The 144179-nt window shown below is 45.5% G+C and overlaps 1 protein-coding gene across 1 annotated transcript; it reads right to left on the bottom strand.

The window, feature by feature from the left end:
* Window positions 1-31038: 31038 nt before the first annotated feature.
* On the bottom strand, window positions 31039-139015 carry LOC126204005 (axoneme-associated protein mst101(2)-like). The gene is made up of 5 exons (XM_049938435.1): window positions 138878-139015; window positions 138180-138264; window positions 134966-135085; window positions 115867-120551; window positions 31039-31104 (listed from the first exon to the last, which is right to left on the bottom strand). Exons 1-5 carry the CDS (start codon window positions 139013-139015, stop codon window positions 31039-31041), a joined length of 5094 nt encoding a protein of 1697 aa, XP_049794392.1.
* Between the last annotated feature and the right edge of the window lie 5164 nt (window positions 139016-144179).

Genomic DNA, 144179 nt, shown 5'->3' with positions numbered 1-144179 from the left:
AAAATGCAACGTTGCGCAAAAATGCAACGTTGCGCAAAAATGCAACATTACGCAAAAATGCAACATTACGCAAAAATGCAACATTACGCAAAAATGCAACATTACGCAAAAATGCAACATTACGCAAAAATGCAACATTACGCAAAAATGCAACATTACGCAAAAATGCAACATTACGCAAAAATGCAACATTACGCAAAAATGCAACATTACGCAAAAATGCAACATTACGCAAAAATGCAACATTACGCAAAAATGCAACATTACGCAAAATTGCAACATTACGCAAAATTGCAAAATTGCAACATTACGCAAAATTGCAAAATTGCAACATTACGCAAAATTGCAACATTACGCAAAATTGCAACATTTATACTGCGAAAATTTTTTGCGTTAGACACTGTGTTGTTGCGTTAGTTGTGCCTTAGTACATTACCTGAATCTAACTTCAAATGGCTCTGAGCACTATGGGACTCAACTGCTGAGGTCATTAGTCCCCTAGAACTTAGAACTAGTTAAACCTAACTAACCTAAGGACATCACAAACATCCATGCCCGAGGCAGGATTCGAACCTGCGACCGTAGCGGTCTTGCGGTTCCAGACTGCAGCGCCTTTAACCGCACGGCCACTTCGGCCGGCTGAATCTAACTTCCAAGAAACTGAAACTCTGAGAAATACTCGATTCAAAACATATAAATCCGACAATTTCATATTTACTTGGGTCATTTAGATGATTTAAGAACTATAAGAACAACGAACTCTCTCAACTGTAACACCGTCACAATTTACATGATACTAAAACGAAGTGTGCACTCGCCAGTATCAGCAATCCACTAACCAATAAGATGGTGAACAGGTCTGCAGGTTACGGCTATGCGAGCATGGACCTGGGGAGGGTGTTGTTTCCTCATACCTTTCCTCCTACTGTAACGTTACAAGCAGCTGGTTAGACTGCCGCAGGACAGACTGAATGTGACAAGTTGGCTGTGGGCCGGCGTCAGTGTTTGTTGGTGAGCCCACCTGTCGGTCGGACTGATAGGCGAGCTGAGCGCAAGCAAAGGCCGGTAGTCTAGCGAGACACGAGGCCCAGCTTTTTAAGAGGTGGAGCCCCTCCACGCCCACACCGGCATGATGGTCAACTGAAAAGGTCTACTACCATCTCTGCATAAGGGTTAGTTTTCACTAAAGTGAGGTGTCGCAGGATGTGGGTACTGCGATGTTTGCATACGCCTGGTTAAGGTTAACCATTAATACGCGCTCAGCTGGAGATAGATTGGGTCGAAGTCGAACGAAGGGTAGCGGTTTGAAGGGCAGAGGAAAAAAAGTGCCAAGGCAAGAGCCAAGGGAAAGGAACCTCTGCGATAGGTCGGGTGGTAAGAGCAGTAGCGGATGTCCTGCTGCCTGCGATGGGTCGTGCAAGGGTAGGCTTTGTTAGTAGTGGGTATCATGCATGTCGATACCTTTGACGTTGTGCGGTGTGTTGCTCGGAGGCTGCCGCTGGGTGCTGGTGTAGAGTCCTCGTTCAGCGTCAGCAACCTGCAACAGTTAGGTTTATTATCGTTTTTGTGTCCGGTAGGTCATATATCGGAAGTACAGTGTGAGGGAGTGTTGGCGATTTGTTTGTGCGTCAGTGGGAGAGCTCGTCGGTGTCCCTGCTGTGGCCTGTTGGTCGGCTCTAATAGCAGCTGGTAATTACCAGTCAGTGTTGCTGATATGCAGGGACTTGCCGACGTTTGTCGCTTGTTAGTGTATGTTAGTTTACCATAGGTGGCTATGCCCTAGCTAGCAGTGTCTGTGGCCGCTTGTGCTTCCACCTATGGTTGTGATCGTAGTTTCCCAGAGTGAGGATGAAAGGATTGTTCGAGCGTCTGAAGTTCCTGTATAGTCGTGTGGCGTGTTTTTTGAATACTTCCTTGAGGGTTTCAAGGCAGTATTCTTGGTGAGAATCCACGGTGCGCGTGTAGCGTGGAGCGTTGCTAATGATTCGTACCACCTTGTTCTGTATGATCCGCAGGCAGCGCAGTCGTGTAGGAGCTGCATATCCCCAGACAGGAGCTGCGTACGTCATCAGAGATCTAATCAGTGTCATGCATATGGACCTCGACACCCTCCTATTCAGTGTGCTTTCTCTGTTGAGCATTGGGTAGAGCGAACGGTTATCAGGGTTTCTCAGGCAGAAAGAGGGGCGTGTTCCGGCGGCAGGTCGCGGGGTGAGCTAAGATGGAGGGGGAGGGGGTGGGGGTCTATGACTTGGCATAGAGTCACTAATGTAATTTAACGAAAATATGTAAAATGCCTTAAAAGCAAGCTGGAAAGAAACCAGTGACAGTTTTGGAACCACAGCAACGGAACGAGCTCATTGTACATGAAGCCTGAACACTTAAAAAAAGATATTAACGTAAGTACCATTATTGTCTATAATAAATTCTAGCAACTGAACCCATCGCGAAATGTAGTACCCTATGACTATAATATTCAACCACTACCACCGTCATACCTTAGCAAAAGATCTTGCTGAAAACCCAAGGAAATTCTGGTCTTAAGTAAAATCGGTAAGCGGGTCGAAGGCTTCCATCCAGTCACTCACTGATCAGTGTGGCCTGGCAACGGAAGACAGCAAAACGAAAGCTGAAATTTTAAATTTAGCATTTGAGAAATCTTTCACGCAGGAGGATCGTACAAACATACCGCATTTGAGTCTCGTACAGATTCCCGTATGGAGGACATAGTGATAAACATCCCTGGGGTTGTGAAGCAGCTGAATGGGCTGAAAATAAATAAATCGCCAGCTCCTGATGGGATTCCAATTCGGTTTTACAGAGAGTACTCTACTGCATTGGCTCCTTACTTAGCTTGCATTTATCGCGAATCTCTTGCCCAACGTAAAGTCCCGAGAGACTGGAAAAAAGCGCAGGTGACGCCTGTATATAAGAAGGGTAGAAGGCAGGATCCTCAAAATTACAGGCCAATATCCTTAACATCGGTTTGTTGCAGGATTCTCGAACATATTCTCAGTTCGAATATAATGAATTTCCTTGAGACAGAGACGTTGCTGTCCATGCATCAGCACGGCTTGAGAAAGCATCGCTCCTGCGAAACGCAACTCGCCCTTTTTTCACATGATATCTTGCGAACCATGGATGAACGGTATCAGACGGATGCCATATTCCTTGACTTCCGGAAAGCGTTTGACTCTGTGCCCCACTGCAGACTCCTGACTAAGGTACGAGCATATGGGATTGGTTCCCAAGTATGTGAGTGGCTCGAAGACTTCTTAAGTAATAGAACCCAGTACGTTGTCCTCGATGGTGAGTGTTCATCGGAGGTGAGGGTATCATCTGGAGTGCCCCAGGGAAGTGTGGTAGGTCCACTGTTGTTTTCTATCTACATAAATGAACTTTTGGATAGGGTGGATAGCAATGTGCGGGTGTTTCCTGATTATGGTGTTGTGTACGAGAAGGTGTCGTCGTTGAGTGACTGTAGGAGGATACAAGATGACTTGGACAGGATTTGTGATTCGTGTAAAGAATGGCAGCTAACTCTAAATATAGATAAATGTAAATTAATGCAGATGAATAGGAAAAAGAATCCTGTAATGTTTGAATACTCCATTAGTAGTGTAGCGCTCGACACAGTCACGTCGATTAAATATTTGGGCGTAACATTGCAGAGCGATATGAAGTGGGACAAGCATGTAATGGCAGTTGTGGGGAAGGCGGATAGTCGTCTTCGGTTCATTGGTAGAATTTTGGGAATATGTGGTTCATCTGTAAAGAGAGAGCTTATAAAACAATAATACGACCTATTCTTTAGTACTGCTCGAGCGTTTGGGATCCCTATCAGGTCGGATTGAGGGAGGACATAGAAGCAAATCAGAGGCGGGCTGCTACATTTGTTACAGGTAGGTTTGATCATCACGCGAGTGTTACGGAAATGCTTCAGGAACTCGGGTGGGAGTCTATGGAGGAAAGGAGGCGTTCTTTTCGTGAATCGCTACTGAGGAAATTCAGAGAACCAGCATTTGAGGCTGACTGCAGTACAATTCTACTGCCGCCAACTTACATTTCACGGAAAGACCACAAAGACAAGAGAGATTAGGGCTCGTACAGGGGCATATAGGCAGTCATTTTTCCCTCGTTCTGTTAGGGATTGGAACAGGGAGAGAAGATGCTAGTTATGGTTCGAGGTACCCTCCGCCACGTACCGTATGGTGGATTGCGGAGTATGTATGTAGATGTAGAAGGAGTCGCTGTTGGTATCGGCAAACTCATACAAAAACTTGGATGTAACAGTTTGTGGGGATATGGAATTGAATGGTCGCATAAACTCAGTCATGGGTAAAGTGAGTGGTAGACTTCTATTTATTCGTAGAATACTGGGAAAGTGCAATCAGTTTACAAAGGAGAATGGTTACAAATCATTCGTGCAACCTATTCTAGAATATTGCTCAACTATGTGGGATCTGTATCAAATAGGACTAATAGAGGATATTGAACGTCTACAAAGGCAACACGAATGGTCGCAGATTTGTTTGATCCGTGAGAGAGTGTTACAGAGATACTGAAGAAGCTCAACTAGGAGACTGTTGAGGATAGATGTAAACTATCCTGAGAAAGTCTACTAACAAAGTTTAAGGCACTGGCTTCAAATGACGACTCTAGGAAAATACAACAATCACCTAAGTATCGCTTACGTATGGATCGTGAGGATAAGATTAAAATAACTGCAAGACGCACAGAGGCATTCAGTTACTCTTCCCGCGCTCCATACATAAATGGAACCTGAAGGAAACTCTAATAACTGGTACAATGCGACGTACCCTCTGCCATGCACTTCACTGTGGTTTTGCAGATTATAGATGAAAGTCACATTGGTGATACGCCAGATGAAAGACGACAATGCTTGCAATGTAATTAACAGAATTAATTTAGTAGAATTTTTGCCATTTTATAGACACGGTGTTTTAATGCTACCTTATTTTCTGGAAGTTGGCCGAGAAAATAGGAAATTGACAAATGGAAAAGTATAAACGGTTTTAGTAAAGTTTTCCTTGATGAAAGGGGTGGGGCGGGACATGACAGCCTTTGGGTCAGCGTTTTGCGGGACACTAAGTTTAGTTTCGAACGGGAGGTTTTTATTCTTTCCATTTCTTATACATAGCATACTACAGCTGAATCTTGTAGCCCATGAACGTTACGTGCTGATTATACACAAACAGACGACTGTTGCTTAACTCCCATTGCGTTAAAGATCATTTCGGTTCTTCATTTTTAGTGGGTAATGCTAACCTGCAACACACACGAGTGACGACGGCTTTTTGTAGCAAGCTGAAACTCTCTTCAGTGTCAGATGGCCCTTGCTGTTGACAGACAGGATAGCGCTCTCAGTGCAGAATTCTCTCGAATCGCATTTATCTGCGTTGTCACGGCCGTCGCGTGTCGAAACTTGATTGTGATCTGTGATCCACCCGCCGCGTGATAAACGACCCTCGATTCAGGTCTCGACTACCATCGACCTGGCGCGTCGATATCTCTACGTGGCGCCCGTGTCTCCCGGCTACCAGTGCGCCGCCGTCAACACTCGCTATGATTCCGGGGACGGTGAGCCAAGGTTCGAATCGCGCGGGGGGGAACAAGAGCGTCGCACTTGTTACTGCTGAGTGCACGCGACTAAAGTGCGCGTCATTTACGACGGCGACCGAGTTTAGGTTCGTTCTGCGCATCTGACGTCACAAAACACAGTCAGCCAATGAACAGAGAACGACGTTGCCAGAGCTCGACTGCAGTGCAGAGCACGGACGAGTGTCTTCAGTTTTAGAAATGTTCAGTCGTAAATAAAGTAATTGAACAAAAGCAATGTCTTGATAGGAGACTTTCTTTTATAGAAAGTTTGGAAAAAGCATTCTTTATACCAATTGCTTCATATTCTATTAATTAATTAAACCAAACAAGCAATAAGCCTCCTAATTCAGGCGATAGCAAGGAAAGATGTTTGTATCATTCTCACTAACTGCTTTTTCGCGATAAAGAACAGCGGTAACTGTTTATTTCCTATTGTACTTCGACGAAACGTGAGTAATTCATAGTCATACCAGCAGTGTTTGTCGGTATTTTGCGTGCTATTTTGAAGTCCTTCGTAAGGTCTATTGAATGACGAGCTGCGTTAGCGTAATGGTGAAAGTGGTTGGCTGGTAAGCAAAAGGTTCTGAGTTCAAACCTTGTTCGGTGCTTAATATGTTCTTTATAAAACAATATCGAAGTGTTTTACTTCATGAATTTTATTCGTTTGAATGTAAATTTTTGAAATTTCTAGTGGTAAGTAAAATCAACCATACGGAAAGTATTCACTATGGACTTTCACCTCTGCAAACTCTTCAAAATTTCGTGCAGTGGTTTACTACATCTAATGCTGCATAATAACTGCATTGAACACCGAAACAAAATTAAGTCATTTATGGGGGGGGAAGGTATCAGTTAAAAAGATGTGTAAAAATCAAATTATTGGGCCAAATAGTTTTTGTGAAATCGAATGATAAGTGTGTCAAAGCAGGCGAAACACCATGTGTCTGCACAGGCGAGCAGTGCAGTGATGACAAAATCGCGCACAGCGCGGAATGCGGGGAGAACGTCACTGTAGCAGCGAAAGGGTTAATGCGGCCGTGGTGGCTTTACTTCATAAACTGCGCGCTCCCCCCTAAACGTAAGTTTGCGAACTGTGTACTATGGCGCTGCTTCTCTTGGCGCGTGCAACTGGCAACGCAGCAATCTCCCGCGTCTGGGCGGACATACGCGAACCGCCAAGATAAAAGAATTGAACTGTAGTGACGCTGAAAGTGATGTGTGCACAGATCAGGCGGCACTTGTAAAACGTTAAACATAATATACGCCACATACTATGAACAGTGCTGACAGTAGCATGTGGCGAACTGGTTGAGATAAAAGGCTTCCATGCACCAGGAGTGGGATGCAGTCCGACCAGCCGTGACAGAGTGCTGCTAACTCGCCGCCGGCCGCGGTGGCCGAGCGGTTCTAGGCTCTTGAGTCCGGAACCGCGCTACTGCTATGGTCGCAGGTTCAAATCCTGCCTTGGGCATGGATGTGTGTGATCTCCTTAGGTTAGTTAGGTTTAAGTAGTTCTAAGTTCTAGGGGACTGATGACCTCAGATGATAAGTCGCATAGTGCTCAGAGCCATTTGAACCATTTGTTAACATGCCACACTTCTCGTGCGTGCCGAACGGAAAAGCGAAAGATCAGGCCAACTTCTACACGCAAGCATGCCACGCGCGACATGTTCATGTGCTGCCGCCACCCCCCCCCCCTTCCTTTTTACCATCAAATAGACCACAAACCACATCAAACAAACAAACAACAATCTGTTCGCAACCATGCATCACATACTAAGGTCAGTGTGCTTCTGTAACGCCCATGACTCATAGACTACTAATTTAAGAGGATATGTTCTTTAACAGATAATAGTGTGTGTCTGTGTGTGTTTTTGTGTGTGTGTGTGTGTGTGTGTGTGTGTGTGTGTGTGGTGGTTACTGATCCTTGAAATTTGAAGGCCAAGATCGTCAGGCACAGGTAAGTTGTCAGTTTCAGATAAAAATTTATTAATGTGAGATATAATAAGGGTGAATGCTTGTAAAAAAAGATTATATACAGGGTTATTACAAATGATTGAAGCGATTTCACAGCTCTACAATAACTTTATTATTTGAGATATTTTCACAATGCTTTGCACACACATACAAAAACTCAAAAAGTTTTTTTAGGCATTCACAAATGTTCGATATGTGCCCCTTTAGTGATTCGGCAGACATCAAGCCGATAATCAAGTTCCTCCCACACTCGGCGCAGCATGTCCCCATCAATGAGTTCGAAAGCATCGTTGATGCGAGCTCGCAGTTCTGGCACGTTTCTTGGTAGAGGAGGTTTAGACACTGAATCTTTCACATAACCCCACAGAAAGAAATCGCATGGGGTTAAGTCGGGAGAGCGTGGAGGCCACGACATGAATTGCTGATCATGATCTCCACCACGACCGATCCATCGGTTTCCCAATCTCCTGTTTAACAAATGCCGAACATCACGATGGAAGTGCGGTGGAGCACCATCCTGTTGAAAGATGAAGTCGGCGCTGTCGGTCTCCAGTTGTGGCATGAGCCAATTTTCCAGCATGTCCAGATACACGTGTCCTGTAACGTTTTTTTCGCAGAAGAAAAAGGGGCCGTAAACTTTAAACCGTGAGATTGCACAAAACACGTTAACTTTTGGTGAATTGCGAATTTGCTGCACGAATGCGTGAGGATTCTCTGCCGCCCAGATTCGCACGTTGTGTCTGTTCACTTCACCATTAAGAAAAAATGTTCCTTCATCACTGAAAACAAGTTTCGCACTGAACGCATCCTCTTCCATGAGCTGTTGCAACCGCTCCGAAAATTCAAAGCGTTTGACTTTGTCATCGGGTGTCAGGGCTTGTAGCAATTGTAAACGGTAAGGCTTCTGCTTCAGCCTTTTCCGTAAGATTTTCCAAACCGTCGGCTGTGGTACGTTTAGCTCCCTGCTTGGTTTATTCGTCGACTTCCGCGGGATACGCTTGAAACTTGCCCGCACGCGTTCAACCGTTTTTTCGCTCACTGCAGGCCGACCCGTTGATTTCCCCTTACAGAGGCATCCAGAAGCTTTAAACTGCGCATACCATCGCCGAATGGAGTTAGCAGTTGGTGGATCTTTGTTGAACTTCGTCCTGAAGTGTCGTTGCACTGTTATGACTGACTGATGTGAGTGCATTTCAAGCACGACATAAGCTTTCTCGGCTCCTGTTGCCATTTTGTCTCACTGCGCTCTCGAGCGCTCTGGCGGCAGAAACCTGAAGTCCGGCTTCAGCCGAACAAAACTCTATGAGTTTTTCTACGTATCTGTAGTGTGTCGTGACCTTATGTCAATGAATGGAGCTACAGTGAATTTATGAAATCGCTTCAATCATTTGTAATAGCCCTGTATATAATAACTGTGACGTCCATCTATTTCACAGAGTCGTTGCAACTTTACAAGTGTAATATTATACGTGCTCAATTTTGCACTTTTTGTTTATAGTTAACACAAATTTTAAGTTCTGTCTCAACACTGGATATTCAAAATTTACAGCTTACAACAAAGGATGAAAAGCGTTAGTGGTACAAACAATCGTTTCCTCTGTAGCTTACTAGCGAACCCGGCAGTACTTCGCAGATGTTAAATATGTATGGGAATTGGACGTAGATCGTAATCTCCGTCTCCCCACCTCTCACAGTTCATCTGGGAGGACGACGGTTTGAAATCCGCGTCCTGCCATCCAGATTTAGGTTTTCCTTGATTTCCCTGAATCGCTCCAGGCAAATTCCGGGGTGGTTTCTTTGAAAGGGCACGGCCGATTTCCTTTTCCATCCTTGACACGATCGAAACTTGTGCTCCGTCTCTAATTATATCGATGTCGACGGGACGTTAAACCCAATCTTCTTCTCTTCCTTCCTTCCTTCCTTCCTTCCTTCCTCCGTAAATCTCGTCCTCACCCCCTCTTCTCCTTCCCGCCTCTCTCTGACTTATTTATTGGTGTTGCAAAGGAACTAGATTTGGAACTGAAGTTGTTTGAAATGAATGGGTAATTCGGTTGGGATCTTTGGTACATGGGGTGTGACAAAGACTTTTCCAGCTTCTGGATCTGTGAGGATAGCAACTTCAACGACAATGTTTCTCACGGTTTTATCTGCGAAAGGGTGGGATTACAAAGTTGTGATAATTGTAGCCAACGTCCGCCTGAACGTTCGTTATAGTAACGTATAGAAATCTAAAGTGAACTGGTCAAGAACTTGCAGAGATTTTCGGTAACAACGTTAAACTAAGACTTGTCTTTTGTAGTATAAATGTAAGTACGGAACGGAGCACTGTATGTTGGTGGTAATGTTGCAGTTTACGGTAAAATTTATATATGTTTTTATGATTAATTGCTCGTCTTTCACTTGTGTTGGCGCTGTTGGAGTATTCGCATGCGGTAGAGGCAGCGTTAAGATCCTGCTCGGGGATGCTCCATTGAGTTTACCTGGTTCCTTGTGACCCTTGCAGCCCCAGCCTAGACACATGGCTGTCGTTTCTCTCTCACGTATCTTAGTTCTTGTATACCGTCTTTCTTTCTTCAACAGCGAGAAATTAAGAGCAATGATGCTACTGCACGTCACGGAACAGTCAGCTTAAAGTACGAATGACGACGCGTCTTTGGCGCCTCTATAATACGTACGATATTACTGTATCATTGATTGGCGACTCCATGGAGTGCTGTGTGCACAACGACCATATATGTTAAATTAAAAGGTCAGCGTTGGCCGTAATATTGATGTTTTATTGATAGCAGAAGCGACTTTCGATCACATTGTGATCGCTTCGTAGTTTTGGTTATTGATAACTTGATACCAGTGTCTGTGTTTAATTTGTACAGCACCGAAGATATCACTATGTGATCGAAAATCGATTCTGCTGTCAATAAAACATCAATATTACGGCCAACGCTGACCTTCTTTTTAATTTTAATTACTGTATCACTTTTTAGAAAAGTGATATGGACTCATCCTTAAAATTAAAATCAATTTGAAATCGCTTTACGACTTCTCTTCAACATTTAAGCATTGATTGTGGCACATGCATTCAGCGCATACACGTTAGCTTTAATTGAGAATGAAAGTTTTTTTGATCACCACCTTTCAGATAAGTTACTAGGGTAACTGGTAAACTGATCATTTTAAGATGTCTGCATTTTTCTATTCTATGCCAGTCTGTGATTTATTTACTTGTGCGCTTCGGTTTTGTTTGACTGTAATATTTACCCTTTTTTCCTCGAATACCGAAACTTGGAATGAAACTGGAATGATGGCACCTATTTGCCGGCCGGAGTGGCCGAGCGGTTCTAGGCGCTTCAGTCTGGAACCGCGCGACTGCTACGGTCGCAGGTTCGAATCCTGCCTCGGGCATGGATGTGTGTGATGTCCTTAGGTTAGTTAGGTTTAAGTAGTTCTGAGTTCTAGGGGACTGATGACAGCTGTTAAGTCCCATAGTGCTCAGAGCCATTTGAACCATTTTTGGCACCTATTTATACAAATCACAAAATTCTTACCCAAATTTTCTTGTTCAAACATGTTTCAGTACATTTGTGGCATTATTAGCAGAGTCTTACTTTATCCAAAGTCTCTTTCTAGGCTTCACAGGGCATGTCAAATAGTATGTGATGATAGTTTGTTCCTTTAAGTTTGTAAGCGTGCACATGTTCCTCTCTTGCAGATAGTGGCACAGATACAGTGCACGTGTTATTTGTAATAACAGCAGTCACAAGTTTACTGTTTAATCTTCAAAACACAGTTTATGAAATTGTACCATAGGCGTGGCCAGTCAGTAATCGAACTTTGTGTGTGCAGTGTATAGCTTGCGCACATCAGTCTTTACGGAAGGAACATCTGTTTGCTGACAAGGACAACGAAACAGATTCTCACAAGTTGTCTGACCAGTTAGTGAAGATCCTACGAAGCACAGCCACCTAGTAATTAAGTTTCAGGTGAAACAAGAACCCACTGATGATTGTAATGCGTATGCTGAAAGATGTTTAATAATGCTACAATAATTTAAATTTAGCATAAACAGCGGTAACCCGGTCCTGTACTAATACTAGGTGAGTAAAAAAGGACTTGACAACTTTGGAATGATATAAAATTTTATTGAGGTAACTTACAGAATCGGTAGATGTTATTTTGTAGTAAACAGTCTCAAGTTTCACATAAGTGTCAATTGTCATTTTGGTTCGATGTGACTACCATTTGTAAGATGGCAAACATCCCACCGGTAATCAGTTTCTTCCGACAGTCGTTGCAGCAAATCGGTCGTAACTTGTGCAACGGCAGCGCAGATTCAATTTTTCTGCTCGTCTAAATTGTTCCGTAGAGGAGGAACGCGCACACGGTCCTTAATGAAACCCCAAAGAAAGAAAGCCTGTGGTGTCAAGTCTAAGAAGTAGCCATGCGATTGGCCCTTGCCGGCCAGTTCACAGACGAGGGAAGCGATTGTCGAGAAACCAACGAACTTCCTTCAGGAAATGAAATCGTGCACCGTCTTATTGGTAGCAGACAATCTCATCTGGATGATCTACATCGATCAGTGGCATTAAGAAGTTCATGAAGCCAAAGCACACAACGAGCACCTTCACACCAGTGAAAGTACCCATTTTCACTCGGCACTACGCTGGCGCTCCAGGTGGCGGAATGGGGTACTGAGGCACTACGTGAATCAAACTCGATGCTGTATGCTACAAAATGACACGCCTACCGTTTCTGTAAGTTATTTTAGCAAATTTCCCTATCATTCCAAACTTGAAAAACCCTCGTTGACTCAGCTTCTGGCAACAGTTTGTTAATGACAAAAATGCAAAGTTGTTATGTGGTCTCTGGGTCTACATTAAACTCTTTGCCCTCCTGAAACTGGCTGGGTTCATTGAGTGCAAACGTTGGAGGAAGGCGAAACCATCCCATTTCGAACAGACGAATTTACACCTGTACACCAGAAGTCACATTACGGTGTGTGGTGGAGAGTACTTTTTGTATTGTCACTTCTACATTCTCCTCTTCCAGTCACGAATGGTTCACAGGCGCTGCTCATCTGTGGATCTTCTCTGTTTCCTCTATCTATACTACCTAATACGGCTCCCAGAGTACCAGCAATGTTCAGCTATTGGCCGAACGAGGGTTCTGTAAGCTACCTTCGGTGTTGGTGGACTACATTTCCTGAAGACTCTTTCCAATGAATCTGCGTTACCTACAGTTAGTTTTACGTGGTCGTTCCACTTTAAATTTTTCCATACATGTGCTTCTATATGATTAATGGATGTAACTGCTGACAGTGACTGCCCTGCAACCGTGTAATCTTACAATAATAGGTCATTCTGGGTGTTACACATGTTTATGCTGAATACGTTTGCGTTTTTTTTTTTCGCAGCGGCTTCTCTGTGCACAGCAGCATCATTCGCGAAAACGGGGTATATCCGAAGTACCTTTTACGTCTGAAGATTTCTTTCCGCTGAGAAAGACAGGCTGTACTCTGTTTGCTAGAAACTCGTCAGTATAATCACGCCGCTGGTCTGATAAACCGTATTTTCGTATTTTGCTAATTGATAGGGCGGAATTGTAGCAAACACCTTCCGAAGTCGAGGAACACGATATCGACCTGGGCGCCGGTTATCTGCTGCTCTCTGGATATCGTGGAGGAACAAGAACGAGCTGGGTTTCACACGACTCACGTTGATTACTACCGAAGAACGTTACGGTCTCCAGAGTCTCCTACTACGCGAGCATAGTAAGGCCCCGTGACGTTAAAACGGCCTGACGACGGGTTTACATCAGTTTTACGGAAAAAAGTTTTTGCATCTGTCGCTGTATTAGTAGAAGTTCAGTAGGCTTGGTATGTAGACGAAACACACATTGTAGTATCTCGATCTCCTGAAAGCGCATACCGCCGGAACGAAGAAAAAGGTAAGGTATAGCACTTATAAGCAATTTCTTGAAATGCGTCGCATTTACTAAAATACAAAAAAAGGAACTGTCGATCTTGCACTTCCCCAAGACACGGAAACGGATAGTGTAGTGTAGTGTAGTGTATCAGAGAGCAGCAGGTAGCTGAGACGCCTCCCGGAAGTGTGCTCGGGTGGCTGCCATACGGGCAGACCGGTTTGTTACGTGCAGCCGCCACTGACCTCACTGGTGTCGTCATAGCCTTGACGCGACGTAGCGTGACGTCACGGGGCAACCGACCCTGACGGGTCGTGAGTCACGGCTAAAGTCGGCATGCATAGCCTTTCGGATACTAACTAGTCTACAACGTCGCTGCTAAACTTCTCGCCGCCATGCGCTGCAAAGGCTGTTCCAGTCTAGGCCAGTATCTTAGCCAAGTGGCGAGTGATTCAGCAACCAAGTGATTCAACGACATTGTTCAGTATAGTTGGAAAGTAAAACGGTTTAGTCGAGCCGATCCAGTGAGTTGAATACGCGTAGTAACAGGTCAAGTAGCTTCCCCCGTCCCAGCTCACGCACCTCTGGCGCGTCACGGGACACGTGTCAACGCCGTCTTATTAGTAGCTTGCATTTTTGTCAGTCACCTGTTTCTCGTGGATCAGCAACATGGCTCGTTGGAGTGACGAAACAACAGTTACGTTTGTTTCTCTTTACGTCGAACAGGATTGCTTGTGGAACGTGAAATGCCCACTGTACAGAAACAAAGCAGCCAAGCCAATCGCAATCGCAGAGCTGGAAAATGCGATGGGAATATCGGGGTTTCAGAGGAAGGAGATTAAACATCAAATTAAAAGCGCCATATCAGTATTTATTGTTTGTTCTTGGATTCTGAACATCGTACTACAACGAACATATTGGATTAATTCTTAAATGACTACCAGTCATGGATTTAACTACATACTTTTTCTGGCAGAAAATTGAAGCAACCTTCCGTCATTCCCTTCAGTTGCGAATTCTTTCAAGACCACATTGGATGCACTATGCAAGTCTCTTTCGCCAATCCATTTTCGTGTCCACTTCCTCTCCCTTAAAGTTTAAATGCATTCTTCCACCTCTTCAGTATAACCACTGCTGCAAGACGTATAGCTTGGTTAGCCCTCGCTCTCCGGATCATGTTGCACTGTGCCCTCGACTACACCCAGCAGTGACTGCCAACTAAGTCAAGTGTGGACGCACACTTGCATAATTGCCATTTAGCCGTGAAGCAGAGATACTAAATCAGTAGCCGGCCGGTGTGACCGAGCGGTTGTAGGCGCTTCAGTCTGGAACCGCGCGACCGCTACGGTCGCAGGTTCGAATCCTGCCTCGGGCATGGATGTGTGTGATGTCCTTAGGTTAGTTAGGTTTAAGTAGTTCTAAGTTCTAGGGGCTGATGACCATAGCTGTTACGTCCCATAGTGCTCAGAGCCATTTGAACCATTTTTTTTTTAAAACTAAATCAGTAGCTTCTTGACTTAATTAGTGGCCCTGTGTGAACCAGCCTTAAAGCCATTCTTACACAAGCGTCTTTCTGGTCGAAATCGACTATTGTGCCCGCCTTTCGTGCCTGCGTGTAAATCAGAATCCAACTACGGCGCAAGTGTGTGTACGACGTCAATGATCTATAGATACCTTCCTTGCGAAACTCAACTGCGTTGTCGCTCCATGAGATCCACAGCGCTGTAGATAGTGGCGCCCAGGTTCGTCCCATATCCATTTACTTTCGGAAGGCATTTGACACAGTCCTGCACTGCCGCTCAGTGAAAAAAAGTGCTTATCCACTATTGTGCCAGATTTGCGACTGGATTCATGGCTTACTTGCAGAAACAGCAGAACATTTCGCTCTTAACGGTACGAAATCGACAATGTAAAGGGAATTTAGGGGGCACCCCCAAGGAAGTATGGTAGGCTCGTCACTGTTCACAACGTACAGGGTGACAGTTACTGAACTATATGAAAAAAAAACGAAAATTAGTTACAAACTACGGCGTGCACACACTTCATTCAACATCTAAACCTCACTACAGACGTTCCGATTTAGGTTACGACACGTTCGATATGAGTGACATCCTGGGTGATGATGTGGCGCAGACGAATAGCGAAATTCTGCATGACCCGATGAAGTGTCGGAACGTCGATGACCTCCTGAATCGCTGCTTTCAGTTCAGCAATGGTTTTGGTGGTATTGCTGTACACCTTGTCTTTAATATAGCCCCACAAAAAGGAGTCGCATGTGTTCAGATCCGGGGAATATGGCAGCTAATCGCGGCCGATGCCACTGCGACCGCAGCGGTCGCGCGGTTCCAGACTGTAGCGCCTAGAACCGCTCGGCCACACCGGCCGGCGTACGTCACACAGTCACCACTGAGGGTGACGAGACTCCCTGATCGCGAAATGCGCATCCTCAGTCCCCCAAATGCACCAATTTTGCTTATTGACGAACCCATCCAAATGAAAGTGGGCTTCGTCGAAACCAAACCGTACTGCGCGTACTAATTCCCATCATGCCCCGCGGCCAACCGTGCAGTTTGAACGTCCTAAAGCAAACTGTTCAGAAGTTATGACGTTTTTATTTTATGTAGTTCAGTAATTGTCACCCTGTATACAAATGATCTAATATGTAGCAGAATGCGACGGAAGCTCTTAAATGCTGCTCGCAGATGATGCGGTTGTCTGTAAGAAGGTGGCAACGCCAGAAGTCAGTAATGATTTGCAGAATGGCCTGCAGAGGATTGATAAATACTGCGGCGTTTGGTAGTTGACCCTGAACGTGAATAAATGTAGCAGATTGAGCATACATAGGAAAATAAATCCATTTAGAATACTGTGTACAACTCTACTATTGATGACGAATTGTTGGAAACAGTTACTACCGCAAAATATCTGGTGGTATCTATCCGGAGCTACTTAAGTGGAATTACCACAGAAAATAAATAGAAGGATAAGCAGATGCATGAAGGAGTTTCATGGGAACAATCTTACGGAAATGTAACTCACTCACTAAAGAAGTGGCTTACAAGGCACTTTACGGCGGCGCGCTTTGTCACAGGATCGTTTGGACGGCGCGAGAGTGTTAAACCTAGGACGCCTTAAAGAGGGGGGGGGGGTTCGTTGAACCCACAATTTTTTTATGCCCCCTGCTTTTGCCCAAGTAACTTTCATACTACATATTCCCTTTGAGTTATTGTTTGTTGGCTATTTTATGAAACGTTAATGTCAATATATTTTATAGAAAATTCCTGCTTTGAAAGAAAAAATTAACTTACTATGGGTCCAACAAACCCCCCCCCCTTAGGCTCCCATGCTGTAGAAAATTTCCCTTAATAGGATTTCGTATTTCTCATCTCCACAACAATGCAAGTTAGTTTCTTGTTGGTTGGTATTCTTGATATTCACGACAATCGGTTTACTTTCAGAGGAAGTGATCGTTGATGTCAGTCAGCTGTTATTTATCTTGTTAAGTTGCAGTGGGTTAGTGCAGTTCCCAACACGTAGGCCTCCAGTAACTTTGGTGTCCTACACAGCAAAGAAGAAACCAAGTAAGAACTTACTGATGTTGTCAACAATGCACCAAGATAAAGGCACTGTTGGAGGAGAGAAGAATAAAACCGAGATAAATGCATATTATAATTCCACTAAAGGTGGAATTGATACCATTGATGAGATAGCGCGTATGTACACCTACAAGAGGGGACCAAAGAGATGGCCTCTATCTGTATTTTACTCTCTCATCGACATTTGTGCTATCAATGCAACCACTATATTCATCCAGCAACATTCAAGATGGAATGAAGAGAAACCCAACAAACGGAAACTTTATCTTCTGCAAGATGGGATGGAACTAGTGAAATTGCTGGTAGAAGAAAGAAGTGCCAATGCAAGAGGGTTATCTAACCAAATTGTTCAATCAATGGAGACTATTCTACAAAAGAAAATCATAGAAGTGACAACAGAAGTACGTCAGCCTCCTGCAGGGAAAGGTCGATGCCATGTTTGTGTAAGAAAAGCTAAAACAGTGAAGCAGAAGTACAACAATCTAAGTAAACCAAAACAGTATTGTGTACAGTGTCATAAACTTGTGTGTAACACACATTCAGCAAAAATTGTGAAGTGTGTCTCTTGCCTTGAAGTTGAGGACTCAGAGTAGTCTATTGTATATGAACACATCTGTATTTTGTATTGTAATATGTCAATTTTTTATTCACTCAATCCAATATTTATAACAATTAACAACATTTATAAACCGATGCCTTAGTTAAAATAAATAAACCATTTTGAAAGTTGTAATTTTTCGTCAGTAACCTTATTTAATACCCGTGGGCTCACCGAAACCCCCCCCCCCCCTTAGGCATCCAAGTTAGAAAAAACGGCTTGGGCGTCCTAGGGTTAACAGAGAAACTGAACAAACTCCACAAGAGAGGCGTTGTGCATTACGGAGAGGTTTACTGTTGAAATCTCGAGAGAGTACTTCCCGGGAAGAGTCGGACAACATTGTACTCCTTCCCACCTACGTCTCGAGAAATGACCACAACAAGACAATTTGAGAAACTGGATCTAATGGAGAGGCTTACCGGCGATCATTATTCCAATTCGCGAGAGGAATAGGGAAGGGGGGATCATTTAGTGGTGAGAGAAGTGCCCTCAGCCACATAACTTCAGGCGGCTTGCGGAGTGTTGTTGTAGACGGAAATGTATACGTGGATCTGACGAATACTTGTGTACTATACATGTGTGACGTAGGCTTTTTCGACCAAATCACACCAGCCTACGACCAGTCATCATGGCAACGTACCGAAAGGCGCAGAGACCATCATACTTCAATGGAACCTCACATAGTGACCATGATTCGTTCCAGAATTATAGTGCGAAACACACGTTAATCGAAACAATTTATCCCACATAAATTTAATGTAAACTGGGACAATGCGCTCCATGCAGAAAAAGTACACTACTGGCCATTAAAATTGCTACACCAAGAAGAAATGGAGATGATAAATGGGTATTCATTGGACAAATATATTATACTAGACCTGACAAGTGATTACATTTTCAACGCAATTTGGGTGCATAGATCCTGAGAAGTCAGTACCCAGAACAACCACCTCTGGTCATAATAACGGCCTTGATACGCCGGGGCATTGGGTCAAACAGAGCTTGGATGGCGTGTACAGGTACAGCTGCCCATGCAGCGTCAACACGATACCACAGTTCATCAAGAGTAGTGACTGGCGTATTGTGACGAGCCAGTTGCTCGGCCACCATTGACTAGACGTTTTCAATTGCTGAGAGATCTGGAGAATGTGCTGGCCAGGACAGCAGTAGAACGTTTTCTGTATCCAGAAAGGCCCGTACAGGACCTGTAACATGCGGTCGTGCATTATCCTGCTGAAAGGTAGGGTTTCGCAGGGATCGAATGAAGGGTAGAGCCACGGGTCGTAACGCATCTGAAGTGTAACGACCACTGTTCAAAGTGCCGTCAATGCGAACGAGAGGTGACCATGACGTGTAACAAATGGCGACCATACAAAGAATATAACCACGCCTAAAATTTTCACTCGATTTTCTCGAAAACGTTTGAGAGTTGCGTCCTCCTGTTTGCACATATTGAAGTCCTGGTCGTGCCCTGCACACCCTGTCAATACGAATCAAATCGATGACGGCATGTTCGTGCGGTCCACTTGGCAGGTATTCAAGACTTCGTCTCCTCTTACAATTTTGACTCCAGTCACCACCAGCACCACCACCACCACCACCACCACCACCACACAGACTTCCCTCAAGTACCGAATGATCTCTTCCGTGATGACTGTACTCGTCAAGTAGTCCTTCCCTCACCACCACCACCACCACCACCACCACCACCACCACCACACAGACTTCCCTCCAATACCGAATGATCCCTTCCGTGATGACTGTACTCGTCAAGTAGTCCTTCTCTTACGAGGGGAGAGTCTGACATGTGAGGCACCGATTTTGAATTGGTATTACAAGGACATATACATTGAGAATAGAGAGACACGTTTTCGTATTTTTGCTCGCCATTGTCTAGTTCTTGAAAAAACTTTCCTCGACAGGTAAACAGTTTGATCGGGTGACTTCAAAACATGCGACATAACAGCACAGCAGACAAGTAAAAGATAGAGCGGATGCTATCAAAATTCATGTGTTCGTCCATAACCAGTTGCCAATGCCTGTCTTTCAAGACATGCTTTTTAAACACTTGGTGCGCATCCAAATTGATATCTAATCGATTTATGCTTAGGAATCAGATATGTTTCTCACGAACATTATACTGGAAAACGTGTCAGTGTCCCGGTATTTCGCTCGTGTGTTGCGCATGGTACAAGAAATGTTTGTTTCGCCTGTTTCTGTGATAAGTTGCACCCTACAGATTGAGGGCCGGCCGTTGTGGCCGAGCGGTTTTAGGCGCTTCAGTCTGGAACCCCGCGACCGCTACGGTCGCAGGTTCGAATCCTGCCTCGGGCTTGGATGTGTGTGATGTCCTTAGGTTAGTTAGGTTTAACTAGTTCTAAGTTCTAGGGGACTGATGACCTCAGATGTTAAGTCCCATAGTGCTCAGAGCTATATAGATAGAGGGAACGCTTTAGAGTAGAGGATGAGTTAGGATTACGTACTAATGCTCTTCAGGTGTATTTTTGTTGTATGTATCACAATGAAAATAATGGTCAGCACGTTTTAATGTATACTTATTTGATTAAATCACGCAGACCCATGACTTACTACAAAAAGAGGAAAGAAAAGTATTCCGTTTATCAGAATATTATCAGATGCACCGCATAAAATCTCCAAAGGAAAAAAAAGCCACGACAGAGGATCAAACATGGACCAGCGGTTTGGTAGTTAATGTCTTGACCGCTCTACCGGCGACCTTGCTCTCCTGAACACAGCGAGTGACTGGTAACGAAGCTGTAGCGTGAACACACAAAAACAATAACAACACGAACATTTTACATCTGGGCCACACATAATATGAATAAAAAGTGTTAAATTTTAGACGATATTTCGATGTATTTTTTCAAGAACTAGGGATTGTCTGGCAAAAGCCGAAACTAGTATCTCTTTATTTTTGATATAGAACGTCCATGCAAAACCTGGTCAAAATCGGTGACACCCTCCCCTTGTTAGTTAAGTTGTACCTTAAAGCCCTTTCCTCCACTATTCGATCTAATACGTCGTCATTATTTACTCGACTTTCTCATCACATGTTCAGCATTCTTCAGTAGCGCGACGTCTCGAAAGCTTCTGCTCTCTTTTCTCTTTCTCTGTAGTGTTTATCGTAACGTTAATGACACGTGGTCAGAACACGGGTGCAGATGCGTGCGTGGCACGGTCGACTGGACGATCCGTTGCGCACGAGTCCCTCGAACGCGTCGGCTCTTTCGCGGCCGCTAAATTTCGGCGCATCCCGCTAAACACGCGTACCCGCTGCCCGCATCTGTGGCTTCTCGCGTGCGGTCCGCCACAGCGGCTCATAACGACCGGCCCGCCGCAGGCTGCGGGCCCAAAAGCTTCACAGCGGGGGCAGAGCGGGCCACGCGTAACGGCCAGCTACACGGCCGCTCTTCCGACTCGTCACCGCACCGAGCTTCCGCTCTGCCGTGTCGCCCGTACACCATTGTTTATTCAACAGCTTTGATACATTTTTTCCTGAGCAGCTGTACGTCAAATATCTCATGTTACATAATAAAGTGAGTTTCTTTTGGATAAAATAAACTTTTCTACTTTACAAAATAAAGATTGATAATTTTCGTTAAATTGCATGTAGCAACGGCGGCGTTCCACCTATTCTCGCACAGTGTTACTAAAAGTGATTCATTACTTTTCAGAGCTCTATATTTTCCGACGTTTTACATATTCAAATGTGATTAACGGCTGAAAGAACTGTAAACTCACTAAATTTGCATTTTGCGGTGTCATAGTCTTCTCAAACAAGAAAAATCCGAGCAAGTGCGATTAGGACTCGCACACTTATGGTTCCGTACAAACGTAATAATGTATGTAGACAGTTCATCCATCCCGGGAGACAAGAATATTCACGATTTTCTCCTGTATCGATATCGATAAACGTCTGCCCATACCTGAGAAAAGGGGTATTAATAGGACAGATAAACAGGTAACGAATAATAAATTTTTTCCATATGGTTTATTCTTGTTATACTTTTTTTCACCCAAGACAGTGATTGAACTTGAATATTACATGATTATTCAATTTCCCCTTTTTACGTTTTTTTCTTCTTTTTCTGTTCCAAAAACCTCTTCATTCTTTGACTGTTGGTGTTTCCTTTATTCTGTCCATATTTTCCCTGGTCTTTAAATTTTTCGTTTCAAATTTCGTGCTCATAAGTTCGTTTCTGAATTTCCCTCTTTCATCCATCATTTCTTTGTTGATTCCTGCTTGTTTTGGGTCTTCTTCTATATCATGAAACGAGTTGGGTTTTTTGATTGAGCTGTTGACTACATCAAAAATCCTCTTTGTGAGTATGGTGTTGTTCATTCTCTGTATGTGCCCGAAGAATGTTACTCGACGTTTTCTGATTATGTCCGTGAATCTGTCTGTATGTTCGCATAGCTCTTTAGTTGGCCTCTTCATCCATGTACCACCTCTATGTACTGCTCCAAACATTTTTCGAAGGATATTACGTACTATCTTTTCTGTCTTTGTGATGCCTGATTCCCTGATTGTGGTCGTTTCTCATGCATGGAGGGCTTCTGGTAGTACAACTGTGTTGTAGTGCCTGAGTTTAGCCTGTCTTGAGACTCTTTTATTGTAGAGCGTCCATGTAAGTTTGTACGCTTTCTGAAATTTTTCTGTTCGTTCCGTATTGGATACCTTGTTTGATCCTCCTATTTTTATGTATCCTCCAAGATACCTGAATTTTTCCACTCTGTAAACCAATCCGTATTTTTTGTGCATGACTTGATACAATTATAAATAAACAATTTTTTCTATTGCTTGTATTATTAAACCTTGCTTCTTGCCAAATACCGCGATTCTAGGTCAACAGGAAGTATCCAATAAGGCTTGATTAGAGAGTTTTCTAGTATCAAAATATTTGACATAAATGGGCGTATCTTTTGATTTCGTTGACTCAAAAGCTGCAGGTTTTTACACCGCCAAGCGACTGTAGACCTTAATATGTCACATAAATTTCAACTAGATACCGTTAAACATTCTTGAGAAAATGGGATTTTGTCAGACAGACAAACGACAAGAAGTGACCCTGTAAGGGTTCCGTTTTTAGCGAATGAGAGACGGAACACTAAAAACGGCAAATACAGCTCCGTCTGTGACAGTACACAGAAAGCATTAATCTTCGGCGAATCTCGTTCATGCGCCACAATTTTATGAGGATTTTCAGTGCCCCGCTATCCCACATTGTGGCTATTAACTTTACCAGGTGAACTGAAGGTTGCTTCGTCGCTCATTGAGCTTGGAGGCGAAATGTTCATCCTCAAGTGCTTCCTGCACTTCCATTGTTGCACGAGCCGCAGACACCATAACTTGAAATCTAACCTTCGTCCCCCCTGCAGGTCCAGGGGTTAGAATGGGTCCGAGGTATTTCTGGCTGTCGTAAGAGGCGACTAAACGGAGTCTCAAACGTTTCGGCCTTTTGTGATGGTCCACTGTAGGGTTTGACCTCCATTCTCCAAAATTGTTCTGAAGAGCGATCCGATTGGGGAAGGGCGCCTTACCTGGTGCATCGTGTCCACCGTGCACTGAGATCTTTAGCATACTTTATCGTCGTGGAATCGCAGTTCCGGTCATTCCCCTGCTGTTGGGCGAGGACACCTTCCCGGGTGCCTTTCCCTCCATCCACTGAACGGTGTCTTTTTCTGCGCCGACGATGATCATGGACTACTTTGCACCTCATATCCAGCACAGTAGCCAGTCCGTTGCGGTGGGTTCGCCATGTAACCTATTGGTTGTAGCCCCCTGACTATGAAGGAATCGCTTAGCTAATGCATGCGCCTTTAACTCCCTGCGTGTGCCAAGGAGTAGCTGTCCGTCACCCTGAGGCATCGGGACTCCCGGCAATGGCCATCCTGCCAAGTGGCCTTCGCTGCGGCTGGGTGGCGCCCGTGGGGAGGGCACCTGGTCGAAGTGGATGGCATCACGGCAGATGACATGCCACGAAGCTTACTACGTCATCTTTTGCTGGTGGTCCATCACCAGCAGTCTCTAAGTGGTCGAGGTCTAGCTTTAATGCGAAGAAGTATGACCCCAAATCTTTCCCCTCCCTGGCCACACCATGGGAGGAACACCGGGCTAAGGTTGGCAGCAAACCTTATTGGCCACGGTACCTCGTATGTACGAGAGCTGATGGGGAATCATTCATGTCAAGGAAGCCTCAGTTTTTTGAAGAGCATTAGGGCACAAGTTTAGGAGGTGGAGGGACTGTCCAAAATGCGATCTGGATCAGTCTTGATAAAAACGGTATCCACTGCCCAGTCACAGGCATTACTCGCCTGTGACAAGCTGGGGGATGTTTCTGTTTCCATCGCACCCCATAAGAGCTTAAATATGGTCCAGGGTATTATTTTCCATAGGGACCTTCTTGTGCAGTCTGATGACGGGCTGCGCGCTAACTTAGAGTGAAGAGGTGCTCATTTCGTCCTGTGCATCCATCGGGGTCCGAGGGATACTCAGATTGCCACTGGTGCCTTCCTCTTGGTCTTACCCGAGAAGTTCAAGGTGATGGTCTACTGCTGTGATGTAAAGCCATATATATCCCTCACCCAAAGCAGTGCTTTAAGTGCTGGAAGTTCCTGTTCTACTTCCAGCATCACCTGTCGAGATTGTGGACGTCCTTCACATCCCAATACACCATGTGCCCCACCTCCCACCTGTGTCAGCTATGGAGAGCACCATTCCCCTTGCTCACCAGACTGCAAGATACCACAGAAAGAAAGGAAAATCATGGAATACAAGACCCTGGACTCACTGACATACAGTGAGGCTAAGAGGAAATTGGAACACCTACATCCTGTGCCCATGAAATCCTCTTACGCTGCCGCTAAGACAACAGTTCTCGCCCCATCAGTTCCACCACTTCCAGTCGGCTCTCAGAGCTGTAAGACTTCTACTGCCCCCTTGATGGTGGGCGGGCACTTCCCTCCCTGTTGATCCCACGCCACCTACCTTGGGAGCACTGCCCCCCAACCATCAGGGACATTCTCACTGGAGAAGTATCAGCCTTCTTCAGCTCCCCTTGCTAGGAAGGGGTCCCTTAGGTCACTCCCTTCCCAGGTTCATACAATTGGAAAGTGGACACCTGCCAGAGGCTGAAGTGCCCACAGGCAGCTGGTCATAGGGCTTCAAGACCCTCCTCAGTCCTGGAGACTGAATCAGTGATGCTCTCCCTGCCAGAGAAACCCAAGGAGCAGTGAGAAAAATCTAAAAAGAAGACCCTGAAGAACAAGGAAATTGGGGTGGCACCCACACCACCACTACCTACAAGCTCAGCATCTGAGGATGAGGTGAAGATTCTGGCGTCCGCTAAAGACCTAGATCTCGCTGGAACCAGATACACAATGGATATAGACTGCTTAGGTACTAAGTTGATGGCAGCAGGTGGTACTGAGGCATAAACTGCCTCCGTACTCGCTTCATTCCCTCCCAGCCCCACGACGACGTCATCCTCCAGTGGAATTTCGGCCGTTTTTTCCACCACCTGGCTGAGCTATGACAACTGTTAAGCTTTACACCTGCTTTCTGGATTGCCCTCCAGGAAACCTGGTTTCCGGCAATGTGGACCCCTGACCTTGGTGGCTATTGGGATATTAGAAAAACTGCAGCGCATATAATAGTGCGTCAGGTCGGGTTTGCGTCTATGTCCTGAACTCGGTATGAAGTAAAACGGTGCCCTTCAAACTCCTCTTGAAGCTGTGGCTGTCTGGATAAGGACGACACAGGAAATAACCATCTGCAACGTAAATCTTCTTCCAGATGGGGCAGTACCCCTTAACGAATTGGCTGCACTGATTCATCAACTCCCAAACCTTTTCCTACTTTTAGGAGATTTTAACTTCCACAAACCTTGTTGGATGGCACGACGCTTACTGGCCGATGTAGAGATGTCAAAAATTTATTGTGTCAACTCGACCTCGACCTCTGTATCTTAAATACTGGGGCCCCCACACGTTTCAGTGTGTCTTGTAGTACTTACTCGGCCACTGATTCATCACTTTGCTGCGCAGGACTTCTCCCATCTGTCCACTGGAGAGCCCACGTTGACTTGTGTGGTAGTGACCATTTCCCAGTCTTCCTGTCACTCCCCCAACATTATGCCCAGGGACGCCTACTCAGATGGGCTTTAAACAAAGCAGACAGGGAAGCTTCCACCTCTGCTGTCACCGTTGAATCTCCCCCACGTGGTAACATCGTTGTGGTGGTTGAGCGAGTCACCAGGACGGTCGTTTCTGCGGCGGAAACCGTGATTCCTTGATCCTTAGAGTGACACCGGCGAAAGACAGTGCCTTGGTGGTCGCCAGGAATTGCTGAGGCCATTAAAGAGCGTAGGCGGGCTCTACAGCGACATAAGCGGCACTCTTCTCTGGAACATGTAATAGCTTTTAAACGGCTCCGTGCTCGCGTTCCCCAGCTTATAAAAAGATGGAAACAGGGGTGTTGGGAGAGGTACGTCTCGACCATTGGGTGCCATACGTCACCTTCCCAATTTTGTACGAAGATCAGACGTCTTTTTGGGTACTAGACCCCAACAGGTGTCCCTGGGATTAACAACAATGGCGTGTTTTCTACGGACGCCAGCACTATGCCTCTGCCTCTGCGTCGGAGAATTACCCCCCCCCCCCCCCCAGCTTCGCACCCTCAAACTCTGCGTGTGGAAGGGAAACCCCTCTCGTTCACTGAATGCCACAGTGAAACCTATAGCGCTCCATTAACTGAATGGGAGCTCCTCAGCGCCCTTGCACATTGCCCCCACGCAGCTCCTGGGGCAGATGGAATCCACAGTCAGATGATTAAACATCTCTCGTCCGACTACAAGCGACATCTCCTCGTCATCTTCAATCAGATCTGGTGCAATGGCGTCTTTCCATCGCAATGGCGGGAGAGCGCCATTATTCCAGTGCTCAAACCGGATAAAAACCCGCTTGATGTGTATAGCTTCAAAAATGGCTCTGAGCACTATGGGACTTAACATCTATGGTCATCAGTCCCCTAGAACTTAGATCTACTTAAACCTAACTAACCTAAGGACAGTACACAACACCCAGTCATCACGAGGCAGAGAAAATCCCTGACCCCGCCGGGAATCGAACCCGGGAACCCGGGCGTGGGAAGCGAGAACGCTACCGCACGACCACGAGCTGCGGACTGTGTATAGCTAACGGCCCATCAGTCTCACCAACGTTCTTTGTAAGCTGCCAGTACGTATGGTGAGTCTGCGGTTGTTTTGGTTCCTGGAGTCACGTGGCCTAATGGCTCCATACCAGGGTCGCTCTACCACTGATAATCTTGTGTCCCTCGAGTGTGCCATCTGAACAGCCTTTCCAGATGCCAACACCTTGTTGCTGTCTTTTTTGATCTCCGAAAAGCTTAAGACATGACGTGCCAACATCATATCCTTGACGCATTTCATGAGTGGGGTCTCAGAGTCCTGCTCCCTATTTTTATCCAAAATTTCCTGTCGCTCCATACGTTCCGTGTCCAAATCGGTGCCTCCCATAGTTTTCCCCATATCCAGGAGAATGGACTCCCGCAGACCTCTGTATTGAGTGTACCTCTATTTTTAGTTGCCATTAACGGTCTAGCAGCAGCTGTCTGGCCATCCGTCTCACCTTCTCTGTATGCAGAAGACTTCTGCATTTCCTCCTGCTTCTCCAGTACTGGTGCTGCTGAGCGGCGCCTACAGGAGCCACCTACTAGGCGCGATCATGGACTCTAGCCCACGGCTTCCAGTTTTCAGCTGAGAAGTCGTGTGTCGTGCACTTCTGTCGGCGTCGTACCATTCATCCGGAACCAGAGATTTACCTTAATGACGATCCACTCACTGTAATGAAGATATATCGCTTCTTAGGACTGGTTTTCGATGCTCGATTGACTTGGCTTCCTGATATTAGCTTAAGCGGAAGTGTTGGCAGCACTTGAATGCTATCCACTGCCTGATCAGCACCAACTGGGGTGCAGATAGCTCAACGTTGCTGCAGTTCTACAGAACCCTTGTTCAATCCTGCCTTGACTATGGGAGTCTGCTTCGTGGTCCAGCGGCGCCCTCAGCGTTATGGTTGCTCGACACAGTGCACCACTGTGGTGTTCGACTAGTGACAGGGGCTTTTAGAACGAGTCCGGTGACCAGCGTACTGATGGAGGCTGGTGTCCCTCCATTGCACTGCTCGCCAGTTACGTTGCACACATTCGTAGCTCTCCTGAGCATCCGAATTACCGTCTACTTTTCCCAACCACGGCGGTTCGTCTCCCGCATCGGCGGCCCAGGTTCGGGCTTACGATTGCGGTTCGCGTCCGATCCCTTTTGTCTGAACTGGAGTCCTTCCCTTTACCGCCTCTACTTGAGGTTCATTCACGTACAACTCCATGGTGTAATCCTAGGCCGAAGCTCGGTCTGGACCTTTCGAATGGCCGTAAGGTCTCAGTTCACCCCTTGGCCCTCCGCTGTCGTTTCCTCTCGATTCTTTACATGTGTCGGGCCTCTGAAATCGTTTACACTGACGGCTCGAGGGCTACTGGTCATGTTGGCTTCGCCTATGTTCACAGAGGACATATTGAACAGCACTCCTTGCCAAGAGCTGCCGGCCGTATCTCGTGCTCTTGAGCGAGTCCTTTCTTCTCTGTACTGACTCCTTGAGCACCCTACAAGCTATCGACCAATGCTACCCTTGGCATCCTTTGGTAGCGACCATCCAGGAGTCCCTCTATGCAGTGGAACGGTCCAGTCGTTCAGTGGTTCTTGTCTGGACCACAGGACACGTCGGCATCCCAGACAATGAACCTGCTGACAGGCTGGCTAAACAGGCTACACGGAAACCGCTTATGGAGATCGCCATCCCGGTAACTGACATGCGTTCATTATTACGCCGCAAGGTTTTTCGGCTTTGGGAGACGGAATGCCATAACCTCAGCACGCACAACACACTACGTACCGTTAAGGAGACTACGAATGTGTGGAAGTCTTCCATGCTGGCCTGTGGGAGGGGCGCTCTGGTTCTTTGCCGGCTCCGCATTGGCCACGCTTGGGCGAACCACGGTTATCTCCTGCTCTGTGAAGACCCACACACATCATAGTCTGTGCGGCGCCCAGTTGACAGCGGCCCATATTCTGTTGCACTGCCCTAATTTGGCTGCTCTGCGGCATCACCTTCGGTTAGCGGACTCGTTACCATTAATTTTAGCAGACGCCTCATCGGCTGATTCGGTTTTACGTTTTATAAATGAGGGTGAGATTTATCGTTCGATCTAAGTTTTGTAGCATGTCCTTTGTCCCTCTGTGTCCTCCACCCTAGTGCTTTTAGGCTGGAGGTTTCAATTTGTAGCAGAGTGGCTGGCTTATCCTTTTTATTCTCTTGGTCAGCCAGCCATGGTAATCTGCTCACATGTTTTAATCTCTTCTGTTTCTTGCGTCTGTCTGTCGTTTTCTTGTCCTATTTTGTTCCATGTGGTGTTTGTTACCCTTCTGTCGTTCTTGTAGTTTTTCCTTCTTCTAGGTGTGGTGCTGTACGTCTCGTTTGTTATATTCTTTCCCTTGTAGAATTGTTTTAATAGGAACAAGGAACCGATGACCAAGCAGTTTGGTCCTTTCCCCCCTCCACCCCCCCCCTTTCTTTTTAAGGCAACCAACCTAACTGTCGTCGCAAAATCTTCACACAGATTGCTGCGGTATTCCAAGTTCGTGGCTTTCGCGAACGGTTGACTTTTTTTTTTTTTTTTTTTTTTTTTTTTTTTTTTTTTTTTTTTGTTCCTCCGTTGTGTACGAAGTTTTCTGTCACCACCTCCACAGTTACATCTGATACACTAGCTCGCGTTGTAACATACAAACATCTGGCAAATTCCAACACTCGCAAACTCTTTTCTTTCTTTGTCGACACTCCAAGGCTCTGCACTTGTAACGCCAACTGGTGGGCACAACGTAAAGTCGGTGAGTTTACGGTTCTGTTGATGCATACGTGTTATTCTTTGGAAAATATACAGCTTTGAAAATGAATGAAACAAAGTAGGTGTATTTTCGTTTATTGTGCAGATTCCTATATTGTTCCAAGATGGAATATAAGTAGTCCCGGTGTGACGAGGTTTTCGTTGTAAGAACGTAGTAGGCGTAATTGGCGATGAACCAAACGTAGGGGCTGTTTTTCATCTCTCCAATCAAGTTTTTTGGATTAGTTCTTACTGGTCCGCTCGATAATTGCTAGTTTTTTCCTGGTCCATATCCAAATCTCAGTTTGATCCCGTCAAAGATATGTCGCAAGGTTTCGATTAATTGGCATTTCGTACACTGCGGGGAAGGTCTTAGTTTTATTTTGTAAAGCCTTGTCCTGTAGGTATGGCCCCGTTTACTATGTCATACCATACTACCCTAACCTATTTACACAGAATTGGGTTATGCTTCCAGTTTACGCATGGGTATTTCCGTGCAGTTGGGATCTGAGTTGCTGCCGTTGTGAGCACAGTGTATAGTTTGACCGTGGTGACAGAACATAGATAGGAATTCATCGCCTGCATATAACGTAAGTCTTAATAACAACTCGCGTAAATGATTCAGTTGTGCTTTCATAGTGGCTAGATTTTTTTCAATTATCTCATCTAGTCGCTCAAGACAGGCGAACAGTTCGCTCCTCCATCCGTTGGATTGCTTTGTAACTTTTTTGCATCGCTGCTATTGAGCGAAGCCTTGCGTTGCTGTTGGATGTTTTTTTAACCCCAGTCCTCGGTGGCATCTGAGTTCAGCATTTTTGACGGCGACTTTTAAGATGCTTCCTTGCCACAACAACCAACCAGCGCAAGCTGGCTATCTTAGGGACTGATATCGTGAATGTAAGGGAATATTATTCGGTACGGATATTAATGCTGGTCACTGCAGTTTTCCCTAAACGGTCCAGGTATGTTTTTTGAAGCTTGCTCTTATGGTATTGAACTACTCGTTCCATTTCGCTTTCGTCATTGTTTTAAGGTTTGTTGTGATTTGATGTCCAGTTGTTAAATGTCCACCTGCTGCAATCAACTGGATGGAATATTTTCTTTGTGTGGCCCCAGGAGTAAAAGTTAGATTTCATTTCATTGACTGGTTTCACTTTCTGAATTTTATCTTCATCTCCATTCAGCGCCTCCTAAACAGTGTTCACTCTGCACAACTTGTCGGTCGATTTCATGCCCTGGCTATCGAAAACAATGGTTTATAATGAACCAGTTGATGTCCGAAAGTCAGTTGGATCCCCTGTCCTAGTAACTAGGCAACTATAATTTTTTTATCGTTTTTGAGGACTTTATCACTGGTTGTTGTCGTCGTCGTCGTCGTCGTCGTCGTCGTCGTCGTCGTCATTTCCAAAGCGGTGCTATAATTAAGTGTAGTCGTAACGCAAAATTTAATGCAAATTCGTACTATCTTTTCTTGTGGTTAAAAAGCCCACAGCATCCCACGATACCGGCAGCCTTCTCAAGTAACAATGAAGAAAGCACATGACGAAAAACTTCCTCAGGGAGAATTATGCCGTCAGATAAAAGCGGGGAAAGGAAACTAATGTACACACCTCGCGAAATTAAATAATTCAGCGGTGCATTTTATCATCGGACCTGTGAATTTTGAAATCTTCACGGCGTGCTACATACTCAAAGACTCTTCGGGAACGCAGCCGGTCTTTTCTTAGCACTACGCACGGTCTGGGAACCTGCCACACGCCTTCAGCTGAGCCGTCCAAGACTGACGGCGGCCACCCACGTCTCACAGTTTATTAGCGCGCTGTGTGCCTCTCGGGGATACGTCATGATCGTAATTGACTGCAGTAGGGAACACATTGCTAGCAGACAGCGCCTTTGACGGCGGAAGTGCGACACTCGGATGTCGTGTGGGTTGCCTCTCGCCGAGGCACTCTGCGTGCTCTGTCGTCTTCACTGAAGCGAAATCTCGGAAATGAGATTCCCTGCGTTACCCAGTTGATAGCCGCTGTCCCGGTTAATTAGATTTCCCGCCATGCATGGCCGGTCTTGCAGTTAATTACGATCGTGAGGCATGTGCGGAACGCATGCAGCGCGCTAGTAAATTGTGCTCGCACTTTCGCTCGACCGGCCTTGCGTCGCGGTATTACGAACGTTTTCAGCGGCTGTTGTGGTGACCGATTGGGCTATTGAAACAGGTCTTCAGTGCTTTTACAGCCACGTCCAAACTTATCAGTCCGTAAGAACATGGTCTTCAGCACACTGCTGAAAAGTCTCTTTCGCTTTGGGATGTAAAAATAAGATATTGAAAGCTATCTGCTTACGGGAGTTAGGTCCCTGCATCCATATTTATATAAATAAAAAGGTAAATGTTCGCTTGTTCAGAATCGTGTATCTCCGAAATTTCTTGACAGTGTGTTTTCAAATTTGGGCACAACGTTTCATTCTAATACAAGCGTGTTTTTAGGTACCTAATTTTTGATATATGTATGTAATATATACAAGGAAAACATTGTTACCGAAATTTTCAAATGTACCTTTCCGATTTACCTCTGATTTTTTCCCGGTAATGTAATAAACGTTTAGACACAGACTACATTCTTTTTAATATATAGCGAAACATTGTTAGCAAAGGGAAAGTTGTATTTATGACTTACTGGTTTACAACTAGTGTGTGCCACTATAGAACTTGAACTGGCAGAAACAGTAAACAGGGCTGAAGGTCAGAGAGCGAGAGAGGGGGGGGGGGGGAGGAGAGGAGAAGAGAAGACACAGGGATGGCAGGAAATGGACATAGAAAACGGGAAGAAGGAGATGGGCAGGAGGAGACGGAAAGGAGAAGATACAAAGAAATGGGGGGGGGGGGGGGCAGGAGGAGGAGTGGACAGAGACAGGACAGAGACAGGACAGAGGAGGAAGTTAGGACGTATACCCGATTCCCATACACGTCAGAAACGTGTGCTTTCTCTTTTGGTCCTTTCCCATTTCAACAGATTCAGTCACAGCAAAACATGGCTGGGTACAGCTAGTTACTGACAGAAGAAGTAAAAATAGAATAATGACAAAGTAAAACGCCTCGATCCGTACATTGCTACTCTTCCTTAAATGAATTTACTTTAGATCTCCCGAGCGTCAGTGATACTCAGGAAGATAATGAAAGGAATTTGCCCACTAGCGAAGGATTGTGAAAGTGTAGAGTGTAGGCAATCTCAGAGAGAAGACTACATAGCAGCAGTGAGAGTTTCAAAACCATTCTGAATAAATGTGAACCAAAAGCTGGGAAGGCACATATCCAAAAGCGACAAACAGGTTACAGATAACTGATATGGGCACGGTTCAGTGGGGTTACAAATTATTTAAATTTCATTTCCTTTTTTATAAAAGAATACTGAAATTCAAGAGGAGAAAAAGCATGTTACGACAATAAAATGACGTAATTAACAATTTAAACGATTTCCAGAAAAACAGTCAAATAGCCTATTACAATCTAACTTCCCTACGCAAGAAAGAGAGCTGCAAGCTTAGTTTTAACTAAGTTTTGCAGAACATTACTTTCAAAATTACCTACAGAGAGAAAGTATATTGACATAAGTTACTAGCAAAATATTTACATAGCTGTTGCACCAAAGAACACTGAGTAAAATCACACAAAGAAATTGTTGAAGTAAGTGTAGAGGATATCGATATTAATGTTAGAGACGTACTTAGTAATATTTCTAGCGATCTTTGATATTAAGACCATTCGAGGTCGTGCTGACTTCAATATTTGTGTAGACAACTCTGTTACGGACAAAGTTCTGACTTTGAGGTGTACTTCGTGAAGTATATGCCAGGAAATGGAACAATAAGTCACCTAAGTATAGCCGTTTGAACTACATGCAACCCGCATTGTGTTATTCTGTTGCGGATTTAATGAATGCAATGGATTTAATAAACTGTTTCATTTGAAGAATATCCCTGTCACTGTATTTTGTTAAGAGAAAGACATCGCTATTCCGGAATAGTATGATTTTAACTATTTCGGTGGACCCCTGGACACCCATAACTATTAGTAAAGTAACCAAAAAAAGAAAAAGAAAATCAAATAAATTTTCTTGACATTACAATTAAAAAAGAAAATGGTAAACATACATTTAACATCTTTAGAAAACCAACAGCCACAGACACAATAATACATTCCACATCAAACCACCCCCACAGCCAGAAACTTGCAGCACTAAGACACATGTTACATAGATTAAACAGAATCCAACTCAGCAAGAGAAACTATGAACAAGAAATGAGACAATCATACAAATAGCTAGGAACAACGGGTATGACACACATGTGGTACACAAGCTCAATCAAAAAATAAAAACACAAATAGAAAACAAACACAACAGTTCCACAATACAAAAGAACTCACAAGCTGAAAACTTACAAACACACACAATGACAACACCACACAGAAAAGAACCAGATGGTACACCATGACCTACACACATAAACTAACACACAGAGTTGCAAACATCCTAAAGAGACAGGGCTTCAAAATAGCATATAAGCCTGGGCAAACCCTTCAATCACACCTAAGCCAGCCAGCTACCAAGAGAGACAAATTCCAACAATCAGGAATATATAAACTTGAATGCCAAAGTTGTGATGCAGTATACATAGGCATGACATGCAGGAATTTTCAAACAAGATACAAAGAACATATCAGATGTTGGAAGTATGAAACAAACCATTCCACATTTGCAGAGCATTTAAAACACTACAACCATCATCCTACAAACATGGAACAAGAAATGAAAATAATGGGAATAAGCAACCATGACAAACATCTTATACAAATGCAAGAAAACATCCACATCCAGAAAGCCATAGCAGAAGACAAACATGTGATAAATGAACACACACACATCAGCACAGGCTCCCTACTACACTTAGTAAAGGAAATAACATAAAACAAAAAAATATAAAAAAAAGAAAAAGAAAACTCTTCCCCACATCATCTGGAGACACACACACACACACACACACACACACACACACACACACACACACGAACAGACCACAGATACTTCAATAGTTACACTCATAAGTTTGGCAATAACATTCGATCTTTGGCAAAAACATTTGACAGTCGGTAACAGAAACCAAAACATTGCTTTAAAACAAGCGTTCAGTGCATAGTGTTGTGGAATGGGGGGAAAAAACCGCAAATTGTCGTTCATAAGAAGAAGAACAACACCAGAAATGCAACAGGAGCGTAATATGTAGGAAATCGTCCACGCAACCTGTAAGTATAGTTCAAAACATTACTACTTAATAGGAAATACCAACCACCAGAACTGTTTATAACCTATAGGCACAATGACAAAAATGTAAATAAAATAGCTAACATATGTACATATTCCAGGACACTGATGATGCCTTGCAGAAAATAAAGGCGAAACGCGTATGGCACTAAAATTGTGTTTTATTCAGTTGCGGTCAGACGGTCCACAAGTAAAAATTATTAATATACCGTAATAACCAATAGTAGTATGAAGTCCTAAGGGGTGGTGCGACTGTGGCTAGCCGTTGTGGCTCGCCAATTAACCTGAAGATGACGAGATGTTGCTTCGTAGAAATACCGTGCAGTTTAGACAATACCACGCGGCGCCACACAACTTTTCATGCAGTTATTACGTCTGGAAAGCCTCCGACAGCTTCTGATTTTTTTTATTTTTTAGGGCTGTGCACCTCAATCTATAAAAATGGAACCCTTGCAGGATCTCTTGGTTGACTGACTGTCTGACTGGCTGTTAAGAACCCTTTTTCTCAGGAGCTGATAAACATATCGAGTTCAAATTCATGTCACATATAATGGGCTAGACCATTGGCGGAGAAAAAAAATTTAATTTTTTAAGTCAATGCAATTAAAAGATTCGGTCACTTGTCACATCTTTTGATGAGTGGCAAGAAAGATTGTCGGTATGCCTCTGTGTGGGCTCTAATCTCTCTGGTTTTATCCTCATGGTCTCTTCGCGAGATATACGTAGGAGGGAGCAATATACTGCTTGATTCCTCGGTGAAGGTATGTTCTCGAAACTTCACCAAAAGCCCGTACTGAACTACTGAGCGTCTGTCCTGAAAAATCTTCCACTGGAGTTTATCTATCATATCCGTAACGCTTCCGCGATTACTAAATGATACTGTAACGAAGCTCGCTGCTCTCTGTTGGATCTTCTCTATCTTTTCTATCAACCCTATCTGGTACGGATCCCACACTGGTGAGCAATATTCAAGCAGTGGGCGAACAAGTGTACTGTAACCTACTTCCTATCTTTTCGGATTGCATTTCCTTAGGATTCTTCCAATGAATCTGTCTGGCATCCGCTTTACCGACGATCAACTTTATATGATCATTCCATTTTAAATCACTCCTAATGCGTACTCCCAGATAATTTATGGAATTAACTGCTTCCAGTTGCTGACCTGCTATTTTGTAGCTAAATGATAAGGGATCTATCTTTCTATGTATTCGCAGGACATTACACTTGTCTACATTGAGATTCAATTGCCATTCCCTGCACCATGCGTCAATTCGCTGCAGATCCTCCTGCATTTCAGTACAATTTTCCATTGTTACAACCTCTCGATACACCACAGCATCATCTGCAAAAAGCCTCAGTGAACTTCCCATGTCATCCACAAGGTAATTTATGTATATTGTGAATAGCAACGGTCCTATGACACTCCCCTGCGGCACACCTGAAATCACTCTTACTTCGGAAGACTTCTCTCCATTGAGAATGACATGCTGCGTTCTGTTATCTAGGAACTCATCAATCCAATCACACAATTGGTCTGATAGTCCAGATGTTCTTACTTTGTTCATTAAACGACTGTGGGGAACTGTATCGAACGCCTTGCGGAAGTCAAGAAACACGGCATCTACCTGGGAACCCGTGTCTATGGTTCTCCGAGTCTCGTGGACGAATAGCGCGAGCTGGGTTGCACACGATCGTCTTTTTCGAAACCCGTGCTGATTCCTACAGAGTAGATTTCTAGTCTCCAGAAAAGTCTTTATACTCGAACGTAATACGTGTTCCGAAGTTCTACAACTGATCGACGTTAGAGATATAGGTCTATAGTTCTGCACATCCGTTCGACGTCCCTTCTTGAAAACGGGGATGACCTGTGGCCTTTTCCAATCCTTTGGAACGCTACGCTCTTCTAGGTACCTACGGTACACCGCTGCAAGAAGGGGGGAAGTGAAATCGAACTGGTATCCCATCAGGCCCAGCGGCCTTTCCTCTTTTGAGCGATTTTAATTGTTTTTCTATCCCTCTGTCGTCTATTTCCATATCTACCATTTTGTCATCTGTGCGACAATCTAGAGAGGGAACTACAGTGCAGTCTTCCTCTGTGAAACAGCTTTGGAAAAAGACATTTAGTATTTCGGCCTTTAGTCTGTCATCCTTTGTTTCAGTACCATTTTGGTCACAGAGTGTCTGGATGTGGATAAGATTCGCGATTGTTGGAATCGGCGGCTGTTGTTTCGTGTACGTTTATTGAGACATACAGCATCCAGCCACTTGCGAGTTTCAGAACAATTTTTAAGAAATTATTATTTGATCCTCTGATGTTTGTTCACTGCTCATGGGTTTTCGTCGCACTACACATTGATCAGACTACCAACTTCTGGCGGTTAGAAGTGAGTAGACGCTAATGAATCAGAACGTAACGGGCCTGGCACTTAGCCTCGCTTCCTGCCCTGTAAGCAGGATAAACACCGCCTCTGGCGACGACGCCCCTTTAAGAGGCGCAGACAGATCGCCGTCCACAAATCCTGCCCTGCCCTGCTTTGCCGCTCCGGCGTTCAGCGGACACCGCCGCAAAAAGTCACCTCGACAAATTTGCTCAGCGCTGCCAGATAAGGACGCCACTATCTGCTCTCCCGTTTACTCTGCGAATACCACTCGACACTCGCTGGATCGAAATCCCGCCTCTATTTACTTACTCGGAACAAGCGAAAAGGAAAAGACCCTACCGTTTTCCTCTGAAACATTAAGTACTTCATACACTTCTCGCAAACCTGTGCTTCACAGACAGCACAGTGTCTGCACTTCCGGACAGCCACTGAGATACTTCTACTACTCCCCAGCCCCCGTATGTTTTAGAATAGTTATGTTGCTAAAGTTTGTGGCAAGTTGACAGGTGAAATGGTTCGTTATATAAGATACGTAAGTGGTTTTCGAACTGACCCGTGTGCTTAAACCAAGCGGCGTAATGCATAATTATTATACTTTCAGGGAACGTTTTCTTTTCTCCTCCTCCTCCTCCTCCTTCTTCTTTGTTTTTTTCCGTTTCTCTACGCGGCCGACACTTTTTGGACGGGTTGTGGCAGTGTGTGATTGGAAGCCCTTCCCGACACAAGCACTCACCCCCCCCCCCCACCCCCCAGGTGACGGAATTACCCCATCTTCCCATCTGTGTGCACCTAGTCTGACTCTCATTTTCAAGTGTGAGGACGTTGTCTGAGTGTTTGCGTTCCGCCGATCTAAGGCGGCACTTGCGTACCAGTCTACTATTTACGCTCTTCGGTGTTTCCCGCCCTTTCTGAGGCGGTGAACCCTGACTAATCAGTTGTTAGCTATTAACCCTTCCTCTCTCTACCAGTATCAACTATATAACGTAAAAGAATTTTCTTTGAACACTTCCAGCTTTTAGAGGACGAAAGATAAACGACACATAGTCGTTGCCGATGTTTTGTTAAACCACGAGATAATGAGTCAGTGGGCCATTTAGTAATGATTCTTTCTAATAACTTTTTTTTTTCAAAATGATGAAGCAATTCTCGGTGAATGGCGAGTGTCAATTACGACTCACTCTCAGAAAAGAAAGCTAGCTATCCGCATTTAGGATGGACACTTCTTCCCCCCCCCCCCCCCCCCCCACCCCCCCATGAACCATGGACCTTGCCGTTGGTGGGGAGGCTTGCGTGCCTCAGCGATACAGATAGCTGTACCGTAGGTACAACCACAACGGAGGGGTATCTGTTGAGAGGCCAGACAAATGTGTGGTTCCAGAAGAGGGGCAGCAGCCTTTTCAGTAGTTGCAAGGGCAACAGTCTGGATGATTGACTGATCTGGCCTTGTAACAATAACCAAAACGGCCTTGCTGTGCTGGTACTGCGAACGGCTGAAAGCAAGGGGAAACTACGGCCGTAATTTTTCCCGAGGGCATGCAGCTTTACTGTATGATTAAATGATGATGGCGTCCTCTTGGGTAAAATATTCCGGAGGTAAAATAGTCCCCCATTCGGATCTCCGGTCGGGGACTACTCAAGAGGATGTCGTTATCAGGAGAAAGAAAACTGGTGTTCTACGGATCGGAGCGTGGAATGTCAGATCCCTTAATCGGGCAGGTAGGTTAGGAAATTTAAAAAGGGAAATAGATAGGTTAAAGTTAGATATAGTGGGAATTAGTGAAGTTCGGTGGCAGGAGGAACAAGACTTCTGGTCAGGTGACTACAGGGTTATAAACACAAAGTCAAATAGGGGTAATGCAGGAGTAGGTTTAATAATGAATAGGAAAATAGGAACGCGGGAAAGCTACTACAAACAGCTTAGTGAACGCATTATTGTGGCGAAGATATATACGAAGCCCACACCTACTACAGTAGTAAAAGTTTATATGCCAACTAGCTCTGCAGATGACGAAGAAATTGAAGAAATGTATGATGAAATCAAAGAAATTATTCAGATAGTGAAGGGAGACGAAAATCTAATAGTCATGGGTGACTGGAATTCGTCAGTAGGAAAAGGGAGAGAAGGAAACATAGTAGGTGAATATGGATTGGGAGGAAGAAATGAAAGAGGAAGCCGCCTTGTAGAATTTTGCACAGAGCATAACTTAATCATAGCTAACACTTGGTTCAAGAATCATAAAAGAAGGTTGTACACCTGGAAGAATCCTGGAGATACTAAAAGGTATCAGATTATATAATGGTAAGACGGAGATTTAGGAACCAGGTTTTAAATTGTAAGACATTTCCAGGGGCAGATGTGGACTCTGACCACAATCTATTGGTTATGACGTGTAGATTAAAACTGAAGAAACTGCAAAAAGGTGGGAATTTAAGGAGATGGGACCTGGATAAACTGAAAGAACCAGAGGTTGCACAGAGTTTCAGGGAGAGAATAAGGGAACAATTGACAGGAATTGGGGAAAGAAATACAGTAGAAGAAGAATGGGTAGCTTTGAGGGATGAAGTAGTAAAGGCAGCAGAGGATCAAGTAGGTAAAAAGACAAGGGCTAGTAGAAATCCTTGTGTAACAGAAGAAATATTGAATTTAATTGAGGAAAGGAGAAAATATAAAAATTGCAGTAAATGAAGCAGGCAAAAAGGAATACAAATGTCTCAAAAATGAGACCGACAGGAAGTGCAAAATGGCTAAGCAGGGATGGCTAGAGGACAAATGTAAGGATGTAGAGGCTTATCTCACTAGGGGTAAGATAGATACTGCCTACAGGAAAATTAAAGAGACCTTTGGAGAGAAGAGAACCACTTGTATGAACATAAAGAGCTCAGATGGAAACCCAGTTCTAAGCAAAGAGGAGGAAGCAGAAAGGTGGAAGGAGTATATAGAGGGTCTATACAAGGGCGATGTACTTGAGGACAATATTATGGAAATGGAAGAGGATGTGGATGAAGATGAAATGGGAGATACGATACTGCGTGAAGAGTTTGACAGTGCACTGAAAGACCCCGGAGTAGACAACATTCCATTGGAACTACTGATGGCCTTGGGAGAGCCAGTCCTGACAAAACTCTACCATCTGGTGAGCAAGATGAATGAAACAGGCGAAATACCCTCAGACTTCAAGAAGAATATAATAATTCCAATCCCAAAGAAAGCAGGTGTTGACAGATGTGAAAAATGGCCAACTATCAGTTTAATAAGCCACAGCTGCAAAATACTAACACGAATTCTTTACAGACGAATGGAAAAACTATTAGAAGCCGACCTCGGGGAAGATGAGTTTGGATTCCGTAGAAATACTGGAACACGTGAGGCAATACTGACCTTAGGACTTATCTTAGAAGAAAGATTAAGGAAAGGCAAACCTACGTTTCTAGCATTTGTAGACTTAGAGAAAGCTTTTGACAATGTTAACTAGAATACTCTCTTTCAAATTCTAAAGGTGGCAGGGGTAAAATACAGGGAGCGAAAGGCTATTTACAATTTGTACAGAAACCAGATGGCAGTTATAAGAGTCGAGGGGACATCAAAGGGAAGCAGTGGTTGGGAAGGGAGTAAGACAAGGTTGTAGCCTCTCCCCGATGTTATTCAATCTGTATATTGAGCAAGCAGTAAAGGAAACAAAAGAAAAATTCGGAGTAGGTATTAAAATCCATGGAGAAGAAGTAAAAACTTTGAGGTTCGCCGATGACATTTTAATTCTGTCAGAGACAGCAAAGGACTTGTAAGAGCAGTTGAACGGAATGGATGGTGTCTTGAAGGGAGGATATAAGATGAACATCAACAAAAGCAAAACGAGGATAATGGAATGTAGTCGAATTAAGTCGGGTGATGTTGAGGGTATTAGATTAGGAAATGAGACACTTAAAATAGTAAAGGAGTTTTGCTATTTGGGGAGCAAAATAACTGATGATGGTCGAAGTAGAGAGGATATCAAATGTAGACTGGCAATGGCAAGGAAAGCGTTTCTGAAGAAGAGAAATTTGTTAACATCGAGTATTGATTTAAGTGTCAGGAAGTCATTTCTGAAAGTATTTGTATGGAGTGTAGCCATGTATGGAAGTGAAACATGGACGGTAAATAGGTTGGACAAGAAGAGAATAGAAGCTTTCGAAATGTGGTGCTACAGAAGAATGCTGAAGATTAGATGGGTAGATCACATAACTAATGAGGAGGTACTGAATAGGATTGGGGAGAAGAGGAGTTTGTGGCACAACTTGACCAGAAGAAGGGATCGGTTGGTAGGGCATGTTCTGAGGCATCAAGGGATCACCAATTTAGTATTGGAGGGCAGCGTGGAGGGTAAAAATCGTAGGGGGAGACCAAGAGATGAATACACTAAGCAGATTCAGAAGGATGTAGGTTGCAGTAGGTACTGGGAGATGAAGAAGCTTGCACAGGATAGAGTAGCATGGAGAGCTGCATCAAACCAGTCTCAGGACTGAAGACCACAAGAACAACAACAACTTGTTATAAAAGCACGATTCCCCTGCACCATTTTTCCCCCTAACGATACTTACGTCACCCACACCCTGCACCCCCATTTAAAATCTACCGTTAAAATACGTGCACCACACTTCCTGTTTCTAAATCACTTGACTGCTGGATTCATCAGTTCTGAAATAGAAAGATTTCGGTCTGCCAGTGCTCTGTGTATGACCACTGCCACTATTAATAATGTATAGATCCTATAACAGTATACTAGGGATGAGAAAAACCGATCGGTTAAAACCGAGACCGGTATTTTAATTATGAGTAACCGGTGTTATTTGGTATTTATTTTGTCTCGGTTATAACAACTGTTTTTTCCCTTATAACCGGGTAAAAAACCGAAATACAGGCAGTGCTACATATTTTAGTTATTAAATAAACCCCTTTTTAAAAAACAAATTTTTATTCGTACAATTTGCATTGCTTTGGTATATTACGTGTTCATAGAAAACGGGAAAAGCAATCAGTGCTATTTTAATAACAATGGTGACAAACGCGGAACAAACACATCAAGTAAGAACGATAAAGCATTGCTTAAATAATAATGTACCTTTTACCGTAAGGTGTGGCCTATTAGATGGTATGCGTGTACATGCAGTGTGCGAGACCAAATCCTTCTGGTCTACATGGTAGCTTTTCTTTGTCATCGCCGGGCATCCGTTGTATTACAGAATGGCACCAACCCTAATCCGGAAATATGTTACAAAGCGCCGTAGTAATGAAGTAAAATGTGTAAATATTATACACTTGTCTACTATTTCCGTGAAATAGTAAAAGAGGAAGGAAATTGTGGTAACCGCTATAAACTAAAAACTTAACGACTGTTCATTCATAGTTTACAATAAAAATAGAAAGTAATTGGCCTACTGCCTGTACCTGCACAGTATACCTTTATCTGCTTGTAGCCGTTGAGAGTAGACAAATTAACACAAAAATAGTTCTTCAACCTCAGTTTTCCCCTTTAGAACTGAATATTCGTACTGATCAAATAATGCTATGACCCCGATTACATCATGATTTTTGAGCAGTTAAAAAAAAAAAACTACGATCAATGAGAGAATGCTGTTGACATTTTTGTACTGTTCAACCACTTACTACTTTCCGAGAAAAACAGTTAACAGTGGACGAAGTTTTTTTATTTGATTGTTTATTTTACATTTTCATTCTGCGTGTATTGAAACTGGCGGAATCAAAATATTACAATTTTTGTTAGATTTCTACGTTTAGTACGGTAAATAAAAGGAATAAAAAGCTAGAAATCGATTATTTCAGAAACCAGTCATTTTGAGTGGTTTTAACAGTCAGGTTAACCCTACAGTGTATTAGCTATCACATAGTTAGTGTTGCGTTGTCCTGTCAATTTGTTAGATTATTCTTGTGAAGTGAATAATGAAGCAACGTTTGGTCTACTGCGGGAACAAACTCTGAGAAGGCATTTTCAAGAATATTTAAGCGTAGAAGACGTTTATGCCTTGCTTTAACAAACTGTAACCATGTTATGCCACGCTGTAATGTCAGTAACTGAAATAAGTAATTTTTGGTAACACATGTAATAAGTAATTTTTGGTAGCACATGTAATAGTTACATTCTTCCGAAAGAATGAAAATAGTAATCATCTTCCAAAAATAATTAAACTTCGATGACAAACACAGCTGAACTCTTTTCCCTTTACCACTCAGAAAATTTCTTTTTTAATCCCCAGGGCGTAATAACCCTCAAGAAAGGAATCATTGACCTTGCTGCATGTGGGAAACAGCCTAAAAACCACGTTCTGGCTGGCCGTCGCATACGCCCTCGTCGTTAAGGGTCCATTCTCCTCAGTCAGCCCAATTTTCTTTGGTAAACTAACAAAGCAGTCAACGTAAACCTTTTTGCATATTTATTGATTCTTAGACATCATTTTCTGGTCTTTTAAAGAAATCGTCGTTCTTAAAATCACCATCAGAGGAGTTAAAAGTGCTCTGTCCAAAATGTGTGTTCATGACGAAAGTCCTGCAGTCTGAAAATCTTATCTCAGATCAAAAACCAAACAATTTTCTAAATCTATGGGATGCTGCACACGGAGTAATAGCATAGCTTTTTGAAATTTGAAAGATAATGAAATGACGGACTTTGAAAGAGAGATGTAGTTTTGTGGTGTGTGATTTTCGTCTCTCTCTCCCTCTCTCTCTCTCCCTCCCTCCCTCCCTCCCCTCCCTCTTACTCTTTTTCTTTTGTTCTTTTATTTCAGTAGCGACTGAACGACGACTACACTGTACCTCAAGTTGTTGACGGAATCGATTGTGGGCATACTAGGGCATGTCTGCAACGAGCAATAGGCTATTCTAACGTATTTATTAGCTATTGAAAAAAAAATTGACAAAAACACACGACTACATTATATCTTTGTTTCAGACGTCCGCCATTTTATCATTTTTTCAAATTTCAGGAAACTGTGCTATTACGCCTGCGCACTATCATACAGAGTAAGAAATTTTTTTTTGTTTTTTTGATTTCAGGTAAAATATGCAGGCTGAAGGACTTCCGTCATGGACATACCTGATTTTGGACAGAGCAACTTCAACTCCTCGGGTGGGGGAGCGGGCTTAATGATGACCGAATTTCTTTAAAAAGTCAGAAAATGTTGCCCAACGATCAGTAAATAATGTGTAAAAAGATTTACATTGATTGCTTCTTCACTTTTCCAAAAAATCATAAAAACAGCGTTTCATAGGGTGACTGAAGAGAATGGACACTTAATCTGCGAGGCTGATTTCATGCGAGGCACGCTCGCCTGCCTGAATCCCATTAGCGTCTCGCTAACGCACTCGGTGGTTCTGGCGGCTTAAAGGGAACTGGAAGTGGTATAAGCTACTCAGTGTAAACAGAGTTTTATTTGACATCGAGCAAGTTTATGGGCCCTGATCAGCCTCTGTCAGCACACCATCTCTTGCTTAGCCCCGCGTTACAGGCAGCAGGGTCACAGTAGGAAAGTGTTGAGCGACTGTGTGAATCTGGGTTACATTTACATTTCTTAAAACATTCATTAAAGACAAAATTTGCATAAAACTTCGGTCGCTGATGACCGCACAAAAATTTCTCTTTAGATTGGTCCATAATTACTGTACCAGTATGAATCAAACAACAATTAATTTCAGAAGCAAATATTTAAAAACAATAGTTTAGTTCTGAAACAAACCTTAGAAAGGAACCAAGAACCTCTAAGGTAAATGAATAATCTACACAGTTTAATAAGCAACCAAAACTTCATCCTACAATAAATTCCAACGATGTTTACTGAACGGAAGTAGTAAAGAACTGTCGCCCACATAAACATAGCAACTGATACAATGTAAGTCAGCAACCAATTAACAGTTTCACGCTGTAGAAAAGAATCCATAGCACTAGACGTTAATGCTCACTGAATAGTACATAACCTGAGGTGGAACACAGCTTCCATTTTTTCTAAACTGCTCGTCGTGTCCCGGCCACTGATTCGTCATTAACAGGTCCCTTAGAATCCAGCGTTAGTCTGTGGCAGTCTTCGCAATAAAACATCGGCTCTTGCACATGAAACAGCTGCGTATTAGACATTGGGACAAGAAATCTCCTTGAACCCACTACCACAGTTATTGTTTCACCTTTAATGTTTCAAATGGCTCTGAGCACTATGGGACTTAACATCTGAGGTCATCAGTCCCCTAGAACTTAGAACTAACTAACCTAAGGACATCACACACATCCGTGCCCGAGGCAGGATTCGAACCTGCGACCGTAGCGGTCGCGCGGTTCCAGACTGAAGCGCCTAGAACCGCTCGGCCACACCGGCCGGCTCACCTTTAATATTTCTAGCCACTGCCGTTGCCTGATACCCGTGTATTAACTGCTTCAACAAGTTGACTGACCTACTTGCTTATGCAATACCATCCTCATCACAAAATAGCTCTCACCAAATGTGTTCTGAGCAACTATCTACTCTCTAAAATAAAAACCTGCACAGTTACAGAACACTAATTTTAATCACCAAGATCAATATCAAGAATTGGATGCGCAGTGTAATACTGTAGCTCTGCAAAATGACAGTAATATTGCCGAGCGATAGTACCTATACCAAATATTCCATCAACACAACAGCTGCCTTACACTTCACGCATCTATCCTCCAGAGACAAGTTACGTGGATGCCACGTACTGCAAGCCACTGTGTCTCCCATACATACCGCGCAAGACGTGCTAACCGCTCTGTCCAGCCTAGCCTCCAGTAAACAAACAGTGGCGCTCAAAACCTACGCCCCACTTACTAAAACCAGCGTACCGTTCTCCAGTGTCCGCCTACAAAACTATTACATACTCTACCACCAACTTCCTTCTTTTCCCCAAAACTCGCTAGTTCTCCCAGATAAACCAATTTCAAGCAGAGAGGTTCTGCTACACCGGGACAAGGATGTCTCGCCAACCTACTTCGGATTTTGCCAACCTAGATCAACGTGTTGGAAACGGCACGCTCTTAGGTCAGTTCGTTGAACCTAGCTCGCCGTAAGTATGTTTCGGTTGTTTCACTATTTCACCCGACATTGTGTAAGACCACTTACGATGTATAGCTCCCCCCTGCGGGTCCGGGGATTAGAATAGGCCCGAGGTATTCCTGCCTGTCGTAAGAGGCGACTAAAAGGAGTCCCTCCCCCTCAAGGGGGTAGTTAGCGCCTGCGTCCGGAGACGGACGGTTCCACGACCTCTATTTGCGGTCATTTTGCTTTTTCACTTCTCGTTTCTTCCTTCCTTTGGTTGGTTCCTTTCTTTGCTCTTCTCCAACTCACTGTCTTCCTTACACTTTCCCCTGCAAAATCTCCTTGCCCTCTCATTGCCTTCTTCTCCTTGCCTTCTCATTGCCTTCTTCTCCTTGCCTTCTCATTGCCTCCTTCTCCTTGCCTTCTCATTGCCTCCTTCTCCTTGCCTTCTCATTGCCTTCTTCTCCTTGCCTTCTCTGGTCTCCGCCTTGGCGTTTGAGACAGTCTGTCCTTTCTCTCTCACTCCCCCCCCTCTCTCTCTCCTTTTTCCTCTTCTTCCTTCCTCCCTGTGCGCGCCTGAAGGCCGACCCACGCGTTCGCACGCGTAGCCGGTGACGGGGTAACGCGTAATTCCCCCCCTGGGTAGACATGTAAGGCACGCGCGTACCCCCTGGTAAAGGCCAGGCCCGGGGAGGGGTGATTGCCTGAGTTGATACCTTCTGACCATGCCGATTGGTCCCTCCGCCTGTTTCTCGGGAGGTGTGACCTGAGGTGTAAACATTCACCTAAGGCGGGAGTGCCCTCTGAGAGGGTCCCCACAAGGAAGGAGCGCGCCATCGGAGACGTGGAAATCATGGGGGATTCCTCCGCAATGGATTTCACTCCATCTCTCTCGACTTCTGCCCAAAAACGGAAACGTGACCAGCTACCAGTGATAAAAGTACTACCGCCTGCCCCACAGTTCCTCGTCGTTTCTCGATCTGAGGACAGAAAGGATTTTTCCTCTGGCAACCCTTTCGTTATCCAGAAGGGCGTAGATACCATAGCCGGATCTGTTAAATCTTGTACCAGGTTGCGTAACGGTACCTTATTACTCGAAACTGAGAGCGCCTTTCAGGCACAAAAACTGCTTCGGGCCACACTCCTGTACACGTTCCCTGTCCGGGTGGAGGCTCACCGAACTTTGAATTCGTCTTGTGGTGTGGTCTATACTAGATCCCTCGACAGCTTGACTGACGAGGAGATTCAATCTTTCCTCGCTGAGCAGGGCGTGACGGCTGTCCATAGGGTCATGAAAAAAAGTCAACAATGACCTTGTACCGACCCGGACACTTTTCTTGACCTTTGATAGTGTTAAGCTGCCATCGCGCATCAAGGCGGGCTATGAGGTTATTTCTGTTCGCCCCTATGTCCCGACACCTACGCGCTGCTACCAGTGTCAGCGTTTCAATCACACTCGACAGTCTTGTTCCAATGCGGCTAAATGTGTCACTTGTGGCAGGGATGCCCATGAGGGTGACTGTCCACCTCCGTCTCCTCGTTGTGTGAACTGTCAGGGTGACCATGCCGCATCCTCCCGCGACTGTCCTGTCTATAAGGAAGAACGCTGTATCCAAGAAATTCGGGTCAAAGAGAAAGTGTCTACCTCGGCTGCTCGCAAGCTATTGGCTAGTAGGAAGCCCACGCTGCTCCCAGCTGGGAAATACAGTACTGTCCTCGCCTCTCCTCGGACTACCAGGGAGGTGGCAACCCAGACATGCGATCTGACCTTCAGCACCACGGTCGTCCGTTCGGCCAGTGCTAAGATCGCGCGGTCGACGTCTCCTCTTCCTCCCATCACCCCACAGGCACCAGCCCCTTCATCAGCTTCTGCTAAGACGAAGACCCAGAAGTCAGATGCACGGGCCTTCAAGAAGGAACCGTCCCGTGCAGACTTCCTACGTACCTCGACCTCCCAGCCTTCGACCGGTACTTCCACCAAACGACCTTCCAAGAAGGCAAATAGGAAGCACAGTTCTCCTTCTCCGCCACGGCGCATTTCTTCTCCTGCGCCACCCAGCGGTTGCCGCCCCAGGCCGTCATCCGTTTCGCCTGGCCGCACCGCTGGTAGCCGAACATCTGGCCGTTCCCCGGCGGAGGAAGCTCCCCCTCCCGGCCATCTTTCCAAGATGGCCGATGAACCTATAGACCCAATGGACGATGACTGTCCGCCTACTGATGGCGGCGGCAGTGCTCGCTCGAAGCCAGGCCCTCAGCGGCCTTCGAGGTGACCCCTTCTTTCATCTTCCTTTTTCTTTTCTTACGATGGCACTTATTCACTGGAATATTCGCAGCATTCGCTCCAACCGAGAGGACTTGAAGTTGCTGCTCCGCTTGCACCGTCCGCTCGTCGTAGCCCTCCAGGAAACGAAGCTACGCCCTTGCGATCAAATTGCCTTGGCACACTACACCTCGGTGCGTTTTGACCTACCCCCTGTGGTAGGTATCCCAGCTCATGGAGGGATTATGTTGCTGGTCCGGGATGATATTTACTACGATCCCATCACGTTGCACACCGACCTGCAGGCAGTTGCCATCCGCATTACTCTCCCCACTTTTACATTTTCCATTTGTACCGTTTACACTCCATCGTCGTCTGCCGTTACCAGGGCAGACATGATGCAACTTATTGCTCAGCTACCTGCACCATTTTTGTTATCTGGAGACTTCAATGCCCACCATCCCCTTTGGGGCTCTCCAGCATCCTGCCCGAGGGGCTTCCTGTTAGCAGACCTTTTCAACCAGCTCAATCTTGTCTGCCTCAATACTGGCGCCCCTACTTTTCTTTCGGACACATCTCACACCTATTCCCATTTAGACCTCTCTATATGTACTCCCCAACTTGCACGCCGGTTCGAGTGGTATGCACTTTCTGATACATATTCGAGCGACCACTTCCCGTGTGTTATCCATCTCCTGCAGCATACCCCCTCTCCGTGCTCATCTAGTTGGAACATCTCCAAAGCAGACTGGGGGCTCTTCTCTTCCAGGGCGACCTTTCAGGATCAAACATTCACAAGCTGCGATAGTCAGGTCGCACACCTCACGGAAGTCATTCTCACTGCTGCTGAATATTCCATCCCTCACCCTACTTCTTCTCCACGTCGCGTACCGGTCCCCTGGTGGACCGCGGCATGTAGAGACGCTTTACGTGCTCGTCGACGTGCTTTACGCACCTTTAAACGCCACCCTACAGTGGCGAATTGTATCAATTATAAACGATTACGCGTGTCGTCGTATTATTAAAGAAAGCAAGAAAGCCAGCTGGGCTGCTTTCACAAGCACCTTCAACAGTTTTACTCCTTCTGTTGTCTGGGGTAGCCTGCGCCGGCTATCTGGCACTAAGGTCCACTCACCAGTTTCTGGCTTGATGGTCGCGAATGACGTCCTTGTGGCCCCAGAGGCTGTCTCCAATGCCTTCGGCCGCTTTTTCGCAGAGGTTTCGAGCTCCGCTCATTACCACCCTGCCTTCCTCCCCCGCAAACAGGCAGAATCGTGAAAGTTATAATGCCCCATTCACCATGCGGGAACTCGAAAACGCACTTGGCCGATCACGGTCCTCCTCTCCAGGGCCTGATTCTATTCATATTCAGATGCTGAAGAACCTTTCTCCTGCGGGTAAAGATTTTCTTCTTCGTACTTACAATCGCATCTGGATTGAGGGACATGTTCCCGCATGCTGGCGCGAGTCTATTGTTGTCCCGATCCCTAAGCCGGGGAAGGACAAGCACTTGCCTTCCAGTTATCGACCCATCTCGCTTACCAGCTGTGTCTGTAAAGTGATGGAGCGAATGGTTAACTCTCGATTGGTTTGGCTGCTCGAGTCTCGACGCCTACTTACCAATGTACAATGTGGATTTCGTAGGCGCCGCTCTGCTGTTGACCATCTGGTTACCTTGTCGACCTTCATTATGAATAACTTCTTGCGGAAGCGCCCGACCGCGGCTGTGTTCTTTGATTTGGAGAAGGCTTACGACACCTGTTGGAGGGCGGGCATTCTCCGCACCATGCATACATGGGGCCTTCGCGGTCGCCTCCCTCTTTTTATTCGTTCCTTTTTAATGGATCGACAGTTCAGGGTACGTGTGGGTTCTGTCCTGTCAGACACCTTTCGCCAGGAGAATGGGGTGCCACAGGGCTCAGTTTTGAGCGTCGCTCTCTTCGCCATAGCGATCAATCCAATAATGGATTGCCTCCCAGCTGATGTATCAGGCTCCCTTTTCGTGGACGATTTTACCATCTATTGCAGCGCGCAGCGTACGTGTCTCCTGGAGCGCTGTCTTCAGCGTTCTCTTGACCGTCTTTACTCCTGGAGTGTCGCCAATGGCTTCCGTTTTTCTGCCGAGAAGACGGTCTGTATTAACTTCTGGCGCTACAAAGAGTTTCTCCCACCGTCCTTAAGACTCGGTCCCGTTGCTCTCCCATTCGTGGAGACAACAAAATTTTTAGGTCTTACATTTGACAGGAAACTTAGTTGGTCTCCACATGTGTCATATTTGGCTGCCCGTTGTACCCGTTCTCTAAATGTCCTCCGTGTTCTCAGTGGTATGTCGTGGGGAGCGGGTCGAACCGTCCTACTTCGCCTATATCGGTCGATCGTCCGCTCCAAGCTGGATTATGGGAGCTTCGTATACTCCTCTGCACGGCCATCCATCTTACGCCGCCTCAACTCCATACAACATCGGGGTTTACGACTTGCGATCGGAGCGTTTTATACTAGTCCCGTCGAGAGTCTTCATGCTGACGCTGGTGAGTTGCCACTCACCTAGCGGCGCGATATACTGCTTTGTCGGTATGCCTGTCGGCTACTGGCAATGCCCGACCACCCGTCTTATCGTTCCTTTTTTGATGACTCTCTCGACAGTCAATACGGGTTGTATGTCTCTGCCCTGCTACCCCCTGGAGTTCGCTTTCGTCGCCTCCTTCAACACCTTAATTTTTCACTCCCTGCAACCTTTCGAGTGGGCGAGAGCCACACGCCACCTTGGCTCCAGGCTCAGGTTCGCGTCCACCTTGACCTCTGCTCGCTTCCGAAGGAGGTTACCCCCGGTTCGGTCTACCACTCCCGTTTTGTCGAACTTCGTTCGAAGTTCATTAATATGACCTTCATTTATACAGATGGCTCTAAGACCAATGACGGGGTCGGGTGTTCTTTTATTGTCGGGGCACAAAGTTTCCAATACCGGCTCCATGGCCATTGTTCGGTCTTCACAGCTGAGCTCTTTGCCCTCTACCAGGCTGTTCTTTACATCTGCCGCCACCGACATTCTGGATATATCATCTGCTCCGATTCCCTGAGCGCTATCCAGAGCCTCAGTGATCCGTACCCGGTTCACCCTTTCGTGCACCGGATCCAACGCTCTCTTCAGCAGCTGGTGGACGTCGGTTCTCCGGTTAGCTTTATGTGGGTTCCTGGCCATGTCTGTATCCCCGGGAACGAAGCTGCAGATGCCGCGGCCAAGGCTGCGGTCCTCCGGCCTCGGACAGCTTCTTGTTGTGTCCCTTCGTCAGATTGTAGCAGGGTAATTTGTCGGCGCATTTTATCGTTGTGGCATGCCGATTGGGCTGCACTTACAGACAACAAGCTTCGGGCCTTAAAACCTCTTCCCGTGGCTTTGACGTCCTCCTCACGCCCTTCTCGGCGGGAGGAGGTAGTTTTGGCCCGGTTACGAATCGGACACTGCCGGTTCAGCCATCGCCATCTGCTGACGGCTGCGCCGGCGCCGTTCTGCCCATGTGGGCAATTGCTGACGGTCCGCCACATTTTAACGTCCTGTCCGGATTTTAACACCCTGTGTCTTGATCTTGGCCTGCCCTGTACTGTAGAAGCCATTTTAGCGGATGACGCACGAGCAGCTGCTCGCGTTCTTCATTTTATCAATTTGACAACCCTCTCAAAGGACATTTGATTATGCTGTTTTCTTTTTTAATCCTATGCCTGTCAGTCTGTCTTTTATCGTGTTTTCCGTTTCGTTGCTGTTTTAAACTTGTGACTCGCGGTGCATTCCTAACGTAGTCTGGGCGCTAATGGCCGTTGAAGTTGTGCGCCCTAAAACCACAAAAAAAAAGTATAGCTTCTATACATGGCTGCCGATAAGGTAACTTGTTTCTCATGCGCTACAAATATCATACATCTAACAGAAAAGCAAAGCAGTCATCTATCCGAAAGCTGTTCTGAACATCACAATGGTTTACTAGGCGTGACTCAGGTGGAGGTGGTATGCCGTAGCCTTCTTCCGATCTTTGAACTGAGTTATTCCGCCAGGTACCGGGGGGGGGGGGGGGGGGGCTATAGCTAATCGTGGATTCCGAATCAAGGTACAACTCGACATTTTTCACGTCATGAAGCATTGCCACAGGTGAAAGAAAAATAAAAAATTCTGCGATTGACCCGGAATGGAAAGCGAGACCTCTGGATTGGTAGTCTGGCGCATTACCACTGAACCAAACACCAGATAGAACTCCACAATCTACAAACTGCTCATAACTTTCGATTTTTCGCAATTACCGTCAAAAAATGATTTCCCCGCGGATATTCACTTACTATCACGACTCAGATATTTCTCCTTATCACTTTCAGACTGTTTTTTCTTACATCCGTCCATCTAGGCCGCAGCTAGGCCATCACGTTTGACAGGTAGCCAGTAGTCACCGACTGACTCGCTCAAGCGTGTTCCCAGTTTACTTTTGATTCCCCGACCGTCGGCGCGAAAACTTAACATCCAGAACCTTCTAGCATATCAGCCATCAGAAATGGTTTTCTTAAATTTCTATCTTTTTTTTATTATTATTATTTATTTTATGGCCTTCATTGGACCACTCTAGTAAAAAATACAAAGTTGTAAACAAGTGATACAATGTGGTTCAACAATAACTTAATATGATATTAAGGTAATATAATGATTAGAGTCTATTCTTACATGAAAGGTGTTTTGCTCTTCTGTCTGCCCAATATTTCTTCATTCTTTCAGATATTTTCTTTCTTTCTTCATCTGAGACCACTCTTCTTGTACTCCTTTTATTGATTTTCATTTGTAGTCTGGTTTGCGGGTCTTGCAGTATTCTGGTTTTCTCTGTCTTGTTTTTTGGGTCATCTACTGTAATTTGGAGTTCTTTTATATCTTCCTTAATTTCTGTGATCGATTTAATGTCGCTCTTGCTATTCCACAATTTTTGTATTTTTTTTACTAATTCTGTTTTCTGGAGTTCTCATCAGATGCCCAAAGAATGAGATGCGTTTCTTCCTGATTGTGCTCATGACTGGTTCTATTTTCTTATATACTGTTTCATTTGATGCTATTCTCCAGTGTCCATTTATTTTATACTGTTCATTTATACATGTCCTAATTATTCTTCTTTCTATTTTTAATATTCTGTCAATTTCTGCTGTATTAGTTGTTTTGAAGATAGTTTCAGCTGCATACGTTATTTCTGGTTGTGTAACTGTTTTATAGTGTTTCAATTTTGCATCTATAGATAGGCTTTCTTTGTTGTATGTAGTTTTGATAATGTAATTTGCGTAGTTCAGTTTTCTTTTTTATTCTATTCTGCCATGATGGCTTCTCATTTAGATTGTATGTTATTATTTCGCCTAAATATTTAAATTTATCAACAATTTTGATTTCCTGTTCTCCTACCGTAATTTTGTTTGCAAGTGGTGGATCAGTTAGCATAATCTCCGTTTTTTCAAATGATACTCTAAGGCCTACTTTCTCTGCTATTTCTTGTAGTGATTTCACTTGTTGCCTGGCTTCTTGAACGGTGTTGGCTAGGAGAGCAAGATCATCAGCGAATCCCAAGCAGTTTAAGCTAATATCTTTTGCACTTCCAATTCTTATCAATCTTGGATTGTTCTTGTACCATTCTCTCATTATGTATTCCAGTGCACAGTTGAATAGTAATGGTGATAGGCAGTCACCTTGTCTTAAGCCAGTTTTTATGAGGAATGGTTCCGAAATTTCTCCTCTAAACTTCACTTTTGACTTGGTGTTGGTTAGAGTGAGTTGTATTATTTTAATTAGTTTTGGATGGAGTCCTAGATTTCTTAAAATTTTTAATACTGAAGGTCTGTGGAGACAGTCATACGCCTTCTTAAAATCTACAAATGTTATTTCTATCTTTAATAAGGTTATCGATAATGTTAATCTCTCGTACTGTCACCATTCCAATTCCACATATGTATAACTTTGTTGATTCTATTCTACGCTACTTGCTACCGACAGATGCGGCTGCGGCGTTATTGGACATGTCATGTCACGGACTTCATAAAAGTGAAATAATTAATTTCTGTCCTGTGTGTGCGTGAGAGAGGAGATTCAAGTCGGATTACACACACGAAATTTTTACGTAGTTGATTATGTTTTTGTTTAATCGCTCGAATTAATGTTTAGACAGAGTGCGTATCCGGACAAAATTGCGGAGCGCTGTTCAGTGTGCTAACGCGAGCAGCACTCACGGGTGGGCAACCTCTTCCAAGCCAACGGCTAGACAAGTAACACACTGTGAACGTTAACGTTTATATAATTCGCTTAAAAAAACTCAGTTACTGGCTCATAAAAATATTGAAATATACTGCTGTGACTTGGTGAACATGTGCCGCCAGACACAACACATGTCACTGGCGATGTTCAGAACACACTGTACCTGAGAGGACCACTGAATATGTAGTCTAGGCCAGACGAATCTGTCGCAAAACAGTCACGACAACGTTAATGAGGTGAAGCTTCAGAGACTGATCAGCGTTGTGACTATTGGAGCAGGTCGAACTCACAAGGGGACGCCGCGACGTTGGGGGTCACCGATTTACTACAAACTTTGTACACCTTAAGTAGGCCATTAAAACAACGTAATAAGATGCACTACTCTGGCAATTCAGAGAAAATAGCAAGAGTAGCTATACGCATCTACTATGTGGCTTATGTATCTGTGAGTGGATGACGGATGTTAGAATTCATGGTGGTTAGCGTTCGATCTACCTACGACGAACGTGTGAGGCGACGGTTCGACTCCCGCTCACACTTAATTTTTAACCTACACATGAAACACGTAAGTCTGAAGTAACGTAACTGTCAGTACCCTGCAACCCATCTGTTGGAATGGGAGTGGCATGTGAACGTACATTTTATGTTGTCGCTTACGCTCTTTGCGTTGTACTGAACTTTGCTGACTGCGAGAATGTAAACTGCCAATAACTTCTAACCAAACCAAAACTGCATGAATTTACGTAACACAAAAAATGGTTCAAATGGCTCTGAGCACTATGGGACTCAACTGCTGTGGTTATCAGTCCCCTAGAACTTAGAACTACTTAAACCTAACTAACCTAAGGACATCACACACATCCATGCCCGAGGCAGGATTCGAACCTGCGACCGTAGCAGTCCCACGGTTCCGGACTGCGCGCCTAGAACCGCGAGACCACCGCGGCCGGCTACGTAACACAAAAAACTGGTTCTGACAATGATAACGCTCTTCGCACTGCTCAGTGTTGTTGCTTTTTTTGTTGTGGTCTTCAGTCCTGAGACTGGTTTGATGCAGCTCTCCATGCTACTCTATCCTGTGCAGGTTTCTTCATCTCCCAGTACTTACTGCAACCCACATCCATCTGAATCTGCTTAGTGTATTCATCGCTTGGTCTCCCTCTACGATTTTTACCCTCCACGCTACCCTCCAATGCTAAAATTGTGATCCCTTGATGCCTCCGAACATGTCCTACCCACCGGTCCCTCCTCCTTTTCAAGTTGTGCCACCAACTCCTCCCCGATTCTATTCGATACCTTCTCGTTAGTTATGTGATCTAGCCATCTAATCTTCAGCATTCTTCTGTAGCACCACATTTCGAAAGCTTCTATTCTCTTCTTGTCCAAACTATTTATCGTCCATGTTTCACTTCCATACATGGCTAAACTCCATGCAAATACTTTCAGAAACGACTTCCTGACACTTAAATCTATACTCGATGTTAACAAATTTCTCTTCTTCAGAAACGCTTTCCTTGCCATTGCCAGTCTACATTTTATATCCTCTCTACTTCGACCATCATAAGTTATTTTGCTCCCCAAATAGCAAAACTCCTTTACTACTTTAAGTGTCTCATTTCCTAAACTAGTTCCCTCAGCATCACCCGACTTAATTCGACTACATTCGATTATCCTCGTTTTGCTTTTGTTGATGTTCATCTTATATCCTGTGCTTTAGTACTTTAAATTGTGTAGTTTGCATGCAGCGGTTTTAATTAAATCGAATATGACTGGGACAGTAACTTCTTCGGCAAAATAGTTAATCAAAACCGACATGGATCTGGGACCTGGTATTGACTTGTAAGTAACAATATGGGACTAACTTTAAAACTTGTATTTTGACTCTGTGAAAATCAATAATGGCCACAATTAACACACAATAAACTGATTATACATTAACAATTAGCTTTACAAAATCATTGGATAGAATGTGCGTTCCGAAACATCCCAAAGATGTTCTGTAGGATTCAGGTCAGGACTCTGTGCCGGCCAGTCCATCACAGGGATGTTATTGTCGTGTAACCACTCCGCCACAGGCCTTGCATTCTGAACAGGTGCTCGATCGTGTTGAAAGATGCAGTGGCCATCCTCGGATTGCTCTTCAACAGTGGGAAGCAAGAAGGGCGCTTAAAACATCATAAACGCTGGCAGATGACGTTCACCGGGCATTCGCCACACCCACACCCTGCCATCGGATCGTCACATTGTGTACAGTGATTCGTCACTCCACACAACGATTTTCCACTGTTTAATCGTCCAACGTTTACGCTCCTTACACCAAGCGAGGCGTCGTTTGGCATTTACCGGTATGATGTGTGGCTTATGAGCTGCCGCTCGACCGTGAAATCAAAGTTTCCTCACCTCCCACCTAACTGTCATAGTACTTGCAGTGGATCTTGGTGCAGTTTGGAATTCCTGTGTGATGGTCGGGATAGATGTATGCCTATGACACTTTACGACCTTCTTCAACGATCGGCGACCTCTGTCTGTCAACAGACGAGGTCGGCCTGTACGCTTTTGTGTTGTACGTGTCCCTTTACATTTCCACTTCACTGTCACATCGTAAATAGCGGACCAGGGATGTTTAGGAGTGTGGAAATCTCGCGTACAGACGTATGACACAAGTGACAACCAGTCACCTGTCCATGTTCGAAGTCCACGAGTTCCGTGGAGCGCCGCATTCTGCTCTCTCACGATGTCTAATGACTACCGAGGTTGCCGATATGGAGTACCTGGCAGTAGGTGGCAGCACAATGTACCTAATATGAAAAACATATGTCTTTGGGTGTGTCCGGATACTTTTAATCACATAGTGTATGTATCTTGTGTAGTCAACGACTTCCGTATATTGCCTAAAGGGAACGTTCTGTGTGAATCAATGTGTACGAATGTGTGCTGGATAAGGGCTATTGCGCGAATAGAATTTTTTTGTGTAGTGTGCGCATGCATTAACCGAACAGAATATATAAGATTATCCGTTGTTCGTCCTATCTGGTGTAAATTTTCTGTTACGCGTCTGATTTTATTACCGAGTGAAGTTGACACTGTCTGGCAAAAACTTGTGTGCAAAGCGCAGGTTCTATGTCACTTAAAAGAAAATGATAATTAATGACTGTTAAAACTAAATACTACAAGACAGAATTACGATGCACAGCACACTATGAGGTTAACTTAACTTTCTCTTTCGATCTTTAACAATATCTAAGTAATTAGTTAATTATTAATTTGAATATCGGGGCCACACGATAAAGTTCATTTTACTGACACTTCATTATCTCGTTACAGTTACAATAATCATACCACACAGAGTCGAATAGCAACGACAAAATGACACATGGGCAAATCGACTTTTTCATATTTGTTAACCCGTTTTATCGGCTCGCGAAGACAATGAGTTGATAAAACTAGCGGCAAATAGCCCTAAAGATCGTTGAATATAACATTTTTGGATCGCTCGTTTTCCAGGCCGAGATAACGTAAGTGCGCAAACTACGTATTCCTCCTCGTAAATGATACGTTATTCTTTCTCGAGCCACGGAAGCAAACAATATGATGACACACACCAACGAGGCAAATTACCCCCTGACGCCCACGCTACTCTCGTTCACAGACGGACAAGCATTTACGTTGTGAAATTCGTTCGATTCCCATTATCCGTGTCGGCAGAGCATCCGATGACAGTGTGTGTGGGGCGAGCCCGGTTGTGGGTGTGACGCGTGTTCCATCCGCTGCATAATGGACGGTAAAGAGACCAGCGTGTGTCTGCCAGCCACCGGCCGCGTCGATCCTGCCTGCCTATTCGCTGCTGCCCCGCTGTCTACGTGCCGGATAATGCGCGCTGATTACCCGACTGATGGACATCCCAGTTCAGGGAAAGAAGTCTATTCTTACTTCTGTTTGTGTACATTATTTGTGCTTTTTATTCCACCTGTGGAAGGACTGCTGTTTTTTTCTACATCTACGTCCGCTGCAAACAACTGTGAAGTGTACGGAAGAGGGTACTTAGCATGATACGATATGAAAGGGTTTTTTTCCGTTACAATGGCGTGTGGAAGGCGGAAGAATTTACTTCTTAAACGCCTCTGTGCGTGCTGCAGTTGGGCTAATGTTGGCTTCGCAGTCGCAGTGGGAGCGATACGCAAGAGGCCGAAAAATCTCACCATTTTCTGCAGTTAATACTGGTCCTTGTGAATAGGATTCCGCGGGATAATTTGCGTCTGTCTTTAAGAGACTGCCAATTCAGGTTTTTTTAGTATTTTTGTGACGCTTTTGCGTCAGTCATGTAAACCTGTCGCGAATCGTGCTGCCTTCCTTTCTGCCTTCCTTTGTAGACTTCAAATGCCCCCTGTTAGTTCTGTTTGGTATAGGTCCCACCCACGAAGCACAAGTGAATCGGCTTCCAAGGCGCTTGTTCGAGAGTGCTGTTCGTTCATCTGTGATCCTTAAGAGATAGGACTGACAGAAGAGAGATAGAAGATCCAGCGAAGAGCGACACGTTTTGTCATGTGGCCGTTTACTTCGCACTGAAGCGTTACAGTGACGCTCAGCTCAACAAAGGGTAGCCGCATACACTATGTAACGTTCTTTAAAAATTATTTTATGTTTGTTTACCAACGAAACGCAGTGCGTAACGTTTGTCTTGTGCAAATTGATTGTGTGAAGTGAAGTTTTGTTGAGCAGATGGTGTGCTTAATCAGTTTTACTGTAATCCAAAAAAATTAAGCAACTTAATCTGGAAAACCAGAATGCAATGCCTTTAATGAAATCAGTCTCTCGGAAATTTACCCAGTCTCGTGAGCACCGAGCTCTGTGGCCCTGTACAAAATTACTGACAAAATTCTCTGTGCAAATAAACAACCAAATACATTTTCCTTAGCTCTAGAGTCGTAACGGATGCAATAATCTTGGTATTGTGTTCTCTCCACAGTAGGCATAGAAAATATTCACTCTTAGCACAGCGAAGTGCAATGCCGACCGTAAAATGGCTTCGTACAAATAATATCAATTGACTGCATGATAAATGAATAACCTTGCAAATGTTCAGTGAAAATACTGGATATTGGCTCAGCGCTGTGCAATGCTGCGCCCGCATTGAAGCTCTTCAAACATTAACACTTTCCTGGTTCTGGCACATTAATATTTTTCCGACTCTGATTGAAAAATGATTTCTTCTCAAAAAATAAAATTCATTGGGTTCAAATAAACACGACATGGAAGAGGATGAGGTGCTGATAAGGGGATATTCTAAGACCAAATGCTTGAGTTTGAAAATTATATTCAAAATAAAGCTTCTCCTTCACAAAATCTATTATCAAACATTTTACATTAACTTCAAAATTAGTGAACTTCTCAACTGGTTCTACAATTCCCACTTACTGTTGTAATTAAGAACACTTGGATTGGTACATGACAAAAAGTCTGACATCGTTTGATAAGAGAGATTCCAAAATTTAACTACTTTGTGTCAGGATTACAAAACACACAATATATTACCAACCGGGTATACCTAATCGACCCATACATTAAATCTGATAGAAAATATTTGATTCGTACATTCAAGGATCAGTACTTTAAAATTCATCGAAATACAGAAATTGCGTTGCATGCAGTTTTACTGTATGGTTAAATGAAGACGGCGATCTCTTGGGTAAAATATTCCGGAGGTAAAATAGTCCCCCATTCGGATCTCCGGGCGGGGACTACTCAAGAGGACGTCGTTATCAGGAGAAAGAAAACTGGCGTTGTACGGATCGGAGCGTGGAATGTCAGATCCCTTAATCGGGCAGGTAGGTTAGAAAATTTAAAAAGGGAAATGGCAGGAGGAACAAGACTTTTGGTCAGGTGATTATAGGGTTATAAATACAAAATCAAATAGGGGTAATGCAGGAGTAGGTTTAATAATGAATAAAAAAGTAGGAGTGCGGGTACGCTACTACAAACAGCATAGTGAACGCATTATTGTGGCCAAGATAGACACAAAGCCCATGCCTACTACAGTAGTACAAGTTTATATGCCAACTAGCTCTGCAGATGAAGAAGAAATTGATGAAATGTATGACGAGGTTTTAAATTGTAAGACATTTCCAGGGGCAGATGTGGATTCTGACCACAATCTATTGGTTATGAACTGCAGATTGAAACTGAAGAAACTGCAAAAAGGTGGGAATTTAAGGAGATGGGACCTGGATAAACTGAAAGAACCAGAGGTTGTAGAGAGTTTCAGGGAGAGCATAAGGGAACAATTGACAGGAATGGGGGAAAGAAATACAGTAGAAGAAGAATGGGTAGCTCTGAGGGATGAAGTAGTGAAGGCAGCAGAGGATCAAGTAGGTAAAAAGACGAGGGCTAGTAGAAATCCTTGGGTAACAGAAGAAATATTGAATTTAATTGATGAAAGGAGAAAATATAAAAATGCAGTAAATGAAGCAGGCAAAAAGGAATACAAACGTCTCAATAATGAGATCGACAGGAAGTGCAAAATGGCTAAGCAGGGATGGCTAGAGGACAAATGTAAGGATGTAGAGGCTTGTCTCACTAGGGGTAAGATAGATACTGCCTACAGGAAAATTAGAGAGACCTTTGGAGAGAAGAGAACCACTTGTATGAATATCAAGAGCTCAGATGGCAACCCAGTTCTAAGCAAAGAAGGGAAGGCAGAAAGGTGGAAGGAGTATATAGAGGGTTTATACGAGGGCGATGTACTTGAGGACAACATTATGGAAATGGAAGAAGATGTAGATGAAGATGAAATGGGAGATATTATGCTGCGTGAAGAGTTTGACAGAGCACTGAAAGACCTGAGTCGAAACAAGGCCCCTGGAGTAGACAACATTCCATTAGAACTACTGATGGCCTTGGGAGAGCCAGTCCTGACAAAACTCTACTATCTGGTGAGCAAGATGTATGAGACAGGTGAAATACCCTCAGACTTCAAGAAGAATATAATAATTCCAATCCCGAAGAAAGCAGGTGTTGACAGATGTGAAAATTACCGAACTATCAGTTTAATAAGTCACAGCTGCAAAATACTAACGCGAATTCTTTACAGACGAATTGAAAAACTGATAGAAGTGGACCTCGGGGAAGATCAGTTTGGATTCCGTAGAAATGTTGGAACACGTGAGGCAATACTGACCTTACGACTTATCTTAGAAGAAAGATTAAGAAAAGGCAAACCTACGTTTCTAGCATTTGTAGACTTAGAGAAAGCTTTTGACAATGTTAACTGGAATACTCTCTTTCAAATTCTGAAGGTGGCAGGGGTAAAATACAGGGAGCGAAAGGCTATTTACAATTTGTACAGAAACCAGATGGCAGTTATAAGAGTCGAGGGGCATGAAAGGGAAGCAGTGGTTGGGAAAGGAGTGAGACAGGGTTGTAGCCTCTCCCCGATGTTATTCAATCTGTATATTGAGCAAGCAGTAAAGGAAACAAAAGAAAAATTCGAAGTGGGTATTAAAATCCATGGAGAAGAAATAAAAACTTTGAGGTTCGCCGATGACATTGTAATTCTGTCAGAGACAGCAAAGGACTTGGAAGAGCAGTTGAACGGAATGGACAGTGTCTTGAAAGGAGGATAGAAGATGAACATCAACTAAAGCAAAACAAGGATAATGGAATGTAGTCGAATGAAGTCGAGTGATGCTGAGGGAATTAGATTAGGAAATGAGACAGTTAAAGTGGTAAAGGAGTTTTGCTATTTGGGGAGCAAAATAACTGATGATGGTCGAAGTAGGGAGGATATAAAATGTAGACTGGCAATGGCAAGGAAAGTGTTTCTGAAGAAGAGAAATTTGTTAACATCGAGTGTTGATTTAACTGTCAGGAAGTCGTTTTTGAAAGTATTTGTATGGAGTGTAGCCATGTATGGAAGTGAAACATGGACAATAACTAGTTTGGACAAGAAGAGAATAGAAGCTTTCGAAATGTGGTGCTACAGACGAATGTTGAAGATTAGGTGGGTAGATCACGTAACTAATTAGGAGGTATTGAATAGGATTGGGGAGAAGAGAAGTTTGTGGGACAACTTGACTAGAAGAAGGGATCGGGTGGTAGGACATGTTTTAAGACATCAAGGGATCACAAATTTAGCATTGGAGGGCAGCGTGGAGGGTAAAAATCGTAGAGGGAGACCAAGAGATGAATACACTAAGCAGATTCAGAAGGATGTAGGTTGCAGTAGGTACTGGGAGATGACGAAGCTTGCACAGGATAGAGTAGCATGGAGAGCTGCATCAAACCAGTCTCAGGACTGAAGACGACAACAACAACAATCTTTTCTGTTTGTAATTTAGGACCTATTAAAGATACATCTTTAGGATATGTGGCCAAAGTTTGTTCAATTATTTTCTACTATGTAAAATTGTTGCAGTTTGTCTGTACTTCATTAGTACTTCGTCGGTAAAGCATATGCCAGACTGAGATTCATTGGACGAATCCTAAGGAAATGCAGTCCGAAAACAAAGGAAGTAGGTTACAGTACGCTTGTTCGCCCACTTCTTGAATACTGCTCAACAGTGTGGGATCCGTACCAGATAGGATTGATAGAAGAGATAGAGAAGATCCAACGGAGAGCAGCGCGCTTCGTTACAGGATCATTTAATAATCGCGAAAGCCTTACGGAGATGATAAACTCCAGTGGAAGACTCCCTAGGAGAGGCGCTCAGTAGCTCGGTACGGACTTCTGTTGAAGTTTCGAGAACATACCTTCACCGAGGAGTCATGCAGTATATTGCTCCTTCCTACGTATATCTCGCGAAGAGACCATGAGGATAAAATCAGAGAGATTAGAGCCCACACAGAAGCATACCGACAATCCTTCTTTCCACGAACAATACGAGACTGGAATAGAAGGGAGAACCGATAGAGGTACTCAGGGTACCCTCCGCCACACACCGTCAGGTGGCTTGCGGAGTATGGATGTAGATTTAATACGTCACATTATTTATCTTTGTTAAATAATGTTAAGTTACATTCGCACTGAAATAATTACTCTTGTTTCATTTCTAATTCTAACATTAACATTTTCATATGTGGAAATGCAGATACTCTGTAGATACACTAGTTTAAAATATTTGATTCATCACAATTTCCCTGCACCACATACTTATCTTTGTACCTGATGATGACGTAACAGCTGAAAACCGGTTCGTGTAACAAATAATAAATATTGCAGAATATTACTTCGGTGTTGTGCGTGTTTCATTCGTAAAGTATCCCCAATAGATAATATATCGGGGAATGATAGCAGTACCACGTATTTATAGTACACAGTGGGGACTGTTTTATTTATCTAGAGGAATAACCGTTATATTTTGCACACACCTCGTACCTCAAAGAATTGTGTAGAGTTGTTGTTCGTGTAGTTGGAGGGTATAAAGCATGTGTACATTAGTTGAGTTTCTGAGCAGATACAGACAGACAGCTAGCAGGAACTGCGACCTCGTTCTTGGCGCTGATTACACTCGTTTGCGCACAGGTGACAAGTCGAGGCGCTCGTGGTGGACGAGAAAGGGGGAGGGGGCGGGGGGCGGTGTCCCACAGTCGTCACGGTCCGGCGAAAACACCGGCAAAGGTTTCGTGTCGGCCAGAAACATGGAGCAGGGACAGGGACAGAGTAGAGGTGTCGTAGAAAGATTCTCGAAACTCATCCAGTGTTCCTTCTCATCGTAATGTACACTACTGGCCATTAAAATTGCTACACCACGAAGATGACGTGCTGCAGACGCGAAATTTAACCGACAGAAAGATGCTGTAATATGCAAATGATTAGCTTTTCAGAGCATTCGCAAAAGGTTGGCGCCGGTGGCGACACCTACAACCTGCTGACAAGAGGAAGGTTTGCAACCGATTTCTCATACACAAACAGCTGTTGACCGGCGTTGCCTGGTGAAACGTTGTTGTGATGCCACGTGTAAGGAGGAGAAATGCGTACCATCACGTTTCCGACTTTGATAAAGGTCGGATTGTAGCCTATCGTGATTGCGGTTTATCGTATCGCGACATAGCTGCTCGCGTTTGTCGAGATCCAATGTGTGTTAGCAGAATATGGGATCGGTGGGTTCAGGAGGGTAATACGGAACGCCATGCTAAATCCCAAAGGCCTCGTATCACTAGCAGTCGAGATGACAGGCATCTTATCCGCATGGCTGTAACGGATCGTGCAGCCACGTCTCGATGCCTGAGTCAACAGATCGGGACGTTTGCAACCATCTGCACGAACAGCTCGGCGACGTTTGCAGCAGCATGGACTATCAGCGGTTACCCTTGACGCTGCATCACAGACAGGAGCGCCTGCCATGGTGTTCTCAACGACGAACCTGGGTGCACGAATGGCAAAACGTCATTTTTTCGGATGAAACCAGGTTCTGTGTACAGCATCATGATGGTCGCATCCGTGTTAGGCGACATCGCGGTGAACGCACATTGGAAGCGTGTATTCGACATCGCCATACTGGCGTATCACCCGGCGTGATGGTATGGGGTGCCATTGGTTACACGTATCTGTCACCTCTTGTTCGCATTGACGGCACTTTGAACAGTGGACGTAACATTTCAGATGTGTTACGACCCGTGGCTCTACACTTAATTCGACCTCTGCGAAACCCTACATTTCAGCAGAATAATGCACGACCGCATGTTGCAGGTCCTGTACGGGCCTTTCTGGATTCAGAAAATGTTCGACTGCTGCCGTGGCCAGCACATTGGTATCGTGTTAAAGCTGCATGGGCAGCTGTCCCTGTACACGCCATCCAAGCTCTGTTTGACTCAATGCCCAGGCGTATCAAGGCCGTTATTACGGCCAGAGGTGGTTGTTCTGGGTACTGATTTCTCAGGATCTATGCACCCAAATTGCGTGAAAATGTAATCACATGTCATTTGTAGTATAATATATTTGTCCAATGAATACCCGTTTATCATCTGCAGTTCTTCTTGGTGTAGCAATTTTAATGGCCAATAGTGTAGTTTGTTAGTCCTGGATTGAGTCCGTCTGAGGCGTAAGCGCCGACGTCAGGACGTTGCTGCAACTTTGTTTGCCTCAACTGAGGACTTGCACATTAGAATAGCGACTGTCTGTGGCAAGTACAACGGCCGTCATAGTGTAATACTGTTGTATGTGTGTAGTGTTGTTACCAGGCCAGGTAGGATAAGTAAGAGGCGTGAACTGCGCAGAGGATGATTAAGCAGCACGAGGGACGCGGAGACGGCGCATATTCACGTCAGACAGTGGTACACCGGAGTTTGAAATGGGCCTCAATGTTGGTCTCCACTCGCCCGGCTGGTCGAATCGTGCAATGATTTGTGGGGCATTCAGGTGTGACAGTGGCCCCGTGTTGGACTGCATGGGAACTTGAGGTCTGGCGTATTCATCATCGAGGTTCGGGTCGATCACGTCTCGCCGCCTCAAGGGAGGATCGTTGTACTGTGCTCGAGGCACATCGTAAACCTCCATATTAACACCTGCTGCCCGAGAACTAGTAATGGAATCACTTCAGCATTGTTTCATCCCGCCCCCCCCCCTTGGTCAGAAACCAGCAACAGCTTCACCAGGAAATTACTGTTGAAAGTCGCGTGGTCTATCTTCTTATCTCGTGTTTTCTACTGAAAATCTCGTGCTTGTACTCTTCTTAACGTTACTATTACAGAGATCGCCTAAACTTTATTTTTTTTAATTGGTCGTGTGCGCAACAAATAACTTACTTGGTCTTTGTGCTGCCACTGCTTGATCTGCTGCATTCCACTATTTAACAAAAACATAAAAAACCTATTATTCATGCTGAGTGCAATGCATGTTCTGTATGGTGGCTCCTGCTGTTGCTGCGGCTCCTGCTGTTGCTGCGGCTCCTGCTGCTTACTGCAACTACATATAATTCAAGAGAAAGGGTTTGGTCAAATCTAATTCATTTTTTTTTTAAACTGTTCTCAAAGCGATTCTTTCCCATTCAATTAACAAAACGCTAGAAGCTCTTTGAACAATCGCTTCGTATGTAAATCTGCCTCCAGTGGCATTAAAGCAATATTGCAAATTAATCAAACTCTTGAGACAGACTGAAATACTTCTCAATTAAATACATAGTGAAACAATTCCCTGACAATTACAAAAGAAATCAATGACAAAAATCAATACTTAATCTATTCGCCTAACAATGGTTTCCCTTAAGAATTCAACTCCTATCATTATCAAAATTACCGTCTGCTGCTACGCACATACACAAACCCTTCTCTTTAAATTAATAAGCGCGCTGCAAATTATAAAAAATATCATCTAAATACCAAATCCTGTGTCGCTGCTGGCGGACACGGCAGTACGGCAGCTCGGCGACGACACCTCGCCCAACACACCTGCGCACCACAGCAGGCGGGCTCCTTCACTGCCTTCAAAACTGCCACTAGTTAATCCGTGCGCTGCGAAGCGCGACAACAATACCTTAGATTCCAGAGCTTGTGTATGCGCGCTGTAGCCAACCTTTAAATCCTAAGAGAGTATTGCCAACTCTGTCACATGCCCAGGCTGCCGTTAACACGATACAAACGACTGCGTTTGGAATTGTCCCGTGACCTGGCTGAAAGCATGGACTACTGGGGAATGACGTCGCATTGCGTTCAACGATGAATCTCTGTTCTGCACTACCACGGATTGCCGTCGTCGGCGACCTGGGAGGGTGTTACTCCTAGTCTCGTGGTGGGGGGAGATACCAACTCAGGTCACAGTGGTAGTGACTGAGGGAACTCTGCCGGCGTAAAGGTACGTCACGGACATCCCTCGCCGTCATCCGACAGTATCGTGACGCCATTTTCCAACAGGACAATGCTCGTCCACACTTAGCACATATGTCAGTGAACTGCCTGCCTGACGCTGAAGTAATCTTGGGGCCAGCAAGCTCAGTCTGTGAGAGGACGTGTGGGACTAGCTCGGATGACGGCTCCAACCCATTGCCAGTATCCTTGGCATCAGCGACCAGATTGCACAGCTATGGGTCAGTTTGCCTCAGAAGAGGATACAACCGGCTTATGAACAACGTGCGCATGGGAACAGGCTGGAGCGGGTGCAACGTCATAATGGTAAGCGACTCGACTTATATTGCCATGTTCTCTGTAAATTTGGTTTCTTAATCACAAACTACATCACGTACCCTTTCAACTCATGAAGTTTATTTCATTTTGTCCTCCCCTTCTTTTTTTGAGTGCTTGATTTTTTTTTGTCGGGCAAACTAATTTAGGGTTGTAGCTGGCGAAGAGACACTGAGTAGAACTGGGAAGAAGAGAAATTTGTGGTACAACCTGACCAAAAAAGGGATAGATTGGTAGGACACATTCTGAGGCATCAAGGGATCACCGATGGAGGGTAAAAATGGTAGAGAGACACTAAGATGAATGCAGTAAGCAGATTCAGAAGGATGTAGCATGCAGTAGGCACTGGGAGATGAAGAAGCTTGCACAGGATAGGGTAGCATGGAGAGCTGCGTCAAACCAGTCTTCAGACTGAATACCTCAACAACAACAATAGCTGGTGAGACTAACGCACTAAAGTCTCGCAGCGACTTGTCCTTTCCATTAAGGGAGTGGTTACGACTGCTCTTCGCTAGAGGTGCCTAACTCGAGGAACATCAAACTTCCTGGCACGCAGCCGCCAGGCTATCCCTGTGAATCAGTCACCTGTTACGCTTGAACAGTGTGAAGGCATCCGGAGGTGCGCCCCAGTTCAGAATGTGTCGCCTCAGTGTGAATTGAACACCTGAACCACACTGCCAGTGGATGACTTCATATTGCATCAACAATCTATAAAAAGCCATTTCATCCACTTTCGCAGAAAACTGAATGTTTCTTTGTTTGTAATAAAGATGCTGTAAAAGTTGCAACAACTTTCACTCTCTGTGAGACTACGCCATGTGCATGTCAGGCACACACATACACAGCAGATCCATAAACAGTTGATGAGCAACCTGCTTTGCGTGGGTATTTATTTACAGCTGTGTCCGAGACTTCGTACTCACGAAATTTGTTTTTTGCTTGTAAAGCTTTTTTGTACACAACGTTTGAAGTATGGCTGGTTATACGAACGAAGAACTTGTTTGCTTCAGTAACATGGGAGAGAACTGTGTAAAGTTATCCGTGCTAAAAGCAATTGACTCTAAGAAGATCCACGCCTGCAAAACATAGCGTCTGGCCTTGTGCTTATACTGATGGCACAACATAGCTTACCGGGAGTGGGGCAAGTTTAAAGCGATATGGTAAACTGTTGGGACTAAGTGAGATACCGGGTATAGAAACTCGCTCTCCTGGCCCACTTCCCATCAAAATTCCGCCTTTATGATGTTGTATTGGGAGAGAAGTAACTCGACGCGTCTGTGAGTGTAGTGTTCTGAGGAACCGGGTAATGCATGACGCTCGTAGAGTTACTTTGAGCCCCGCATTTGGAAAACTTTTCCAAAGAGCGAGCAAAGCCTGATGATATCGAACCGCAGGTCTCGCCTCACGATCTTCATTTTGTTCTTGAGACTACGTTGTTCTCAGTCTTTCAGCCATTCAAGTGTGATCAAAGAGACCCAAACGTTTTCTAGCCACTTTTTTGTAAACAAAACGAAATCAAAATGTGATGTACAGGCACTCAAATTACAAAGAACACTTAATAAATTCGTTTTTTTCCCTAGCAAAGACTATAAATAAACCTATCGAAAAAAAACAAAGCAATATCGTTAAGTTCTTAATACACGAAGCAAAATCAGTAAATCCGTGTATCCTAGCCAAGCAAATTAGATGTCAGTTTCCGTTCGTAAAGATAAGATGGCGGCGCTTAATTCTTTCACTGACCTAAACTTCCGAAAGTAAATCTGTCAATGAGTTAAAAAAAAAAACTGCCAACACTGCTATTTCGTGGTTCTTTGTTATACTACGAAACTAACAGCGCTATTTGTTAGTTCTTTGGTATATTACGGCGATCCGAACTACTTATCTGAGCAGACGATTTTAGATAAATTTAGAAATCACGATAGCTTTTTTTCGGTGTATATTAATGAAATAAAGCCTATTTATTGCCCCAAGCTACTCTTAAGTTACATTTTGAAAACCCCCATGAAAATTCGCGTAATATTTTTGTAGATTAGCGTGTTCAAACAAACAAGCAGACAGACAGAAAGGCAGTACGGTTTTGCACATTTACACTACTGGCCATAAAATTTCTACACCAAGAAGAAATGCAGATGATAAACGGGTATTCATTGGACAAATATATTACACTAGAACTGACATGTGATCACATTTTCACGCAATTTTGGTGCATAGATCCTGAGAAATCAGTACCCAGAACCCCCCCCCCCCCCCCTGCGGGTCCGGGGTAAGAATAGGCCCGAGGTATTCCTGCCTGTCGTAAGAGGCGACTAAAAGGAGTCCCTCCCCCTCAAGGGGGTAGTTAGCGCCTGCGTCCGGAGACGGACGGTTCCACGACCTCTATTTGCGGTCATTTTGCTTTTTCACTTCTCGTTTCTTCCTTCCTTTGGTTGGTTCCTTTCTTTGCTCTTCTCCACCTCACTGTCTTCCTTACTCTTTCCCTTGCATAATCTCCTTGCCTTCTCATTGCCTTCTTCTCCTTGCCTTCTCATTGCCTTCTTCTCCTTGCCTTCTCTGGTCTCCGCCTCGGCGTTTGAGACACTGTCCTCTCTCTCTCTCTCTCTCTCTCTCTCTCTCTCTCTCTCCTTTTTCCTCTTCTTCCTTCCTCCCTGTGCGCGCCTGAAGGCCGACCCACGCGTTCGCACGCGTAGCCGGTGACGGGGTAACGCGTAATTCCCCACCCTGGGTAGACATGTAAGGCACGCGCGTACCCCCTGGTAAAGGCCAGGCCCGGGGAGGGGTGATTGCCTGAGCTGATACCTTCTGACCATGCCGATTGGTCCCTCCGTCTGTTTCTCGGGAGGTGTGACCTGAGGTGTAAACATTCACCTAAGGCGGGATTGCCCTCTGAGAGGGTCCCCACAAGGAAGGAGCGCGCCATCGGAGACGCTGGCAATCATGGGGGATTCCTCCGCAATGGATTTCACTCCATCTCTCTCGACTTCTGCCCAAAAACGGAAACGTGACCAGCGACCAGTGACAAAAGTACTACCGCCTGCCCCACAGTTCCTCGTCTTTTCTCGATCTGAGGACGGAAAGGATTTTTCCTCTGTCAACCCTTTCGTTATCCAGAAGGGCGTCGATGCCATAGCCGGATCTGTCAAATCCTGTACCAGGTTGCGTAACGGTACCTCATTACTCGAAACTGAGAGCGCCTTTCAGGCACAAAAACTGCTTCGGGCCACACTCCTGTACACATTCCCTGTCCGGGTGGAGGCTCACCGAACTTTGAATTCGTCTCGTGGTGTGGTCTATACTAGATTCCTCCACGGTTTGACTGACGAGGAGATTCAATCTTTCCTCGCTGAGCAGGGCGTGACGGCTGTCCATAGGGTCATGAAAAAGGTAAACAATGACCTTGTACCGACCCGGACACTTTTCTTGACCTTCGATAGTGTTCAGCTGCCATCGCGCATCAAAGCGGGCTACGAGGTTCTTTCTGTTCGCCCCTATGTCCCGACACCTACGCGCTGCTACCAGTGTCAGCGTTTCAATCACACTCGCCAGTCTTGTTCCAATGCGGCTAAATGTGTCACTTGTGGCAGGGATGCCCATGAGGGTGACTGTCCACCTCCGTCTCCTCGTTGTGTGAACTGTCAGGGTGACCATGCAGCGTCCTCCCGCGACTGTCCCATCTATAAGGAAGAACGCTGTATCCAAGAAATTCGGGTCAAAGAGAAAGTGTCCACTTCGGCTGCTCGCAAGCTATTGGCTAGTAGGAAGCCAACGCTGCTCCCAGCTGGGAAATACAGTACTGTCCTCGCCTCTCCTCGGACTACCAGGGAGGTGGCAACCCAGACATGCGATCTGACCTTCAGCACCACGGTCGTCCGTTCGGCCAGTGCTAAGATCGCGCGGTCGACGTCTCCTCTTCGTCCCACCACCCCACAGACACCAGCCCCTTCATCAGCTTCTGCTAAGACGAAGACCCAGAAGTCAGATGCACGGGCCTTCAAGAAGGAACCGTCCCGTGCAGACTTCCTACGTACCTCGACCTCCCAGCCTTCGTCCGGTACTTCCACCAAACGACCTTCCAAGAAGGCTAATAGGAAGCACAGTTCTCCTTCTCCGCCACGGCGCATTTCTTCTCCTGCGCCACCCAGCGGTTGCCGCCCCAGGCCGTCATCCGTTTCGCCTGGCCGCACCGCTGGTAGCCGAACATCTGGCCGTTCCCCGGCGGAGGAAGCTCCCCCTCCCGGCCATCTTCCCAAGATGGCCGATGAACCTATAGACCCAATGGACGATGACTGTCCGCCTACTGATAGCGGCGGCAGTGCTCGCTCGAAGCCAGGCTCTCAGCGGCCTTCGAGGTGACCCCTTCTTTCATCTTCCCTTTTTTTTTTTTCTTACGATGGCACTTATTCACTGGAATATTCGCAGCATTCGCTCCAACCGAGAGGACTTGAAGTTGCTGCTCCGCTTGCACCGTCCGCTCGTCGTAGCCCTCCAGGAAACGAAGCTACGCCCATGCGATCAAATTGCCTTGGCACACTACACCTCTGTGCGTTTTGACCTACCCCCTGTGGTAGGTATCCCAGCTCATGGAGGGGTTATGTTGCTGGTCCGGGATGATATTTACTACGGTCCCATCACGTTGCACACCGACCTGCAGGCAGTTGCCATCCGCATTACTCTCCCCACTTTTACATTTTCCATTTGTACCGTTTACACTCCATCGTCGTCTGCCGTTACCAGGGCAGACATGATGCAACTTATTGCTCAGCTACCTGCACCATTTTTGTTAACTGGAGACTTCAATGCCCACCATCCCCTTTGGGGCTCTCCAGCATCCTGCCCGAGGGGCTCCCTGTTAGCAGACCTTTTCAACCAGCTCAATCTCGTCTGCCTCAATACTGGCGCCCCTACTTTTCTTTCGGACACATCTCACACCTATTCCCATTTAGATCTCTCTATATGTACTCCCCAACTTGCACGCCGGTTCGAGTGGTATGCACTTTCTGATACATATTCGAGCGACCACTTCCCGTGTGTTATCCATCTCCTGCAGCATACCCCCTCTCCGTGCTCATCTAGTTGGAACATCTCCAAAGCAGACTGGGGGCTCTTCTCTTCCAGGGCGACCTTTCAGGATCAAACATTCACAAGCTGCGATAGTCAGGTCGCACACCTCACGGAAGTCATACTCACTGCTGCTGAATATTCCATCCCTCACCCTACTTCTTCTCCACGTCGCGTACCGGTCCCCTGGTGGACCGCAGCATGTAGAGACGCTTTACGTGCTCGTCGACGTGCTTTACGCGCCTTTAAACGCCACCCTACAGTGGCGAATTGTATCAATTATAAACGATTACGCGTGTCGTCGTATTATTAAAGAAAGCAAGAAAGCCAGCTGGGCTGCTTTCACAAGCACCTTCAACAGTTTTACTCCTTCTGTTGTCTGGGGTAGCCTGCGCCGGCTATCTGGCACTAAGGTCCACTCACCAGTTTCTGGCTTGATGGTCGCGAATGACGTCCTTGTGGCCCCTGAGGCTGTCTCCAATGCCTTCGGCCGCTTTTTCGCAGAGGTTTCGAGCTCCGCTCATTACCACCCTGCCTTCCTCCCCCGCAAACAGGCAGAGGAGGCTAGGCCACCTAACTTCCGCTCCTCGAATCGTGAAAGTTATAATGCCCCATTCACCATGCGGGAACTCGAAAACGCACTTGGCCGATCACGGTCCTCCGCTCCAGGGCCTGATTCTATTCATATTCAGATGCTGAAGAACCTTTCTCCTGCGGGTAAAGGTTTTCTTCTTCGTACTTACAATCGCATCTGGATTGAGGGACATGTTCCCGCATGCTGGCGCGAGTCTATTGTTGTCCCGATTCCTAAGCCGGGGAAGGACAAGCACTTGCCTTCCAGTTATCGACCCATCTCGCTTACCAGCTGTGTCTGTAAAGTGATGGAGCGAATGGTTAACTCTCGATTGGTTTGGCTGCTCGAGTCTCGACGCCTCCTTACCAATGTACGATGTGGATTTCGTAGGCGCCGGTCTGCTGTTGACCATCTGGTTACCTTGTCGACCTTCATTATGAATAACTTCTTGCGGAAGCGCCCGACCGCGGCTGTGTTCTTTGATTTGGAGAAGGCTTACGACACCTGTTGGAGGGCGGGCATTCTCCGCACCATGCATACATGGGGCCTTCGCGGTCGCCTCCCTCTTTTTATTCGTTCCTTTTTAATGGATCGACAGTTCAGGGTACGTGTGGGTTCTGTCCTGTCAGACACCTTTCGCCAGGAGAATGGGGTGCCACAGGGCTCAGTTTTGAGCGTCGCTCTCTTCGCCATAGCGATCAATCCAATAATGGATTGCCTCCCAGCTGATGTATCAGGCTCCCTTTTCGTGGACGATTGTACCATCTATTGCAGCGCGCAGCGTACGTGTTTCCTGGAGCGCTGTCTTCAGCGTTCTCTTGACTGTCTTTACTCATGGAGTGTCGCCAATGGCTTCCGTTTTTCTGCCGAGAAGACGGTCTGTATTAACTTCTGGCGCTACAAAGAATTTCTCCCACCGTCTTTACGACTCGGTCCCGTTGCTCTCCCATTCGTGGAGACAACAAAATTTTTAGGTCTTACATTTGACAGGAAACTTAGTTGGTCTCCACATGTGACTTATTTGGCTGCCCGTTGTACCCGTTCTCTCAATGTCCTCCGTGTTCTCAGTGGTATGTCGTGGGGAGCGGATCAAACCGTCCTACTTCGCCTATATCGGTCGATCGTCCGCTCCAAGCTGGATTATGGGAGCTTCGTATACTCCTCTGCACGGCCATCCATCTTACGCCGCCTCAACTCCATACAACATCGGGGTTTACGACTTGCGATCGGAGCGTTTTATACTAGTCCCGTCGAGAGTCTTCATGCTGACGCTGGTGAGTTGCCACTCACCTAGCGGCGCGATATACTGCTTTGTCGGTATGCCTGTCGGCTACTGGCAATGCCCGACCACCCGTCTTATCGTTCCTTTTTTGATGACTCTCTCGACAGTCAATACGGGTTGTATGTCTCCGCCCTGCTACCCCCTGGAGTTCGCTTTCGTCGCCTCCTTCAACACCTTCATTTTTCACTCCCTGCCACCTTTCGAGTGGGCGAGAGCCACACGCCACCTTGGCTCCAGGCTCAGGTTCGCGTCCACCTTGACCTCTGCTCGCTTCCGAAGGAGGTTACCCCCGATTCAGTCTACCACTCCCGTTTTGTCGAACTTCGTTCGAAGTTCATTAATATGACCTTCATTTATACAGATGGCTCTAAGACCAATGACGGGGTCGGGTGTTCTTTTATTGTCGGGGCACAAAGTTTCCAATATCGGCTCCATGGCCATTGTTCGGTCTTCACAGCTGAGCTCTTTGCCCTCTACCAGGCTGTTCTTTACATCTGCCGCCACCGACATTCTGGATATATCATCTGCTCCGATTCCCTGAGCGCCATCCAGAGCCTCAGTGATCCGTATCCGGTTCACCCTTTCGTGCACCGGATCCAACGCTCTCTTCAGCAGCTGGTGGACGTCGGTTCTCCGGTTCGCTTTATGTGGGTTCCTGGCCATGTCGGTATCCCTGGGAACGAAGCTGCAGATGCCGCGGCCAAGGCTGCGGTCCTTCAGCCTCGGACAGCTTCTTGTTGTGTCCCTTCGTCAGATTGTAGCAGGGTAATTTGTCGGTGCATTGTCTCGCTGTGGCATGCCGATTGGGCTGCACTTACAGACAACAAGCTTCGGGCCTTGAAAGCTCTACCCGTGGCTTGAACGTCCTCCTCACGCCCTTCTCGGCGGGAGGAGGTAGTTTTGGCCCGGTTGCGAATTGGCCACTGCCGGTTCAGCCATCGCCATCTGCTGACGGCTGCGCCGGCGCCGTTCTGCCCATGTGGGCAATTGCTGACGGTCCGCCACATTTTAACGTCGTGTCCGAATTTTAACACCCTGCGTCTCGATCTTGGCCTGCCATGTACTGTAGAAGCCATTTTAGCGGATGACCCACGAGCAGCTGCTCGCGTTCTTCATTTTATCAATTTGACAACCCTCTCAAAGGACATTTGATTATGCTGTTTTCTTTTTTAATCCTATGCCTGTCAGTATGTTTTTCATCGTGTTTTCCGTTTCGTTGCTGTTTTAAACTTGTGACTCGCGGTGCATTCCTAAAGTAGTCTGGGCGCTAATGACCGTTGACGTTGTGCGCCCTAAAAACACACAAAAAAAAAGTACCCAGAACAACCACCTCTGGCCGTAATAACGGCCTTGATACGCCTGGGCATTGAGCCAAACAGGGCTTGGATGGCGTGTACAGGTACAGCTGCCCATGCAGCTTGAGCACGATACCACAGTTCATCAAGAGTAGTGACTGGCGTATTGTGACGAGCCAGTTGCTCGGCCACCATTGAGCAGACGTTTTCAATTGGTGAGAGATCTGGTGAATGTGCCGGCCAGGGCAGCAGTCGAGCATTTTCTGTATCCAGAAAGGCCCGTACAGGACCTGCATCATGTGGTCGTGCAATATCCTGCTGAAATTAAGGGTTTCGCAGGGATCGAATGAAGGGTAGAGCCACGGGTCGTAACACATCTGAAATGTTACGTCCACTGTTCAAAGTGCCGTCAATGCGAACAAGAGGTGACCGAGACGTGTAACCAGTGGCACCCCATACCATCACGCCGGGTGATACGCCAGTATGACGATGAGGAATACCCGCTTCCAATGTGCGTTCACCGCGATGTCGCCAAATACGCATGCGACCATCATGACGCTTTAAACCGAACCTGGATTCATCCGAAAAAATGACGTTTTGCCATTCGTGCACCCAGGTTCGTCATTGAGTACACCATCGCAGGCGCTCCTGTCTGTGATGCAGCGTTAAGGGTAACCACAGCCGTGGTCTCCGAGCTGATAGTCTATGCTGCTGCAAACGACGTCCGTTATAGCCATGCGGATAAGATGCCTGTCATCCCGATTGCTAGTGAGACGAGGCCGTTGGGATCCAGCACGGCGTTCCGTATTACCCTCCTGAACCCACCGATTCCATATTCTGCTATGAATCATTGGATCTCGACCAACGCGAGCAGCAATGTCGCGATAAGATAAACCGCAATCGCGATAATCTACAATCCGACCTTTATCAAAGTCGGTACGCATTTCTCCTCCTTACACGAGTCATCACAACAACGTTTCACCAGGCAACGCCGGTCAACTGCTGTTTGTGTATGAGAAATCGGTTGGAAAGTTTGCTCATGTCAGCACTTTGTAGGTGTCGCCACCGGCGCCAACCTTTTGCGAATGCTCTGGAAAGCTAATCCTTTTGCATATCACAGCATCTTCCTCCTGTCGGTTAAATTTCGCGTCTGTAGCACGTCATCTTGGTGGTGTAGCAATTTTAATGGCCAGTAGTGTATTATTACCAAGGATCTGCCGACTCGCATTGCTTTGTCTGACACTTCTGTAGAAAATGTGTGCTGTGAGAGATGGAAGCGGACCTGCTATGGAAACACCGTGAATTTGCTCAAAATAGTCGCTGCTGGATGACAGGAATTTGAATGAACGACTTCTCGAGGCGTGGGGTGGGGATTAGGCGTGTCTGGCCTTGTGATTTATTTTGAACAGTCGGCTGTGCGTACCGGCTTCGGCCGCCCAGCTGTGATCGTAGCACAACAAAGCTTTGTGACGGTTGCGACACGTGCCACACGTGTCTTGCCGTGGAACCGTGGCCTGGTGCACCATATGAAGAAAGCGCTCCACGTACGAACAGCATATCGCAAATATTAAGAAACTACCAGATTTGGTAAAATCGGTGCGTATGTGTCCGCTAAGGATATTAAGGAATGATTGATGCTACGCAGCAGAACGATGGTAAACTGTCGATGAAATTCCACCTGCGGCGTGTACGACCAATGACAGGAGCCAGTCTTGGGGAATACAAAGGCAGTATTGGGTCGTATACGCGTCTTCGAAAGCAACTCCAGCTCCATGTGGAAGCAAGTATTACACTACGTACGCTGTGCACTTCCTAATCTACCGTCCCATTATACGAGTAGCGCGCAGTTCAGAGCTGCCGCGATTGTCCCCACACCACACCTCCAGACGAAGGAAGGTCATTAAACCCGTTTGACGTTGACGAACGACAGTTATCTTCATTCAGCAATTGCTTCTGGCAATATACGTTAACCGTCGCCTCGATCGTTCTCGCATGCCTTCAACTCGATCTCCGATATGTCAGGTCTGTCGCGAAATTATCAGCCTATAGTAACGGTAGCGCAGCGGCGGACTCTGTGTGACTACCACTCAATTTTAGTAGCGTACCAGTAAAGCATGCTCTATTAAAGAAATTATCAGTCTACTGCATTCTATTTCTTGCCCTAACTTCTTGGAATAATGGTTAGTGTCTCACGCTCGCGACGGTAGTCTTACTACATTTTGTGGTGTCTAGTCGCCGTCGGTCGTACTATCTACTTACTATATTTTATGTCCGCGTAACACTTCTGACATCAAAGAATCTCAACCAAAGTTTTGTGCTCTTTGTTGTGTACCAAAATTCTCCATTCACTGCGATAATTTTAATTTCCATTCATTTGCAACTTAGGGTTCGCACAGTGTGAGAAGGAGAAGGTAATACAGTAAATAGAACAGGGATGACGACTGTGGTAAACTTCGATCCGATCTGTCGCAATAGCGCTCGATTAAATCGACATCGCTCGATTAAATCGACATAGGTGTAGTATATACGGTTCAAAAATACTAAATCAAATTATTCTTTCTCAAATCTGTCCCGACTAAATAACTGAGCAAGCTTTTGTCGTTTGTCCGCTAAACACCTCTCCAGGTTCCGGCGTGTAATAAAAATTACAATACATACCCAATCAAAAAAATTTTGCGTCACCCTGATTCCCAGAACTCCTGAAGATAGACGTTGACTGTGGGTGTTGTATCGCAGACACAGTCCCTTTGACTGTTCAGGGATGTTCACTAAACCCGCCCAAAGATGTAAACAACTCATGCATGAGCAGCGTCTATTAGACGGAGGGGGTCCGGCAGCCGATCAGTTCCAGCCATTCAACCAGGAAGGAGGTACACGAGTCGTGTTGTCTGTAGTTCAACCATGCCTAGACGTTCGATGGCGACCGCATTGTTACTTTGTGCCAGGAAGGGCTCTCAACAAGGGAGGTGGCCAGGCGTCTCGGATTGAACCAAAGCGATGTTAAAACTTCCTGGCAGATTAAAACTGTGTGCCGGACCGAGACTCGAACTCGGGACCTTTGCCTTTCGCGGGCAAGTGCTCTACCAACTGAGCTACCCAAGCACTACTCACGCCCCGTCCTCACAGGTTTACTTCTGCCAGTACTTCGTCTCCTATCTTCCAAACTTTACAGAAGCTCTCCTGCGAACCTTGCAGAACTAGCACTCCTGAAAGAAAAGATATTGCGGAGACATGGCTTAGCCACAGCCTGGTCATATCAGCGCTCACTCCGCTGTACAATGAAAATTTCATGAGCAATAAAAAGGGCGGAAATGATGTTTATGTTGGTCTCTCTTCCAATTTTCTGTACAGGTTCCGGAACTCTGGGAACCGAGGTGATGCAAAATTTTTTGATGTGTGTATTTCAAATAACATTAATTTTCCTCTGTGTGGAAGTTCAGCATTGACTTTCCACCCTCAAAAAACATTTATCTGATGTAAACTTCGTACAGTAAAATGTCCAAGCCTATCTGATAAATTCCAAACAATTCTTTTCACATGACATTACAGAAATTACGACAAGTCTCACGGAAAAGAGGGACAATGTCTAATTCAGACAATGTGTAATCGATGCTCTGAGGGTCGATGGCCTACAGCCCGTTACGGCTTTTGACCAGGTAACGACATTGCGACCTCTCTTTATAGGCGTCATACAGTCTCTCTGTGAGCATCTATTACATAAGAAGAGAAAAATACAATTTCTGTACTCAGATCATGTATGTACTTACACGTCAAAACACAATAAAAACTTGCTCAAATTTACATTATGTCGGTTGTAGCGAAAAAACGAGTGCTGTTAATAAATTTGTGACACTAAAATTTGTAAAGGCTGCTTTTGGCAATGTGAATTTATTCCTGTATACTAAAGTTTAATACAATAATATATTTTATGTAAGCATGGAAGTAGTTGCCAGGGAGTAACTGATAAAAATAACCAAATTCCTTTTAACAAATGGGTATTTTATTCACTTTAATAGTGACTAAAAGCTTTTTATAAAAAGAAACAGATTTAAAATTATAGTCAGAAAGCACCCTCTAAGTAACAAAGTTACAATTTATTCAGAGGCAGAAAGAAACAAGTTTTGACTGTATGAGCTTTCGGGCAGAGAACCTTGCCGCTCACTTTTGACACGGCCGTAGTTACGACCGCTCACAACGGCCTCTGAAAGACTAGACCTGGCGCAGCACTCCCAAATCGCTCTCCCGAACCGTCCGCTGCCAGCCGCTTCAACGGACGCAGGAAGGCGCGCCGATCTCCCGTCTCACGGCGTCGCAGCTCGCACCGGCCAGACTGACGTCGTGGATTGACTCCTGTTGTTCTCGTGTCGACCGCGAAGCCACTACCCCTCGGTATACGCCGCGGCCCACTGGACTCAGGTGACGACCTCACATGCGCCGACGCTCAAGGCGGACAAGTCATCTTGTGTCTCAGTTCGCGACGGACCAACCGCCAATGACCATTGCCTGAGCAAACTCTAGCAGACTGGCGGCCTAACGTGCAGACTCAGATGCAAGGACTAAGCCCCGACCGGGCGACCACTCGCTGAGTTCTCTTACTGGCGAAGTGGAGAGACTCTTATTTTGCCGGCTTTAAAGGTTGATCCGAACGACAGACACTAACTGCCTAACAAATGCGGACGAGAGACGGACTAGCAAGCTGGGGACGAGAGACTGACCCAGACTGACCCCACTGGCGAGCTTATAGCGCCCCTTAAATGCAGGTGAACAGGCAACCTTTCGCCTTCCCCACCAGAGGGAGACACCAAAGCTGCGATTGCCACAGCGGCGCCACCCCCAGAAACGGAGGGCGACTGCTTCACACTACGCGCTGCGGCGCGCTCTTCAAAACAGCAATTTTTACCACGGCTCACCCAGCTCACGTTGATGCCGTTTGTCCTTTGGCATTTTGTCGCAATCGAGTGGCGTCTTGTTTCTCCCTGAGTTACTACCATAAAGAGTAGCTGACTTGCCTCTGTCAGTGGCAGCAGCAGCTCTTATCGATACTAGTACTGCCGTACCATCTTTGGTGTGAACGCTGTGTTTCCTTGTGGTGGTGTGTATGGCGGTCGGTCGGTCGGGACAGCAGCGAGGAAGCCTCCGCGGCGCGTGGTCAGGCCAGGACCGCTGCTGGTGTGCACGCGCGGTCAGATAGTGAAACGCTAGCTGCAAGAGCTACAAAGTTCGTTGCCCACCGAACCTGGACGCTGAAGTTGAGTGATCAGTTAACCTGTTATGAAACCTCAACTGCTGTGACATCTCTTCGTTCATTGCCGGTTGTTGCTTGCTGGGCCGTTCCGGCTGGCAGCACTGTGTGGTGTGTTGGAATTGGCGAAATTTTGCAGCCGTCTTCCTGTGTGGTCTTTAACTATTGAATTGGTTGTAACTTATCAGGGAAGTGCACCAGCGGTATTTACTGCCTTGTGGCCGTTAACGCCCAGGTTACCTACCCTGGTTGTTAGCGTAGTTTTTCGGCAGTGTGTTTTTCCTGGCCATGCTGATGCTGTCCAGCACGGCGTGTAGTTTGACAGCCTTTTAGCTGTTCGTTCGTATTTTTTCTTTAAGAGTGGTTATTGTGCCCTGGTTGTTCTTAGACGCCAATTTGGAAGACGTAGTGCTGCTGGTATCTTCGTCCTCGGCTGATATTTTCCGTTGTCGGGCGGAAGGGAATTGATTAGGTTGTTGGCCGGTCCTTCAGCCATCCCTGGGTCGGGTTGCCATCCGATTATTTAACCTTACTCTTGACTGCCTGTCTCACCCCACCTTACGTTAGAGCTACCTCCTCAGGCCGACCTTCGGAACATTTCTGAGCACCACTGTTATGTTGATTTTAGAGTGTGATTTTCATTTTAGTCTGTTGTACTGTGCAAGGCCTTCAGCCTTCTATTAATTTAGTTTGTTTTAATTTTAAATAAGGCCTTCAGTTGACTTAAATTAAAAATTTGAAGACTGATTTGTTTAATAACTAAAATTTTGAAAGTTTGTTCTATCTGAAATTCCTGTTATCTAGGCCCTAAGCCCTGAGTCGTTCAGTGTCTTGTGTGTGGCCTTCAGCTGAGTATTTGTGTGAAATATTTTTTAATATAAGGCCTTCAGCCACGTGTATTCTTTAAAGCAATTTTTTATAACTTGTGTTCAGGCCTTCAGTCGTTCTTGTTTTTGGTGTGGTTTTGGGCCTTCAGCCTAGGAGGTATCGCAAGTTTTCTTAACTAGGCCTTCAGCTGTATTGTTTTAATTTGATCCTTTTAAGGCAATGTGTAATTAAGTGGTTCTTAGGAAAATAAAAGTTTGTGTGTGAATTGTGCAACTAACAGTAACTGATTAAGGCCCCCTCCACAACCATAACGTGATCCGCTCTATCCTGAGAAACCAGATTTCATTTACCTAATATCGTGTAGGGCCCTCGCGAGCACGCAGAAGTGCCGCAGCACGACGTGGCATGGACTCCCTAATGTCTGAAGGGAATTGACACCATGAATCCTGCAGGGCTGTCCATAAATCCGTAAGAGTACGAGGGGTGGAGAACTATTCTGAACAGCACGCTGCAAGGCATCTCAGACATGCTCGATAATGAAACTTCCTGGCAGATTAAAACTGTGTGCCGGCCCGAGACACGAACTCGGGACCTCGGTCCGGCACACAGTTTTAATCTGCCAGGAAGTTTCATATCAGTGCACACTCCGCTGAAGAGTGAAAATCTCATTCTGGATGCTCGATAATGTTCATGTCTGGTGAGTTTGGTGGCCGTCGGAAGTGTGTAAACTCAAAATAATGATCCTGTAGCCACTCTGTAAAAATTCTGGACCTGTGGGGTGTCCCATTGTCCTGCTATAACTGCCCAAGTCCGTCCGAATGCACAATGGACATGAATGGATGCAGGTGGTCAGACAGGACGCTTGCTTACGTGTCACCTGTCAAGAGTCTTATCTAGACGTATCAGGGGTCCCATGTCACTCCAACTGCAGACGCCCCACACCATTACAAAGCCTCCACCGGCTTGAACAGTCAGTTGCTGACTTGCAGGGTCCATGGATTATCTCCATACCCGTACACATCCATCCGCTCGGTACAATTTGAAACGAAACTCGTCCGATAGGGCAACATGTTTCCATTCATCAACAGTCCGATGTCGGTGTTGACGGGCCCAGGCGAGGCGTAAAGCTTTGTGTCATGCAGTCATCAAGCGTACACGAGTGCGCCTTCGGCTCCGAAAGACCATATCGATGATGTTTCGTTGAATGGTTCGCGCGCTGACACTTGTTGAGGATCTCGCACTGAAATCTGCAGCAATTGGCAATTTGCACTTGTGCCACGTTGAAAGATTCTCTTCAGTCGTCGTCGATCCCGTTCTTTCGGGATCTTTTTCCGGCCACAGCCATGTTGGAGATTCGTTGTTTAACCGGATTCCTGATATTCACGGTACAATCGTGAAACGGTCGGACGGGAAAATCCCCACTTCATCGCTACACCTTGGAGATGCTGTGTCCCATAGTTCATGTGCCCACTGTAACACCACGTTCAAACTCACTTTAACCTTGGTAACCTGCCATTGTAGCAGCAGTAACCGATTTAACAACTGGGCAAGGCTCTTGTTGTTTTAGGCGTTTCCGGCAGCAGCGCCTTATTCTGTCTGTTTGCACATCTCTGTATTTGAATACGCACGTCTGAACCAGTTTCTTAGGCACACCAGTATATATGGTGCGAAAATTGGCAATTGATCCTAAATAAAGAAAAGTGACTGCGCTTACATGATAAACCAGTCAAATCTAAAGGCCTTAAATTCAACTAAATACCTAATAATTACATTTATGAACAACTTAAATTGGAAGGAACACACAGAAAATGTTGTGGGGAAGGCGAAGCAAAGACCGCGTTTTACTGGCAGGACACTTAGAACATGCAACAGATCTGCTGAAGATGATGATGGATGATGATGGAGAGGGTTGTACGGGTGCACGACGGCAAGGTCTTCAGCGCCTGCTCAGTAACAGATTGAGACGGGTGTCAAGAAAATACTCAGAACAGTAAGTTAAAACAGAACGTAAAACACAGGTAACAAGGTTGGAAAAATATGTGCCTACCCACACCGGAACGTGGGACGAAGCATGCCGTCAGCAGTAAAACATGGACAACACAGGAAGAAAGTGGTAGAGGGAGCTAAAACAATATAGCAGGTGTAAGTGTCTGGCTGACCGCAAGGAAAACGGGAGGAGCCAGCCACTGTGCAATACACTAAAACCTCAACCTAAAAGTTTAGGCCAGAGTCCACACACATCACAAAACTTTAAAACCCTAGACACACACGTCTCATCATTAGCTAAAACACAGGGCAGATCCCCATCAACTTGTGCTTCTGCCCTTGCATCACGGTATAAAATGCAGTCTGTTAAAATGTGGGGGACAGAGATGTGCACACCACAAGCATCACAAAACGGAGGATCCTCCCGCCGTAATAGAGAGCTATGTGTGAGAGGACAGTGCCCGATCCGAAGACGCGTGAGGGTCACTTCTTCCCGCCTGAGCAACCGAAAGGAGGAACGCCACGGCCGAGTTGTTGACTTCACCAACCGCAGTTTATTGGCCGTCACCACCAGCTATTCTTCAAATGGTTCAAATGGTTCTAAGCACTATGGGACTTAACATCTGAGGTCATCAGTCCCCTAGAACTTAGAACTACTTAAACCTAACTAACCTAACGACATCACACACATCCATGCCCGAGGCAGGATTCGAACCTGCGACCGTAGCGGTCACGTGGTTCCCGACTGAAGCGCCTAGAACAGTACGGCCACACCGGCCGGCAACCATTCTTCCTCCCACAACTCCATGCACTTCTTATGGAGTGCAGAAATGACAGACTGCAAGGGAATAGGACACTGCATCACATCCTGCTCTCTGCAGGCTTCCTTGGCAGCCCGATCGGCCTGTTCATTGCCCCATATTCCTACGTAACCAGGCACCCAGCAGGACACCTCCTTAGCCCGCCGTTGGAGCAAGTACAGTTGGTCATATATCAGCTGGAACATCTCCTCAGTTGGGTACGGATTCTGAAATGATTATAAGGCACTAAGAGAATCGGAACAGAGGAGAAATCGATTGGCCCGAACACGATTCATCCGCTCCAGTGCCTTCAGGATCGCGTGGAGCTCATTTGCGCGGTGTGGGATCCTTACCAGGTAGGATTACCGGAGTGTATCGAGAAAGTTCAACGAAAAGCAGCAAGTATTGTATTGTCGCGAAACAGGGGAGGCAGTGTCACGGACATGATACAGGATTTGGGGAGGACATCATTAAAACAAAGGCGTTTCGAAATTTCAATCACCACCTTTCTCCTCCGAATGCGAAAATATTTTGGTGCAGCCGATCTACGTAGGGAGAAACGATCACCATAATAAAATAAGAGAAATAAGAGCTCGAAAGCAGAGATATAGGGGTTTGATTTTTTTCCGCGCTGTTCGAGAGCGGAATAATAAAGAAGTATTATGAAGGTGGTTGGATGAACCCTCTGCCAGGCACTTACGTGTGATTTGCAGAGTAGCCATATAGATGAACATGTTGCAGCCCGCCTGCACACAGAGTCCTCGCTCGCCCATTCCCACCGGTCGCAGTGGGACGCTGCGCAGCCCTGTCCGAGCTGCGTCGACGCCGCCATGAAGGTGGCCAACGTGAACAAAAAATCGTACTGCCGAGAGAAGAGCAAGGGCGCCGCCAGTTGCCGACATAGGCCTCTACGATGTTTCCTCTGACACACGCGTATGACGTTGGTTCTACTTGTCTTAACGTTTATATTCTGTTTTCCTTCTTTTATGCTCCATAACTTTCAATCTGTATATTGAGCAAGCAGTAAAGGAAACAAAAGAAAAATTCGGCATAGGAATTAAAATCCATGGAGAAGAAATAAAAACTTTGAGGTTCGCCGATGACATTGTAATTCTGTCGGAGACAGCAAAGGACTTGGAAGAGCAGTTGAACGGAATGGACAGTGTCTTGAAAGGAGGGTATAAGATGAACATCAACAAAAGCAAAACGAGGATAACGGAATGTAGTCGAATTAAGTCGGGTCACGCTGAGGGAATTAGATTAGGAAATGAGACACTTAAAGTAGTAGTAGCCGGCCGAAGTGGCCGTGCGGTTAAAGGCGCTGCAGTCTGGAACCGCAAGACCGCTACGGTCGCAGGTTCGAATCCTGCCTCGGGCATGGATGTTTGTGATGTCCTTAGGTTAGTTAGGTTTAACTAGTTCTAAGTTCTAGGGGACTAATGACCTCAGAAGTTGAGTCCCATAGTGCTCAGAGCCATTTGAACTTAAAGTAGTAAAGGAGCTTTGCTATTTGGGGAGCAAAATAACTGATGATGGTCGAAGTAGAGAGGATCTAAAATGTAGACTGGCAATGGTAAGGAAAGCATTTCTGAAGAAAAGAAATTTGTTAACATCGAGTATAGATTCAAGTGTCAGGAAGTCGTTTCTGAAAGTATTTGTATGGAGTGTAGCCATGTATGGAAGTGAAACATGGACGATAAACAGTTTGGACAAGATGAGAATAGAAGCTTTCGAAATGTGGTGCTACAGAAGAATGCTGAAGATAAGAATGGGTAGATCACATAACTAATGAGGAGGTATTGAACAGAATTTGGGAGGAGTTTGTGGCACAACTTGACCAGAACAAGGGATCGGTTGGTAGGACATGTTCTGAGGCATCAATAACTGATGATGGCCGAGGCAGAGAGGATATGAAATGTGCTGCCAATGGCAAGAAAAGCTTTTCTGAAGAAGAGAGATTTGTTTACGAGGAATATAGATTCAAGTGTCAGGTAGTATTTTATGAAAGCATTTGAATCGAGTGTAGCCATGTATGGAAGTGAAACACGGACGATAAATAGTTTAGACAAGAAGAGATTAGAAGCTTTTTAAATGTGGTGCTATAGAAGAACGCCGAAGATTAGGTAGCTAGGGAGAAAGTACTGACTAGAATTGGGGAGCAGAGAAATTTGTGGCGCAACCTGACTAGAAGCAGGTATCGGTTGGTAGGATCACCAATTTAGTACTGTAGGGAAGTGTGGGGGGGGGGGGGGGGAGAGAGCTAAAAATCGTAGATGGCGACCATGAGACGAAGACAATAAGCAGATTCAGAAGAATGTAGGTTTGTGCCATTAGTTGGAGATGAAGAGGGTTGCACAGGCTAGAGCATGGAGAGCTCCATCAAACCACTCTTCGGACTGGAGACGGTAACAACGACATGATGTACCATATGCTGGGAAAATATTTTATTTTAAAGTATGCTCAGTTGAGTAGAAGAGGTACAGATTTTTTAAAATCTGTGCTTATAATTCAGTTTTAATGTTTTCTATTCTATTTTCTGAAGATCTGGTCGTACATAAAAAGTTTTGGATCCATCAGAAAATAAAATAAAGCTATAATCGCTTCCGATTCTAAAAATTAAGGCATAACAGCAATTGTCAAAGAATCTGTAGTCCTCTTCATCAGGACACCACATAGGGGCCGGCCGGCGCGAGCTGTAGACTACCTGCCGGGCAAATCGCGGAGTTGGGACGGGAGATAAGTGGACCTTTGCTCTATCTTTTCTGGTTGCATATTTCATTGGGTGCACGTCACAGGACATCGCTGTGAGAACACAAGGACTTCTCCGTCTGGACAGGGGGGATAAATATGCGAGGTATCAATAGACACCTGCGTCCCGTTACTCAGAAAGTAACTCTCGTTTCTACACTGTGCTGATGGTAATTACTGCCATCTACTACGCTGTAGCACACACCTGCCTCCCCATAATTACCAGCGTGACTGGTGTGTCGTTGGTCGGCCGCGCTACCGCCACACTTTGCCTTAGCCGGGGAGGTAGAGGGGACGCAGCACGCGTTCAAAGCATGTCGTCCACCTACCCCCATGTCACGCAGAAGCTGTTCACAGCAGCACTTAGCCAGTTTCGTCACACAGTGGTCTGGGACGTTTCGTGTGGTTTTATTCCTGTCAAAAATCGTTCTTTTGTCATTACAGACTGCTTTATTCTATTTTGTTGCTTTCTAATGTGTACGAACCGATTAGATACACTGAAATCAAGTGAATGTATCGAAAGGAATGAACTCTATGAAGGTTCGGTGACGTGAAATAAAATTAGTGCGAATCGTTCGGAAATTCTGAAGCTGGCGTGCCACACTGGGTCTGATTGAGATCGTTCTCAGTGCTGTTAACCGGGTCTACTTCGACCGATTTTGAGATTCAGATGTGATTATCATGACTTACCGAGGATTACGTAATAATCAGTAAAATACATTTTCTAAAATGCATAGGAAGTAATGAAAAAAAATTTAGGCGATAAATTTGGCATGGCCTTGGGTATACATTGACCAGCCTAGACTTCCACCACAACCGTCAGCTACCGTTCCATTTGTGGTCAGTATTTCAAATACGCAATGAAACTTCGACCACTTGGACATAAATACATTAATCGTAAGTTTCCTGTGCTTACTAAAGCCTCATAAAAGAAAAGACTAAGCACAGTACATAAATCAAACGGTGTGAACCGTCATCAAAATTATTAATACAACGGAAGGTACTAAGATTGAGTACCACACATACAGCTGCGAATTCAGCTGAGCGTAGTACGTTCAATTTCATCCATCATAGACCAAAATCCTCGTTTCAAAACATCCACTGGATTTAGAATTAAGATTCTCTGTCCCGTATTTATCGGACAATATCGGACGCTCGGCCAAACAAATTCATTCCTTGTTTCCGGAGATATTTACATTATATGTTGCACCCGAATCACTGCCTGAACCACAACAGCTTGCCGTTTGAGCAATATATAACTGACATTCGTTTTTGTTAGTTGCAGACTCATTAACAATTACAAATGAGCCCTCGTCTATATACCGATGTTTAATGTATGTATTGTTCCACACTGTCATTGGCATCTACTCTGTATAATAAAGTGTGTAACTGTAATCCTGAAGTAACAATGACCAGGGGTCAAAGTAACCCCGAAACAGAGAAATCACGCACATACCCTCGAAAATCGTAATATACCGGTAGATACATACATCTAATCAAAAAAAAAAAAAAACACTATCCAGTGGACTGTTTTGAGAGTTAATCTAGTAATCATGTAGTTCAAAACACCGGCGGCTTTGCGGGTTAAATAATGTCTGTGGATTTTGCACAACTAGATTTTAATACACTTTTTCGTATACAATTATAACTCGCAACAGGTCCGCCAACGTTACCGCAAGAAAGGCGGCACTACCTGGTGCCATTTAGCGATGGAACTTTACCACCGAAGAGTGTATGCTAAATGCCCAACTGAGAGCCCGTAGAGAGCTGTAAAACTTTTGGTCTGTGAGTGGTCAAAGTAACCACGGTGGTCAAAGTACATGGTGTTTCAAAAAGAACTTTACAACTTCAAAAATTCATATAGATTTATTGAATGAAGATATAGAGCTGGGTTTAGCCTTATTTTGTAGGGAAACACATCAGGTTTTTTTATCTTAAACTAAAGATGTATGTGGCTTCTGTTGGTTATCCTGCACACATCCCATCGGAAGTCAGTTTCTTCCAAAACTCGCTGTACCATTGCACGTGTAACTTGCTCAGTGGCAGCGTAAATTCTTGCTCTGAGTTCAGGTAGAGAAGCTGGCACAGGAGGTACAAACACGATATCCTTGATGAATCCCCATAAAAAACAAATCGAGTGGTGTCAGGTCTGGGGAACGTGGTGGCCGTGCAATTACGGCCAATCCATTGACCTAGAAAGCGGTAATTGAGAAAATCCCGGACGTCAGCTAGGTAGTGGGGTGGTGCAGCATCTTGCATGATGATTTCGTTCTTTGTCATGGTCATCGATCTGTGATAACAAAAATTGTTGTAGCACATCCAGGTACACTAACCCGTTGATGGTTCTCTAGCGAAAAAGGAAAAGGGAACGTACACTTCGTTCTTGCTCAATGCACGGAAAACGTTCAGTTTAGGGCTATCACGAACATGTTGCAATGTTTGATGTGGATTTTCACTGCTACAAATCCTACAGTTGTGTGTGTTAACCTGGCCACTTAAGTGAAAAGTCGACTCGCCAGGAAAGATGATTTTGTCCAAGATATGTTCATCCTCGTGTAATCGATCTAACATATCCGCTCAAAAGTTCTTGCGAGCAATTTTATCAGTGTCTGTTATTGTTTGTACGATCGTCGATCTGTTCGATTTCAAATGCAAACGGTTTCTCAGCACACGCCAAACAGTCCTATGTGGGATTTGCAGTTCGCGAGACGCACGCCGGGTCGCTTTCGTAGGGCTGTCAACGACGTCGTCACATGTGCTTTGACGACCTGACGTTTTCTCGTGTCCTACCCAGTACTCTGTATCTACAAAATATTTATGCCACTCGTAAAATGTACGCCTACTAGGAGGATCTTTAGCGTACTTGGTACGGAAATTACGCTGAACTGTTGTCGCAGACTTCGATTCTTCAAACCAAAACACACAGCTAGCACATCTTTAACGCAACTGCCGCTAGCGCTCGTAACGGTGCGATTCGGCACTAGCGAACTACGCGAAACAGAACTTTATGTATTTCCCTTCAAATTGACACTACAATCACCTCTGTAGGTACTATGAAATAACGTATATGAATTTTCAAAGTTGTAAAGTCGTATCTGAATCACGCTGTATACCAGGTTCACGGTTTTTCCACTTGCAGCGGCGCATTTTGTCCACACTCTTCGGTGCGGGAGAGTTGCGCGCTCGTGTATTAGGCTCTCGCGACACTAGTCACAAGCCTTTGTTGTGAGCTGTCTGGTTAGGCGTAGCTTCAGCCGGTTCGCACAGGCGTCGGTCAAAAATATAACAGAGGCGGCAGCCAGTCGCTTCCCCTCTGCCGTGCCTCGCGATCCCAGCCGGACCAACGGCCTTGCCAAGGACAGCCGTGAACAGGTAGGCACGTGGCTGGGCGCTTGCACAGAAAAAAACTCCGTGCAGCGTCCCTGACCTGTTTTAACACGCTCCCGGTTGATCGAGCATACGTGTCCCGCTGCAGCAGCGGTCGTCAAACTGCAGCTCGGGAGGCGCAAACTGTCTGAATCAAGGATTGCTGCGGCCCGCGGTTCTCAGCCGTATTTCATAATAGTACGCATCTACGTGAGACCATTACCTCTCAGTGCAATGAATATTGGCTATTCCCCCTCCCCCTCAGTAACAAAGATTAGCGATTAATTAAACTTACGAAAGGAAAATGGTTTTCTTTGAACAGGTTTACACTACTGGCCATTAAAATTGCTACACCAAGAATAAATGCAGATGATAAACGGGTATTCATTGGACAAAAATATTATACTACAACTGACATGTGATTACATTTTCACGCAATTTGGGTGCACAGATCCTGAGAAATCAGTACCCAGAACAGCCACCTCTGACCGTAATAACGGCCTTGATACGCCTGGGCATTGAGTCAAACAGGGCTTGGATGGAGCGTACAGGTACAGCTGCCCGTGCAGCTTCAACACGATACCACAGTTCATCAAGAGTAGTGACTGGCGTATTCTGACGAGCCAGTTGCTAGGCCACCATTGACCAGACGTTTTCAGTTGGTGAGAGGTGTGGAGAATGTGTTGGCCAGGGGAGCAGTCGAACACTTTCTGTATCCAGAAAGGCCTGTACAGGACCTGCAACATGTGATCGTGCATTATTCAGCTGAAATGTAAGGTTTCACAGGCATCGAATGAAGGGTAGAGCCACGGGTCGTAACACATCTGAAATGTAACGTCCACTGTTCAAATGCCGTAATGCGAACAAGAGGTGACGGAGACGTGTAACCAATGGCACCCCATACCATCCATCACGCCGGGTGGATACGCTTCCAATGTGCGTTCACCGCGATGTCGCCAAACACGGATGCGACCATCATGATGCTGTAAACAGAACCTGGATTCATCCGAAAAAGTGACGTTTTGCCATTCGTGCACCCACGTTCGTCGTTGAGTAGACCATCGCAGGCGCTCCTGTCTGTGATGCAGCGTTAAGCGTAACCGCAGCCATGGTCTCCGAGCTGATAGTCCATGCTGCTGCAAATGTCGCCGAACTGTTCGTGCAGATGGTTGTTGTCTTGCAAACGTCTCCATCTGTTGACTCAGGCATCGAGACGTGGCTGCACGATCCGTTACAGCAATGCGGATAAGATGCCTATCATCTCGACTGCTAGTGATACGAGGCCGTTGGGATCCAGCACGGCGTTCCGTGTTACCCTCCTGAACCCACCGATTCCATATTCTGCTAACATACATTGGATCTTGACTAATGCGAGCAGCAATGTCGCGATACGATACACCGTAATCGCGACCTGCTGTTTGTGTATGAGAAATCGGTTGCAAACCTTCCTCTTGTCAGCAGGTTGTAGGTGTCGCCACCGGCGCCAGCCTTGTGTGAATGCTCTGAAAAGCTAATCATTTGCTTATCACAGAATCTTCTTCCTGTCGGTTAAATTTCGCGTCTGTAGCACGCCATCTTCGTGATGTAGCAATATTAATGGCCAGTAGTGTATTAGGGATCATTGGCTAGATGTTCAATGGCCGAGAGCGATCAAGTGGGATGGTCTGTCGTTACAGCGGCCACATTGTATCTGTTTTACGTAAGCCTAATCCGTTCCAAAAAGTTTTAAGTGAATAATTGTCTTCACTTAGACATAACCATTCTTTTGAAATATTACTGCACTGGTTGCTAATTATGTTTGTTTGTACTTCTTTTATAGTGCGACACACCTCATGAGTCGAAAAAGTTTTGGAGCTGGATTGATGGAAAACAGAGAATTGTTAAGGTTGTGGATTTAATGCTTCATGTGCTGTACATGCTCTCTCTACAGTTGAGTGCAACCCACACAACGTTCGTTCAACCCTGTGAAACTGCCATAAAAGATCCTTTTTCGGTTATTGTTCAACTTCCGCATTGTATTTGCTTCAGAGTCAGTTATGTCGGCAAAGCGTCGACCCTTGATGTGAATTTCTGCTCTTCGTCTTGTTGTGGGAGGTTCGCATTCATATCACAAAGGCTCGTCACCCATGATGATTGTTTTTCCAGAAAATAACTGTCCACGTTTTGCAGTTTAGTTAAGTTGTGCCAGTCATCTGTGTGTCGCTCTTTTTGTTTGAGTTTAAAGGTGTGCAGCACTTTTCTCCAAAACAGTCTGAAGGAGGTCTTGAAGACTTGATTTATACATACTGCTCCATTGCGATTTGACACGCGACGACGTCACACAGTACGGCCGCACGTCAACTACTTAACATTGCCTGCTTACAACTGATTGTTCAAATGCGCATCTGTTTGCAATAGTTGCTTCAAGATACCACCTTAGTTACTGCGTTGGCATCACTTATATGCCAGGAATAAAATAAGTCTCGGAACTTTTAAGACGGCGGCGTATGTGTCTCGGAAAATGTAATAGAACTTGAAAAACAATGCCATACAACCCTCCGTTTTCCGCCGTCATTAGTATGACCTGTGTTTAGATACTGATTTGTCATACGATTTCAGGCGAAAACGTCTATTCGCTCGTCGGTTTAACTTTCTTGTATGTAAAATACCGTCGTACTTGAATCGTTATTAACTACGAGATTAATAATGCTTAAACAAAGCTTGACCCCACAACGGATGTATGATGTCAGTATGTGTTTGTAGTGGTGCTTTGTAGTTCAGTATTTGTTTAGGATATGATGTCGTCGTATCAATATAGGCACATGTGTGATTGATACGAATTATGAAGTCCCGTGCCGTGTGAATACGAGAGGTACATCACCATCGAAATGAAATGAAAAAAGGCGCAGAAACATTATGTATGCCTGTCATCTGCTTCAGGCGATTGTCTATTTTATAAAAGATGCCACTGCTGATGATGTTGATCTCATGGCTGGTGCATATTAAACACACCGTTAAACATCCCGTGTTAAACTTTTTCGACTTCATAAGCCCACAGTCTCTTACTACAAGCAATAAACTTGCGATTTATGTACCCTATAACCATTATACTACTCCATGTAAACATTGTATTAAAAAGACTGATAGTTACGTTACACACTGATAACAGAACAGTTACGATTTTATTACGGCGTTATCAAGAAAAGTCTATGGCGCGGATCCGAATTTGCGCACACAGATTTTTTTTTCATATTTAGCATCCTGACAAAGACATCGACAGTTAAAAATCTATCTCTGAAAATAGTAGGTTGCAGTGGGGTCCATACGGTCCATGTGTCCCACCTCATTGAGTGTCTAAATCGGTCAATCCAAAAAAAAAAAAAAAAATTGTTAGTGAAGTAGCATTGTTGGTCATGACGGTTTTTGCCCTGTAATTTTCCAAATGTATGTAAAATGAGTTTTAACCATAGAACGGTTAAGTGATAACGCAATTATCTGTGTCTGGAGGGACTTCAGCTGTGGCGCGGAAAGGGCGCAGTGAATTATCAGAACGCAGTTCACTTGGCGAACTATAGGCCAGTTACTGCTGTCTTCTCGCGTCGAGCTTCAAGTCTCTTCCGTCTCCATGAGTTTTGAGTGTGTGTGGGGGGGGGGGAGGGGGGGGGCGGGCGTCTTTTATTTCAAGGTCGATCCGCGGAACGAGACATCAAGGCGTTCCGCAGTGCATATCAAATGTGGCCGTTCACACAGAACGCCAGCGGAATGAAACGGCTCCGTCAAGCGTTCTCGAGAGGAAAAGTTTCGGCGTGTACGTAGTCTACCAACTTAAGAGATTACCGTCTTCTTGCATCTCTCACTTACATTACAGAAGTGCATTTTATACCTCTTAATTTTATCTTTATACATAGCGGAAGTTGCATGAGGCTTTGATATTTTTTCTACGAGTGTTATCCCACAAGAGAATCCAGTTACCAGGCAGTGTAAAATGATTCATGTTTTACTATAGCTGTGGTCTCGGTGGTAACTTCATTGACATGTGGCCACATATTTTCAACCAACAGCAGAACATTGTGTTTTTACCGACGTTAGAGGACGCGACACATTCAGGCATGACGTTTTGTAAGGGTTGTGCTGTGTGGCATGATGCCTACAAGCAACAATCCTTCTGAATGAAAAAATTCAGTGCTCATGACTTTTCCTGGTGAAGGCGCATTTTTGAATTTCTTCTTCTTCTTCGGTATAGATGACGCTATTCCTCAATTACGTTTTCTTCTCCAGTTCAAAGTGATGCAACTAGGTTTCATCTTCCGTCAAAATTCATGCAAGGAAGTCATGTCCAGAATTCTAGTACTGTTCCGAAAGTTCGGTGCACTGTGTGTTCCGTATTTCTTTCTGGGAGTCAGTTAACAGTCTCGGTACCCTCTTGACGCAAACCTGTTTCAACTTCAGCTGCTTCAGTTCTCTGCACTCACTCCCTTCTCCTATTCTCACTCGGATTGCCAGTTCGTGCACTGTTTGCTAGCCGAAAACAGATTGCGAAAAAGCAATCTGTGAAGTGCTCGGTCTGCCACGCTTTGGTCAGATAATAATCTGCTTGCCGAACGATTGTCTGTTCTGCAATCAACAGCATCATCCCCATACGCCTTCTTCTATCTTCTGGTAGTCACTGTCTCGTTCTCACGACCTGGAGACACTGTAACAGCATGTTGCTGCAGACGAACATGAAGTCCAGTAGCCGCCTTAAGGGAGCGCTACGACAGCACGACTTGCGGAAACAGGTTGAACTGAATTTGAATACGAGCGGGAAGAATGTTTCTATGACCTCCGTGCGTAGCAAAGATATAGAACATAAGTCGGATTTTTGAATAAGGAAAAAAAAAAAAAGTTGGACCTTCCTTCTGGAGTGAATCTCGTGTTTGAGAGGTTTGGTGTGGTTGTTTATGAACTATTTTGGCGAATGCGGAGACGCATTCAGAATTTCGTTACGGGAAATTCAGTAGGCAAGTAACAGGAGACTCGGAGGATTAGAGACCGCTCTCTCCCAAAAGCACAGTTTCGCAACGAAAGACAGTCGGTGAGATTCCAGGGAGAACAAAGAACATGAATTATTGACAAGTGGCGGGATCCTACGTCTTACCATGGCGCACCCCGTAACCGCATTCGGCGCCGAGATCCAGTGCCAGGGGCGAAATGTAACTGTAATTGCATAGAGGAGTGAAGAAGAAAAATCAGTCTGTTATTACGCCATAGGACAGGAGAATATGAAGTATTTTACAGTTGGCGAATCGCAGAATCATTTTGTAACGACAATGTCTCTCCATTCATGTCATCCGCATATGCAAAAATATTTAGAAAAATAGTTGTATGTATTTATTTATGTACCACGTCTCCTCCTAAACCTCTAGATCTGGGAAGAAACACTGTGTGGGTAAGCAACACCTGAGCCTTATAGGGGTATTAGTGAAAATGCGGCGAGAGAGTAAGATAACACAGAACGCTTGTGGCAATTTTAGGCAAATTAGGTACTACGTAACTAACTACTTCTATAAAAATACTGTGGGAGTAAGACAGCCATATTAACCCTTGGGGTGGACGTCAGGGTGGTAATGGATGATACGTAAAAATGTTCTAAAACGAACCAATTGGTATATCTTTCCCGTACTTAGTTGACTTGAAGGAATTAAAAAGTATGAAGCGGAATCTCTCTTACTTGTGTTGTTCAGTGCGTCAACCAGGTCGAGAGGATAAGCACTGCAGCGAGCCAGTCATTTTGTCGGCGTGTTTCTGAGCCAAAGATCATGCCACACGGCTGAATACCAGAGATAAATTTAACGTTCTCTCTTACGTCGTGTGATGCAAACCACACAGATGTAATAAGGGGAGATGGCACTACAGACTTACACTGTACGTTTCGTTGAAGCCGGTGCCACGATGTTAGACGTTCCGAAACATTAGCAGACTACTGTTTGCGATTTTTCTTGATCTTTTTTATTTTGTATGCACGCAACAGTTAAATAGCAAATGTTACAATGCTTTTGTCAACAACACAATGTCAGCAAGGCATTTTCAAACGTTATCGGGAATTACATGTGTATTTGATCCGATAGCACGACGCATTTGGCCTCGTTAATGTGCCTTTCTTCTTGTTATGCTTTTCGAGTAACCAAGAAGAAAAGTATATGATGTGAAAAAGTTGCTTTCGTAATCCAGCATTCTCCTTAATACGGACTGAAGAAACTGACGTTCCGTCTGTGTCCTTTTACCGAAAACACTGAGAATATACTTCACTATCTTTCCTCGGTTTCCAGTCTTTGCTTCTCATTGCGTTCACCCGTAGAGCCTTTCTACATCTACATCCATACTCCGCAAGCCACCTGACGGTGTGTGGCGGAGGGTACTTTGAGTACCTCTACTCGTTCTCCCTTCTATTCCAGTCTCGTTCGTGGAAAGAAAGATTGTCGGTATGCCTCTGTGTGTGCTCTAATCTCTCTGATTTTATCCTCATGGTCTCTTCGCGAGATATACGTGAGAGAGAGCAATATACTACTTGACTCCTCGGTGAAGGTATGTTCTCGAAACTTCAACAAAAGTTCGTACTGAGCTACTGAGCGTCTCTCCTCCAGAATCTTCCACTGGAGTTTATCTATCATCTCCGTAACGCTTTCGCGATTACTAAATGATCCTGTAACGAAGCGCGCTGCTCTCCGTTGGATCTTCTCTCTCTCTTCTATCAATCCTATCTGGTACGGATCCGACACTGCTGAGCAGTATTCAAGCAGTGGGCGAACAAGCGTACTGTAACCTACTTCCTTTGTTTTCGGATTGCATTTCCTTAGGATTCTTCCAATTAATCTCAGTCTGGCATCTGCTTTACCGACGATCAACTTTATATGATCATTCCATTTTAAATCACTCCTAATGCCTACTCCGAGATAATTTATGGAATTAACTGATTCCGGTTGCTGACCTGCTATATTGTAGCTAAATGAGGAAGGATCTTTCTTTCTGTGTATTCGCAGCACATTACACTTACCTACATTGAGATTCAATTGCCATTCCCTGCACCATGCGTCAATTTGTTGCAGATCCTCCTGCATTTCAGTACAATTTTCCATTGTTACAACCTCTCGATATACCACAGCATCATCCGTAAACAGCCTCAGTGAACTTCCGATGTTATCCACAAGGTCATTTATGTATGTTGTGCATAGCAACAGTCCTATGACACACCCCTGCGGCACACCTGAAAGCACTCTTACTTCTGAAGACTTCTCTCCATTGAGAATGACATGCTTTCGAGTCGTTTTGACAGGATATCTGAAGTCAAATGACAGGAATAAAACCACTATAGTAAAAGTAATCGGCGCAGCCAAATTTCATGTATATAAGAGAAATAGGGCCTTAATAAGTCCACTTACGAATGAAATGTGATTTCTTAACATTTTAATCAGAACGATTAGCACGTCCATTAATGACGCAAGCAGGTATTTTTATCGAATAATTTCCACCAGAAGCTAGTGTTTGTCGGGGCTGACAAGGCGGACGTCGGCTTAATGTCTGTGACGTCATGACAACTCTTATTAAATCTCCACGTGTACGACAGTGGAGAATCAGATGGATGTTACCGACGGCTCTCTTCCTCGAAACGGCAATCAGCTACTGTTGTCAGCACGCCTCAAACGGAATGGAAAGGGAAAAAATCCGAAAAGATTGCGAAGAAACGAACAGATTCAGCGTAAACACTGAGTTCCGGCCAAGCGGAAACATTCACCACATTGCAGCCGGTAAATCTGAATATCAACGTGAACGTCGCTTACAAGGAATGAGGAAACGCTCCACGAAGCACGGACAGCTGAGTCAGAGGTATGAAGTGAAATGAAATATGAAATGATCGTTTGTCATTGGCCGGGAGACCCACATTTGGGGCTGTTCGCAGCATAGTGCCACTCTCTATTTTGCGCCACTTCCGCGAGTTCTGCGTCGATGATGGTGGTGATAGCACAAACACACGCCCTGAGCAGATAAAACTCGAGTGTATTTGAGATACGCGTACGCTGGTGAAGACGCGGGAAGAAAACTGCTGCAAAAAGTGCGGTCGATGACAATTGATTCTCGGGCGATAGTTACATCTGTACCAAGGCATAAAATTGTCGGTCTAAATGTTCACGCATACAATTGTACGAGTCTGGCAGATTGAATTGCATTTCTGGAAACAATACTACAGTGATAACGGACTGTCACCTTCGGCTTTAGTCGAAATATAATTTTCAAAAATGGATAATATTTTGTTTCAAGTAAGGACTAACTAAAAGCCTACAATACTTCAAGTACTGTCACGAACGACATTCTGATACATACTGTGAGGCTGAATGATTGGAGTAACATATCAAAACCTTTGACAGGCATTCTGGTTTAGTTAAAACTGATGTAGTTTCGACGGCTGTGCTCTCAGTTCTACGGAAGATCTACTGAATTGATTTTTCACATTTAATTACTACTTATTTGCCCTTTCTTCTGTCCCGATTTTACACGAAGAGCGTAAACATTTGCTGTCATTTCAAAATTCATGCTTTCCTGAACTGTTGAGTGCGTTTTGGCCATCAACGATGAGGTTGGTCTGATACAGTCGTCCATTCTTCTTATTGGCCAGCATAATTGCCGCCATCAACTATTTACCGTGTATCTCATATCTGAGCGTGACCATTCTTCGAACTGTTATTGTCAGTAGCGACTTGACTCATACTCTAAGCCTGATCATTGTGCCTTTTAGTACAATTACGTTCATTAGACATTTGTTCTCCTTGACTCATAGCAAGAAGTCTTCGGTTTGCACTTGATAATCTCCCTTGACTTTCGACACCACATTTCGAATGCATCTAATCGTTGCACATCTGTCTTTCTCTTCGCCCATTTGCCGCAGTCGACCAGTTCATAAATCGGCCATGGCCCGCAGTACAAGACTTACGCCCACGTTAACTTCCACTGACAGAACGAAAACTTGTTCACGCGCGCGTAGTTCTAAAGCAGCAGGGATCAGGCTAAGTTTCGTACATCTAGTATTCGATGCCAGGTTTCATGTACACGTTTCGATAGGTATTTACAATAAGCAATACATTTGAGCAGATGGAGTAAAAACTTTACCTGAAATTGACAGCAGTTGATGAGAGCATCCCATTTGTTATTGTTTTTGCACAATATGTAAGCTGCAAAATACTAAGCGAATTCTTTACAGACGAATGGAAAAACTGGTAGAAGCCGACCTCGGGGAAGATCAGTTTGGATTCCGTAGAAATGTAGGAACAAGTGAGGCAATACTGACCCTACGACTCATCTTAGAAGAAAGATTAAGGAAAGGCAAACCTACGTTTCTAGCATTTGTAGACTTGGAGAAAGCTTTTGACCATGTTGACTGGAATACTCTTTCTCAAATTCTGAAGGTGGCAGGGGTAAAATACAGGTAGCGAAAGGCTATTTACAATTTGTACAGAAACCAGATGGCTGTAATAAGAATCGAGACAGGATTGTAGCCTCTCCCCGATGTTATTCAATCTGTATATTGAGCAAGCAGTAAAGGAAACAAAAGAAAAATTCGGAGTAGGTATTAAAATCCAGGGAGAAGAAATAAAAACTTTGAGGTTCGCCGATGACATTGTAATTCTGTCAGAGATCGCAAAGGACTTAGAAGAGCAGTTAACGGAATGGACAGTGTCTTGAAAGGAGGGTATAAGATGAACATCAACAAAAGGAAAACAAAGATAATGGAATGTAGTCGAATGAAGTCGAGTGATGCTGAGGGAATTAGATTAGGAAATGAGACACTTAAAGTAGTAAAGGAGTTTCGCTATTTGGGGAGCAAAATAACTGCTGATGGTCAAAATAGAGAGGATATAAAATGTAGACTGGTAATGGCAAGGAAAGCGTTTCTGAAGAAGAGAAATTTGTTCACATCAAGTATAGATTTAAATGTCAGGAAGTCGTTTCTGAAAGTATTTGTATGGAATGTAGCCATGTATGGAAGTGAAACATGGACGATAAATATTTTGGACAAGAAGAGAATAGAAGCTTTCGAAATGTGGTGCTACAGACGAATGTTGAAGATTAGATGTGTAGATCATATAACTGAGGAAGTGTTGAATAGGATTGGGGAGAAGAGGAGTTTGTGGCACAACTTGACTAGAAGAAGGGACCGGTTGGTAGGACATGTTCTGAGGCATCAAGGGATCACAAATTTAGCATTGGAGGGCAGCGTGGAGGGTAAAAATCGTAGAGGGAGACCAAGAGATGAATACACTAAGCAGATTCAGAAGGATGTAGGCTGCAGTAGGTACTGGGAGATGAAGAAGCTTGCACAGGATAGAGAAGCGTGGAGAGCTGCATCAAACCATTCTCAGGACTGAAGACAACAACAACAACAACAACAACAACATCAATACTATGTAAGCAGTGTATTTTCCAGAATCCTTAAAAGAAAAAAATAGGAAATGATTATTCGTTTAGTGCCAGAGTTTTCTCTTATACGTTCTGTTAAACATTTATATGGTTGGGAAAAGTTTAATTTTATCAGGTTTACATAGAAATTTAGTATACAGTTCTTAGTGATCATCTTGTTAAATATAAACATACTGTTCGTCTTATCCTAACCATTTTTAATAAAAGATATCGTCAAAAAGTTGTAACATAAACAAGCCATATTACGTAAGGTTTCTACGAAGTTAAAAGTTATTGAAATTGCCGCATGCCTAATTTGAAACTTCGAATTCTTTATGTAAACAGATTAGTTTGTCGAATACTTGCTTGTTCTAAAATTATTGATCCTGAAAAAACTCTAGATGATTCGGGGCTAAAAACGCAATCATTTTTCACTGTTAAATCGCCATAAATTTTATGTTCATAAAAATATATAGGCTACTGTTATTACGACTGTCTTTATTACGTAATTACCGGAATAAATTTTTCCGTGAATTTTCTGCCACGTGTGAAAAATTATAAATATGGGAAAAGAGTGCGAAATGCGTCTCAGTCTGTTACTGCGATTAGCATGCATTCAGAAGTCGTGCGCGGTGTGGCCAATTAGTTACTCTGTCTTTCGTTTTTGCCTGGTGTTGGCATTACAATGGAAAATAGTTGGTAAAATTTTGTGTATGAATCAAGCTGAAACATGAAAGTGAATAAGCAACGAGACATGAACAAGTAGATATCCTTGAAGTGGATTGAAATACCTGGGACGTACTGTACAACGACCTCTGTCTTGCGCTGCTGGCTCCAAGAATTGATAAGTAAGCATCCATCTGGCTCCTTCCTTTGGAGTTTTTAATTTATTTTTCGTTCATAAGAGGACAACAGCCTCCTGCGAGGATTGTCACACGGTGGGTCTGCAACCTTAAGATCTCCTGACCACATTGATTTTTCTGTTGGAGTTTTCTGCCTTTGCCGTTAAAGGTCCCATTTAAGGCGCTTGGAATTCACATTTACTCTCTCCCTTCTGCTACACTCATAATGAGAGTGTGCTTTGCCCAGGAGTTCCGCAGTTACTCCATCGAGGACATGGGAGCAGGATTTGCTGGCAGAGCTGCTAAGCGATCGGATAGGTCTTATCCGAAGTTATAGTGTCTCCTTTCTGGAGTTAATAAGAGGCACAATAACAACGTGCTTGGTAGAAGTGGACTTTCACTGACCGAAATTTATACAGCTTGTGAAAAGAACTGCATAATTTATGGGAATGGTCCCAGTTCATCATGAAGTTTTTGCGTATTTGAAATGTTGCGATGGTATCGCTATTTGGCGACGTGGTAATGCGGAATGGATAGGGAAATCCAGCGACCAGGCACCATATCGATGGTTCTGCCAAAAAGTAATGGAACGGGAATTTAGCTGTTGTCTTGAGCGGCAGAGTTTTGCGGCACGCCCCAGTCCTTTGTCTCGATGGGGCCCTGCTGTTGAGCCTCTCCTCTGCCTATTTATAGGGCAGGTGCCCGCAGACGGCCCGCCCATTAGTGGCTGTTTGGATCTCTCAGAGCGGCGCCATCTGCCATCGACCAAACGTAAAAACAAGGACGCAGCCAAAAACCCCCTTACACGAGCCAACAAAGGTTTTGCAGTAATGATGTAAACTGGTAGCTGGTAAAGCGCAGATGGTGCCACAGTGAAAATCCACAAGGCTTTAGCGGAAACCCGCTCTACTTTTGCATTGAATAAGAAGAATTGTAGCATGCAGACAGGGATACAAAATATATGCATGTAAGTCACACAAGGGAAATAAAGTAAAAACAAAATAGAGTATTTCAGAACGATTAGTCATTTACATCGATAGTGTAAATAAACAAGTACAGCTGTGTGTTACACGATACATTTCCTAGCCGTTATTGTAGCACTTCGGTTTTGGAGAATATGGACCGTAATTTACCAGTGAACAGTGATGCACCTCAGCTTCGCACTGGGAACACCACGGCCAAACGATTTGTCTGGCATATCGGTAATTTTATTTAGGGGCCACTATGCAGAGTGCATGGGGGCTTAATTAAATAAAATGCAAATAATTTTAGTAGCTGTATGTCCGATTACGAAGTCTCGCAATCGGTTGGCCCTGAGTAGTATTAGTACGCAATCTGACTGCATAGAATAACAATAAAGAATGAAAGGAAATTTCCGTTAACGCAAATGATTAATTATGTCCCAAGCAACTATAGAAGCTACGAAACAACAAAGCACAAGTGTAACTGTTCTGTGTGTGGAAGTGTGATTCAACGTACACGTATCTGGCAAGGTTCTTCCACAATACGACAAGATATTTTAAACACCATTTACAGTGACGTAATAAAAAAAACCAGAAATACTATAATTGCACATAGAAACCAGAGTTACAGGTCTAATACATGAACACGAGCCAGATGCTTTGTTGACTGAACCTGTGACCAAGAGGCATTGTTATTTAGGAAATTCGAAATAATTTTTTTTTTGTTACCTTCATATATATTGACGAAAAATACACTGTGATCATTACAACATCCCCAATCGAACAGCAACTGCTGTCTCGTCCAACAGAACAACTGCACACGACATGCCCCCAGCTTGTACTGCTATCGACATCCTCTCAACAAGCACTGCCCCCAGCAACCTCTGAACTACTACTGCCTAGTGGAGGCGGCGGAAAAATACTCTTTGGCGCAATCTCTGGCGCTGTGACTCAGTGTAGCCACCTTTCAAGAGTTATGATTAATCCATTATTTACTCTTATTGTAAAAAAATATAGAATAAGGGCTCAAAATCTTATTACTTAATGAATAATTATTGAATGAATAGCAAATTTTTATATTTCAAAAGTGATAGAAATTCATCAGAATGCATAAAATCTCGAGAGGATTATACAGACGAAGTACATCAAGGGATTCAGAAGTCCCAAGAGAGTCATACACCTAGTGTTATTTCACCTGGTGATATAAAAACAGTTTTTTTAATTAACACAAAAAATATTACACTCTAAATCCTTCGAAAGGGGTCTGGATTCCACCTTTTTATATGAGCAAACTTCACATCTCCCTCTTGAATTGAGAAATATCGGCCAGTAGTGTCCTGTATTCAGAAAACGTATGTCGTTTCCTACCGAAAATGCTGCCTTTTTTCTCTTCGGATTTGAAAGAGGAGAAGTTTGATCATTTTTGTGCCTCTTTCTGAATACAGACTGAAGAGGGGTATGATTTTGGAATGATTTTTTTCACTCTACTTCGCAGCCGAGACAGATACATATTCCAAATTTTTCTCTTCATTCTCCTCCTCTTCTTCATTTGCTTTTACTGCAGGTTCTGTAACATTTTGTGAAGTACTAGCAAATACCGAAATAGATACAGCTTGAACATCTACTTCATTGTCGGCCTCTTCTTCATTAACACTTGGTGCAGGTCATGCAATATTTTGTGCGTTAGTAGCACACACCTGAGGATCTTCTGTGTTTGTTATCATTATGTGTCATCACTACACTCAAACGGTATATCAGAATCATCCGGAAAATTTACTAGTACAGTAACAATTACTTCGTCTGCAGGACATACTTTGTAATAGGCAGCTACAGCCAGACTTAGTAACCTATTAAGTTAACTATTTCACTGATCACGCATTATTTCTGTTGTTTCTTTATATAATGAACCGTGATACTGTCCTCAGCAAGGGTATGTTTTTACTTATAAAGTCTCCTGAAAGCAGGAACGTCTATAAACAGCAAAGAAAAGCAATAAAAGAACATCAAACCTCAACTTGTGAAGTCAGTGCACTGGACCTGACGAGACTGCTACGTCCCAGTCGTATTGTACATTGTAGCCGAATAATTTTGATAGTTTATCAAAATTAACATTAGTAGTATAAAGTTAACTAAATACAGGGTGTTTCAAAAATGACCGGTATATTTGAAACGGCAATAAAAACTAAACGAGCAGCGATAGAAATACACCGTTTGTTGCAATATGCTTGGGACAACAGTACATTTTCAGGCGGACAAACTTTCGAAATTACAGTAGTTACAATTTTCAACAACAGATGGCGCTGCAAGTGATGTGAAAGATATAGAAGACAACGCAGTCTGTGGGTGCGCCATTCTGTACGTCGTCTTTCTGCTGTAAGCGTGTGCTGTTCACAACGTGCAAGTGTGCTGTAGACAACATGGTTTATTCCTTAGAACAGAGGATTTTTCTGGTGTTGTAATTCCACCGCCTAGAACACAGTGTTGTTGCAACAAGACGAAGTTTTCAACGGAGGTTTAATGTAACCAAAGGACCGAAAAGCGATACAATAAAGGATCTGTTTGAAAAATTTCAACGGACTGGGAACGTGACGGATGAAGGTGCTGGAAAGGTAGGGCGACCGCGTACGGCAACCACAGAGGGCAACGCGCAGCTAGTGCAGCAGGTGATCCAACAGCGGCCTCGGGTTTCCGTTCGCCGTGTTGCAGCTGCGGTCCAAATGACGCCAACGTCCACGTATCGTCTCGTGCGCCAGAGTTTACACCTCTATCCATACAAAATTCAAACGCGGCAACCCCTCAGCGCCGCTACCATTGCTGCACGAGAGACATTCGCTAACGATATAGTGCACAGGATTGATGACGGCGATATGCATGTGGGCAGCATTTGGTTTACTGACGAAGCTTATTTTTACCTGGACGGCTTCGTCAATAAACAGAACTGGCGCATATGGGGAACCGAAAAGCCCCATGTTGCAGTCCCATCGTCCCTGCATCCTCAAAAAGTACTGGTCTGGGCCGCCATGTCTTCCAAAGGAATCATTGGCCCATTTTTCAGATCCGAAACGATTACTGCATCACGCTATCTGGACATTCTTCGTGAATTTGTGGCGATACAAACTGCCTTAGACGACACTGCGAACACCTCGTGGTTTATGCAAGATGGTGCCCGGCCACATCGCACGGCCGATGTCTTTAATTTCCTGAATGAATATTTCGATGATCGTGTGATTGCTTTGGGCTATCCGAAACATACAGGAGACGGCGTGGATTGGCCTCCCTATTCGCCAGACATGAACCCCTGTGACTTCTTTCTGTGGGGACACTTGAAAGACCAGGTGTACCGCCAGAATCCAGAAACAATTGAACAGCTGAAACAGTACATTTCATCTGCATGTGAAGCCATTCCGCCAGACACGTTGTCAAAGGTTTCGGTAATTTCATTCAGAGACTACGCCATATTATTGCTACGCATGGTGGATATGTGGAAAATATCGTACTATAGAGTTTCTTAGACCGCAGCGCCATCTGTTGTTGAAAATTGTAACTACTGTAATTTCGAAAGTTTGTCTGCCTGAAAATGTACTGTTGTCCCAAGCATATTGCAACAAACGGTGTATTTCTATCGCTGCTCGTTTAGTTTTTATTTCCGTTTCAAATATACCGGTCATTTTTGAAACACCCTGTATTTACACTGAAGCGCCAAAGAACCTGGTATAGGCGCGCGTATTCAAATACAGAGATACGTAAACAGGCAGAAAACGGCGCTGCGGTCGGCAACGCCTATATAAGCACTCTGGCGCATTTGTTAGCGCGGTTACTTTTGCTACCACGGCGGCTCGGTTTGAGAGTGGCGTTATAGTCGGCGCACGAACGATGGGACACGGCATCTCAGGGGTAGCGATGACGTGGGGATGTTGACTCACTGCTGAAGATTATGTTCAGGAATGTCTCGTCATCTTCTATCCGGTACGACACTTCAGCATAGCGTTCCCCAATGAGCAGTCTTACCTGCACCGCGAATGTGTTGTGCCATCGCGGATCTGTATGGTCTCAAGTACAAACGTCTGTGCAATACTTGCCAAACAGTCGTTTGTGGAATGCCAGTTTTTGTGGACTATGGGCAGAACTCTCCCAAACCCATTCGACATAATCAACATCATTTGGGTAACCTGATGATTTATCATGTCGCGGTGAACAACCCACGCCAACAAAGTTCTTGTGCCAAGAGTAAATTGTAGGCCTACTTGGAGGTTCTTTAGCGTATTTGGTGCGAAATTTACGGCGAAAAGTTTTCGCAGAGTTCGGTTCGTGAAACCAAAACTCACGGTGAGCACGCCCGCACCAGTGAAAGTAGCCATTTTAACTGTGCACTACGCTGACGCTCCTGGTGGCGGAGTGGGGTACTGAAGCACTACGTGAATCAAAATTGAGGTCGTTTGCTGCAAAGTGACACATCTGCCCAATTTGTAAGTTATGTCAGTAAATTTCTATATCGTTCCAAACTTGTAAAGTCCTTTCTAAGTCACCCTGTACTTTTGTTACCTTGAGATGAAACTGAGTTGTAATGGCATGCTTCGGTCCTTTCATGATGTAAAATTGTAATCAGAGAATTTATTCAAATGAGAAACACGTACAATCACTTCTTTTTCGTTAACACTAATTGTTTTGATTTTATGACACCCACTGTTACTAATACAGTTACTTATTGCATCACTTATGTTTACTGTCTTGACCCAGACAAAACAAACTTTTTGACGTTTGTATTCACTACTCGGTCTCGTCTTCCACTCTCATTATCCCGTCCCCCCACTCGTAATTTACCTCACCAGTTGTTTACAAAAGTCAGTCTCACTTCCCACAATAACTTCTAACGTCGAACACGCTCCAGTTACAGCACCAGCTCAGACAGCACCCCCCCCCCCCCCTTTTGGTCACCTCCGAGAGCGATGCAGTAGCTTCCTGGTGCCATTTATTTGTTTATTTATTTACACGTAAAGTTCCGTAGGACCAAATTGAGGAGCTAATCTCCAATATCATGGAAAGTGTCAGTACATGAAATTACAACATAAAGGTAATAACAGATAAAATTAAAAAGGTTGATGAACCTGAAAAAAGTCAGTCCATAAGTTTACGTAAATGCAATCAACAATACAACAAGAATCAGCTTAAATTTTCAAGGAACTCCTCGTCAGAATATAAAGGGTGACCCATGAGCAAACTCTTCAGTTTCGATTTGAAAGCGCGTGGATGACTGCCAAGATTTTTGAATTCGAGCGGTAGCTTATTGAAATGGATGCAGCGTTATACTGCACACCTTTCTGCACAAGAGTTAAGGAAGTCGGAGCCAAACATAGGTTTGATTCCTGCCGGGTATTCACAGAGTGAATGCTGCTTATTTTTGGGAATAAGCTGATATTGTTAACAAGAAATGAGAGTAAGGAATATATACAGGTATATTGAGAGGCCAATGTCAAAATACCCAGACTCGTGAACAGGGGTCGACAAGAGGTTCGTGAACTTACACCACATATTGCCCGAACCGACCGTTTCTGAGCCAAAAATATTCTTTAAGAATGACAACAGTTACCCCAAAATATAATACCATACGACATAAGCGAATGAAAGTAAGCATAGTAGACCAATTTTCGTGTCGAATGCTCACTCACTTCGGCCGGCCGCGGTGGTCTAGCGGTTCTGGCGCTGCAGTCCGGAACCGCGGGACTGCTACGGTCGCAGGTTCGAATCCTGCCTCGGGCATGGGTGTGTGTGATGTCCTTAGGTTAGTTAGGTTTAAGTAGTTCTAAGTTCTAGGGGACTTATGACCTAAGATGTTGAGTCCCATAGTGCTCAGAGCCATTTGAACCATTTGAGCTCACTCACTTCAGATACCGTTCGAATAGTAAAAATGGCAGCATCAAGTCTTTGAACAAGATCTTGAATGTGGTCTTTCCACGACAGTTTACTATGTATTGGAACACCTAGATATTTGAACTGTTTAGTTTCACTAATCATATGCCCATTCTGTGAAATTAAAACGTTGCATTTTGTTGAATTATGTGTTAGGAACTGTAAAAACTGAGTCTTACTGTGATTTAACGTTAGTTTATTTTCTACAAGCCATGAACTCAGTTCATGAACTGCACTATTTGAAACCGGGCCAGTGTTGCATACAACATCCTTTACTACCAAGCTAGTGTCATCGGCAAACAGAAATATTTTAGAGATACCCATAATACTAGAAGGCATATCATTTATATAAATAAGGAACAGGAGTGGCCCCAACACAGAGCCCTGGGGCACCCCTCACTTGACTGTACCCCACTTAGACCCCACATCAGAGCCATTCTCAACATTTTGAATAATGACCTTTTTCTGTCAGTTACTGAAGTAATAGGTGAACCAATTGAGAGCTACTCCCCGTATTCTGTAATGGTCCAATTCCTGGAGCAATATTTTGTGATCAACACAATCAAACGCCTTAGTTAAATAGAAAAAAGTGCCTAACGTTCGAAACCTTTTGTTTATCCCATCCAGTACCTCACAGGGCAAAGAGAATATAGCATTATTAGTTGTTAAACGACATCTAAAGCCGAACTGTACATTTCATAGCAAATCGTGTGGTATAAAATGATCAGTTACCCTTACACACACAGCCTTTTCAATGACTTCAGCAAACACTGATGGCATAGAAAAAGGTGTAAAATTGTCTACATTATCTCTTCCTCCCTTTTTATAAAGCGGCTTTACTACTGAGTACTTTAATCGTTCAGAAAACTGATCATTCCTAAAGGAAAAATTACAAATATGGCTAAATACGGGACTAACATGTGCAGCAAAGTACTTTAATATTCTGCTAGGCACCCCATCATATCCATGAGAGTCTTAGTCTTCAGTGATTTAATTATTGACTCACTCTCCCCCTTGTCTTTATCACAGAGTAGTATTTCAGACATCAATCTGGGAAAGGCATTTGCCAAGAAAGTTATATGCTTCCATGTATTAAATCAATTTTTATTTAATTCACCAACAATGCTCAGAAAATGATTGTTAAATACTGTAAATATATCTGATTTATTAGTAACAGAAATATTTTTACTATGAAATGACTTTATATCGTCGGCCTTGTGCTGCTGACCAGGCACTTCCTTCGCAACTGACCATTTGGTTTTAATTTTATCCTGTGAATTAGCTATTCTATTTGCATACCACATAATCTTTGCATTCCTAATAACATTTTAAGCACCTTACAATACTGTTTGTAATGGGCTACTGTAGCTTGATTGTTACTACTTCTAAAAATGGTTCTGAGCTCTGTGCGACTTAACTTCTGAGGTCATCAGTCGCCTAGAACTTAGAACTAATTAAACCTAACTAACCTATGGACGTCACACACATCCATGCCCAAGGCAGGATTCGAGCCTGCGACCGTAGTGGTCGCTCGGTTCCAGACTGTAGCGCCTGGAACCGCACGGCCACTACGGCCGGCTACTACTTCTAACATTTTGATATAATTCCCGCTTTGTTCTACATGATACCCTTATCCCACTAGTCAGTCACCCGGGCTGCTAGTACCCGCTTAAAACGTTCCAATGGAAAGCAACTCTCAAAGAGCATGAGAAACGTGTTAAGGAAAGCATTTTTTATCATCTATGTTATCGGCACTATAAACATCCTGCCACTCTTGTTCCTTGAAAAGGTTTAAAAAAGACACTATTGCTTTTGGATTAAGTTTCCTACATAGTTCGTAATTATATGTGACATTTGTTTGAGTACAAAAGCCTTTTAGTGTTAAAATTTGTACATGGTCTGAAAGGCTATTCACCCTTTTACTAACAGAATCCCCATCTAGTAATGAAGAAAGTATAAAAATATTGTCTGTGGCTGTGCTACTGTTCCCCTACACCCTAATTTGAAAAAACACAGTCTGCATCAGATCATATGAATTTAGGAGATCTACCAACATCTTTTTTCTTGCACCATCATATACAAAATTTATATTGAAGTTACCACATGTAAGAAATTTCTGGTACTTCCTACAAAGTGAATCAAGAACCATCTCTAGCTTGAGTAGAAATGGTCTGAAGTCAGAGTTAGGAGACCTATAAATAACAACAATTAGAAATTTAGTTTCACTAAATCCAACTGCCCCTGCACAACATTCAAATATATGTTCAGTTCAATGCCGTGATACGTCCATGGTCTGAAATGGAATACTGTTTTTTACGTACATAGCCACTCCTCCACCCCGCAAGGAACTTCTTGAAAAACAGCCAACTAATCTGTATCCTGGTAGAGGAAGCCTCTGAATTGTCATCTGTTATGAGTTCGGCTTACAAAAATGTCTGTTCATATGATATAGCGATGTATTCAGTCCTCTACGCTAACGTTTTCCTTCACCTAATCAACTTCTACTTGATCTGGGGTTTGACTTCAGGGTTGAATCACACCATACTTTTACATATACACAGTTCACTTGTTCGTCAGTGAATGACATGCAGGCTGAAATTGGAGGTTTCCGCAGGTACCTGAATCGTAAAGTCGACAAACGACAGGGTTACATCTAAAGACAAAAAACTTCTAGCGTTTTGTGTTAGAACCAGGCAGATGATAATGAGGTCCGAAATGAGTTTTTCAGTATTAGGAGGAACAAAAGGCATTGCTTTTGATGCGGTTTGTTCGGGAGTGATGGATTGGAACCCTGCTTTCTCCTTGGTAACAGAGCAGAGTAATGATGGATTTTACTTCTCAAAGAGACGGCATCTCTTTGCGTTTGCGTGGCATGTCATACATCCTCCCTTTGTGCTTAAAGGAAACGTCAATATTAATTTTTTCACTGTAATTAAAACTAACTGTAATGAAGTTTCCTTATGGGGGTTGCAGTTATTCCTGTTACAGTCTTCTGCAGGTACGTCTTCTGGAGATCAACACTAAAACCAGAAATAAAACGTATCCTTAACGTCCCTGTATTATTTCAAAACAATAATTACTTGGAAAATGTTAGATCATCGTGATTTGTTATAAAACACCTAGCAATTTTTTTTTCTATTATACCAGAATTCCAATGTGTGCCCCACTCTTTGGGCCGTCCATTTTAGACGAGCGGTTCTAGGCGCTTCAGTCCGGAACCGCGCGGCTGCTACGGTCGCAGGTTCGAATCCTGCATCGGACATGGATGTGTGTGATGTCCTTAGGTTAGTTAGGTTTAAGTAGTTCTAAGTCTAGGGGTCTGATGACCTCAGATGCTAAGTCCCACTCTTTGGTTCTGCCTATGAACGTGTCAGCATTGCAGCATCAACAGTTCGATTGCTTCATTGATTTGTGCACGAAGGGCAGCAATGACGCGCTATCCATGACGTGGCCTCACAGAAAAAACTCCGATGGCGTGACATACGGAGGGTGCAGGGTCCGTGCTATGAGACAATGTCGACCCGCTCACCTTCCACGAAATGTCCATCCCCATCTGCGGGTACACCATCAAACTGGCACAGGGGCGACTGCAGTTCTTCGGTCTATACTAACGGGAATGTTCGAACGTGTCTGGGTAAACATTTCCCTTTGTGGTTTCCTGTACGAGGAAAAATGGGCTTATCTCCCTATCGTGACTTGGGCCATACGAAACAGTAATCTTCGGGCTACCAGGGTTGTGTTCACGAGTGCTGTGTGGGTTTTCTAACCCCAAATCGTAACGTTGTGACGACGCACACGCCCGTAAATGTGAAACGCTGCTTCATCTGAAAACAGGTAATTCCACAGGTAGTCATTGTTAGCATCTATGGAGACCAGCATGATACACGCGAATGTGTTCCGCAGATGAAGGTCATTTAGTTGCAACGATTGGACCATTTGCACTTCGTACGCAAAAAGGAGAAACTGCTTATCTAACACTTCACTGACAGTTGTACATCTACATACGTATTCCGCAAGCCACCGTACGGTGCGTTGCGGAGGGTACTCTGTACCACAAACAGCCATTTCCTTTCCTGTTCCACTCGCAAATAGGGTGTAACCTCCCCTCAATAAATTAAAAAGTCCCACAAAAGTGAAATTGTAACCTCCCAGCAAGAATATGAAAGTCAATGTTAAGTGAAATGTTGTCTTCCCACAAAACTGAATAATAAAAATGAGCCATGCGTAACCTCCTTGCAAAATTAAAGAATAACGATGTAAACTTCCCACAAAATTAAAGAATAATAATTGATCATAAATCCACACAATAATATTAATTAAATAATGAACCATCAACTGAATGTGACATCTCAACAAATAATTAAACCTGATAAATCATATGAGGGCAGCAACGCTGACCTTCGGCCCTGTGAAATAATTAAATCTGATAAATTCTTACCTCAGTAACACTGCATCTATATCTGCTCTTATTTTTCGGCACAGCTCCGTGCAATGCTGGCCCATATTTAATTTTGATTCTTGGAGGAAATGCATAGGAAATATTCTTTAAATTGAAATGAATCTTTTTCTTTAAAAAAGTTACTATATAGAAAAATTATTATTGGGGCATCATTTTTTGAACAAATTAATTACAATTAACATACGTTATTAGCTGAGCGCAATGCTGCTTCATTTACCTTCAACTATAATACACATCGTCCACCACAATCCTGACCAGATTCGGAAGAACAGCACGCCGTCGACGCATGCCGACGCCCGCTGACTAGCACCGACTACTCGCTACAACTGCCGGCCGCGGTGGTCGTGCGGTTTAGGCGCTCCAGTCCGGAGCCGCGCTGCTGCTACGGTCGCAGGTTCGAATCCTGCCTCGGGCATGGATGTGTGTGATGTCCTTAGGTTAGTTAGGTTTAATTAGTTCTAAGTTCTAGGGGACTGATGACCACAGCAGTTGAGTCCCATAGTGCTCAGAGCCATTTGAACCATTTTTTCGCTACAACTACTGCCGACTGACTATTACTGCAGACAGAGTGCAACTCGCAACTGTTCCTGCCGACTCGCTACACGCAACTGCCTAGCACTGCTACTACTATCCAACTGTCGACTCTCTCTGCCCACTCGCCACACACAACTGAACTCTCGCGCGGTCAAGCGCAGACTAGCAACGATAAAATAACTCTCTGGTCAGAGATTCTGTCATGCCTCGCCATCGCTGGTAATGAATACATACGTGTTTAAAGGGCGAGGGAAAACCAACTGTCCATGTGCCTCCTTATAAGCCATAATTTCTCGTATTTTATCTTCTTGACCGTTACGTGAAATTTACGATCGCCGCAGTATAATTGTTGTGCAGTCAGCTCCGAACGCCGGTTCTCTAAATTTTCTCAGTATTATTCCTGGCAAAGAACGTCACCTTCCCTCCCATTCGAGTTCCCGAAGCATCTCCATAACACTTGCATGTTGATCGAACCCGCCGGTAACAAATGGTAATAAATCTAGCAGCCCGCATCTGATTTACTTCGATATCTTCCTTTAATCTGCCCTGGAGTGGACCCCAAACACTCGAGTAGTACTCAAGAATAAGTCGCGCTAGCATCCTGTATTCGGTCTCCATTACGGATGAACCACACTTTTCCAAAATTATCCCAAAATTATCCAAATTAGCCTTCCGTACCACAGTCCTCACATATCTGAGAACCTATTCCATATACTCTCACATTAGTTAAGTCTGTAATGGGGCACCGTGTCAAACGCCTTCCGGAAAATTAGAAATATCGAATCTGCCTGTTGCCCTTCATCCAAAGTTCCTAGGATATCACGAGCGAAAAGGGCAAGCTGAATTTCGCACGAGCGATGCTTTCTATAGGGACATAAGTTTCTAAGTGTTAAGAAAATTTATCAAATTCGAACGGAGAATGTGGTCAAGACTTCTTCCGCAAGCCAATGTTAGGGATATTAGGTTGCAGTTTTGCGGGTTGGTTCTTTTTCCCTTCTTATATACAGGAGTCACTTGCGTTTTTTTTTTCCAGCTGCTTGGGACTTTGCGCTTGGCGAGAAATACAAGATTAATGCAAGGTAGGTACGGGATCAATTCCCGTTGTAAAACAGAATTGGCATTCCATCTGGACCTGGCAGCGTAGTTGTTTTAGGCACTTTCGGTTGCTTGCGGCACTTTTGGTTGCTTGCGGCACTTTCGGTTGCTTGCGGCACTTTCGGTTGCTTGCGGCACTTTCGGTTGCTTGCGGCACTTTCGGTTGCTTGCGGCACTTTCGGTTGCTTGCGGCACTTTCGGTTGCTTGCGGCACTTTCGGTTGCTTGCGGCACTTTCGGTTGCTTGCGGCACTTTCGGTTGCTTGCGGCACTTTCGGTTGCTTGCGGCACTTTCGGTTGCTTGCGGCACTTTCGGTTGCTTGCGGCACTTTCGGTTGCTTGCGGCACTTTCGGTTGCTTGCGGCACTTTCGGTTGCTTGCGGCACTTTCGGTTGCTTGCGGCACTTTCGGTTGCTTGCGGCACTTTCGGTTGCTTGCGGCACTTTCGGTTGCTTGCGGCACTTTCGGTGGCTTGCGGCACTTGCGGTGGCTTGCGGCACTTGCGGTGGCTTGCGGCACTTGCGGTGGCTTGCGGCACTTGCGGTGGCTTGCGGCACTTGCGGTGGCTTGCGGCACTTGCGGTGGCTTGCGGCACTTGCGGTGGCTTGCGGCACTTTCGGTGGCTTGCGGCACTTTCGGTGGCTTGCGGCACTTTCGGTGGCTTGCGGCACTTTCGGTGGCTTGCGGCACTTTCGGTGGCTTGCGGCACTTTCGGTGGCTTGCGGCACTTTCGGTGGCTTGCGGCACTTTCGGCGGCTTGCGGCACTTTCGGCGGCTTGCGGCACTTTCGGCGGCTTGCGGCACTTTCGGCGGCTTGCGGCACTTTCGGCGGCTTGCGGCACTTTCGGCGGCTTGCGGCACTTTCGGCGGCTTGCGGCACTTTCGGCGGCTTGCGGCACTTTCGGCGGCTTGCGGCACTTTCGGCGGCTTGCGGCACTTTCGGCGGCTTGCGGCACTTTCGGCGGCTTGCGGCACTTTCGGCGGCTTGCGGCACTTTCGGCGGCTTGCGGCACTTTCGGCGGCTTGCGGCACTTTCGGCGGCTTGCGGCACTTTCGGCGGCTTGCGGCACTTTCGGCGGCTTGCTTGCGGCACTTTCGGCGGCTTGCTTGCGGCACTTTCGGCGGCTTGCTTGCGGCACTTTCGGCGGCTTGCTTGCGGCACTTTCGGCGGCTTGCTTGCGGCACTTTCGGCGGCTTGCTTGCGGCACTTTCGGCGGCTTGCTTGCGGCACTTTCGGCGGCTTGCTTGCGGCACTTTCGGCGGCTTGCTTGCGGCACTTTCGGCGGCTTGCTTGCGGCACTTTCGGCGGCTTGCTTGCGGCACTTTCGGCGGCTTGCTTGCGGCACTTTCGGCGGCTTGCTTGCGGCACTTTCGGCGGCTTGCTTGCGGCACTTTCGGCGGCTTGCTTGCGGCACTTTCGGCGGCTTGCTTGCGGCACTTTCGGCGGCTTGCTTGCGGCACTTTCGGCGGCTTGCTTGCGGCACTTTCGGCGGCTTGCTTGCGGCACTTTCGGCGGCTTGCTTGCGGCACTTTCGGCGGCTTGCTTGCGGCACTTTCGGCGGCTTGCTTGCGGCACTTTCGGCGGCTTGCTTGCGGCACTTTCGGCGGCTTGCGGCACTTTCGGCGGCTTGCGGCACTTTCGGCGGCTTGCGGCACTTTCGGCGGCTTGCGGCACTTTCGGCGGCTTGCGGCACTTTCGGCGGCTTGCGGCACTTTCGGCGGCTTGCGGCACTTTCGGCGGCTTGCGGCACTTTCGGCGGCTTGCGGCACTTTCGGCGGCTTGCGGCACTTTCGGCGGCTTGCGGCACTTTCGGCGGCTTGCGGCACTTTCGGCGGCTTGCGGCACTTTCGGCGGCTTGCGGCACTTTCGGCGGCTTGCGGCACTTTCGGCGGCTTGCGGCACTTTCGGCGGCTTGCGGCACTTTCGGCGGCTTGCGGCACTTTCGGCGGCTTGCGGCACTTTCGGCGGCTTGCGGCACTTTCGGCGGCTTGCGGCACTTTCGGCGGCTTGCGGCACTTTCGGCGGCTTGCGGCACTTTCGGCGGCTTGCGGCACTTTCGGCGGCTTGCGGCACTTTCGGCGGCTTGCGGCACTTTCGGCGGCTTGCGGCACTTTCGGCGGCTTGCGGCACTTTCGGCGGCTTGCGGCACTTTCGGCGGCTTGCGGCACTTTCGGCGGCTTGCGGCACTTTCGGCGGCTTGCGGCACTTTCGGCGGCTTGCGGCACTTTCGGCGGCTTGCGGCACTTTCGGCGGCTTGCGGCACTTTCGGCGGCTTGCGGCACTTTCGGCGGCTTGCGGCACTTTCGGCGGCTTGCGGCACTTTCGGCGGCTTGCGGCACTTTCGGCGGCTTGCGGCACTTTCGGCGGCTTGCGGCACTTTCGGCGGCTTGCGGCACTTTCGGCGGCTTGCGGCACTTTCGGCGGCTTGCGGCACTTTCGGCGGCTTGCGGCACTTTCGGCGGCTTGCGGCACTTTCGGCGGCTTGCGGCACTTTCGGCGGCTTGCGGCACTTTCGGCGGCTTGCGGCACTTTCGGCGGCTTGCGGCACTTTCGGCGGCTTGCGGCACTTTCGGCGGCTTGCGGCACTTTCGGCGGCTTGCGGCACTTTCGGCGGCTTGCGGCACTTTCGGCGGCTTGCGGCACTTTCGGCGGCTTGCGGCACTTTCGGCGGCTTGCGGCACTTTCGGCGGCTTGCGGCACTTTCGGCGGCTTGCGGCACTTTCGGCGGCTTGCGGCACTTTCGGCGGCTTGCGGCACTTTCGGCGGCTTGCGGCACTTTCGGCGGCTTGCGGCACTTTCGGCGGCTTGCGGCACTTTCGGCGGCTTGCGGCACTTTCGGCGGCTTGCGGCACTTTCGGCGGCTTGCGGCACTTTCGGCGGCTTGCGGCACTTTCGGCGGCTTGCGGCACTTTCGGCGGCTTGCGGCACTTTCGGCGGCTTGCGGCACTTTCGGCGGCTTGCGGCACTTTCGGCGGCTTGCGGCACTTTCGGCGGCTTGCGGCACTTTCGGCGGCTTGCGGCACTTTCGGCGGCTTGCGGCACTTTCGGCGGCTTGCGGCACTTTCGGCGGCTTGCGGCACTTTCGGCGGCTTGCGGCACTTTCGGCGGCTTGCGGCACTTTCGGCGGCTTGCGGCACTTTCGGCGGCTTGCGGCACTTTCGGCGGCTTGCGGCACTTTCGGCGGCTTGCGGCACTTTCGGCGGCTTGCGGCACTTTCGGCGGCTTGCGGCACTTTCGGCGGCTTGCGGCACTTTCGGCGGCTTGCGGCACTTTCGGCGGCTTGCGGCACTTTCGGCGGCTTGCGGCACTTTCGGCGGCTTGCGGCACTTTCGGCGGCTTGCGGCACTTTCGGCGGCTTGCGGCACTTTCGGCGGCTTGCGGCACTTTCGGCGGCTTGCGGCACTTTCGGCGGCTTGCGGCACTTTCGGCGGCTTGCGGCACTTTCGGCGGCTTGCGGCACTTTCGGCGGCTTGCGGCACTTTCGGCGGCTTGCGGCACTTTCGGCGGCTTGCGGCACTTTCGGCGGCTTGCGGCACTTTCGGCGGCTTGCGGCACTTTCGGCGGCTTGCGGCACTTTCGGCGGCTTGCGGCACTTTCGGCGGCTTGCGGCACTTTCGGCGGCTTGCGGCACTTTCGGCGGCTTGCGGCACTTTCGGCGGCTTGCGGCACTTTCGGCGGCTTGCGGCACTTTCGGCGGCTTGCGGCACTTTCGGCGGCTTGCGGCACTTTCGGCGGCTTGCGGCACTTTCGGCGGCTTGCGGCACTTTCGGCGGCTTGCGGCACTTTCGGCGGCTTGCGGCACTTTCGGCGGCTTGCGGCACTTTCGGCGGCTTGCGGCACTTTCGGCGGCTTGCGGCACTTTCGGCGGCTTGCGGCACTTTCGGCGGCTTGCGGCACTTTCGGCGGCTTGCGGCACTTTCGGCGGCTTGCGGCACTTTCGGCGGCTTGCGGCACTTTCGGTGGCTTGCGGCACTTTCGGTGGCTTGCGGCACTTTCGGTGGCTTGCGGCACTTTCGGTGGCTTGCGGCACTTTCGGTGGCTTGCGGCACTTTCGGTGGCTTGCGGCACTTTCGGTGGCTTGCGGCACTTTCGGTGGCTTGCGGCACTTTCGGTGGCTTGCGGCACTTTCGGTGGCTTGCGGCACTTTCGGTGGCTTGCGGCACTTTCGGTGGCTTGCGGCACTTTCGGTGGCTTGCGGCACTTTCGGTGGCTTGCGGCACTTTCGGTGGCTTGCGGCACTTTCGGTGGCTTGCGGCACTTTCGGTGGCTTGCGGCACTTGCGGTGGCTTGCGGCACTTGCGGTGGCTTGCGGCACTTGCGGTGGCTTGCGGCACTTGCGGTGGCTTGCGGCACTTGCGGTGGCTTGCGGCACTTTCGGTGGCTTGCGGCACTTGCGGTGGCTTGCGGCACTTTCGGTGGCTTGCGGCACTTTCGGTGGCTTGCGGCACTTTCGGTGGCTTGCGGCACTTTCGGTGGCTTGCGGCACTTTCGGTGGCTTGCGGCACTTTCGGTGGCTTGCGGCACTTTCGGTGGCTTGCGGCACTTTCGGTGGCTTGCGGCACTTTCGGTGGCTTGCGGCACTTTCGGTGGCTTGCGGCACTTTCGGTGGCTTGCGGCACTTTCGGTGGCTTGCGGCACTTTCGGTGGCTTGCGGCACTTTCGGTGGCTTGCGGCACTTTCGGTGGCTTGCGGCACTTTCGGTGGCTTGCGGCACTTTCGGTGGCTTGCGGCACTTTCGGTGGCTTGCGGCACTTTCGGTGGCTTGCGGCACTTTCGGTGGCTTGCGGCACTTTCGGTGGCTTGCGGCACTTTCGGTGGCTTGCGGCACTTTCGGTGGCTTGCGGCACTTTCGGTGGCTTGCGGCACTTTCGGTGGCTTGCGGCACTTTCGGTGGCTTGCGGCACTTTCGGTGGCTTGCGGCACTTTCGGTGGCTTGCGGCACTTTCGGTGGCTTGCGGCACTTTCGGTGGCTTGCGGCACTTTCGGTGGCTTGCGGCACTTTCGGTGGCTTGCGGCACTTTCGGTGGCTTGCGGCACTTGCGGTGGCTTGCGGCACTTTCGGTGGCTTGCGGCACTTGCGGTGGCTTGCGGCACTTTCGGTGGCTTGCGGCACTTTCGGTGGCTTGCGGCACTTTCGGTTGCTTGTTTATGTCAAAGATGCTTCTTACTATGACATCCATACGACAGTCTGTCTGTTGATCAGGACGGTATCGTTTTACAATTCTCCTGTGTGAACATTTTCTTAAACGCGAGATTTAAAACTTCGGCTTTCAGCGACAGTTGTTTGTGGCAAGCAGTTGAGCTTGATTCCTGCAGTTTGCGTGATGCACGACGAATTTACCTCTGAGGGCTGCGTTGAAATGCGGCTTGCACTCTGCCATCATCTGTGTGAGACACAGGGGGACGCCCACTTCGAGCAAAGTCTTTCAAAACTTATTAAACTTGTCTTTTTCCGCCGGTGCCCTCTCATACTGGCGTTGATAATTCTACAGTACCGATGTCACAGATTTGGATTCTGCGTATCAGATAACACACTGCAACTTCTCTTATTCTGCCGCCAGTTTGGTGCACTGCAACTCAAATCTGCAACGAAGGGGAAATGGGAAAAACTTTGAGATATGCTAAATGTGTTACAACAAACCACGACACTCTATCTCTAATCGTTTCTCAGTTGAGATTTTTTGACATGAAAGCAGGACCTATTATGGATACCTCGGACTGCTCATGTTACTCAGATTTGCAGCTTAAAAAAATGAGTAAGGTGTAGTGAGCACCACTTGTTGAGGAGCCTTGTACGAAATGTGCCAACCGCTGGCCGCGTGCCAAGGCAGCTATAGGCAGGCAAACACAGTGCCACGCTGTTGTCTACGGCATACAGCGGGCAGCTGTCCACTGCGAGAATCCGGGACATCATCTCACGCTTCAGTTCTCGTTCTAGAGAGCCGTTCACTGCGGCAGATTGATTTACTTGCTCTTGAAAACATGTCGGACTTAATAGCCTAGGCCGTCCAGGCACGTCCGAGACACGGGTGCCTTGTCGACTACACAGTACGCTATTGTACTTAGGTAACAATGCAGACACTCTGTGCGAGCAGATGCAGAACAGATTACAATTTATGTACCATAGCAGCGTGTTACACCACAGACGTGAGCTATAGCAGACCATACGTCACTTCCTTCATTTGCCTCTGTGTCACAATGAAGATGGCCAAATTTTGGCTTTCCTTTCTGAGGGAACGGCATACCCAGCTAGAGGCAGGGGTGGGTAGATGTCACCCCATCCCCTACCCTAGAAAAAACTGAACCCGTGTATGTCAAAGGCATGTCAGAAGAAAGCCAGACCATCTAAAGAGTATTCACTACTGAAAGGTGCACCAGGAGACATTTATCGTGGAATCGCCGAACTATATCGTCCTTCGCCGGCAAACTATCATGAGTTCGCACTCCCAACTCAGATCCTGCGTACGCTCACATTCTTAATCGAAACAAAATATTAAACTTGTGAAGTTCTGTTCACCGAGATAAGTTCGCTTTTATTTATCATTACTAATATTATTCACGTTCGGGCACTATTGGATCACGCGATGTGCAACAAAGGCGATTTTCAGCAATTTGTTTTAGCCTTCCTCTGTTCTCATGTTACTGCAATTCTCACAGAATTAGATACTTTCCTGTCTTCGGACCAGATTGCTCTGGTGCTATTACATTTTTCGACCAGGCCAACGTTCCTTTCTATCAAGATACCGATCCATTTTATTGTTTCAATTTTAGTAGCGTTATTGCGAGTTTGGTAGAAAGTGTCTACTTAATCTGGTTCCGTTCTTTTAATACACATACAGAATTTTAACCTTTTTTTAAATGTTATATTTTTGTTTACTTTCAAATGTTCCCACTTCAGTACAATTTGGACCTTACATTGTTCCTGAAAACTTTTCCTTTGTTGTTTTGGATTTGTTCAGTGTCTCTTTGTCTAAGATAAATGATTCAACCCCTTAAAACCTCTCCTTTTTGTATTTTTTGGGCTGCATTTTTTGTTGTGAATCAAGTTGGTAGGCTGTTTGCAGTTTGTGGCAACGTATTTCATAACCATTCTTTTCTAGGGCACTCTGCTGGACAGTCTCGCCTATACATTTGAACTGAGAATTTCTCGATTTACGTGAAGACAAAGTTGCAAAGTAATACAGAGAGAGCCCGTCACCTTGTCTCAGTCACGTTTTATTTTTAAAATATCCTTTAATTTAACCACTGAAGTGGTTTTCACGACGGCCAAACCTCCTTCTTTCAGAATTTGGAAGATAGGTTTCATTTAGTTATTTGTTTTATGTTTCCGTTGGTTCCTTAAAAAATGCTGGTAGAACCAGGCAACACATTAGTCAGCTGTCACATTACACTCACATAATGCAAACTTCAAATAGTTCTGAAATATAACGATTTCTTTATTACCTTATAAATAAATAAAAAACCTTTTTTATTTTAAATTCAGTGCATTAGTATTTGTAAAATGACTCTTAGTGTTCATTAAAAAATGACGATCATTCCACTTGGGACCTGTGGAATGGTACATTAGCTTATTTGTTTTAGTTGTGAATATTTGTCATGTATTGTTGTTTTTCTGACATGTTCCACATCCTGGAGGACCTCCTCACTACGGATCAATTGGAATGAAAGTAAATCTAATCTAATATTTAGGTACTGGATAAATAGTTTGACCTCGGAAATGGTGGCCGTGTTAGAAGTCTCAAAAAAATGAGTATAGACACAAATGAGTAATTTAGAATAACTACAAGTACGATGTGGGAGTAATCAAAGTAGAAAACGGATAAAAAAATCTCGTATTCAGTAGTATGTAATGCACTCTGACACTGGCTATAAATTGTTATATGCGGAAGAAGTAATGAAGGGAACGATAGAATATTTCAGAATGGGAATCGAAGGATAAGGAAAGCAGCAAATTACTGAAAACCAGACGTAGAAAACAGAGTACATAATAACTGAAAGGAAAAATTAAACGTAATGGTGAAAGCAAGGGAGACGTCGTAAGCAGATCTGATGATGACACAAAGGAAGGTACTATGAACAAAGCCCGCATCTCGTGGTCGTGCGGTAGCGTTATCGCTTCCCACGCCCGGGTTCCCGGGTTCGATTCCCGGCGGGGTCAGGGATTTTCTCTGCCTCGTGATGGCTGGGTGTTGTGTGCTGTCCTTAGGTTAGTTAGGTTTAAGTAGTTCTAAGTTCTAGGGGACTTATGACCACAGCAGTTGAGTCCCATAGTGCTCAGAGCCATTTGAACCATTTGAACTATGAACAAAACGGCCCTAAGTGGCAATCATTTGCTCTGTAGCATAAATTAGTTAATGTTATAATGCAATGACAGATTCTGCACTCTCATATTCTCGTGTGATATTCATTGTGTTCAGTCTGCATGTCTCTCAGTGGACGCAACAACGGCAAAATAAGCGACAGCGTGAGGATACTAACACGGAACTCTGCACCAGAGCAAGTGCCACACGTGATATTGTGCCGCGATTGGTTGGTTACTACAGTAACCACCAACCAGCCACACGCCAAACAGCAGGTGGCTGGATCACACAGCCTCCCGCACAGGATATCTGCAGAATTCTAGAATGAATACCCTCAGTGTGAGCTGCATTTGTGGGACGGGTTTTGTTCTGTAGCAGATACAAAATAATCTCAATTGTTGCTGACCCAGTATTGTTTCTGAATTCACACTTACGTCATAGTCCTCGTGATGGATTATTCGCAAGATTAACGAAGTTACGGAAAGTAGCATTTACGTTCATCTGTGGTTGCAGGCACACTGGAAACAAGATGTGTGTGTCCAGAACATGTGACAGAGCGGATAATTCCATAGTAGGCAGATCTGTGGGAAGTCAGATAGGACCGTCACGTAGGTAAGTAATCTTAGTAATCTCCGTCCACAGGCCCTGGCGGGCCCATCGGTACCGACCGGCCGCCGTGTCATCCTCAGCCCACAGGCGTCACTGGATGCGGATATGGAGGGGCATGGGGTCAGCACACCGATCTCCCGGCCGCATGTCAGTTTATGAAACCGGAGCCGCTACTGCTCAATCAAGTAGCACCTCAGTTTGCCTCACAAGGGCTGAGTGCACCCCGCTTGCCAACAGCGATCGGCAGACCGGATGGTCACCCATCCAAGTGCTAGCGCAGCCCGACAGTGCTTAACTTCAGTGATATGACGGGAACCGGTGTTACCACTGCGGCAAGGCCGTTGGTGTCACTTACGTAACTTACTAGAAAATCTGTATATCCCTCTCCGAAACTGCTAGTGCAAGTGAACGAGAGTTAGCACTGGCCCATAATTACTTACGCTCAAAGGAAGAAATGCGGGCTGGTAACGGAAGGTTGGTATTTCCAAAGGTAACATTACACAACCGTTTTTTCTATAACTGTCGTGTAACTAATAGACAATCAATATAAAGACCCATTACATCAGAATAATAAACAAACACCGAGAAATAAAGTTGTAGTGTCCTCGTCGCCACTGTTGAGTATTGTACCAAGGAAGCGAAGGAGAGGATGTTACAGGTGGCCAGTATCCTCTTTCTACAACACACATGCACAAGTGCATTAACCCAGTTCTTTATTTACAAGAACAGTAAACTACTTATCTTCAGTGGAGTCTACGTGTTGTGATACAAGCTCTTCCGTAATAGTCCTCTTGCAGACAATATCGGTAATGAAACTTCCTGGCAGATTAAAACTGTGTGCCGGACCGAGACTCGAACTCGGGAAGTTTCATATCTGCGCACACTCCGCTACAGAGTGAAAGTCTCATTCTGGAAACATCCCCCAGGCTGTGGCTAAGCCATGTCTCCGCAATATCCTTTCTTCCAGGAGTGCTAGTTCTGCAAGGTTCGCAGGAGAGCTTCTGTAAAGTTTGGAAGGTAGGAGACGAGGTACTGGCAGAAGTAAAGCTGTGAGAATGGGGTATGAGTCGTGCTTGGGTAGCTCAGATGGTAGAGCACTTGCCCGCGAAAGGCAAAGGTCCTGAGTTAGAGTCTCGGTCCGGCACACAGTTTTAATCTGCCAGGAAGTTTCATATCAGGGCACACTCCGCTGCAGAGTGAAAATCTCATTCTGGAATATCGGTAATGTTGCTATTACACTTTCCTGGACGCTGTGTACTGGTTTAGCCTGAGCTGAACTGTGACGCTCCGTCAATGAATGACAGACGCCGTGTGGACTAGTGAGTTCGTGAGTCAGTGACTGAGGCCCTCCGATCAGCGGCGACGATATAAATACTTGCTGCCGAGAGAGCCTTGGCGGCGTGTTGCCTGCGAGTCTGTCTTTGGCCCCTCTCCAGATGGGCACACTTGGTCCAACGCCTACTATCAATCTTCGCGCTGCATCTATGTCGACTGGTGTGCTGGCGACAGCTCACGCCAGCACAGAAGTGCTTATTACTAAATTGATTGTTGGTATTTAATTATCTTAATTCAGGTATATTAGGATTTGCATGATGTATGAGTATGAAGCACTTTGGAAGCACACTGGGACGAGCTGCCATCTTTCAGGTGAATTCTCTGAAGGGCGCCCCTGACGGGCTGCAGGTCAGTGCCACTCACCTGACCAGACTTTTTTTTTGAGCTGCCTTTAACAGGACACCAGGCAGCCCATGGGCATCATACTATGAGCTCCCATGGCATAAGGCCTCCTGCGGCGACTGTTTTACGACTTGAAGGTGGAAACAGGCGAATCGCTCTTCTTAGTGAGGTTCTGAACAATACTTTGAAAGCATTGGACGCCACAGAGAACATCTAGAAAATGGAGTCAGAGACCACTGCTTTGGATCTCTTTGTAAGCGTGGGACGCCGCCGAAAGTTAGGTCCATAAAAGCGAAATGTGTATGCATTATAAGAACTCTGAGAGAGTGAGTGAGTGAGTGAGTGAGTGAGTGAGTGAGTGAGTGAGTGAGTGAGTGAGTGAGTGAGAGAGAGAGAGAGAGAGAGAGAGAGAGAGAGAGACTGACTGACACTTTGCTGCCGAGGTGCCTCTCCACTGGCTGCAGAAAGACATAGGAAGAGAGTGGGATGCCTGTTTTTGAGCACGAAATTGTAGGCAGTGCATTACTTGTTAATTATTTGGAAAGGAAGGGGACGAGCATCTTTGAATAAACCATCTTAATGGTCAATACAAGCAAAGTAGAGGATGCAGTACTCAGAAATATGAGTCTTCATTTGAGTAAGCAGTTGGTACATTTCATTCGATGTTTGACTTTCGACTCAATCTCCAGGAGCCTCCATTTTCAGAATTCTCCTCCGCTGGCCTGCGAGGCCGCCAGGATCCATCTCCAAGCAGATGTGCTGTGAGGTACTTGGAAATATTTCGGGCTGACTCGAAGTTGGCTGCAGGCGCGTGTCGTTGGTGCGTTGCCTGTGACCGACTCTGCAGCCGCAACCTACAAAACCATATGGTGAGATCGAGCCACGACAGCGATATGATCCGTAGGGACGGTAAAGTTATCTTCATATAATTTCAGTAACCTCAAGCTTCATTCTGAAGACCCTCTTTCGAATTGGAATGTCAACTTTGCTTCCAGTTCCGGCCACAGGTGCAACACGTTCTCCTCTCTAGTATTATCTGTTTTTTATACTAACACTAGCTACCTCGGTAATGCTCGCACTTCCTAAATACGTGTGGGAATTCGATTTACGTCCTGATTACAGTCTCTCTCTCTCTCTCTCTCTCTCTCTCTCTCTCTCTCTCTCTCTCTCTCTCTCTCTCTCTGACTTTGAGCCATGTTTATTGGTGTTGCAAAGGAAACCTTGATCGAGAAGTGAAGCTGCTTAAAGTCAGTGGGCTATCGCGTGGGGTCATTTCTACACGGGATTTGAGAGAGACCTCTCCATCTGACGGATCTGGGTATATAGTCTGCATGATTTTAATCTGTGAACAGGTAGGATTACAAAGTTGGACGATTCAGATTCAGTAGTAGTAGTCTAATCATAAGCCAATAAGCCGTAAATGCAACTTTCCTGCTATCTTTTAAAACCGGCTGCGAGGAATAGAGCGAAAACCGCATTGTTGTGTACACACAATATCTTCAAATAATATGTGAGGGAGAGAATATAAGAGTATGTAGGAGAAACAATTTTTGTGAAGGTTTAAATGTCGTGATATCGTAGTTAAACCCGACTGTGAGAAAGAGAGAGAAATTCATTTTTCCTCGAAGTTGGCTTTGACAGACTTGTAAATTATTGTTTATAAGAACATATAACGTATATCCGTCTAAATCTTTATTAAAGTACTGTGCAAGAAAGTGAAATAAATACACCAAGAACTTTTTGAGATTTTTTTATGCCTGTGTTGTTGTTGTTGTCTACAGTCCTGAGACTTTTTTGATGCAGCTCTCCATGCTTCTCTATCCTGTGCAAGCTTCTTCGTCTCCCGGTACCTACTGCAGCCTACATCCTTCTGAATCTGCTTAGTGTATTCATCTCTTGGTCTCCCTCTATGGTTTTTACCCTCCACCCTGCCCTCCAGTACTAAATTGGTGATCCCTTGATGCCTCAGAACATGTCCTACCAACCGATCCCTTCTTCTAGTCAAGTTGTGCCACAAAATTCTCTTATCCCCAATTCTATTCAATACCTCCTCATTAGTTGTATGATCTACCCGTCTAATCTTCAGCATTCTTCTGTAGCACCACATTTGGAAAGCTTCTATTCTCTTCTTGTCCAAACTAGTTATCGTCCATGTTTCACTTACATATATGGCTACGCTCCTTACAAATGCTTTCAGAAATGACTTCCTGACACTTAAATCTATACTCGATGTTAACAAATTTCTCTTCTTCAGAAACGCTTTCCTTGCCATTGCAAGTGTACATTTTACATCCTCTCTACTTCGACCAGCAGTTATTTTGCTCCCCAAATAGCAAAACTCCTTTACTACTGTGTCTCATTTCCTAATCTATTTCCCTGAGCATCAGCCGACTTAATTCGACTACATTCCATTATCCTCGTTTTGCATTTGTTGATGTTCATCTTATATCCTCCTTTCAAGACACTGTCCATTCCGTTCAGCTGCTCTTACAGGTCCTTGCTGTCTGACAATTACAATGTCATCGGCGAACCTCAAAGTTTTTATTTCTTCTCCATGGATTTTAATACCTACTCCGAATTTTTGTTTTGTTTCGTTTACTGCTTGCTCAATATACAAATTGAATAACTTCGGGGAGAGGCTACAACCCTGTCTCACTCCCTTCCCAACCACTGCTTCCCTTTCATTCCCCTTTATTCTTATAACTGCCATCTGATTTCTGTACAAATTGTAAATAGCCTTTCGCTCTCTGTATTTTAACCCTGCCACCTTCAGAATTTGAAAGAGAGTATTCCAGTCAACATTGTCTAAAGCTTTCTCTAAGTCTACAAATGCTAGAAACGTAGGTTTGCCTTTTCTTAATCTTTCTTCTAAGATAAGTCGTAGGGTCAGTACTGTCCCACGTGTTCGAACATTTCTACGGAATCCAAATTGATCTTTCCCGAGGTCGGCTTCTACCAGTTTTTCCATTCGTCTGTAAAGAATTCGCGTTAGTATTTTGCAGCAGTGACTTATTAAACTGATAGTTCGGTAATTTTCACATCTGTCAACACCTGCTTTCTTTGGGATTGGAATTATTATATTCTTCTTGAAGTCTGAGGGTATTTCGCCTGTCTCATACATCTTGCTCACCAGATGGTAGTGTTTTGTCAGGACTGGCTCTCCCAAGGCTGTCAAGGTTATACGGTTCTTATATTTGTGAGAGTAAACGTGAGCACGATAATTTGTTGTGACATAGTTTCAATGATTAGCAGTCTTTGATTTGTGTAAAATCTAAAACAGTGCAGTAACAGTACCATCCATCATTAAAAGCTTATCTTTCTCTTTCTGCTATTCCCATTAGTTGCAACATGGAAAATAAAAGGTTTTACGCGTGTGCCAGCTGAAATAGCTAAGAGCAGATGCTGTTCGGCTGTGTCTGTGTCTCCTGTTACGACATAGTTGCCACTGAAAAGATGAAAATGTAACAGTATACAATTTTCCATGTACGGCATAGAAAAAGGGGACGTTATTATAAAACACAGCGGTTTTCATGAGAGAAGCCATTATTCCCATATAGCCAGTTCATCCATAGTTTCAATGATTAGCAGTATTTGATTTGTGTGAAATCTAAAACGGTGCAGTAACAGTACCATCCATCATTAAAAGCTTTTCTTTCTCTTTGTTTCAGGTAAGTTGCAGCTTTGCTTCTATGTGACTGCCGGCTGACTGCGTAAGTACGACGAAATTTATCTTGGTGCGTTGACTATCTGATCTTCATCGTCACCTGTGCTTTTATCTGGAAGCAGAGGTGCCACCATACGTTGCAGACATCCAATCCAGGTGATGCTGTTTGTTGCACGTTTTTCACACGGCCTTGTTTCACAGTAGCTTCCTTCTAAACTGGGATGAGAGAGCGAAGCTCTGTCACTATTGGCAAGATTTCCTGCTTTTTTTCTGCAATTACATGTTTTTACGCCACAGACTGGCTCTGTATTTCCACCTTGAATACACACTAGAAAATTAGTTGTTGAAAGCGTAAAGCCAGCTTTGGAGCTCTGTACACAAGTACGCATGTCAGTTATAACGTGCAGATGAGGTTCACATAAGTGCTAACAGTCGCGAACGTTTAAAACACGTTCTCACTGCTGTTGGGTAATGTTAGAAAACACAGTAATAACAGCAGTAGACCATTACGATGGTGGCTTGCAGTAATGGCGTTTTGCAAGGAAACAATCTTCTCCTTTGAACGGTCTCTTCCATTATAAAGGCCCTGTGTTATGGTACCTTTTCTACTTCTGTTGGATCAAGAGCTGATGTGGAAACAGTTAAGTGTTCCAATCAAAATAAATCCCTAAAAAGATAACAATATTCCCGAATATCGTTCCTTTCTTTCTGTGAATGAACACGAGTCTAGAAGACGAACGAGGAGACCGCAGACGAGCTCACGGTCCGACAGGTGCCAAACAGGGCGTCCATTGAGGTTGACGATGACCGGTAGGGATACATGAGTAGTTCAGGCGAAGCAGCTGAAAAGTAGGCATAATATCAAAGGCACGAGCAATTAATGAAATTACTTAGAGTCGTGATGCTTAATGCAAGGATATAATGAAGACGGGACATACTCAGCTAAAAGGAACTCGAGGCGTAAGTGGGTCTCTTTCGATATTCTAACAAACAAAATGTAAACGGAGCATAAAAGTTTGCCGATGAGATATCACTGATCTTTCCAGCATATTAGCGACTATTATGTATATTTGGTTTTGACCAAGTTACGAAACTTTTTAAAATAAATCCTGCTTTTAACAAACGGCTTGATGTATATTGGGTCTTCTCTCCATTACTATTTTTCAAAGATCAAAAATGAATTCGTGTCTTTCGTGAAAACCTCACTCGGGCCGAAACACAAATGTTCAGAAATTAATGTCAAAAAATAGGCTAAACGAAATTCGTTATGAAAGAATGAAAAAGTGCAGGCGGAGGATAAAATAAAACGAAAGGTACTGACGCTGAAACAAAGGTGCAAAAAAAAAAAAAAGTTACGCTACGTTTACTTCACGTTTTCTTTACATGTTGTCGTGATTTATAACCATTCGAATAACAAAAAACAATTGATTGCAATATCTAAAATTGCCCCCACCTCCGGAGTTGGTCGGTCATAAGGCGAACTCCATACGAAGAACACACTTTAAATGTGTTAAAGTACGAAGCCTATTCAAAAAATTCCGGAGCATTCGTAATTTCTCGCCACGGTGTGTTGGAAAGAAATGCGGCTGTAATCCCTACACAGCCTTTGTTCAATGTATAACTGCGGGAAGTTTCGTTGTTGTATGTCTGTTAGTTATTGTTCGGCGCTGAATTGAGTAGAACGTTGTGTCGCACAGTTTGCGAATTTCGAGATGGCTGAGTTGGAGGAGCAACGCTTCTGCGTTAAAGTTCACGTGAAGCTCAAGGAAACCTTTACAGAGACACGCCAAATGATGCAGGAAACTTACTGTTATGAGTGCTTACCGGCTTAAAAATAGCCGGACGGAAGTTAAAGATGATCCTCGCTCAGGACTTCAATCGACGTCTACCGACGACTCTCGTATCAAACGTCAACGAAACTGTGCGTGACAGTCGAACACTGACAGTCCGAGGGATTGCAGAAGAATGTAACATTGCAGTTGGATCATGTCATGAAATTCTGACTCAACGTCTTGGAATGCATCGTGTTGCCGCCTAGTTCGTCCCACGGCTCATGAGCGGAGACCAGAAAGACCTTCGCCTCGCAACCTGTGAAGAGCTTTTGGATCGTGCAGATGAGAAAGAGATATTCCTTAAGAGTATCAACACTGGTGATGAGACGTGGGTCTACGGTTATGATGTTGAGACCAAGGTTCAGTCTTCACAGTGGGTCGGGGAAGGTTCTCAAAGACGAAAAAAAGCTCATCAGGTCATTTCAAAGCCATGCTGATGGTTTTATTGACTTTGAAGGATTAGTTCAGAATGAATTCGTGCTACAGGGTGTAAGTAGGCTGTTAAGGTTTTTATGTTGGTAACACCACGTAGCGCTCTGTATGAAAATCACTGACTGTGCTGTGTGCAGTCTGTGGCTGGTTGGCATTGTTCAAACATTCGCAATTGTAGTGGTGGGCAGTTGGATGTGAACAGCACATAGCGTTGGGCAGTTGGAGGTGAGCCGCCAGCAGTGGTGAATGTGGAGAGAGAGATAGCAGAATTTTAAGATTGGACGATCTGGATGTGTGTCCGCCAGAAAGAGTAAATTTGTAATACTGGATATCATGAACTGATATATATATATACTCGTATATTATGACTTTTGAACACTATTAAGCTAAATACATTGTTTGTTCTCTATCAAAATCTTATTTGCTAACTATGCGTATCAGTAGTTAGTGCCTTCAGTAGTTTGAATCTTTTATTCAGCAGGCAGTAGTGGCGCTCGCTGTATTGCAGTAGTTCGAGAAACGAAGATTTTTGGTGAGGTAAGTGATTCATGAAAGGTATATGTTATTGTTAGTCAGGGCCATCCTTTTGTAGGGATTTTTGAAAGTCAGATTGCGTTGCGCTAAACATATTGTGTGTCAGTTTAGTGTTGATCAGAATAAGTAAAAAGAGTAATGTCTGAGTACGTTCAGTTTTGCTCAGCTGTTTGAAAATCAAATAACGTAGAGGTTTATCAGCACAGTAATTCATTACTTTTTCTAAGGGGACGTTTCAAGGGATAAACTGTTAATCAGTGGTGCTACCGGGACGTGTTGCGATGCCTACAAGAACGTGTGGGAAGGAAACAGCCTGAAATGTGACAAGACAATTCACGGCTCTTGCACCACGATAACACACACACACACACACACACACACACACACACACACACACACACTCAGCCCTGTTGGTGCACAACTGTTGCACAAAAACAAAATCACTGTGCTGCCTCACCCTCCGTACTCTCCAGACCTGCCCCCTGCGGACTTTTTTCATTTTTCTTTAAGAAGTTGAAAACACCGTTGAAAGGACGATGATTTGAAACGATTCACGAGATAAAAGAAAATTCGCAGACGGCGATTCGCGCGATCCAGCAAGAAGCGTACCAAGGCTGCCTGCGGAACTGGAAAGGGCGTTGGGAGCGGTGTAAAAATTGTGGAGGAGAGCATTTCGAAGGAGACCATGCACAATAAGTGAAAGGTGAGCGTAGAAGAATTTTGTGGACTAAGTTCCAGAATTTTTGGAGCAGATATTGTAAGGTTTATGCGCGACAGATGTGTGTTAAAACAACAATATTTCCATTTTAAACTGGTACGTATAAAGCTCCCCCCCCCCCCCAAACCCCTCGCCCCCTTTCGCATTATTAACCAATCATTTCGCCACCCATTCAGTGCTGTATATTCTGCTGCGGAATATAGTCATACGCTACTGGCCATTAAAATTGCTAGACCAAGAAGAAATGCAGATGATACACGGGTATTCATTGGACAAATATATTATACTAGAACTGACACGTGATTACATTTTCACGCAATTTGGGTGCATAGATCCTGAGAAATCAGTACCCAGAAAAACCACCTCTGGCCGTAATAACGGCCTTGATACGCCTGGGCATTGAGTCAGAGCTTGGATGGCGTGTACAGGTACAGCTGCCCATGCAGCTTCAACACGATACCACAGTTCATCAACAGTAGTGACTGGCGTATTGTGATGAGCCCGTTGCTCGGTCACCATTGACCAGACGTTTCCAGTTGGTGAGAGACCTGGAGAATGTGCTGGCCAGGGCAGCAGTCGAACATTTTCTGTATCCAGAAAGGTCGGTACAGGACCTGCAACATGCGGTCGTGCATTATCCTGCTGAAATGTAGGGTTGCGCAGGGATCGAATGATGGGTAGAACCACGGGTCGTAACACGTCTGAAATGTAACGTCCACTGTTCAAAGTGTCGTCAATGCGAACAAGATGTGACCGAGACGTGTAACCAGTGGGACCCCATACCATCACGCCGGGTGATACGCCAGTATGGCGATGACGAATACACGCTTCCAATGTGCGTTCACCGCGATGTCGCCAAACACGGATGCGACCATCATGATGCTGTAAACAGAACCTGGATTCATCCGAAAAAATGACGTTTTGCCATTCGTGCACCCAGGTTCGTCGTTGAGTACACCATCGCAGGCGCTCCTGTCTCTGATACAGCGTCAAGGGTAACCGCAGCCAGGGTCTCCGAGCTGATAGGCCATGCTGCTGCAAACGTCGTCGAACTGTTCGTGAAGATGGTTGTTGCCTTGCAAGCGTCCCCATCTGTTGACTCAGGGATCGAGACGTGGCTTCACGATCCGTTACAGCCATGCGGATAAGATGCCTTTCACCTCGACTGCTAGTGATAGGAGGCCGTTGGGATCCAGCACGGCGTTCCGTATCACCCTCCTGAACCCACCGATTCCATATTCTGCTAACAGTCATTGGATCTCGACCAACGCGAGCAGCAATGTCGCGATACGATAAACCGCAATCGCGATAGGCTACAATCCGACCTTTATCAAAGTCGGGAACGTGATGGTACGCATTTCTCCCCCTTACACGAGGCATCACATCAACGTTTCACCAGGCAACACCGGTCAACTGCTGTTTGTGTACGAGAAATCGGTTGGAAACTTTGCTCATGTCAGCACGTTGCAGGTGTCGCCACCGGCGCCAATCTTGTGTGAATGCTCAGAAAAGCTAATCATTTGCATATCACAACATCTTCTTCTTGTCAGTTAAATTTCGCGTCTGTAGCACGTCATCTTGGTGGTGTAGCAATTTCAATGGCCAGTGGTGTAGTTGTTCAGTGCCACTGATCCAGAAGGCATCACGAGTCCCAAAGTTTCTTCTAATGTACTAAGCGCCACCTGCTTAGCGAACAAGTTGACAAAAGAAGCGGGCACAGGGTTACGGCTGTGTTAGAGCATCTGGGGTGCAATACGGCTCCAGCTGTACCTGCGGTGGCAGCTGGGAGACGGAGCTGTTGCTGTGTTAAGCGGCCGTCGCGCGCTGCGCCGCTCTTGTTGCATTGTGGCGCGGGTTGCCAGCCGACAGCCATTGTCTCGCCGCCGGCAGCTGTTTGCCACAATGGCGGCCCAGTCTGTCTCCCGCATTACTCTCTCGTCACCGGAACGACGCCGTGTGCCACGGGGACTGCGGGATGACGAAACAGAGAGAGAGAAAACCACCAGACGCTTTGTCACCACATTGCTCCGTCGTAGGCATGTTATTTGCAGATTAGAAATATTTTCATTGGTTTCTTAGGACCCGAAATTTTGCTGTTGTATTGAAGTAGAATACATTTCGGAGCTGTAACTCTATTTTCAAAGATCGTCTTGATGTTTATCAGAGTCAAATCTAATTGAAAGTGTGTTGGAAACAAAGTTAGTTTTGTCATTGGCTTACTGTTAGGTGGTAGTTGTTATTGTGGTCTTCAGTCCAGGGACTGGTTTGATGCAGCTCTCCATGCTACTCTATCCTGTGCAAGCTTCTTCATCTCCCAGTACCTACTGCAGCCTACATCCTTCTGAATCTGCTTAGTGTATTCGTCTCTTGGTCTCCCTCTACGATTTTTACCCTTCACGCTGCCCTCCAGTACTAAATTGGTGATCCCTTGATGCCTCAGAACATGTCCTACCAACCGATCCCTTCTTCTAGTCAAGTTGTGCCACAAACTCCTCCCTAATTCTATTCAATACCTCATTAGTTATGTGATCAACCCATCTAATCTTCAGCATTCTTCTGTAGCACCACATTTCGAAAGCTTCTATTCTCTTCTTGTCTAAACTAGTTATCGTCCATGTTTCACTTCCATACATGGCTACAATCCATACAAATACTTTCAGAAACGACTTCCTGACACTTCAATCTATACTCGATGTTAGCAAATTTCTCTTCTTCAGAAACGCTTTCCTTGCCATTGCCAGTCTACATTTTATATCCTCTCTACTTCGACCATCATCAGTTATTTTGTTCCCCAAACAGTAAAACTCCTTTACTACTTTAAGTGTCTCATTTCCTAATCTAATTCCCTCAGCATCACCCGACTTAATTCGACTACATTCCATTATCGTGGTATTGCTTTTGTTGATGTTCATCTTATATCCGCCTTTCAAGACACTATCCATTCCGTTCAACTCCTTTTCTGTCTCTGACAGAATTACAATGCTATCGGCGAACCTGAAAGTCTTTATTTCTTCTCCATGCCCGGGTTCCCGGGTTCGATTCCCGGCGGGGTCAGGGAATTTCTCTGCCTCGTGATGATTGGGTGTTGTGTGATGTTCTTAGGTTAGTTAGGTTTAAGTAGTTCTAAGTTCTAGGGGACTGATGACCATAGATGTTAAGTCCCATAGTTCTCAGAGCCATTTGAACCATTTTTTTCTTCTCCATGGATTTTAATGCTTACTCCGAACTTTTCTTTTGTTTCCTTTACTGCTTGCTCAATATACAGATTGAATAACATCGGGGAAAGGCTACAACCCTGTCTTACTCCCTTCCCTACCACTGCTTCCCTTTCATGTCCCTCGACTCTAGTAACTGCCATCTGGTTTCTGTACAAATTGTAAATAGCCTTTCGCTCCCTGTATTTTACCCCTACCACCTCCAGAATTTGAAAGAGAGTATTCCAGTCAACATTGTCAAAAGCTTTCTCTAAGTCTACAAATGCTAGGAACGTAGGTTTGCCTTATTATGTAATAACGTATTCCTTAAACAAAAACTCACGCTTGAAATGTCTTCGTTAGCCGTAGGATCACGTTGTAGGCTGCATCACTTTGGGTGTCAGTCCGCCCAACCTTGCTTACAAGTTCATCGATAGGGCTGGACTGAAGCAGGCAATATTCACGAAGCGGCTCTTCGTGTTAGGAACGTGGAGCTCTGTGCAAGACTATGTGTAGCGACAGCACTGCTCCACGTCCCTCTCGACTGCGTGATCCGGTGGAGGGTGCAGGTCTGCCGGGCACAGTAGATGCCGAGTAGGAAGGGAATTGCTTTAGTTATAATGGGAACTCCGGCGCTCCATCAATTCCGCCCCAGCTGGCTGCAGCCGGAAGTTGTCTGTCGGTGTGGCGACAACTCCTTCCGCTCTTTAACCTGCGCCAGAGGGGGGCGTGGCTTACTCTGGGGGTGTCCTCGCAGAAGCGGCGGTTCGTTAATCCCGTAACTCGGTCTCCAATTAAAGCCGCAATTAGGCGAGGCTGCGCGTTATCGCCGGCTTAATTACCCCTGCGCCTTCGGGGTCAGGGCGCAGCCGATCTGCGCTCCAGCGAGGTCCGGGGCTGCAGTGTGTCGCAAACCGTGTGTGTGTGTGTGTGTGTGTGTGTGTGTGGCGCACCTCGTAAGCCGGTGGGTGGACCGTGAGACTGGTGTGGCTGCAGGGGGATTCTTCCGTACAGTTTGCAGTGTCGCAGAGATCGTGCTTTTTGCGACATAGTTCGCCGAAAATGTTTCATCTCGTGGACATATACCTTAGATACATGCATTCTACGAAGCTTACGGGCAGCTACATAAATGATTCTTCACAAATAGTTTCCAGTACTTTGTATACAGTATGTCTGGAAAAGAGGTTCCATTATTTACAGAGGACCAAGGAAGGAAAAAAGTTCCTGTACACAGTAGTTACAAATCTGATATCTTCGGAGCTATGGGTTAGCGTGTAAGAGGAGCATCTCTTGCACACCGAGCATTTCGGCGCGAGCCGGCCGAAGTGGCCGTGCGGTTAAAGGCGCTGCAGTCTGGAACCGCAAGACCGCTACGGTCGCAGGTTCGAATCCTGCCTCGGGCATGGATGTTTGTGATGTCCTTACGTTAGTTAGGTTTAACTAGTTCTAAGTTCTAGGGGACTAATAACCTCAGCAGTTGAGTCCCATAGTGCTCAGAGCCATTTCGGCGCGAGACAAATGAGGAAACACCGTGTGTAGTAGACTTCTATGCAGCAGAATGCGTTTGCGTTGGTATCAAGTACGCATCCAACACAAGTACACACACGGTGTTCCAAAGCAAACTACTTGATGTATTCTCGTGTTATCAGCCGCGTCATCGAGTGTTCTTGTGGCAACGTGTCGATAAGTTTCCTACTCGTCATCTTCAGGCAAAGTGTCGAGTTCTGACGCAGACTAACGGACGGTCCGTGCTCGCTCTTTGTGCAAGGTGGGCGCAGTCTAAGTACTACAGTGCTGATACTGCCATTGCTGTGGGCTTGGTGGTGGTGGTGGTGGTGGTGGTGGTGGTGGTGGTGGTGGTGGTGGTGATATGACCTGTCGTTAGTAGATCGGCTTGAAGATTATCCAAAAAAAAAAAAAACAAAAAAAAATCGTAGAGAGACATGGGTAATAGGCTGGCGTTAGTGGAGATTCCCCTTATTCCTCTTCTTGTTTGATGGCTTGAATTTAATCTCGCTGAAGGTGGAATAATCGGCTGGTGGCAAGTTTCCCCGAAAAAAATTATCGCTTCCTAGGTCGTGTTCATCCAGTTTCGGCGGGTGAAAGTAGGATACGAATTGCTGAGGTCGAGGTCTGCCTACAGGATAAACTCCTGCCCCATCAGTTACCAATTCAAGGGTTCACACTCCCATTGGAATTCATATTGTTCGTGTTGGAGAGCAGTCAGGTCAGTAGCGGAGAAGGGATAAGCAGTGTCGTGGTGTGGATGGGTGCCGTCACGAAGAGAGACGGCAATCTTGTTAAGCAACCCGAACACGCTCTCCTTGTCAGAGAAGGGCAGGTACTGGAATGACAGCTCCTCTTCTTCTTCGGTCTTGCCGGCCCCCCTCCCTCCCCCCCCCCCCCCCGTTTCGGGAGAGGGGCCGGCTTATGCCGGCGTCTCTTAGTCGACGGCCGCCTCCTCAGCCTCCTGCATCTCTGCATGTACGGGTGAGGCAGCCGCGTCCATGCTGTCCATCTTTGTGACTGGGGCAGGTGTCTCCAGCTCCGTGGCCAATACCTCAGCTGCCTGCATTTCCGCGTAGCCCAGCGTGGGGACCGCCTGTGTTTTTGCATCTACCCCCATCTAGACGGCGGCGGCGCCTCATCTTGGGTTGTGCGAGGCGCGTGGGCCATGGCCTCACATACGTGCCGCACCCGGTTGCGCGTGTCGTCCTACTCGGACTTCGTGACCGCCCTCCCTTTCACAGTTACGGATCTACGAGCAGAAACTGCGTCATCGGTGGCTGCGCAGAAGTCACTGTTCTCTTATTTGTGGCAGCACGGCCTGCTCCCTCGTCTCCGGCCAGCGGCAGTGTGATGGGGGAGTGGGGCGACTGCCGGCGCCTCTTTCTCGGTGTTGCAGGGCCCCACAATCTCTACTTTTTCCCCCAGGCGGTCCACAACTCCTTTGTGGATACGTGCGTGGCGAGCACAGGACCCCGAGCTAGTGCGGCTCTCGTTCCTTTCCGGGCTGCATACCTTCCTTTTCCGTATCCTTCCTCGTCCCTCATCCTACCCCTCTCCCCCGCCTCTTCCCTTCCCGTTCTCCCTCTTTGGGAGTATGTTTCGTGCCTACGTCTGGACACAGACACTTGTAACTGTAAGGCATAGTTTCTCTTCTTTGCTCTCTATGCTGGAAAGTCTCTGTCCTCCCTATGTCCTTCTCTTTTCCTTGCCTCTTCTCTTTACCCACTTCCCCACTGCAGCGTTTAAGACCTCTCTTCTTTCCTTTCCTTTCCTTTTCTTTGTTCCTCCCTTTCTCTTTCATTCCGCCCTGTGCGTGTCTGAAGGCCGACCCACACTTCCCACGCATAGCCGGTGATGGGGTAACGAGTAATTCCCCACCCCGGGTAGGCAGGTAGGACATGTAAGTGCCCCCTGGTAAAGGCCAGGCCCAGGGAAGGGTGATACCCGAGCTCGTACCTTCTGATTGGTCCCTCCGTGCGTTTCTAGGGAGGTGTTACCTCAGGTGTGAACAATCACCTAAGACGGTAGTGCCCTCAGAGAGGGCCCCCACGAGGAAGGAGCGCGCCATCAGACGCCGGTAATCATGGGGGATACTTCCGCAATGGTTTCCTCATCATCTACTGTGTCTGCTCACAAGCGAAAGTTAAATGAGTCTCAGCCAAGGACAATTCTTCCATCAGTGCCACAGTTCCTCGTTGTTTCTCGGTCTGACGAAGGTCAAGACTTCTCCACAGTCAACCCCTTCATTATTCAGAAAGGTGTCGATGCAATTGCAGGTCCTGTAAAGTCTTGTTCCCGATTACGAGATGGCACCTTGTTGTTAGAAACAGTCAGTGCCCTCCAGGCACAAAAATTGCTGCGAAAACCACTGCTACACACCTTCCCTGACCAGGTGGAAGTGCACCGCACTTTACATTCACCATGTAGAGTGGTTTATACACGCTCGCTCGACGGACTGTCCAGCGAGGAAATTCAGAACTACCTGTCTGACCAGGGCGTAACGGCTGTACATCGAGTCATGAAAAGGGATGACAAGGACTTGGTACCAACCCGTACTCTCTTCTTGACATTTGACAGAGTTCAACGTCCATCGAAAATTAAAGCAGGCTATGAGATAATTTCAATTCACCCTTACATCCCCAAGCCTACACGTTGCTATCGGTGTCAGCGGTTTAATCATACCAGCCAGTCGTGTTCCGCCGGCCGGGATGGCCGACCGGTTCTAGGCGCTACAGTCTGGAACTGCGCGACCGCTACAGTCGCAGGTTCGAATCCTGCCTCAGGCATGGATGTGTGTGATGTCCTTAGGTTAGTTAGGTTTTAGTAGTTCTAAGTTCTAGGGGACTGATGACCATAGCTGTTAAGTCCCATAGTGCTCAGAGCCATTTGAGCCATTTTTTGATTTCAGAGAAAGCGTAACTAGTATTGAAGTTAAATTAAGTCAAATGATACGAGATTGCTATTGAATTTACGTAACCCAGAGTCATTGTTCACATCTGAAGAGCCAGTTTTCAATTTATTTAAAATCATTATCAAAAATTATGAACCGACAGTGATAGCAATGATTTTAGAGAACGCATTACTCCTTCGCGTATCTCAGTAGTTATATTTTGCAGCTATCTTATCGAGACGTGGTGTAGCTACGAGAGCAGTTCGCAGGGCGTTACCCAGTGCGACCCAGGTAAGACAAAGAGTGTAGAAAACAGATTCGTTATTTAATTAAATTTCACAGGGACCTACTTCAGTTACAGAGTGATCAGATTTTTATGAAAATTCATAGTCAGATTTTGTAACAATGATAAGTTTCAGAAAGGGCATGATTTTCTTAGAATTCTTGCAGTTAGATGTCTCTGAGCATTCTCGCAGTTCAGTATTATCGCCAGCTGTTAGCGTTACGCAGGTCATCAGGCTTAAGTACTGGTATGCGCACCATTCAGAACAGAAAGCCCGAAGTTTAGCATCTAACAGATAATTTAACATTAAAAACACAATCGACATTACAATTCCACTTTCACTAAAACGAATTTAAACAACTAATTTTCCAGCTGCTAAATATTTTACAACAAACCACGATTTTCTGTCAGTTTCCAAGTTACGATCTTTTTTGAAATCATATCGAGGCTGTGGATACTTTGTACATTGTTGGGTGTACTCAGATCTGCTTCTGGTCTCCTCCAGCTTCCCGAGGAGTAGGCCAGTTCCAAACAGGACTCTTATTTCACCTTTCTTAGCACAGCCTGGGATGCTCGACATGATGCTCTTTAACTAATGCGGTGGTACTATTATTAGTGGTAGTACATTTTGCAAGATTGGTTTAGCTAGAGTTATCCGCCAGCATTCTTTTTTCCCCGTTTACAGCCGTCGACAAGGTCACCGGGTGCCCTGAATCCGAGCAGCTGGGGGAGCGGTATCTGGGTCAGACCAGTCAGTCTCCATTTCCTGCCGTTTCTCCCTGCTCCCCCCCCCCCCCCCCCCCTGCCGCCCTCGCCGTTTTCCCCTAAACGTAGCTGGCGACGGGCTGATGTATTAACATTGAAGGTGGTGGGCAATATGTCTCTTTTTTTCATGTATCGGATCAGAACTGCTCACTCACTGGAATGTTCTACCTCTTTTTCAAGATTCGCCACTCACTCCTTAAATCAAAAGAAAAGCTACTTTACCTTTTATTCAGGTCACTGTACCTGATTCAGTCTCTTTGGAAAGAAAATGTTTTACATTCTGTCCTTAATTTGTTGAGATTTTCGAAAAAGTTTTACAGTTTGTTTTCAGTAAAAATTTAAAAAATTAGCAACAAAATTCTGAATAATTTTATTAAATTTAGAAATTATGCAAATAAAACTTACTCTCTCAAACTTCCTGGCAGATTAAAACTGTGTGCCCGACCGAGACTCGGTCGGGCACACAGTTTTAATCTGCCAGGAAGTTTCATATCAGCGCACACTCCGCTGCGGAGTGAAAATCTCATTCTGGTTACTCTCTCAAGTTCACGTAATTTCATCGGAAAAAATATATATGTACCGAAAAATGATCGTTTGTTCAGATTCTTAAATGTCGGAAAGTTCTTCGTTGTTTGCTTCGAAATTAGACAGGAAAGGTGTATTTGTGGCTTACCAGCATATGATTAGAATGCTAATATAGAATCTGAATTTACAATAACAGTGGACAAGGCTCGAAATCAGAGAGAGAGAGAGAGAGAGAGAGAGAGAGAGAGAGAGAGAGAGAGAGAGAGGTAATATGAGAAGGTTGATACAGGGATGGGAGGAAATGGACGTAGAAAGCGAAAAGCAGGAGATGGAGAGAGAGGTGGAGAAGATGGACATAGACAGGAGGAGGATGTGGTGGACAGACAGAGGGGATGGAGGAGATAGATAGAGATGGCAGAAGGTGATGAATAGAGAGAGAGGGGGAGGGAGGAGGAGACGAATAAAGAGAGGGGGAGTAGGGGATGGACAGAGACATTGGGGAGGAGGAGATTAGGACATACATCCACTTCCAATACATATTAGAAACGTCTGCTCTCTTGTTCCTTTCCTTTCTTTTCCATTTCTGGGCCACAGTAGTTAGAATAGCATTTCCAGAATAGATATTGCAGTTTAATAAGGCGTGACGTGGCCAAGTGTGTGGAATAGCAACATAATTTTTTTTTAGTTTTTTGTGTAGATCACAAATTTATACAGTGTGGCTAATTTAGATTGTGCTAGCAATCATCAACAGATCATGAGATTATCGTTACCGTGTGTAACTCGTCTCATGTAAAATCAAGCACTGAGTCACTGTAACCTAGTTACCAGTGTCTTGGGTGGTTCTGAGAGTGTTTTTGAAAAATATCGGTTTGCTGTGTGACTGCGAGTTGTACTAACCATTGCAGGCATTGCTGAAAAGTTAGGAATTATGTTGCATGTAATAAACAAAAATGGATAAACGCATGTAAACGTGCGGATCCGTTTTCAGTTGGCAATATTTGTGTATGCTCAATATATTTTGCTGATTTGGATTATGGGAATGATTTGAAAAGTGAACTGTTAAACAGTTCTCCGAATCGCAAGCTGAAGCCTGATGCTGTTTCATTTCTGCTTCTTCCCTCCTCCAGAGTTGATTTAATGGGCAGTAGTCAGTCTGATAATGAAAGAAAAATCGGACATAAAAACTGTGTTACCGAAAAGTAGTAGTAGTAGTGAACCTACAGGTAAATGCATCACCAATTAATGAAGAAACTGCTAGTAGAAAGAAACATTAATGGTGAAAATGGAGTGTGATGTAAAGGCGACGATGCGCGCTTGTGACATCAATTAGTAAGTCTCTAAAAAGAAATGAAATAAGTTTTAGAGAATCGTCTCTCGTGGTGTAACGATGAGTCATCTAAAATTAAAGATTTTAAAAATGTGCTTGATATTTGGTTCAAATGGCTCTGAGCACTATGGGACTCAACTGCTGTGGTTATCAGTCCCGTAGAACTTAGAACTACTTAAACCTAACTAACCTAAGGACATCGCACACATCCATGCCCGAGGCAGGATTCGAACCTGCGACCGTAGCAGTCGCACGGCTCCGGACTGCGCGCCTAGAACCGTGAGACCATCACGGCCGGCGCTTGATATTTCTTTTGATACTATCATCAAAAGGTCGCCATCAAAGTTAGTTGTCGTAATTGGTCGTTTAAACACCTGTGATTGTACTTTTTATACTTGTAGCTTAAAAAGCGTCAATTTTTAAATAAAGGAAAATTTATTTAAGTAAATAATAATACAATAATAATAATAATAATAACCACTTCTACAACC

Source organism: Schistocerca nitens, chromosome 9 (assembly GCF_023898315.1).
Source record: "Schistocerca nitens isolate TAMUIC-IGC-003100 chromosome 9, iqSchNite1.1, whole genome shotgun sequence".
Classification (NCBI taxonomy): domain Eukaryota; kingdom Metazoa; phylum Arthropoda; class Insecta; order Orthoptera; family Acrididae; genus Schistocerca; species Schistocerca nitens.
This window is presented reverse-complemented; position numbering and strand designations above follow the sequence as displayed.

Excerpts from the sequence above, each read along its gene's own strand:
- LOC126204005 (XM_049938435.1), bottom strand. The coding sequence starts at position 139,015 with ATGGGGGTAGATGCAAAAACACAGGCGGTCCCCACGCTGGGCTACGCG. Across the intron at positions 138,265-138,877 it reads TGGACGCGGCTGCCTCACCC|GTCATATCACCACCACCACC; the intron begins GTACATGCAGAG and ends TACTAACGACAG. Across the intron at positions 31,105-115,866 it reads CGCAAGCAACCGAAAGTGCC|CACCGCTTTGGAAATGACGA; the intron begins GCAAGCAACCGA and ends ACTTAATTATAG.